This window comes from Manis pentadactyla, chromosome 12, assembly GCF_030020395.1.
Source record: "Manis pentadactyla isolate mManPen7 chromosome 12, mManPen7.hap1, whole genome shotgun sequence".
NCBI lineage: Eukaryota > Metazoa > Chordata > Mammalia > Pholidota > Manidae > Manis > Manis pentadactyla.
Window position 1 is genome coordinate 1,406,581 of NC_080030.1, and position 103,497 is coordinate 1,510,077.

At 57.2% G+C, this 103,497-nt stretch overlaps 6 protein-coding genes across 12 annotated transcripts; 3 read left to right on the forward strand and 3 right to left on the reverse strand.

Moving 5' to 3' along the window:
• The first annotated feature begins 17,935 nt into the window (after window positions 1–17,935).
• On the forward strand, window positions 17,936–60,080 carry REEP6 (receptor accessory protein 6). 4 transcript variants are annotated; one of them, XM_057489615.1, is made up of 6 exons: window positions 17,936–18,234; window positions 58,291–58,384; window positions 58,463–58,601; window positions 58,810–58,978; window positions 59,170–59,217; window positions 59,361–60,080. In XM_057489615.1, exons 1-6 carry the CDS (start codon window positions 18,065–18,067, stop codon window positions 60,061–60,063), a joined length of 1,323 nt encoding a protein of 440 aa, XP_057345598.1. In that variant the 5' UTR covers window positions 17,936–18,064; the 3' UTR covers window positions 60,064–60,080. The 4 variants fall into 4 exon arrangements, with proteins under 4 accessions (XP_057345598.1, XP_057345599.1, XP_036746664.2 ...); XM_036890769.2 differs by lacking the exon at window positions 17,936–18,234 and adding an exon at window positions 55,322–55,565 and having other exon boundaries at window positions 59,361–59,633; XM_057489616.1 differs by lacking the exon at window positions 59,170–59,217 and having other exon boundaries at window positions 17,940–18,234.
• PCSK4 (proprotein convertase subtilisin/kexin type 4) lies at window positions 47,460–54,742 on the reverse strand. Its single transcript, XM_036890822.2, has 15 exons — window positions 54,377–54,742; window positions 54,021–54,125; window positions 52,665–52,757; window positions 52,462–52,590; window positions 52,301–52,377; window positions 52,126–52,214; window positions 51,801–51,973; window positions 51,519–51,731; window positions 51,173–51,273; window positions 50,996–51,099; window positions 50,809–50,926; window positions 50,372–50,551; window positions 50,147–50,271; window positions 49,778–49,900; window positions 47,460–49,638 (listed from the first exon to the last, which is right to left on the reverse strand). Exons 1-15 carry the CDS (start codon window positions 54,557–54,559, stop codon window positions 49,280–49,282), a joined length of 2,172 nt encoding a protein of 723 aa, XP_036746717.1. The 5' UTR covers window positions 54,560–54,742; the 3' UTR covers window positions 47,460–49,279.
• Window positions 60,081–62,556: 2,476 nt separating the features above from the next.
• ADAMTSL5 (ADAMTS like 5) lies at window positions 62,557–71,485 on the reverse strand. Of its 3 annotated transcripts, none has more exons than XM_036890734.2 (13): window positions 71,333–71,485; window positions 70,143–70,459; window positions 69,722–69,794; window positions 69,521–69,612; window positions 69,213–69,273; window positions 68,952–69,060; window positions 67,702–67,829; window positions 67,130–67,241; window positions 66,714–66,800; window positions 66,417–66,580; window positions 66,067–66,253; window positions 65,921–65,992; window positions 62,557–65,591 (listed from the first exon to the last, which is right to left on the reverse strand). In XM_036890734.2, the coding sequence occupies exons 2-13, from the start codon at window positions 70,199–70,201 to the stop codon at window positions 65,290–65,292; spliced, it is 1,446 nt and encodes a 481-aa protein (XP_036746629.2). In that variant the 5' UTR covers window positions 70,202–70,459; window positions 71,333–71,485; the 3' UTR covers window positions 62,557–65,289. The 3 variants fall into 3 exon arrangements, with proteins under 3 accessions (XP_036746629.2, XP_036746627.2, XP_036746630.2); XM_036890732.2 differs by having other exon boundaries at window positions 66,067–66,265; window positions 71,333–71,481; XM_036890735.2 differs by lacking the exons at window positions 67,130–67,241; window positions 67,702–67,829 and having other exon boundaries at window positions 66,067–66,265; window positions 71,333–71,480.
• Window positions 71,486–71,644: 159 nt separating this feature from the next.
• LOC118915261 (uncharacterized) lies at window positions 71,645–77,901 on the forward strand. 2 transcript variants are annotated; one of them, XM_057489617.1, is made up of 3 exons: window positions 71,645–72,590; window positions 75,446–75,481; window positions 76,120–77,901. In XM_057489617.1, the coding sequence occupies exons 1-3, from the start codon at window positions 71,671–71,673 to the stop codon at window positions 76,289–76,291; spliced, it is 1,128 nt and encodes a 375-aa protein (XP_057345600.1). In that variant the 5' UTR covers window positions 71,645–71,670; the 3' UTR covers window positions 76,292–77,901. The 2 variants fall into 2 exon arrangements, with proteins under 2 accessions (XP_057345600.1, XP_057345601.1); XM_057489618.1 differs by having other exon boundaries at window positions 76,135–77,901.
• A 1,981-nt stretch (window positions 77,902–79,882) lies between these two features.
• On the forward strand, window positions 79,883–84,376 carry LOC118915192 (inactive serine/threonine-protein kinase PLK5). Its single transcript, XM_057489619.1, has 6 exons — window positions 79,883–80,006; window positions 80,337–80,446; window positions 80,566–80,676; window positions 81,124–81,211; window positions 82,008–82,163; window positions 83,989–84,376. The coding sequence occupies exons 1-4, from the start codon at window positions 79,955–79,957 to the stop codon at window positions 81,136–81,138; spliced, it is 288 nt and encodes a 95-aa protein (XP_057345602.1). The 5' UTR covers window positions 79,883–79,954; the 3' UTR covers window positions 81,139–81,211; window positions 82,008–82,163; window positions 83,989–84,376.
• A 7,968-nt stretch (window positions 84,377–92,344) lies between these two features.
• MEX3D (mex-3 RNA binding family member D) lies at window positions 92,345–99,435 on the reverse strand. Its single transcript, XM_057489620.1, has 2 exons — window positions 98,704–99,435; window positions 92,345–94,201 (listed from the first exon to the last, which is right to left on the reverse strand). Exons 1-2 carry the CDS (start codon window positions 99,227–99,229, stop codon window positions 92,865–92,867), a joined length of 1,863 nt encoding a protein of 620 aa, XP_057345603.1. The 5' UTR covers window positions 99,230–99,435; the 3' UTR covers window positions 92,345–92,864.
• Between the last annotated feature and the right edge of the window lie 4,062 nt (window positions 99,436–103,497).

Here is a 103,497-nt window from a genome sequence, read left to right on the forward strand (position 1 = left end):
GAGACACCCCGGGGCTTCTAATCAGTAGATTTTCATGTCTGATCATAATCTATAGGTGACAGGCAGAAAGGCCCAGGTTCTTTTTGAGCAGCCCTCCCCAGTGCTGCCAAGGTGTGCCCGCCTGGGGCTTAGAGCACCCCGCTCTTCCTGAGCACCTTATGGGCGAGGACGGAGGATGGAGGGCAACCTGGCATACACAGGTCGGGACCACCCTGGGTCAGAGAGTTTGAGGGCCGGGGTGGGTCGGGGGGCACACGATGTCTGCCTGTGGGGCAGAGCTTTGAGAAGAAAGAGCAGTGTGGGGGCAGTCCTCTCCCTGAGTGCATCCCACCTGCACAGGGGTGACCCCCAGGGACAACATCCACATCACACTGCCCTCAGGGAGGCTATTTCTTTTTTTTTTTATTATTAAGGTAAAACATATTTTCTGAAAAAACAGTGGGGGGCAGCAAGGGCCAGGGCCTCCCCTCCTCCGGTGGCCAGCTGCCCCTCTGGCCAGCAGGCCTCCCCTGAAGGGAGGGGCCGGGGCTGTGTCCGTACACTTGGCACCCAGAGGATCTGCCCGCTGCAGCGGAGGATGGGACAGGCTCCTGACGTCCCGGCCCCTGGAGCCGCAGCTGCGGGCATCGATGCTGCTGGCAGCCTCGGCCACATGGCTTCTCTGTGGGGTCCGATGACGGGCAGTCCCCAGAGCCCCGTGCCTGGGCCCAGAGCAGCCCTCCGCCCGTGCTGCCAAGTTTTGTATCCTGCAACTTTGCTGAATTCAGGTATTAGTTCTCGTAGTGTTGGAGTGCATTCTTTAGGGTTTTTTATGTACAATATCATGTAATCTGCAGACAGGGACAGTTTGACTCCCTTACCGATCTGGATGCCTTTTATTTCTTTGCGCTTTCGGATTGCTGCGGCAAGGACCTGCAGTACTATGTTGATGAAAAGTGGGGAGCGTGGGCATCCTTGTCTTGTTTCGGATCTCAGAGGAAAGGCTTTCAGCTTCTCGCTGTCACTATGATGTTGGCTGTGGGCCTGTCATCTATGGCCTTTATTATGTTGAGGCGCTTGCCCTCTGTGCCCATTTTGTTGAGAGTTTTTATCATGAATAGATGTTGAATTTTGTCGAATGCTTTTTTGGCATCCATGGAGATGCTCATCTGGTTTTTGTCCTTCTTTCTGTTGATCTGGATGATGATGATGGATTTTCTAATATTGTACCAATCCTTGCTTCTCCGCAATAAATCCTACTTGATCATGATGGATGATCTTTTTGATGTATTTTTGAATTCGGTTTGCTAATATTTCGTTGAGTATTTTTGCATCTATGTTCATCAGGGATGTTGGTCTGTAATTTTCTATATTTATGGTGTGCTTGCCTGGTCTTTGGTATGAGGATGATGCTGGCCTCATAGAATGAGTTTGGAAGTATTCCTTCCTTTTCTACATTTTGGAAAACTTTAAGGAGGATAGTCATTAGGTCTTCACTAAATGTTTGATAAAATTCAGTGGTGAAGCCCTCTATTCCAGGGGTTTTGTTCTTAGGTACTTTTATTATTACAAATTCAATTTTGTTGCTAGTAATTGGTCTGTTCAGATCTTCTGTTTCTTTCTGGGTCAGCCTTGGAAGGTTGTATTTTTGTAGAAAGTTGTCCATTTCTCCTAGGTTATCCAGTTTGTTAGCATATAATTTTTCATAGTATTCTCTAATACTTCTCTGTATCTCTATGGTGTCCGTAGTAATTCTTCCTTTCTCATTTTTGATTCTGTTTATGCATCATGTCGACTCTTTTTTTCTTGATAAGTCTGGCTAGGGGTTTATCTATTTTGTTTCTGTTCTCCAAGAACCAGCTCCTGCTTTCATTGATTCTTCCTATTGTTTTATTCTTCTCGATTTTATTTATTTCTGCTCTAATCTTTATTATGTCCCTCCTTCTACTGACTTTGGGCCTCATTTGTTGTTCTTTTTCTAGTTTGGTTAATTGTGAGTTTCGACTGTTCATATTGGATTGTTCTTTTTTCCCGAGGTAGGCCTGTATTGCCATGTACTTCCCTCTTACACCGCCTTGTCTGTGTCCCACAGGTTTTGTGTTGTTGAATTATTGTTGTCGTTTGTCTCCATATATTGCTTGATCTCTGTTTTTATTTGGTCATTGATCCGTTGGTTGTTTAGAAGCATGTTGTTAAGTCTCCATGTGTTTGTAGGCTTTTTCATTTTCTTTGCGTAATTTATTTCTAGTTTCATACCCTTGTTGTGTGAGAAGCTGGTTCGGACAATTTCAATCTTTTTGAATTTACTGGGGCTCTTTTTGTGGCCTAGTATATGATCTCTTCTTGAGAATGTTCCATGTGCACTTGAGAAGAATGTGTATCCTGTTGCTTCTGGGTGGAGACTTCTGTAGACGTCCAGTAGGTCCATCTGTTCTGATGTGTTGTTCAATGGCTCTGTCTCCTTATGTTCTGTCTGGTTGATCTGTCCTTTGGAGTGAGTGGAGCGTTGAAGTGTCCTATAATGAATGCATTGCATTCTAGTTCCCCTTTGAATTCTGTTAGTATTTGTTTCACATATGTAAGTGATACTGTGTTGGGTGCATAGATATTTATAATGGTTATATCCTCTTGTTGGATTGACCCCTTTATCATCATGTAATGTCCTTCTTTGTCTCTTGTGACTTTGTTTTGAAGTCTGTTTTGTCTGATAAAAGTACTGCAACCCCTGCTTTTTTCTCCCTGTTAGTTGCTTGAAATATCTTTTTCCATCCCTTCACTTTTAGTCTTTGTATGTCTTTGGGTTTGAAGTGAGTCTCTTGTAGGCAGCATATAGTTGGGTCTTGTTTTTTTATCCATTCAGTGACTCTGTGTCTTTTGATTGGTGCATTCAGACCATTTACATTTAGGGTGGTTATCCGTAGGTATGTCCTTATTACCATTGCAGGCTTTAGGTTTGTGGTTACCAAAGGTTCAAGGGTAACTTCCTTCCTAAGAGCCTAACTTAACTCACTTAGTATGCTATCACAAACACAATCTAAAGGCTTTTTTCCCCCTCCCCCTCTTTCCTTCTCCATTCTTTATATGTTAGGGATCATATTCTGGACTCTCTGTCTATCCATTTTTATTACCTCTGGTGACAGTTATTTAACCCTGGGAACACTTCCACCTACAGCAGTCCCTCGAAAATACACTGTAGGGATGGTTTGTGGGAGCTAAATTCTCTCAGCTTTTGCTTATCCGAAAATTGTTTAATCCCTCCTTCAAGTTTACATGATAATCTTGCCGGATAAAGTATTCTTGGTTCGAGGCCCTTCTGCTTCATTGCGTTAAATATACCATGCCACACCCTTCTGGCCTGTGAGGTTTCTGCTGAGAAGTCTGATGATAGCCTGATGGGTCTTCCTTTGTATGTGATCTAATTTCTCTCTCTGGCTGCTTTTAATAGTCTGTCGTTATCCTTGATGTTTGCCATTTTAATTATTATATGTCTTGGTGTTATCCTCCTTGGGTCCCTTGTGTTGGGCGATCTGAGCACTACCATGGCCTCAGAGACTATGTCCTTCCCGAGATTGGGGAAGTTTTCAGCAATTACCTCCTGAAAGACACTTTCCTCCCATTTTTCTCTCTTCTTCTTCTTCTGCTACCCCTATAATACGAATATTGCTCCGTTTGGATGGCTCACACATTTCTCGCAGTATTCTTTCATTCCTAGAGATCCTTTTTTCTCTCTGTTCCTCAGCTTCTTTGTATTCCTCTTCCCTGATTTCTCTTTATCATCTTCTCCACCGTATCTAACAGGCTTTTAATACCCTCTATTGTGCTCTTCAACGATTGGGTCTGTGTCCTAAATTCGTTGCTGAGTTCTTGAACATTCTTCTGTACCTCCATGAACATGTTTATGATTTTTATTTTGAAATCTCTTTCAGGAAGATTTATTAATTCAGTCTCACTCGATCCTTTGTCTGGTGTTGAGAGTTTGCTTTGAACGAGGTTCTTTTGACGTTTCATACTTGTACGTGGCGGGGGTCGCAGGGGAGTGGTGCTGGTGCCTTGGGGGAGGAAAGAGCTGTTTCCTGTTTCCCGGCTGCTATGCCTGTCTCCACTGCCAGAACCAGTGGCGGAACACACAGGTGTAAGCCTCTGTGCTTTGTGTGGGACGTCCCTCTGGCTGGCCTGATGCCAGGGCAGGGGCAGCCGGTTTGCGAGCCAGGTGCAGGCTAGCCAGGAGGAAGACACAGCAGGCTGCATATCAGCGTGGGGGTCCGTGCAGCTGCGTAGCCAGCCAGGGGGATGTAGCGCCTGAAGATGGTTTTAAGTTCCCAACCTGCTGGGCAGAGTGCACCCGCCCAATTCTGTCTACCTGTCCTTTCTCCTGAGCAGTAAGCTCTGTGCAATCCTCGCCCCTTTAGCAGCCCTCTTGGTTTTAGGAAGGTTTTGAGACTGCCCGCCCAGAGCAGCCGGATATGAATGCCTGTTCTCCACAAGCAGCGGGAATCTCCATCTCTCCAGGTATTCCAGCCCCACTAATCACCAGAGCACCATGCAATGTAGGTTTGTGCTCCGAACAGATCTCCAGGGCTGGGTGTTCAGCAGTGCCAGGCGTCCACTCCGTCCCTGGTCTGTGTCTCTTCCTCCCGCCGATGCGCTGGGCTGGGGGAAGGGCTCGAGTCCCGCCGGGTCACAGCACTGGTACCTTACCCTGTTCCGTGAGGTCTGCTCTTTTCTCTAGGTGTGTGCAGTCTGCGCAGCCTTCTTTCCTGTTATTCTTTCAGGCTGAGTTGTATGAATTACATTTTCATATTATATGTGGTTTTGGGAGGAGGTCTCTGTCTCACCTCTCACCCCGCCGTCTTTAATCCCTAGGGAGGCTACTCCTCAGGGATGAGGGGTGGAAGTTGCACAGGGGGCACCCCTGGGAGCATGCCCTGGGAACCTGCGGCGGCCGGCCACCCCTGCATCCTCAGATGCCTCCTCTGGGCACCCAGGGGGCGGTGGTTCCACGCAGCACTGCGCCGTGTCCGTGTCCATCCCGGGAATGTCCAGGCCTGGTGAGGACGGCCCCACCTTTTCCTGGAACCGTGTGGCTGCAACTCGGTGGCTGATGGCACCCAGGCAGCGGGTGGTGTTGACAACACGTGAGGCCACGTGCACAAATGGTGACACCCTCGGCGTGGTGGGGCAGCTCGCCTCTGTCCAGCGGGCCACGAGCAGAGGGGACGACACAGCACGAAGGAGGCCGGATTGGCTGCAGCTACGTACGGGTCCTTGAGGATGCAGCGGCAGCCCGGGGAGCTGCCTGGGTCTGCCGACCGAGGAGGTGCCAGAGCACCTGCCCCAGCAGAGGGGGAGGATGAGCAGGGGGAGGAAGAGGAGCAGGAAGCAGACTCGGGTCTGGGAGTGCCAGGTGCCACCTGCCCGAAGGGGAAGCTCTCGTCCACATGCAGCCAGGACACCAGCAGGGCCGCGGGCCCGATGACAGCAGCTGCAGGGCCACACAGGTGAACAGAAGAGGCAGGTTATCCCGGGATCCCCCCGTAATCCTGCTTCCACCCTGTCCCCACTGCCCTCTGGGCCCCTGGCCCTGCACGGAGGGTCCTGTCAATCACCAGCATCCGGGGGGTCCCTGTCTCGGGAAGGCTCCTGGGCGTCACCTACTCACAGAGGAGGAGGCTGGGTCCCAGAGGGGGAGGGGAACCACCCGTCAGTCTGACAGGACTGGTCGGCCGTGGAGCTGGGACCCCAGCCCCACCCGTCTTTAGGACGCCCCCACACCCAACGTGGCCCGTAGCTTCCCTGAGGCTGGGGAGCAGCCCACCCCCTGCCGGTCGCCCCCGCCCGGAGACTCACCTGGCCCTGGCCAGGACGTTTAAATCTTGTGGCGCCTGAAGAACTGCAACAGTCCCTTTCTGCCGGCCCTCTGGCCCTCTGGCTCCAGCTGGCAGGACAGGCTGTAGCTGCAGGACAGAGGGACACCTGTGAGCCCCTGGAGCCACACGTCAGGGTCCCTTCTCCCAGAGCCTGCGGGCAGCTGCAGCCCACGCCTGCCTCCTGCCGGCCTCACCTCTGCTCCTCATCCAGGGGCTCTACGGCCTGGAGAAAGGACTGGAAGCGCTCATCGGGCTCCAGGTCGTACTGCCTGGCCACGCGCCTTTGAATCCAGATCTCGTCTAGGATGGAAATGACCTGGGGCAGAGGAAGGACAGGATGCAGACGAGGAGGGGGGTGAGGAGCGGGGGCACTGGGATGGTCCCGGATCTTTGCTCACACGGGAACCCGCCTTCCCTCCAGTGCCATCCAGCCCTGCCTGTTCCCACTGTTGGGTCTCCAGCTCCTGCTCCAGGAAGGCGGCCTTGATGCCACCCCCACCCCCCACCTGACAAAGCCTTCAGTGTCCTCAGCTCTGTGTGGCTTAACTCTCTCAAGACACGTTAGACCCAGGGTACGGGGTGGACAAGGTCCTGCCCAGGGGTTCTTGACTCCGTCCCTCACCTTTCATGGCTGGGCACTCAACTCTTATTTTATACCATCACCCTGGAAGGCAGCAAGGCAGCCAAAGTGCATGGGAAACAGCCCCCTGAGCCCAGAATGAGGCCGGAACGTCCCCACCCTTTCTCAAGGTGGAGGACCTCCAGGGCCCTCCAAGGGGCAGGCCTGCCCAGAAACAGCACCCGGACCTGGCCCGGGATCGGGGCTACCGAGAGGCGGGGAGGGGACTGGGGAGCTGAGGCCAAGCTTCCCACGCAGCTCTCTGTGATGGCAGACAGGGAGACGGGGCCTCAGGCGGGAAGGCACTGCCAGCCCCCTGATGTGCTTCCTGCCCTGAAGGAGCAATATGCCTCCCCCTGGGCAGGGCCTGAGGGGGAGGCCAGTCCTGCCCAGATGCTGCCCCTCTCGCCCTCAGCCCCGCCTTCCCTGGGGCCAGGACCGGGGCTTAAGTGGGTCTTCTCCTATGGGTCCAGCTCCTGGGGTGGAGGGGAGACTCTCAGAAGTAGTGGTGGCCAGATGCTGAGAGGTGCGGGCTCACTGGGGCTCTCTCCTCCCCAAAGCTCACCATCCTGCCCCCCTGTGCCCCGCTGGGCTCACTTACTTCATCGTTATGTTCCGGGAGTTGGTCCATGGGCACGTCATCGAGAATATATCCCAGGAAGGGGACCATGCCCTGTGCCACGGGGGTGGGGAGGTGATGAGTCCCCGCCTACCTCAGGGGCGCCCACAGAGCTCCTCCTGAACCCCACACCCGCAGCCCCCAGCTCCCTTGGACCACCCTGTGCTGCCTCCCTCCCCTTCTCCCTTCACCCTGCGCTCCTCTCCCGGTCCCTCCCAGGGCTGGCTTTTGGCCAATCCCAGGACCTGTGGTCCCTGCACCTGTCCTCCAACTTCTCCCCGTACCCAGCTGCTATCGCCCTCCTGGTCACCCCAGTGCTGGCAGCTCAGGGCTCGTGGCACCAGGCCACACCACTCTCACCTGATTCTCCTGGTAGTCGGGTGTCCTCTGGTCCCCCTGCCATCGCGTCAACAGGTACTTCGCCTCCTGCAAGGTCGGGGACACTCAGGTGCTCGTGCTCCCCTCCCACGCGGCCTCCCACAACCAGACCTTGGTTGATGGATGCCTTGCGCGAGTCCCCTGGCACCTATGCTGTCCCCACCTCCAGCAGGCTCTCAGCCTAGAGCGACCCCAGCTCCGGCACACACTCATCCTCTCTTGTGTCCTTGGGCCGCGGCCAGCCGCCCCGAGAGGCTTCCTCACCTGCAGAGTGTCAGGGGAAGTCCCTGCCTCCCAGGGTGCCCTGAGCACCCACTGTCACCTGGCTATCACCACCGCTCCCCTCACACGACAAGGTGGGATGGGCAGAAAGCTGAAGCCCGTCTTGTGCTCCCTGGACCCTGCTCACCTGGCAGGCCCGCACCCCAGGGTAACGGTCTGAGGGGACCCAGGGAGAGGCCGACCTTGCTCAGCCACGGGCCCCACCCCTGCTCCCGACCCCACGCCAGCCCCAGCCCTGACCGGGGGCCTGACCTCTGGGTCCTCACTGGATGCCAGGCCCCCAGTCAAGTGGGGCCAGGGAGGGAGACAGACGAGGCCGTTGGGGGCCTGGGGGACCCTACTTCCCCCATCAGCTCCCCCCTCTCACCCCGCACACCTCAAGTCTGCCCCAAGGCTGGGCCGCAGCACGGCAGAGGACTTGCCCCAAGGACCCCTCCCTTCGAGACGTCTAGCCTCCATTTACCTCGTGGAACCACTGCCGGTCAGCCTTCTTGTCCATCTTTTTAAGTTTTTTAAACATCCTGGAGCTTTTCCTAAGGGGTGGGGAGAGGAGGAGGGGACATGTGGCCAGCAGGTGGGGAGTCTGGGGGCAGACCAGTTCTCCTGGAGACCCCAGATATCAACTAGCCTGCAGGAGGCTATCCACCACAGCCCTGGGCCCTGGGCACTCCGTGGCCTGGGGAGGGGGCTGCGTGTTTCCACCCGGGGCCTCCATTCCCAGTTCTCCCCGGGGCGAATCTGCTTTGGGCCAGGTCGCTGTCCTTGGGGCAGAGACCTCCTGCTGCAGAACGCATGCTCGAGATCTCCAGTTGGCTTCAACCCACACCTGACATTGCGGGAAACTGATTCCTCCAGGGGTATCGCTGGCCTGACCCACAGGGGGCTCCAAGAGCCCGCCATCCCTGTCCCTAGGCTCTGCCACCTCCCAGAAAGTCCCAGCCATCTGAGGGGACACTGCCAGACCTCGGGGTATCCCTGTCCCCTCAGGTGCCCTGGTCCCGGGGACAGGACTACCCACCAGGAAACATGTCCCCAGGTTCTTTTCAGACGACCTACGGGAGGGAACTGCAAGGCCAAGAGAATCGCGTGGAGGGATGCAAAATTCAGGAAGGTCTCACAGTCCTGGGAGGGAAGACAGAGCTGAGAGCGTGGCCTGCTTCTCTGCTCTGTCCCCCCATGAACTCCTGTCCTTAAGCCCAGCACACCTGGTAGCTGGTGAGCAGCCCTCCTGGGTGGAGGACTGTAGCTCAACCCAAGGAAGGGGCAGGGATGGCTGTCCCCCCCTGGGGCCTGCGAGTCCAGGTCAGCACGCCCCTGGCAGGAGGGCCCGGGGACCGTGCGGGGCAGACCGCAGGCATTCATCATGAGAGTTGGCAAAGGCGGGGAGCAGGTCCCAAGATGCCAGGATGGACCCCGGGGGCCGTCCCATGACTCACCTTGGCCACCCGGATCCAGAACTCCACCACGCGGGCCCTGTGCCGGGCCGTCATGCTCGGGGTCCCGAGGCAGGAGGTGGTGACCAACCTAACCGTGGCTTCAAACTGCTTCATGACCTTATGGATGTTGGGGGCCACGTGCTCAATGCTTGCCTTCTCTGGCTGGTACCTTCTTCCCATCTGTGGCTTGTATGCAATGTAGGCCTCGCATTCATAACGGCTGACCTTGGTGAACAGCTCCTGGGGATGACATGGGGTGTCATCCAGCTGTGCTCCTGGTGCCCCTTTTCCAGGAAGCCACCGGTTGGAGTTGGAGCCCAGGCAGCTGGAGGTGTGCTGTGAGCCTTGTGGCCGTCCGGGCTTTGGAGCCCGTCCACTGAGGCGCCCAGGACCGGATGCACAGCGCCGCACAGTGGTGGGGAACGGAGGGGCTCTGCTCGCAGGCACCCTCGCTCACCTCCTCCCTGCAGCACAAGGCAGCTCACCCGGCCATCCTGGGGCATCTGCCTCCCATTCTGCCACCCCGTGGATCCCGGTACCCACTCAGGTGCAGTTTCCCCGAAAACAACTCCACCCAGGGACTTTGTTGGTGTCTGTGTCTCCCACGCCGTCAGGTCCATGGCAGGGGCCTCTGAAGTGCGGAGGCTGTGGAGGCCTGCCAGGCCGATGGCCCGAGGACCTAAGGCCCTGGCAGCACCTCCCTGAGCACCCCTCCCTTGCCCCGCCCCTCCAAGCCCGGGCAGGCCCTGCCCACCTTCCCTCCACTCCTCCTCGTTGGTCGGCAAGGACCCCTAAGGGCCAGCCCTACTGTCCCCCTGTGGTCAGTGCAGTCTTGGGCGTGGGGAGGGTCTCTCAGGGCACAGGGTGAGTCCGTGGGGAAGCTGGGACGTGGGCCCACATCACAGGAGCCCACGTCAGGGGAGGGCAGGTCTGGGGCAGCCCGTGACACAGGGAAGGCCCAGCCCCGACCCCGGGAGCCCGCTCGGCTCACCGCACAGATAAGGGTCAGCTGCTCGGCCACCAGGGGGGGGGGGAACTGCAGGATGGTGAGCGGCTCCTCCCTCACGGCACAGGGGGTGCTCGCGGCACAGGGGCTGGTGGGCGCTGGCCCTGCCTCTGGCTCTGCCGTGCTTGGTGCCATTCCGGTAGGTGGTACGCGCCCCGGGCCCGAGGGCTCAAGGGGCTCCAGCTCGGGGCATGAGACCACTCCTGGGATGTCCCAGGGGCTCATGGCACAGGGTCTGGTGGGGTCCAGTCCCGCCTCTGGCTCTGGCAGGCCCGGTGCCATTCCGGCAGGGTCTCCGGGCCCCACGCCTGAGGGCTCATGGGGCTCCAGCTTGGGGCCTGGCGCCGGGGCTGAGGCCACTGCTGGGACATCCTCCGGCTCCGCAGGGTCTGAAGCAGGTGACACCGGCTGTTGCTCCAGCTCAGGGGTCTCAGGGAGCTCCGGGATGGGCTCTAGCCTCGAAGACAGCCTTCTCCATGTCTCTGGACCCAGCTGCATCTGCCGTGGTGCTGGAGCAGGACACAGAGGAAGGGTCACCCCGGGCCTGATTCCCCACGCCTCACTGCCTGGAAGGGAAGCCCACCCTAGACGGTCCCCTGGCTGCAGCCCCTCACCTTTGATCTTGGCCACCGTGGGCCCCAGGTGCTCCTTCTGGCCCAAGTAGTGGAGGACTGGGCCCTGCAGGGTGCATGCAGGCTGGCTGCAGTGGAAGACGCTGGGCGCACTCTCGGGCTCCCAGGCAAGGCACCCATCCCATCCCATCCTGGGGCTGCGGGAAGGCCGGGGGTGGCAGACTGAGAAGCCTGGTCTTTCCAGCCGCTCTGCCCTCCCCTGCCTGTCCAGGCACCTGTCCCCACCTCCTTCCTGACCCTGCGTGTCTGTCCTGGGACCCCATCCTCTCCCATCCTCCCGAGTAGGAAGTCCCCAGTCGTCAGCCCGCCCTTCGGAATCCAAAGATGGGTGACCTGCTGGGCTCTGCTGGGCGCCCCCTGCCCCAAGCCCCAAACGCCTCCTCCGCCCATTCTGTGCACACGGGCAGTGCCCCCTCTGGTCCCAGTAGAAAACTCACGTTTTCAGTTCCTCCTGTGGGCCCTCGTCATGCCCCCCATCACATGAGGAGGCGGTGAGGGCATCGCCCATGACGCTCCCCGGCCATGACCTGCGGATGACGCCTGAAGTGACTGCCCGACCGACTCCCCCCGGGACGGGGTCCCAGTATTGTGTCTGCTTCCTTCACGCAGTTATGCTAAGTGTGCCCAGAGGACCTGCACCAAGTGGGTGCTGCACACCTATTGTTGCTGAAGGAAGTCCCCCCAGAACCTGTCCAGGTACCCCTCTGCTGCCCCCAGCGGCCCCTCATGTGAACTCAGTGAGGACGAGGACCGGGCCCAGCCACAGGGAATCGGGAGCCTCTGCTCCCAAGGCTGCTTTCCTTGTGCTTTTCCAAACTGAGGCCACTGATGGGTGAAGCCAAAGGCTTTTCATGAGGTGCAGAGAAGTAATAGCCCCGAAGTGGCCCAGCTTGGCCGGCAGTCCTTTCTGCAGCACCCAGTGCCTGGGGAGCCCCTCTAAGGCTCTTCCCGTGTTCCCCATGGACACCCTAACAGGCTGATCACCAGCCACCCTACCTGTCAGAGGAACACACCACGGCTCAGACACATGTGGGGACGCTCAAGACACACAGCAGGCCGTGGGCAGAGGCCCGACTGTGCCGAGGAGGGGGGTGGGTACTCACCAGGGGAGCCGCCGTCCCTTGGTCAGCTGCTCGGCTTCCTCGGGAGGGAGTTTGAGCTCAGGTGCGCTCGGGCTGGTGTGTGGAGCTGGTTGCACTCGTGCCGAGCGCTTTCTCCCCTTCCTCCTCACGCGTTTCCGGGGAGCCCTGCGCCTGGGGACCTCAGTCCCGTGGACAGTTGGCTCATGTTCAGGCTGAGGGGGGCAGCAGGGGTATAGTCAGTGGGAAACCCAGGTACCATCAGGACGAGGGAGGTTCGCAGCTCACCCGAGAGCCCCCAGCCCCCCGGGATGCGAGCAAGGAGAGGCACGGGGTGCCCCCGGGGACGAGGTTCCAGGCCCTCTGGAGTGGGCCGGTCGGCCACGCTCGTGGGGCAGCCCTGGGAGGGCCCTGGCAGGTTGCCAGGTTTGGAACGGGGTCCTGGGTGTAGCCAGCCTGCCCCAGGCCCAGGGAGATGGGGTAGGTGAGTCCATCCACCAGCTCCTCGTCGCTCCCCAGGGTGGAGCTCTGCAAAGCCGGCGCCTGGTAGCTGCGGAGGAGGCACCCGGGGCTGCGTGGACCTCCCCGCAGGGGGCAGTGTGGGCCGCAAAGCCCGCCCCCGAGGTCAGGCGCACAGGGCCATCTGCCTAGACATCCAGTCCCTGGGGGAAGGAGAGGACACCCCCGGGCTCAGGACTAACATGCGGGTGGAAGTGCCTGGTCCCAACACTCACCTCCACGTCCTGAATGCTGCGACCAGAGCTGTGGCACTGACTGCCCCGCTAGGGGGCCACCACCTCGCAACGTGCTGCCACCCAGGAACGGCCCCCCTCCTCCCCAGCCTCCAGTCCCACCCATGCCCCACGCCCACCGCACACACACAGGAAGGGCCGTGGGAAGATCAGCCTGGGATGGGTCACACTGTGGCCTGGCCCTGGAGTGGCCCGCTCTGGGCTGCCCTGTGTTACCTCGGGGCTCCTCGGGAGACACGGACAGAGGCGGTGGAGGAGGTCAATGAGCCCGCGCCCACAGCGAGCAGCAGGACTCTCCGTCTCGGCTTCCCGGACTCCCACGCCTTCAGAAGGCTCCGCACAACAAGACCGCATGTTGCTCTGTCGAGCGCCTCCGGTCAAGTGAGCAGGACCGGGGTCTGCGGCCAGGGTCTGGGTTCCGTCCGGGTCACAATTCAGGTTCTACTGGGCGTGTCTTCAGTGACATCACTTCTTCAAGGGTCCATATCCTGGGCCCCTCCGTGCATTCAGACACGCCCACATGCCCCTCTGGGCTGCTGACCGCCCACCCTCCTGGCCTTTGCCCTGCACGACTACACAGTCTCCAGCAGAGCCCTCCCCTCGCTCTTTGGCAGTGTCACCAGGGTCCCAGCTCTGAGGAGACAAGAGCTGAGCTCAGGCCTCTTTTTCTTACCAGTTCCGTGTCCCGCTGCGGCCGCGGTACCTCCCAGGAGCAGCCCAACGCCCCAACCTGCACAGGCAGTGTCATGCCAGACGTTCCTCCCTAGGGACATCCCCAGGGATACATGGATGACCCCTCCAGCTCCTGGGGACTGGTGTCACGTGTGTCTGATGCACAGACTCAGAGATGGAGGAGTGCCAACCAGGCTTGGCACGGAGCGTGGAACAGCACGCAAGTCAGGCCGGGGTCCGGGCCTTGTGATCTTGGGCAGGTCAGTCCCCCGGTAGGCCGTTTTCAGGTGTGCACCTGGAAGGGGCAGCAATGAGAGGGGATCCAGGTGTTGCCATCTACTGGCATCCACCTTCCAAAGGTCCAGGCTGCTCTCAGACTAGGTGCTTTTCAGACCAATCAGTAAATGGGTCAGAGTAGCACACTGGAAATGAGGTCTGTGCTGCCTCTGAAATCCGAGGTGGTCTACCAGGCTGCTGTGCCGTTTGTGTGCGGGGGGTGGAGGAGGGTCCAGGTACAGCACCTCATTCATCACCTTAGGAGAGCTAGGCATACCCACACGATAGACTTCTAGAAACTTGTCGAAGACGAAAGGCCCCTGAATTTTTGTTGGATTTATTTCCCACCTTCTGACACGTGACTGCTCTATCAGTGTGCTTAGACAAGTTGTACTTCCTGATCACTGGGTCCAGTGGGCGTAGTGCCATCAGTGGGATGGGCCAGTGTGACGGCTTCTGGAAGGAAAAGGACAGGAAGGTTCCTTGTCACTAAGGGACAACCTAAGTCTGGAGATTTGATATGCCTCTGAGATAGTTTTCTCTCCTTGCCGGCTGAAAGCTAACTGCCCTGCTGGTCTTTACTCACAGGAAGAGAACAAAGAGCATTTTCCTGAGCAATACTTACACACTGGGTGCTTGGGGACCAAGTGATGAAGCCCCATGTGCAGCAGTAACTGCAATCTGAGACACTCCGATCACGGTGTCCATCATGCACTGTCATCTCCAAGATTCGTCCGTTTTCTGAGTAGGCCGAGTGAGTGACTTCAATAAGGGTTTGTGGAAATCACCACCCCCACGTCTTCCAAGGCCTTGGTGGGAACTCCAGTCTGTAACCTCTCCTGGAAGGCAGTACTGCTTTCAATATATACTTCGGAGGGAGTTCTAGAGACTTGTACTTGCCCTGCCACACAGCACGAACTCCTGGCCGGCACAGTCCCCCGTGGCTAGCAAGGAGGAAGCCGGGAGCTCTGCGTCCCTGACAGCTCGGCCCTGTGGCCTCTGACACTGAAGGAGCGGCACTGCGGGCACTTGGTCGGGGTGGGGGGGGTGCTGCTCCTGATACCAAGACCCGGTCCTCGTCCCTGAGGTCAAATCACAAAACACAATGACAAGGTTTTGAGGAAAGGAAAGGAGAGTTTATTGACTTGCTAGCAAATGAGGGAGTGGCAGGCTCCTGCCTTAGGGAACCACCGTCCTCCTGACACGCAAGCGGTCAGGGCTTTTCAAGGGGAAATGGTAGGAGAGAGGCTGGGGTGCAGACACATGAAGTAGCAGCTTGCAGGGGCCCAAGCAGACATTCCTGCGCCAATTCACTAGCGTTTTGTTTTTCTTTTCTGCTCCTCCTCAGTCCCCTGGGACAGAATGCCTTTTGAGTCCCTTTTTTAGTGAACTTTACTGGCCTTAATTCTCTCTCATCCCGCTCATATCTATTTTTCTGCCGAACACTCCCAAGACTGACCAGCCTCTCTGTAAACATCCCATAGACGTGCTGACAGGCCCCTCAGGTCTACAGTGTGTGACACCCAGGCAAGAAGCCTGGCTATAATTTCCATTTTCTCCACACGATCCTGCTCCTTTCAACAAAAAGATGGAGGTCCTGGGTCAGCCCTTGGTCAACGTAGCTACTTGACCGGTGGTGGCAGCAAGAATTTCTTCTCTCCCTGAGGTTCCCTTAGCTGGAGTAAGAAACAGATTGACGTGAAACAGATTAACAGGAGAAAAAGTAACAAAATTTAGTTAAGTACATACAGGGAAGCCATAGACATCTGTTCCACAGACAGGGTGTGGGTAAAATTGCAATATTTGCAAAACTCTCTTGGCCTGGCTTTAGTGCATGTCCGCATCCACAGGGGTTTCCAAGGGGTGGAGAGAAGTAGTCCGTCTCCATCAGTGGGTGATTACGTGGGCGAGCGAGGGCTTCCCTGGACCAGAGAGCTTGGTGGGAGTATTGGCTGTCTTCTACTGCAGCAGGAGAGAGAGAGAGAGAGGGAGACGCAGGGCGACTGCTTGTGGGCAATAAACGGCTTTTGAACACTATTTCTCCCTTTGCCTGATTTCGCTTTCAAAGGTGTTTTGCCCTGGGATCTCCCCTCCCTGGAGTTACGCAGGGAGAATGAGGTCTGTGTGTCCTCCTGAACCACGGAGGAGGGGTGAGGGTCTGCAACTTCAAAGGGAAAGGGAAGTAATTCACGGGAATATAAAACAGGAAACGTCTGGTAAAATACTTGATGGGACACAGAAACAATGAGGGGGCAGAACGGGGAATTTTAACAGACTAAAATGATACCGGGGTTCTTGTTCCCAGAGTCAAAGACTGAACTTCGCAAACACTGATCGAGGTAGGAAAGAAAGCCAGGGAGGCTTTTATTTAGAGAGAAAGTGGGAGAAAAGAGCTCCTGGGGCATGCGGGGTGGGGTGGGGTGGGGTGGGGTGGGGTGGGGTGGGGGGGACAAGACAGTCCACGGCCGCCTGCCCCTCCCGCCCGCTCACCGCGGGTGCCCCCCCTCGCCCAGCCCCTTCCCCGCCCCACCGTGACCACCTGCGGCTGCCGGGCCTCGTCCCCCACCCTCACACGCGTCCGGGGGCTGGGGGTGGCGGTGGGCACACCCGCCTTCAGCCTGGCATCCCCGCCCAGAGGCAGGGCCAACCCGCGGGCAGGCCGGCGGGTCCCCCACCCCGCAGGCAGGCCTTACGGAGGGTGCCCCTAAGCCCTGCGCTCCGATCGCCTCCACTCGCCCCCACCCGCCGGCCAGCGCTGGCCTTAGACCCCCCCCCACCCCACCCCCGTCCCCGGGCCCGGGCTGCGCTCCCGGAGGCAGGGCTTTTCCCCTCCTGGCCACGGTAGGGAGGTAGGGCAGGCCCGGCCCCACAGGAGGGGACCACCGTCCCTGGGCCCCTGGGCGCGCCCGTCGTCCGAGGGTGGTGTCCGTGGCCTCGAGCCCCGCCCCCCACCCCGGGCACGGACCGGGCCGACCGCCCCAGGCCACGTGCGGCCCTGGGCACCCTGCTGCCGCGCGTCCCGCGCTGCTCTCCCGCAACAGCAGGTGCGCTCTGCAAGTGCCGGGGCGCCCGCGCCGAAGACACGCAGAGGTAGAGGGACCGGGCCGCGCGCTCACACCCATCTCCATACATAATGATGAAAGTATAAACTCACCAGGAAGATACACTAATGCACCTACTAAAAGCATCCCAAAATGCTAACAGAAAGAAAAGGAAAACTAATAAAACTAAAGGGAAAGCACAGACAAGTCCATCAGTCTCCTTGGATATGTCAACACTTTTTTTTCTCAGTAACCGATAGGACAAGTAGATAAAAAAAACTCAGCAAAGATGCAGAAAAACTGAATGGTATCCACCAACTAGATCTAGTTGACACTAATAGAACATCCCACTCCACAACAACAGAATTTTCAGGAGCATATGACGTATTGATCACATAGATCACACAACTGAACTAAATTTCAAAGAATTGAAATCATACAAAATATGTTTGTTCTCTGACCGTAGTGCATTAAATTACAAATCAGTAATAGAAAGATATGTAGAAAATCCCCAATCCCTTGAAAATTAAATAACTTAATAAGAGGTGAGTTATTTACAATAGCCAAGAAACGGAAGCAACCTAAGTGTCCCTCAGTAGATGAATGGATAAAGAAGATGTGGTGCATATACACCATGGAATATTATTCAGCCATAGGAAGAAAACGAATCCTACCATTTGCTACAACATGGACGGAGCTAGAGGGTATTACGCTCAGTGAAATAAGCCAGGCGGAGAAAGACAAGCAGCAAATGATTTCACTCGTGTGGAGCATAAGAACAAAGCAAAAACTGAAGGAACAAAACAGCCGCAGACTCACAGAACCCAAGAATGGACTGACAGTTACCAAAGGGAAAGGGACTCTGGAGGGTGGGTGGGAAGGGAGGGAGGGACAAGGGGAGCGAGGGGCATCAGGATCAGCACACATAATGCAGGAGGGGCGCGGGGAGGGCGGTACAACACGGAGACGACAAGTAGTGACTCTACAGCGTCTCACTACGAGGATCGTCAGTGACTGTAATGGGGTGTGTGGGGGGGACTCGATAATGGAGGGAATCTAGTAACCACATTGTTGCTCATGTGATTGTGCACTAAGGACACCTAAATAAGTTAATTGATTAATTAAAAAAAAATAACGCGTGGGTCATCTCATGAAAAATCAGAAAGTATATCGAAGAAAATGACAGCCCGCGCCTGACGGCCCTCGCGGCCAATGAGCGCGCAGGTCGCGGGCAGGCCCGCCTCCGACTGACGGCACTCGTGGCCAATAAGCAAGGCGGCGCCGCGGAGCAGGCAGCCATTGGGCGAGCGCGCAGAACCAGTGAGTCCGGCGGCGGCTTAGTAGCTGCAGGCGCCGCCGCCGCCACATTCAAGAGTCGGGAGCCTCGCGAGCGCCGTAGGCAGAGGCAGCTCCCGCGGCTCCGTCCATGCTCCGGGCCGCCGTCCCGTCCGCGCAGCGGGCCCCGCGGAGACCACGTGAGGGTGGACCCGCGCTGTGCTCGGCTGCGCCTTCCTCCCGGCGGACCTGCGGCGGAGCGTCCCGAGCGGGCCCCGCTTCAGGGGTGAAGGCGACAGCGACGGCTCTGCGGGCCGGAAGGTACGTGGCCGCGGGGCGCGGCGGGGCCTGACGGGGCGCGGGGACCTCTGCCTCCGCCTGCGGGCGCGGGCGAGCCGGTGAGGGGGCGGCCGTGCGAGGGCTCGGCGGGCGGCGCGGGTGGTGGGTCCTCGCTGGGCCCGGCCGGGGGCCGCGCCGCCGCCGCCCGGGACGGGGAATCCGGGGGCCGCGCAGGCGGGGAGGCCGGAGGGCGTCCTGCCGCGTGTGGAGGTTCTCGGCGGCGGCCTCGAGGGCGAGGGCCGGGCGAGCTGAGGGGCCCGGCGGGACCCGCGGCGGGGCGGCGGGGGACAGGCCGCCGGGGGCCGCGCCTTCGGAATTAAAAGAGTGTTTTCCCGAGGTGCCTGTCGTCCTTGCCGTTGGGGATTCCCGGGGCAGTGTCCCTGCCGGTCACTGGTCTGTCCAGGTTTTGTTTCTTCCTGGCTCAGCCGTGGGAGGTTGCGTTTTTCTCGAGAGTTGACCGTTTCTTCTAGGTTATCCAGTTCCTTTCCATATAATTTTTCATAGTATTCTCTCATAATTCTTCATATTTCTGTGGTGTCAGTACTGATTTTTCCTTTCTCATTTGCTGATTCTGTTCATGTGCGTTGACTCTCTTTTTTTCTTGGTAAGTCTGGCTAGGGGTTTACTATTTTGTTTATTTTCTCGAAGAACCAGCTCCTGCTTTCATTGATTCTCTGTATTGTTTTATTCCTCTCTATTTTATTTATTTCTGCTCTGCTCTTTATTATGTCCCTCCCTCTACTGACTTTGGGCCTCAATTTTTCTTCTTTGTCTAGTTTGGGTAATTGTGAGTTTAGAGTGTTCATATGGGATTGTCCTTCTTTCCTGAGGTAGGCCTGTGTTGCAATGTACTTCCCTCTCGGCGGTGTCTTTGCTGCATCCCACAGATTTTGCGTTGTTGAATTATTGTTGTCATTTCTCGCCATATATTGCTTGATCTCTGTTTTTATTTGGTCATTGAGCCAGTGGTTATTTAGGAGCATGTTGTTAAGCCTCCATGTGATTGTAGGCGTTTTCGTCATCTGTGTGTAATTTACTTCTAGTTTCATACCCTTGTGGTCTGAGAAGCTGGTTCGTACAATTTCAGTCCTTTTGAATTTACTGAGGCTCTTTTTGTGGCCTAGTATATGATCTGTTCTTGAAAATGTTCCATGTGCACTTGAGAAGAATGTGTATCCTGCTGCTTTTGAGTGGAGAGTTCTGTAGATGTCTGTCAGGTCCATCTGTTCCAATGTGTTGTTCAGTGCCTCTGTCTCCTTACTTATTTTCTGTCTGGTTGATCTGTTCTTTGGAGTGAGTGGAGTGTTGAAGTCTCCTAAAATGAATGCATTGATTCTGTTTCCCCTTTTAATTCTGTTCACATTTGTTTCACATATGTAGGTGCTCCTGTGTTGGGTGCATAGATATTTATAATGCTTATATCCTCTTGTTGGATTGACCCCTTTATCATTATGTGGTGTCTGTCTTTGTCTCTTGTGACTTTCTTTGTTTTAAAGTCTATTTTGTCTAATACAAGTACTGCAACACCTGCTTTTTCCTCCCTATTAGTTGCATGAAATATCTTTTTCCATCCCTTGACTTTTAGTCTTTGTATGTCCTTGGGTTTGCAGTGAGTTGTCTCTTGTAGGCAGCGTATAGATGGGTCTTGTTGTTTTATCCATTCAGTGACTCTGTGTCTTTTGATTGGTGCGTTCAGACCATTTACACTTAGGGTGATTATCAATAGGTATGTCTTTATTGCCACTGCAGGCTTTAGGTTCGTGGTGACCAAAGGTTCAAGGGTGCCTCACCTTCCTTACTATCTAAGAATCTAACTTAACTCAGTTAAGTGTGCTATTACAAACAATCTAAAGGAGGCTGTTTTTAAAATTTTCCCTCCTCATTCTTTATATATTAGGTGTCATATTCTGTACTCTTTGTCTATCCCCTTTTGTTACTTCTGGTGACAGCTATTTAATGTTAGGAACACTTCCACCTATAGCAGTCCCTCGAAAATACACTGTAGAGACGGTTGGTGGGAGCTAAATTCTCTCAGCTTTTGCTTATCTGGAGATTGTTTAATCCCTCCTTCAAATTTAAATGATAATCTTTTTTTTCAATTTTTTATTAAGTTGTTATTATGATTATTTTTTGGTATCAAGCTACGGTTACATGAGCAACATTATGTTTACTAGACTCCCCCCATCATCAAGTCCCCCCCACATACCCGATTACAATCAGTGTCCTTCAGCATAGTAAGGTGCTATAGAATCACTACTTGTCTTCTCTGTGTTGTACAGCCCTCCACGTGGCCCCCCTGTATTATGTCTGCTAATAGTAATGCCCCTTTTTTTCCACTGATCCCTCCCTTCCCACCCATCCTCCCCAGTCCCTTTCCCTTTGGTAACTGTTAGTCCATTCTTGGGTTCTGCGAGTCTGCTGCTGTTTTGTTCCTTCAGGTTTTTTTTCTTTGTTGTTATACTCCACAGATGAGTGAAATCATTTGATACTTGTCTTTCTCTGCCTGGCTTATTTCACTGAGCATAATACCCTCTAACTCCATCTATGTTGTTGCAAATGGTAGCCTGATTTTCTTCTTCTTCTGGCTGTATAATATTCCATTGTGTATATGTACCACATCTTTCTTTTTATCCATTCATCTACTGAGGGACACTTAGGTTGCTTCCATTTCTTGGCTATTGTAAATTGTGCTGCGATAAACAGGGGTGCATATGTCTTTTTCAAAGTGGGCTGCTGCATTCTTAGGGTAAATTCCTAGGAGTGGAATTCCGGGGTCAATGGTATTTCTATTTAGAGATTTTTGAGGAACCTCCATACTGCTTTCCACAATGGTTGAACTAATTTACATTCCCACCAGCAGTCTAAGTAAGACGGTTCCCCTTTCTCCACATCCTCGCCAACATTTGTTGTTTGTCAGTTTTTAATTTGCATTCATCTGATGATTAGCGATGCGGAGCAGCTTTTCATGTGCCTGTAGGCCATCTGAATTTCTTCTTTGGAGAAGTGTCTGTTCTAATCCTGTGCCCGTTTTCTAAATGGATTATTTGCTTTTTGTCTGTTGAGGTTCGTGAGGTCTTTATATATTTTGGATGTCAACCCTTTATCGGACATGTCATTTATGAACATATTCTCCCATACTGTAGGATGTCTTTTTGTTCTGTTGATGGTGTCCTTTGCTGTACAGAAGCTTTTCAGCTTGATATAGTCCCACTTGTTCATTTTTGCTTTTGTTTCCCTTGCCTGGGGAGATATGTTCATGAAGAAGTTGCTCCTGTTTGTGTCCAGGAGATTTTTTTTCCTATGTTTTTTCTAAGAGTTTTATGGTTTCATGACTTACATTCAGGTCTTTGACCCATTTTGACTTTCCTCTTGTGTGTGGGGTTAGACAATGGTCCAGTTTCATTCTCTTGCATGTAGCTGTCCAGTTTTGCCAACGCCAGCTGTTGAAGAGGCTGTCATTTCCCCATGATGAATCCACGGCTCCTTTATCGTCTATTAATTGACCGTATATGTTTGGGTTAATGTCTGGAATCTCTATTGTGTTCCACTGGTCTGTGGGTCTGTTCTTGTGCCAGTACCAAATTGTCTTGATTACTGTGTCTTTGTAGTAGATCTTGACTTCTTATGCAGATCTACTAAGATTTGAAGTTTGGAAGTGACATCCCCCCGGCTTTATTGTTCCTTCTCAGGATTGCTTTGGCTATTCGGGGTCTTTTGTGGTTCCCTATGAAGGTTAGAACGCTTGGTTCCGGTTCGTTGAAGAGTGCTGTTGGTATTTTGATAGGGTTTGCATTTGAATCTGTAGATTGCCTTAGGTAGGATTACCATTTTGACAATATTAATTCCTCCTAGGTTACTCACAAGTATCCCAAACCTAAAGTCTTCCAAACTTAGTCCATTATCTTCCTCTGCCCACAACTTTCTTACCAGTGTCGGAACCTGTCCCCCGCCATCCCAGGAAGAAACCCGGGAGACGGCTTCGCCTTCCATCCCGCGCATAGCGAGTCAGGCCCGGTTCCAGTGACTTTGCTCTTTCTCACGTCTGTGTCTCCTCTCGGTTGTCACCACCACAGTGGGTTTCCAAGCCCTCACCGTCTGTCCCCTAAGCTGCGCAGTGGCCTCCTACTTGACCCCCAATCCTTCAGTGCCTCCCACTTAAATTCTTTCCCCTCACTACTGCTAGATGACCTACCTATAAGAAAGTGATCATATTTCGCTGCTCAGAATCATATTGCGTATGAAATAGAGTCTGCACTTCTTAATAAGGTGCACGGGGCTCTTTGGCACCTTCTGCTTGTCCCTTCTCTAGGGTAAAAATAGCAAACTAAGAATATAGGCATTCTCCAGTGAGATCAGTTAAAGTTCCAGAAGCCAGGAGTAACTGGCCTGGAATGCTTGAGTGTTCCCCAGACAAAGGAACGTCTCTCGGCATACCTTGTCTTTATTGTGTTTAGTAAATCATGTCATGGTGAGACTCACTTAGCCTGCTTAAAGGCCCAGCTTATTTTTTTACCTTTACCTATATGCTGTTTTTCCTCCTCCATCCCCATATCAAGTAATTTGCGGACTGGACAGTTCACTTAGCAAGCTAGCCCAGCCATAACAGCACAGTAAGACAGGAAAAGATTCTGTCTTAAAGCTAAGATTGCATTTCAAAACCCAGGAAGTGAAGAAGTGAGATTTTTAATGTCCTGCCAATGGGTTTCAACCCTGGGCAATTTCGCTATGGATTCAATGTGACCAAAGAAATGACAGTAAAACGTTCTTGGGGTGAAAGGGCTTTACCCAACTTTATTTCCACCGTGGCAGGTCAATCCCTAACATCCCATCCAATCAGAGCGAGTCTGCATGCAGCAAGCCGGTCTCTGCCTCTGGGCCTCTCTGCCTGCACAGCCGTCCTGCAGACATCCTCTAGGCCTCTGACCTCAGCGCTGCCACCACTCCAGCCTCTGCTCTGCTCTCCTGCAGCCTCGCGGCCGTGTCACCGTGTCACCCAGAGCACTGGGTGGAGCTCTTTCTATAGAGTCAGTAGCAACCTATTGCCCACATGTGTAGTGAGCTAGCCGACTAGGCCCAGGTGAGAATCCTGGCCCCAGGAATTTTCATTTTATCCACACATAACATACTCTTCAGCGAACATACAATAACTCAGCCCACCTTGGAGGCAGGGAAGGCAGTCTTAATTGATATGCTCCCAAACCAGGAAGCTGCTATTCTGGAGGGAATCCGAGCAGTGCATTTCTTGTGTTAAGCTAATTTTGCAGAATTACCGGGAGGACTGATAAGAAACGTCATGTCTCATCTTGAGACCACTTCACAGGTCCACACCCCTAGCCCTTTGTCACATTCCTGAAAAATCCTTCATGCGCCTTTCAAAAAAACCTTTCAATGCGCCTTTCTCTCTGAGGTTGCCCACACTCCCCTCTCTCTGAGTGTGCACTTTCTCTCCGTAAATAAAACTTTAACTCGACTTCACTACTGTGTCTCTGCGTTTCAGTTCTTTGCCGCGGCGGGGACAAGAACCGAGAAAAATGCACAAAGCCCTCCTAACAGGCGTCCCAGCCCAGGGGAGGGGTGGGGGAAGGAGAAGGCTGGGAGGGCGGTGGAGGGGAGAGGGGTGCGAGCATGGGAACAGAGAGCTTGGGGAGTGTGGAAGGGAAGCCTGGAGGGGGAACTAGGAGGGAATGGCAGCTGGGGAGGGAAGCCACGGAGCCTCAGTGCTGGTGAGGCAGGGACCGTGGGTGCAGGCAGAGCAGGGTGAGGGCCTCCGGAATAAAACCCCTACTGAAACTCCATATTAAACAATTAAGCAAAGTCAGTCACATTCATTCTCTAAAGTAATATAAGCGTTCTTGTGTGAGATTAATTATAACTAAAAAGCCAGGAGTGACTTGTCCTGAAATGTTTGAATATCCCCCACATAAGAAAAGACCGCAGCATAGCCCATGTCTTCACTGTGTCCATTAAATGAGGCTATTGTAAAATGTACCGTCGCCTGCTCAAAGGCCCGGCTTATTTTCTTCAACTACCCAGATGCTGCTTTTCTTCCTCTAGCCCTAATCAAATGATGTGCAACGTAGGCAAGTAATACTGGCAAGTAAGCAAAATAATCTGGAAGACTGGTAAGAAACTTAGTGTCTCTTCGAAGGTAAGCATTTGGGGACCGTTTAGCAGGTGTGCATCCCTGGCCCTTTGTCCCTCACCTGCCTCTAAATCCCCTAGACAGTGCATCACCCCGGGGCTGTCTTGTCCCCTCCGGGCAGGGGCAAGCCAGGAGCTCTGTCCTCTGCTTTATGTCTAAATAAAAGCCTCGCACATGCTCTCCTACCTTGAGTGTTTGCAAAGTTCATTCTCTGAGCCTGCGAACAAGAACACCAGCATCAGCTTCTCTGAAGAGCCCGAAGACGGGGAGCCCCCAGAGCCGGTGCCTGGGTGCAGAGGAGCGCACCAGCGGCCGGAGGGCCCTGCCACCTCCCCAGCACACGCCGGGTGGAGAGGGTGCGCTGCAGCCCACAGTCAGGGTGGCCACGCCGCCGTGTGAGCCTGGTGTCCCAGCACCAGCGGTCTAGGCCGTAGCGCGCTTGGGGCCCCTGCACAGACCCGGGGCAGGACGGACCGCTGGCCCAGTGACCACCCAGCAGGCCCAGGGCTGCTGCTTTGTTTCTGGGCCCAGAGCTCTCCTGTGTCAGGTTGAGGCTGGTGGGCCGTGCAGGATGACAGGTCTGACCTGGGCCCCTGCCCTGCCAGGGGCCCGTGTGCCCTCCTCCTGCCCAAACCTACCTCCCTATGTGGCCGGGGAGCCTGAGGTCATCCCTGGGACCACCGTGCAGGCAGATGGCTCTGAGGGTGCTGTGGGCAGGGCCAGGGAAAGGAAAGGAGGGTGGCCTGGGTGTCCCGATTTTACCTCCTGTCACGTGGTCACCTGAGGCTGTCAGGTGGGCCCACGTCCGCTTCCCCAGTCCCCAGTCTGGGGCTCCACCTGCAGCGTAAGGCCTGGAGACTGTCTCCAGCCTGGAGCCCCCAAAGGGGGTGTTTGTGCTGATCCTGGAACTCCCCTCCAGGCCAGGCCTCCCCTCCTGGGAGGGTGAACACGTCCTGAGAGCCCTGGGGGAGCAGTGTGGGGAGAATCAGAGCCAAGTGCCTCCGCTCAGCCTCCCCAGCCTTTTGTCACAGATTTCAGGCCACTCAGCCAGGACCCAGGAGCGGGACACCAGGGGCCTCACACCAGCCTGGCCTGGGGGTGGGCGGCTGAGGGGCACCATGGGGAAGGACTGGGGTCCTGGGAGCTTTGAGGGGTGCTGTGAGGTGTGAAGTGTGGAGAAATTGGGCTCAGAGAAAGCCCCCCAATGGAAGGCATGCACCTCTTGGAGGTGCTTTGAGAGACCAAGTTCCACATTTTTTGCAACGGAATTTCTGAAATGTGTGGGGCAGCTGTGTCTCATCAAATGGGACAGTGCTAGACTGGTGGCGTGCAGCCCTGGGATCTACTTGGAGTACATGTGCATTGGTGTCCCAGCCGTGAGGAGACACCCCGGGGCTTCTAATCAGTAGATTTTCATGTCTGATCATAATCTATAGGTGACAGGCAGAAAGGCCCAGGTTCTTTTTGAGCAGCCCTCCCCAGTGCTGCCAAGGTGTGCCCGCCTGGGGCTTAGAGCACCCCGCTCTTCCTGAGCACCTTATGGGCGAGGACGGAGGATGGAGGGCAACCTGGCATACACAGGTCGGGACCACCCTGGGTCAGAGAGTTTGAGGGCCGGGGTGGGTCGGGGGGCACACGATGTCTGCCTGTGGGGCAGAGCTTTGAGAAGAAAGAGCAGTGTGGGGGCAGTCCTCTCCCTGAGTGCATCCCACCTGCACAGGGGTGACCCCCAGGGACAACATCCACATCACACTGCCCTCAGGGAGGCTATTTCTTTTTTTTTTTATTATTAAGGTAAAACATATTTTCTGAAAAAACAGTGGGGGGCAGCAAGGGCCAGGGCCTCCCCTCCTCCGGTGGCCAGCTGCCCCTCTGGCCAGCAGGCCTCCCCTGAAGGGAGGGGCCGGGGCTGTGTCCGTACACTTGGCACCCAGAGGATCTGCCCGCTGCAGCGGAGGATGGGACAGGCTCCTGACGTCCCGGCCCCTGGAGCCGCAGCTGCGGGCATCGATGCTGCTGGCAGCCTCGGCCACATGGCTTCTCTGTGGGGTCCGATGACGGGCAGTCCCCAGAGCCCCGTGCCTGGGCCCAGAGCAGCCCTCCACCCGTGCTGCCAAGTTTTGTATCCTGCAACTTTGCTGAATTCAGGTATTAGTTCTCGTAGTGTTGGAGTGCATTCTTTAGGGTTTTTTATGTACAATATCATGTAATCTGCAGACAGGGACAGTTTGACTCCCTTACCGATCTGGATGCCTTTTATTTCTTTGCGCTTTCGGATTGCTGCGGCAAGGACCTGCAGTACTATGTTGATGAAAAGTGGGGAGCGTGGGCATCCTTGTCTTGTTTCGGATCTCAGAGGAAAGGCTTTCAGCTTCTCGCTGTCACTATGATGTTGGCTGTGGGCCTGTCATCTATGGCCTTTATTATGTTGAGGCGCTTGCCCTCTGTGCCCATTTTGTTGAGAGTTTTTATCATGAATAGATGTTGAATTTTGTCGAATGCTTTTTTGGCATCCATGGAGATGCTCATCTGGTTTTTGTCCTTCTTTCTGTTGATCTGGATGATGATGATGGATTTTCTAATATTGTACCAATCCTTGCTTCTCCGCAATAAATCCTACTTGATCATGATGGATGATCTTTTTGATGTATTTTTGAATTCGGTTTGCTAATATTTCGTTGAGTATTTTTGCATCTATGTTCATCAGGGATGTTGGTCTGTAATTTTCTATATTTGTGGTGTGCTTGCCTGGTCTTTGGTATGAGGATGATGCTGGCCTCATAGAATGAGTTTGGAAGTATTCCTTCCTTTTCTACATTTTGGAAAACTTTAAGGAGGATAGTCATTAGGTCTTCACTAAATGTTTGATAAAATTCAGTGGTGAAGCCCTCTATTCCAGGGGTTTTGTTCTTAGGTACTTTTATTATTACAAATTCAATTTTGTTGCTAGTAATTGGTCTGTTCAGATCTTCTGTTTCTTTCTGGGTCAGCCTTGGAAGGTTGTATTTTTATAGAAAGTTGTCCATTTCTCCTAGGTTATCCAGTTTGTTAGCATATAATTTTTCATAGTATTCTCTAATACTTCTCTGTATCTCTATGGTGTCCGTAGTAATTCTTCCTTTCTCATTTTTGATTCTGTTTATGCATCATGTCGACTCTTTTTTTCTTGATAAGTCTGGCTAGGGGTTTATCTATTTTGTTTCTGTTCTCCAAGAACCAGCTCCTGCTTTCATTGATTCTTCCTATTGTTTTATTCTTCTCGATTTTATTTATTTCTGCTCTAATCTTTATTATGTCCCTCCTTCTACTGACTTTGGGCCTCATTTGTTGTTCTTTTTCTAGTTTGGTTAATTGTGAGTTTCGACTGTTCATATTGGATTGTTCTTTTTTCCCGAGGTAGGCCTGTATTGCCATGTACTTCCCTCTTACACCGCCTTGTCTGTGTCCCACAGGTTTTGTGTTGTTGAATTATTGTTGTCGTTTGTCTCCATATATTGCTTGATCTCTGTTTTTATTTGGTCATTGATCCGTTGGTTGTTTAGAAGCATGTTGTTAAGTCTCCATGTGTTTGTAGGCTTTTTCATTTTCTTTGCGTAATTTATTTCTAGTTTCATACCCTTGTTGTGTGAGAAGCTGGTTCGGACAATTTCAATCTTTTTGAATTTACTGGGGCTCTTTTTGTGGCCTAGTATATGATCTCTTCTTGAGAATGTTCCATGTGCACTTGAGAAGAATGTGTATCCTGTTGCTTCTGGGTGGAGACTTCTGTAGACGTCCAGTAGGTCCATCTGTTCTGATGTGTTGTTCAATGGCTCTGTCTCCTTATGTTCTGTCTGGTTGATCTGTCCTTTGGAGTGAGTGGAGCGTTGAAGTGTCCTATAATGAATGCATTGCATTCTAGTTCCCCTTTGAATTCTGTTAGTATTTGTTTCACATATGTAAGTGATACTGTGTTGGGTGCATAGATATTTATAATGGTTATATCCTCTTGTTGGATTGACCCCTTTATCATCATGTAATGTCCTTCTTTGTCTCTTGTGACTTTGTTTTGAAGTCTGTTTTGTCTGATAAAAGTACTGCAACCCCTGCTTTTTTCTCCCTGTTAGTTGCTTGAAATATCTTTTTCCATCCCTTCACTTTTAGTCTTTGTATGTCTTTGGGTTTGAAGTGAGTCTCTTGTAGGCAGCATATAGTTGGGTCTTGTTTTTTTATCCATTCAGTGACTCTGTGTCTTTTGATTGGTGCATTCAGACCATTTACATTTAGGGTGGTTATCCGTAGGTATGTCCTTATTACCATTGCAGGCTTTAGGTTTGTGGTTACCAAAGGTTCAAGGGTAACTTCCTTCCTAAGAGCCTAACTTAACTCACTTAGTATGCTATCACAAACACAATCTAAAGGCTTTTTTCCCCCTCCCCCTCTTTCCTTCTCCATTCTTTATATGTTAGGGATCATATTCTGGACTCTCTGTCTATCCATTTTTATTACCTCTGGTGACAGTTATTTAACCCTGGGAACACTTCCACCTACAGCAGTCCCTCGAAAATACACTGTAGGGATGGTTTGTGGGAGCTAAATTCTCTCAGCTTTTGCTTATCCGAAAATTGTTTAATCCCTCCTTCAAGTTTACATGATAATCTTGCCGGATAAAGTATTCTTGGTTCGAGGCCCTTCTGCTTCATTGCGTTAAATATACCATGCCACACCCTTCTGGCCTGTGAGGTTTCTGCTGAGAAGTCTGATGATAGCCTGATGGGTCTTCCTTTGTATGTGATCTAATTTCTCTCTCTGGCTGCTTTTAATAGTCTGTCGTTATCCTTGATGTTTGCCATTTTAATTATTATATGTCTTGGTGTTATCCTCCTTGGGTCCCTTGTGTTGGGCGATCTGAGCACTACCATGGCCTCAGAGACTATGTCCTTCCCGAGATTGGGGAAGTTTTCAGCAATTACCTCCTGAAAGACACTTTCCTCCCATTTTTCTCTCTTCTTCTTCTTCTGCTACCCCTATAATACGAATATTGCTCCGTTTGGATGGCTCACACATTTCTCGCAGTATTCTTTCATTCCTAGAGATCCTTTTTTCTCTCTGTTCCTCAGCTTCTTTGTATTCCTCTTCCCTGATTTCTCTTTATCATCTTCTCCACCGTATCTAACAGGCTTTTAATACCCTCTATTGTGCTCTTCAACGATTGGGTCTGTGTCCTAAATTCGTTGCTGAGTTCTTGAACATTCTTCTGTACCTCCATGAACATGTTTATGATTTTTATTTTGAAATCTCTTTCAGGAAGATTTATTAATTCAGTCTCACTCGATCCTTTGTCTGGTGTTGAGAGTTTGCTTTGAACGAGGTTCTTTTGACGTTTCATATTTGTACGTGGCGGGGGTCGCAGGGGAGTGGTGCTGGTGCCTTGGGGGAGGAAAGAGCTGTTTCCTGTTTCCCGGCTGCTATGCCTGTCTCCACTGCCAGAACCAGTGGCGGAACACACAGGTGTAAGCCTCTGTGCTTTGTGTGGGACGTCCCTCTGGCTGGCCTGATGCCAGGGCAGGGGCAGCCGGTTTGCGAGCCAGGTGCAGGCTAGCCAGGAGGAAGACACAGCAGGCTGCATATCAGCGTGGGGGTCCGTGCAGCTGCGTAGCCAGCCAGGGGGATGTAGCGCCTGAAGATGGTTTTAAGTTCCCAACCTGCTGGGCAGAGTGCATCCGCCCAATTCTGTCTACCTGTCCTTTCTCCTGAGCAGTAAGCTCTGTGCAATCCTCGCCCCTTTAGCAGCCCTCTTGGTTTTAGGAAGGTTTTGAGACTGCCCGCCCAGAGCAGCCGGATATGAATGCCTGTTCTCCACAAGCAGCGGGAATCTCCATCTCTCCAGGTATTCCAGCCCCACTAATCACCAGAGCACCATGCAATGTAGGTTTGTGCTCCGAACAGATCTCCAGGGCTGGGTGTTCAGCAGTGCCAGGCGTCCACTCCGTCCCTGGTCTGTGTCTCTTCCTCCCGCCGATGCGCTGGGCTGGGGGAAGGGCTCGAGTCCCGCCGGGTCACAGCACTGGTACCTTACCCTGTTCCGTGAGGTCTGCTCTTTTCTCTAGGTGTGTGCAGTCTGCGCAGCCTTCTTTCCTGTTATTCTTTCAGGCTGAGTTGTATGAATTACATTTTCATATTATATGTGGTTTTGGGAGGAGGTCTCTGTCTCACCTCTCACCCCGCCGTCTTTAATCCCTAGGGAGGCTACTCCTCAGGGATGAGGGGTGGAAGTTGCACAGGGGGCACCCCTGGGAGCATGCCCTGGGAACCTGCGGCGGCCGGCCACCCCTGCATCCTCAGATGCCTCCTCTGGGCACCCAGGGGGCGGTGGTTCCACGCAGCACTGCGCCGTGTCCGTGTCCATCCCGGGAATGTCCAGGCCTGGTGAGGACGGCCCCACCTTTTCCTGGAACCGTGTGGCTGCAACTCGGTGGCTGATGGCACCCAGGCAGCGGGTGGTGTTGACAACACGTGAGGCCACGTGCACAAATGGTGACACCCTCGGCGTGGTGGGGCAGCTCGCCTCTGTCCAGCGGGCCACGAGCAGAGGGGACGACACAGCACGAAGGAGGCCGGATTGGCTGCAGCTACGTACGGGTCCTTGAGGATGCAGCGGCAGCCCGGGGAGCTGCCTGGGTCTGCCGACCGAGGAGGTGCCAGAGCACCTGCCCCAGCAGAGGGGGAGGATGAGCAGGGGGAGGAAGAGGAGCAGGAAGCAGACTCGGGTCTGGGAGTGCCAGGTGCCACCTGCCCGAAGGGGAAGCTCTCGTCCACATGCAGCCAGGACACCAGCAGGGCCGCGGGCCCGATGACAGCAGCTGCAGGGCCACACAGGTGAACAGAAGAGGCAGGTTATCCCGGGATTCCCCCATTATCCTGTTTCCACCCCGTCCCCACTGCCCTCTGGGCTCCTGGCCCTGCATGGATGGTCCTGTCAATCACCAGCACCCGGGGGGTCCCTGTCTTGGGAAGGCTCCTGAGCATCACCTACTCACAGAGGAGGAGGCTGGGTCCCAGAGGGGGAGGGGAACCACCCGTCAGTCTGACAGGACTGGTCGGCCGTGGAGCTGGGACCCCAGCCCCACCCGTCTTTAGGACGCCCCCACACCCAACGTGGCCCGAAGCTTCCCTGAGGCTGTGGAGCAGCCCACCCCCTGCCGGTCGCCCCCGCCCGGAGACTCACCTGGCCCTGGCCAGGACGTTTAAATCTTGTGGCGCCTGAAGAACTGCAACAGCCCCTTTCTGCCGGCCCTCTGGCCCTCTGGCTCCAGCTGGCAGGACAGGCTGTAGCTGCAGGACAGAGGGACACCTGTGAGCCCCTGGAGCCACACAGTCAGGGTCCCTTCTCCCAGAGCCTGCGGGCAGCTGCAGCCCACGCCTGCCTCCTGCCGGCCTCACCTCTGCTCCTTATTAAGGGGCTTCACAGCCTGGAAAAAGGACAGGAAGTTCTCCTCGGGAGCCAGGTCATACTGCCTGGCCACACGCCTGTAGATCATGATCTCATCGAGGACACGAGTGACCTGGGTCAGTGGAAGGACAGGATGCAGACGATGAGGAGGGTAAGGAGTGGGGGCACTGGGATGGTCCACGATCTTTACTCACACGGGAACCCGCCTTCCCTCCAGTGCCATCCATCCCTGCCTGTTCCCACTGTTTTGTCTCCAGCTCCTCCTCTAGGAAGGCAGCCTTGATGCCAACCCCACCCCCACCTGACAAAGCCTTTAGTGTCCTCAGCTCTGCATGTCTTCACTCTCCCAAGACACATCAGACCCAGGGGATGGGGTGGACAAGGTCCTGCCCAGCGGGTCTGGACCCCATCCCTCACCTTTGGAGGCACTGCTATCAGCACTCTCTCGCTCGTCCCGTCACCCTGCAAGGCAGGAAGGCACCCAAAGTGCATCAGAAACAGTAGCCTGAGCCCAGAACGAGGCCAGAACGTCCCCACCCTTTCTCAAGGTGGAGGACCTCCAGGGCCCTCCAAGGGGCAGGCCTGCCCAGAAACAGCACCCGGACCTGGCCCGGGATCGGGGCTACCGAGAGGCGGGGAGGGGACTGGGGAGCTGAGGCCAAGCTTCCCACGCAGCTCTCTGTGATGGCAGACAGGGAGACGGGGCCTCAGGCGGGAAGGCACTGCCAGCCCCCTGATGTGCTTCCTGCCCTGAAGGAGCAACATGCCTCCCCCTGGGCAGGGCCTGAGGGGTAGGACAGTCCTGCCCAGATGCTGCCCCTCTCGCCCTCAGCCCCGCCTTCCCTGGGGCCAGGACCGGGACTTAGGCATGTCCTTCTGGCAGTATTCTCCAAGAAGCCCAGGTCTTGGGGTGGAAGGAAGGGGGTCTCAGGACGGGGGGAGGCTGACACTGAAAGCTATGGGCTCCCTCTGGGCTCTCTCCTCTCCGAAGTTCACCGTCCTGCCCCCAACCCCATGCCCCTCTGGGCTCACTCACATCCTCATCATGGTCCACATGTTTCTCTGTGAGATCATTCAGGAACAATCGGAGGAAGGGGACCATGCCCTGTGCCACGGGGGTGGGGAGGTGATGAGTCCCCGCCTACCTCAGGGGCGCCCACAGAGCTCCTCCTGAACCCCACACCCGCAGCCCCCAGCTCCCTTGGACCACCCTGTGCTGCCTCCCTCCCCTTCTCCCTTCACCCTGCGCTCCTCTCCTGGTCCCTCCCAGGGCTGGCTTTTGGCCAATCCCAGGACCTGTGGTCCCTGCACCTGTCCTCCAACTTCTCCCCGTATGCAGCTGCTATCGCCCTCCTGGTCACCCCAGTGCTGGCAGCTCAGGGCTCGTGGCACCAGGCCACACCACTCTCACCTGATTCTCCTGGTAGTCGGGTGTCCTCTCGTCCCCCTGCCATCGCATCAACAGGTACTTCGCCTCCTGCAAGGTCCGGGACACTCAGGTGCTCGTGCTCCCCTCCCACGCGGCCTCCCACAACCAGACCTTGGTGGATGGATGCCTTGCGCGAGTCCCCTGGCACCTATGCTGTCCCCACCTCCAGCAGGCTCTCAGCCTAGAGCGACCCCAGCTCCGGCACACACTCATCCTCTCTTGTGTCCTTGGGCCGCGGCCAGCCGCCCCGAGAGGCTTCCTCACCTGCAGAGTGTCAGGAGAGGTCCCTGCCTCCCAGGGTGCCCTGAGCACCCACTGTCACCTGGCTATCACCACGGCTCCCCTCACACGACAAGGTGGGATGGGCAGAAAGCTGAAGCCCATCTTGTGCTCCCTGGACCCTGCTCACCTGGGAGGCCCACACCTCAGGGTGACGACAACCCTCCTTGACCAGATGAGGCACCCGAGCCCTCAGAGGGGCAGTGGTGGGCTCAGGGGACCCAAGGAGAGGCCGACCTTGCTCAGCCATGGGCCCCACCCCTGCTGCCGACCCCACGCTAGCCCCAGCCCTGACGGGTGCCTGTTCTCTGGGTCCTCACTGGATGCGAGGCCCCCAGTCAAGTGGGGTCAGGGAGGGAGACAGACAGGACACCTCGGGGGCCTGAAGGACCCTACTTCCCCCAACAGCTCCCCCCTCTCACCCTGTACACCTCAAGTCTGCCCCAAGTCTGGCCCACAGCACGGCAGAGGACTTGCCCCAAGAACCCCTCACTTCCAGACCTCTAGCCTCCATTTACCTCGAGGAGCTGCTTCCTGTTAAGCCCCTTTTCCCTCTTTTCAAGTTGTTTATATGTCCTGATGCTCTTCCTAAGGTGCAGGGAGAGGGGGAGGGAGACACACAGCTGGAGGTAGAGAGCTTTCCTGGGGCACCCAGGAGATCCACTAGCCTGCAGGAGGCTTTCCACCTCGGCCCTGAGTCCTGGGGACTCCGTGGCATGGGAAGGGGGCTGCGTGTTTCCACCCGGGGCCTCCATTCCCAGTTCTCCCTGGGGCGAATCTGCTTTGGGCCAGGTCGCTGTCCTTGGGGCAGAGACCTCCTGCTGCAGAACGCATGCTCGAGATCTCCAGTTGGCTTCAACCCACACCTGACATTGCGGGAAACTGATTCCTCCAGGGGTATCGCTGGCCTGACCCACAGGGGGCTCCAAGAGCCCGCCATCCCTGTCCCTAGGCTCTGCCGCCTCCCGGGAAGTCCCAGCCATCTGAGGGGACACTGCCAGACCTCGGGGTATCCCTGTCCCCTCAGGTGCCCTGGTCCCGGGGACAGGACTACCCACCAGGAAACATGTCCCCAGGTGCTGTCCAGGCGCCATACAGCAGGGCTCCGCAGGGCCAAGACAATGGCGTGGAGGGATTCGAAATTTTTGAGGGCCAGACACTCCTGGGAGGGAAGACAGAGCTGAGAGCGTGGCCTGCTTCTCTGCTCTGTCCCCCCACGAACTCCTGTCCTTAAGCCCAGCACACCTGGTAGCTGGTGAGCAGCCCTCCTGGGTGGAGGACTGTAGCTCAACCCAAGGAAGGGGCAGGGATGGCTGTCCCCCCCTGGGGCCTGCGAGTCCAGGTCAGCACGCCCCTGGCAGGAGGGCCCAGGGACCGTGCGGGGCAGACCGCAGGCATTCATCATGAGAGTTGGCAAAGGGGGGGAGCAGGTCCCAAGACGCCAGGATGGACCCCGGGGGCCGTCCCATGACTCACCTCAGCCACCCGGATCCAGAACTCCACCACTCGGGCCCTGTCCTGGGCCGTCATGCTCAGGGTCCCGAGGCAGGAGGTGGTGACCACATTAACCGTGGCACAAAAATGCCGGATGATCTGAAGGATTCTGTTGTCCAGGCCCTCCATGCCTCCCATCTGTTGCTGGTGCCGGTAATAGGCCTTGTATTCCGAATTTCCCACCCTGATGAACAGCTCCTGGGGATGACAAGGGGTGTCATCCAGCTGTGCTCCTGGTGCCCCTTTTCCAGGAAGCCACCGGTTGGAGTTGGAGCCCAGGCAGCTGGAGGTGTGCTGTGAGCCTTGTGGCCGTCCGGGCTTTGTAGCCCGTCCACTGAGGCGCCCAGGACCGGATGCACAGCGCCGCACAGTGGTGGGGAACGGAGGGGCTCTGCTCGCAGGCACCCTCGCTCACCTCCTCCCTGCAGCACAAGGCAGCTCACCCGGCCATCCTGGGGCATCTGCCTCCCATTCTGCCACCCCTTGGATCCCGGTACCCACTCAGGTGCAGTTTCCCCGAAAACAACTCCACCCAGGGACTTTGTTGGTGTCTGTGTCTCCCACGCCGTCAGGTCCATGGCAGGGGCCTCTGAAGTGCGGAGGCTGTGGAGGCCTGCCAGGCCGATGGCCCGAGGACCTAAGGCCCTGGCAGCACCTCCCTGAGCACCCCTCCCTTGCCCCGCCCCTCCAAGCCCGGGCAGGCCCTGCCCACCTTCCCTCCACTCCTCCTCGTTGGTCGGCAAGGACCCCTAAGGGCCAGCCCTACTGTCCCCCTGTGGTCAGTGCAGTCTTGGGCGTGGGGAGGGTCTCTCAGGGCACAGGGTGAGTCCGTGGGGAAGCTGGGACGTGGGCCCACATCACAGGAGCCCACGTCAGGGGAGGGCAGGTCTGGGGCAGCCCGTGACACAGGGAAGGCCCAGCCCCGACCCCGGGAGCCCGCTCCGCTCACCGCACAGATAAGGGTCAGCTGCTCGGCCACCAGGAGGGGGGGGAACTGCAGGATGGTGAGCGGCTCCTCCCTCACGGCACAGGGGGTGCTCGCGGCACAGGGGCTGGTGGGCGCTGGCCCTGCCTCTGGCTCTGCCGTGCTTGGTGCCATTCCGGTAGGTGGTACGCGCCCCGGGCCCGAGGGCTCAAGGGGCTCCAGCTCGGGGCATGAGACCACTCCTGGGATGTCCCAGGGGCTCATGGCACAGGGTCTGGTGGTGTCCAGGCCCGCCTCTGGCTCTTCCAGGTCCCATACCATTTGGGCAGGTGCCCTGGGCCCCAGGGCTGAGGCCCCTGCTGGGATATCCTTCAGCTCTGCAGGGGCAGAAACAGGTGACACCGGCTGTAGCTCTAGCACACGGGTCTTAATGAGCTTCTGAACTGACTTTACACGCAGCTGGCCCCAGAGACACATGGTCCGCCAGCTCTGTTCCTGCCGACGTGTTTCTGGAGCAGGACACAGAGACAGGGTCACCCCGGGGCTTATACCCCGCATCTTACCAAGGACAGAAAAGCCCTCACTGCCTTGAAGGGAACCCCAGTCCGGGAAGCCCACCCTAGACGGTCCCCTGGCTGCAGCCCCTCACCTTGCAGCTTGGCCACCGTGGGCCCCAGGTGCTCCTTCTGGCCCAAGTGGTGGACGACTTGGCCCTGCAGGGTGCATGCAGGCTGGCTGCAGTGGAGGACGCTGGGCGCACTCTCGGGCTCCCAGGCAAGGCGCCTAGCCCGTCCCATCCTGGGGCTGCGGGAAGGCCGGGGGATGGCAGAGTGACAAGCCTGGTCTTTCCAGCCGCTCTGCCCTCCCCTGCCTGTCCAGGCACCTGTCCCCACCTCCTTCCTGACCCTGCGTGTCTGTCCTGGGACCCCATCCTCTCCCATCCTCCCGAGTAGGAAGTCCCCAGTCGTCAGCCCGCCCTTCGGAATCCAAAGAGGGGTGACCTGCTGGGCTCTGCTGGGCGCCCCCTGCCCCAAGCCCCAAACGCCTCCTCCGCCCATTCTGTGCACACGGGCAGTGCCCCCTCCGGGCCCAGTGAGCGTTCACATTCTCACTTCCTCCTCTGGCCCCTTGTCATGCCCCCTGTCACATGAGGAGGCTGTGAGGCCATTGCGTGTGACGCCCCCCATCCGTGACCTGCGGATGACGCCTGAAGAGACTGCCCGACTCCCCCCGGGACGGGGTCCCAGTATTGTGTCTGCTTCCTTCACTCAGTTATGCTAAGTGTGCCCAGAGGACCTGCACCAAGTGGGTGCTGCACACCTATTGTTGCTGAAGGAATTCCCCCCAGAACCTGTCCAGGTACCCCTCTGCTGCCTCCAGAGGCCCCTCATGTGGCCTCAGTGAGGACAAGGACTGGGCCCAGCCACAGGGAATCGGGAGCCTCTGCTCCCAAGGCTGCTTTCCTTGTGCTTTTCCAAACTGAGGCCACTGACGGGTGAAGCCAAAGGCTTTTCATGAGGTGCAGAGAAGTAATAGCCCCGAAGTGGCCCAGCTTGGCCGGCAGTCCTTTCTGCAGCACCCAGTGCCTGGGGAGCCCCTCTAAGGCTCTTCCCGTGTTCCCCATGGGCACCCTAACAGGCTGATCACCAGCCACCCTACCTGTCAGAGGAACACACCACGGCTCAGACACATGTGGGGACGCTCAAGACACACAACGGGCTGTGGGCAGAGGCCTGACTGTGCCGAGGAGGGGGTGGGTGCTCACCGGGGGAGCCGCTGTCCCGTGGTCGGCTGCTCAGTGTCCTTGGGAGGCCGTGTGCGCTCTGGAGCGCTCCAGCTGGTGTTTGGTGCTGGCTCCGCTAGTGAGGTGCACTTTCTCCCCTTCTTCTTCATTCCGCCTGTCCGGGGAGCCCTGCGCCTGGGGACCTTAATTCCATGAACAGGTGACTCATGTTCAGGCTGAGGGTGGCAGGGGGCATATCATCAGTGGGAAACCCAGGAACCACCAGAATGAGGGAGGTTCGCAGCTCACCCAAGAGCCCCCAGCCCCCTGGGGTGCGAGCAAGGAGAGGCACGGGGTGGCCCCGGGGACGAGGTTCTAGGCTCTCTGGAGTGCGCCTGTCGGCCACGCTCGTGGGGCAGCCCTTGGAGGGCCCTGGCAGGTTGCCAGGTTTGGAACAGGGTCCTGGGTGTAGAGAGCCTGCCCCGGGCCCAGGGAGATGGGGTAGGTGAATCCATCCACCAGCTCCTCGTCGCTCCCCAGGGTGGAGCTCTGCAAAGCCAGCACCTGGTAGCCAGGATGGGTCACACTCGTGGCCTGGCCCTGGAGTGGCCCGCTCTGGGCTGCCCTGTGTTACCTCGGGGCTCCTCGGGAGACATGGACAAAGGCAGTGGAGGAGGTCACTGAGCCAGCGCCCACAGGCAGCAAGAGGACACTCTCTCTCGGGTTCCCTGACTCCCACGCCTTCAGAAGGCTCCGCACAGCAAGACCGCATGTTGCTCTGTCGAGCGCCTCCGGTCAAGTGAGCAGGACTGGGGTCTGCGGCCAGGATCTGGGTTCCGTCCGGGTCACAATTCAGGTTCTACTGGGTGTGTCATAGTGACATCACTTCTTCAAGGGTCCATTTCCTGGGCCCCTCCCTGCATTCAGACACGCCCACATGCCCCTCTGGGCTGCTGACTGCCCACCCTCCTGGCCCTTGCCATGCACGACTACACAGATCTCCAGCAGAGCCCTCCCCTCGCTCTTTGGCAATGTCGCCAGGGTCCCAGCCCTTATGTCTTCTAACCGCAAGCCCTGTAAACATAAGAACATGGTTGTTTGCTTCATTGTCTTGGACTAGGCTATTTTTTGCATGTCTGTAGGGGTAGAAATTGTAGAACAGTCATAGTAATGAATATAACTATCATCCATTGGAATGTAAGTGAATTCCAATTGATTTCTACCCTGGAAAAAAGACAGCCCCAAAGATTTTATTGTTCTACAAAATATTTACTCATTTTGCATCTATTAGCACCTTTCTTTTAGCCTTCCCAATTCTGCGTGTGTCTGTATATAAACCCACACATGTTTATAGGTGTATTGAGTTCTCTTTCGACCGCACCAAACACTGTACTGGGTCCTTTGTTAACAAGTGAGTTACATGAAATCTTGCATACATATTCAATTTTATTTGCGCCAGAGCCATAATTTTACCTTTGGAAATGTGTACTTTAGAAAGGGTTTAAAATTTTAAATAGAATGGTCAGGGAAGATCTCACTGGTAAGGTGGTATTTGAGCACAAACTGAAGGAGATTTGAAACAAGCAACTTATTTATCTGGGGTAAGAATGTCCTGAGCAGAGAGAAAAGCAAATCTGAAGGTTATACGAGACATGCCAATAATGAAGGAAAGAAAGTCACTTCCGTTGCTCACAGTGTGGGGTTCATAGAGTAGACAAGAAACCAGCATTATGTGCATTGGAGCTGTAGATGTCCCGAGTATATGCAGTTCAAATGAGGGCAGAACGCCTGCTGAGGGGCCATAGCAGCGGGAACAACTGATCCTCCTGGGACGCAGGGGCAAGACTTCCCTACTGACGTAACAATGAACGTTTAGTGACACGGGCAGACAGTCCTGCCCCTGGGTGCGTGCGCTCTCTCTAGCCATCTGGAATAAAAGTTACTGGCAAGATAACTTTCTTTTTTAGGAATTTCATCCAACTCATGAAAACACGAAGTCGAAGAAACTAGTCTGAACCCAAGTCACTTATTTTGGATAATTGCATCTACTATCCAGCAGAAATTCCACAGCGTTCTTTCTAATAGAGTTTTGTCCGTGATTTCATATTAAAATTATCTCGAAATGTAGTTATAGAAAATATTCAGAATTAGGACACATTAACCTGGTCCCTAAACCATTGAAACCTGGATAGCCAGTTAAGGGAATTCACTCTATTACATTTTATAATGTATAAAAATAGTTGTAATAGGAATGCATGTAACTGGAAAACATAAAAGAGGAGTCATAGTCTATAAACAAAGCTTTATAGAATATTGATTATATATAATGATTGAGCCCTTCACGTCTTGCTTCGCATTTTGCCACAGAAGAATAAGACTCAAATGTAATAAAGGTGATTTATGCATGCAAAGCAGCTAACTTTTATTTCCTATTACTAGGGCGATATTCTCTTTAGGAATGTTAAACCACACATGAGAAGCAAATAAAAACTTCACCAGCAAATAAGTTATGTCACATAATTTTGAAAGCTGCCAGGGGCCGGTTCCCTGCCCCATTGTTATTCTGTCTGTGGACTTTAATTTGAGAGATACCAGTCCGACCTTCTAAACCACTGGGCGGGGGGACGGACACACAGGCTGCTTTGGAACCCCTGTCTGCATCTCCCAGCCTTTCTGTAAAGTGCGTGTCTGTTTTAAGCAGTGTGAGTAAATGAATAGTCCTGGGAGAAGCATGTCTGTCCATGGTAACCAGCGGCATCAGAGTACCCTCCATCATTTTCCTACTCAGCAATTCCTGTCGGCCTTCAACAAAAGTACACCCTGTCTTCCTCCCAGGAAAGAGTACAGCAAGGCATGCCTAGGACAGCAAGGTGGGCAACGAATGCTTTGACACAGTGCTTAAAATGCTACCTTTACAATACAGTGAGAACTTGCATCCTGAGACCATGGGAACCAAGCAGATGTGGGGCCTGTCTCCAGGCAGGGTTAGGGTCTCGTATGCAAATCCTCAGAACATTAACTCAGAATGGATCACAGATCTAAAGGTAAACCACAAAACTATAAAATTCCTGGATGATGACATAGAAGAAAATCCAGGTGACCTTAGTCAGGACTGTCAAATTAACAGAAGTTTGTTCCATGACAATATGCTTCATTGTGACTATCACTGTCGCTGCTGTTTGCGAGCATTTGTAAGGCAGGGTATTTCCTTCTGATTTACAAGGCTGGTTAAATGGTGACATATCAAGAAATAAATGGCAGTTAGGCAAAGCTAATTGCTGAAATAAAGCTCTGCAAAAATATAAAATCCAAAGCCCAGGCTGCATGAAGATATATAAGTGGATTAATCTTTGAAATTTGTGACAAATTTGAATTTCATAGATAACAGCATAGACTTTGCAGAAAGGATTTAAAAACCATTCAGACGTGTGCTGTCTGAAGCACGGGTAGTGAACAGAGGAAGATGCCAGCGGGCACCCAGAGCTCCGGCAGACGGGTGAAGCCTGGCTGCACGCCTGCTCGGAGTGACGTGCCATTAAGAACATGCTGGTCAGGTCAGTCCACTCTTATCACCAAAGACCGATTAAACGTTAACTCCACGTTACAAGACTTTTGTGGCTGAGAACATTGAGGGTATGTGTAAGACAGGAAACGCATTTTCAAAATACTTACCACCACGTATTTGGTGAATGCTTGCATCTACTCTCCCTAGATTGAGTGATAAGACATTTGGTATAAACATTGATTATTTTTATTTCAGAAAAGTTTAAGTGCAATTGCAAATGAAGCAAAACCTATGCACCACAGATACCTCACTTATTTTTAGCATTTGTTGCTGCTATGCTGAATATACTGCATTCAAGGAATTATTTGAATATATTGGATTGGAGGTGGGGAAGCCTTTAATCCATCCATTGTTATTAAATTATCATCAGAACCACAAATAGGTGTATCACATCTGATATGAAGTTATGAGCCTCTAAAAAAATTAGATGTCTTAATGTAAAAATTTAAGTGAATTTTAGCTATGTCTTTAAAACATCTAGTCATTAGCAAATCTGTTTTATTTCTATCCAAGTCATAAAAAATAGTCAACAAAAATCACTTATTCTGCAACTGTGATTTCCAAAATGCTAAATTCACTGAATACTTCAATAAATTTAAGCCTTTCTTAGATGTTTGGTGGTAGATAAACGCAACTTAAGTGACAGAACTATGAAAGTTCATTGCAGTTGAAACTAAAAACTATGTGGAACTGATGAGAGAGATGTGAGCAGAAAGCGTTCTAGGCGGAGAGACAAATGATGTCTTCCAGCTATAAATGCTCTTGGAAAACATTTCTCTGCCCTAGTTTTCTATGTTAATAAAAATATTTTCAGATTTAAGAAAAATCATTTGTATATGCAGGCTTGTTTTTATATGCAGCCGACAGATAACTGAAAACTGCTGTTCAGGAAATAAACATATTCCTGAGATCAAAGCCAGTGGACCCAGTTTTCCTTCCCCCATCGTATCCTGCATGTATTTCCTTTACCCAGAGAGCTCCTCTTGGTATTGCTGTTGGCAAGAGCAAAGTGCCATTCAAAGTAAAACCTGGCACAGGAGGCTGGGCGGCCACGTTAATTTAAAATGTCCTTTCCAGGGTCTCTCTGAACTTGGCCCTCAGCATGGCTGCAAACAGCTCCATAATACGTATTTGGATAAGAGTCCCCTCCTTTTCAGTTTAACGCTTCCAGATTCCACTCTTTTATATTTATAAACTTTTACTAGAGTATAACCTACACATAGTGAAATGCAAAAATCCAAATCTGTTTATTTTATAACAAGAAACCCATCTCTGCCCAAAGACAATGGTGTTTAAATACATACACAGGCAATGAATAAGCTACTAACTTAAAGTTTGTAATGACTGCTTCCCCAGAAATCCAGCAGTAATTTTAGCAGGGAATAGATAGCAAAACGTCATCATCATTGCTAAAAACACTTAAGCATTTTTATCAGAGAAAAAATACATGTAACTATATTTATAAGAATGAGGCACAAAACTAAAATAAAATTAATACCAAATATAAAACCCAGTAATGAAGCAATGCTGTGCAAAGACTTGATAGTAAATCCTTTCTGGAAGAAATGATCTTAGCAGAGTTCTAAATAAGGAAGAAAATATAGGAACTAATAGACATGGAATACATGGAGACAGGAAGGTGTATAGATGGTACATGCATGTGGTGTGTGTGTGTGTGTGTGTGTGTGTGTGTGTTGGAGGCAAATTAAACATGGAACAGAGTGTCATTTGTGAAGTATAGAGCATTACTAACTGCTTAATATAAATAGCACCTACACAATTTGAATTAGACCACAGAATCCATTGAGTAACTGCTGAGTAAGAAGTCTTGAATTTCTGAGCAAACCCCGGAGACACACAGAGCTCAAGTGAACCGTGGCACAAATGCTGCTGGAGCAGGTTTCTGCCCTGGCTTGTGTAGTATGGTTCACCATTGGTTATGGGTGACTATTTCTAATCTTCTGCCCTCGGATGATTCTCACTGCTAATAGACACAATAACACTTATTATAAATGCTCTCTGAGGTTTCTAGGAAGATGACATGTTTTATAGATGAAGACAAAGAAATGAAACACCTGTTTGTATCGCTTAGTTGTATGCTATTCACCTCTCATCACAACACTGCAAATACAGCCTGACACAGGAAATTTGTACTTGGGCTTGTTTGCTTATGTCTTTGAATTCATTTTTATTTCTCTTACAAATGAAGATGATCTATCTCTCCAGTCAGTCTGTAAATCTCAAAGTCTTGAGTCCACTTCTACAGAATGTAAACATTCAATAAAGGTTGACGCTGAATGATTTTAGATGGGCACTTATAATACAAGCTCAGTGAATCACTGTGCTGTATACTTGAAGTCAGTGTAATGTTGTAGATCAACTATACTTCAATAAAATAATAATAATAATGTGAGCTCAAGATGCTCCTTAGACACCTATCTGGGTGCAAGTCTTTCTTCGTTACATTGCATCTATGCATAAGGCCTCTTATAAAAACATGAGATGAATTTTATTTATTGAGTTTAGTTATGTGTTTATACTTACTTTTTTTCTTAAGTTATCACCTCAAGAAGGAAGTAACTCTATATTTAGTTCTACTTGAAAAATGCCTAATGGGACATAAGGCTTCAGTACAGATTTAATAGGTTCTGAATTAATGATCATCTATCTACCTGATATACAGTATTATGAGCAGAGTGAGAATGCTTTCAGCAACTGTTCTTAGTTGGGAAAAATTACCCTTTATGAAAAAAAACTCAACTTAAATCAACCCACTATAGAACTATAGCAAAGGAAAAGGACACACACACACAAACTATTAAAAGGCAGTAAGTAAGAGGGGATCTTTATAAATAAACTGGTGTTTTTGGTCTTTTGCTGTGTCCATCTGGCTAGGCTACAGCCCCCGATTATTCAAACACTAATCTAGTTGTTACTCTGAAGCTAATTTGTAGATGTGACTAAAGTTCATAATCAATTGATTTCGAGTGGGGAGACCATCCTAAATGATCTGGGTGAGTCCGATTCACTTAGTTGACGGGATTTAAGAGCGGAACTGAGGCTTCCACAAAGAAGGAATTTCCCCTGTGGACAGCCAGGTTCCAGCCTGCCGGCCCCGCCAGCCGTCCCCGTGGATGTGGGACTTGCCCAGCCAGTCTCTGCAGCTCCGTGTGCCAGTTCCCTGCAACAACTGCGCACTCTAAACCTCCTTCTGTTTCTGTGTCTCTGAGGGCACCCCTCAGACACCAGGCATGCAACCCAATGATAATGATAATGCTTTTATGTAAAAGCTTTCATTTCAGCCCCTCATTTTTAGGGGCAAAGAGCATGCTATAATTGCATCCGAGAACAGAAATATCCTGAGACCACGGAGATTTTTCAAAATTAAATTTATTTAAAATCATTTCAGAGACCTTTGTATCAACTGGGAAATAAAAGTATATATTAAACAAAACACGTTAGTATTTGAAATTGGGAAGCTATAACCAGGAAAATATCCTTTAATTCATTTAATACAATGTCAATAACAACCAAGTAATAAAACTGTACTAGGGCTTTTGGGTCATGATCTTCACAGGTTTTAAGGCAGTAACCCAAAGTCACAGTTCAGCATCCCCAGCCTACTTGTTTCTGCAGTGAGAGCTTTTACTCTTTCCATTTGAGTCTAAGTGTCAGCATTTGAACCTTGGGCGGGAGATCTGTCACACCAGAATACTGGAGGATTGCCATTCTTTCTGTTCTTTCTTCGACAAACAATTTGGTTCAGTTCAAACATTTATTGAATACTCACTAGTTAATAGGGCTATAAATTCTTTATGATTAAGTTTTGATTATTTGCTTGTTAAACTCTCAAGTACAAAATGAGTGTCAACCTCAAGTGCTTTTGAAGCATGTTAGAGAAATTAGAAAGTCACCTTTATCCGTAGGCTAAAATAAATTTTCTTCCACTGACATTCAAATGAAACTATTCCTAGTATTTTCCACATCTTAAACAATGCCTTTCTCTTAATTCAGAGAACATTTTAAATTGCCTTTGTAATGCAATTCGGTATCTACACTGATTACCACTAAATTCTTTCTTAATGGATAGATGGGGGAAGGCGGGGAGAAATTTGACCAGTAGTTAGTGTATGAAAATAGGTGGTAAAATGTGGAGTATAATTAAATAAATATGACCAGAGGGTACAGAAGTGAATGACAACTAAAAGAAATATAGGAAAAAGAAATAAGAAATATATGAGAGAGAAGAATTAAAAATAAGGAAATAAAAGTGAAGCATAAAATTCAAGCAAAAGAGATTTTTAAAGTCATACTTGTGGGGAATAATCAATTAACGATAAAATATTTTAGGATCCTTAGAAGAAAGGTTATATAGTAAACCTCATACAGTTGACTGTAGGAAGACTAATTAAATTGTTGGAATCTAAGGTAAGAAAGTCGACCTTCCAGAATTCAGATTTAATAGTACCATTGAAGAGGACATTGGAATACGCTCCTATTTTCTCCTGAGGAATGTGTGAATGGTTTAAGGCCTACAAAACGTTTCCTTGAGCAAAGAATGGGTTGGGGTACAGAACTCTTTTAAAAATGTATCTAGGCCCATACCACCTTCTCACATATTAATAGCATAAAATAATACGCGTCTGTCTACATATACATTTAGCCAAAAATGAGCAGCTGATGTGATTTATTAAGGACTCCTTTTGTGTTTATGGGGTTGAGTAGGTCTGAAGGTAACCTATCTATGGAGCGAACTCGAAGCCCTCACCGTGAAACTGAGGTTTTCCCCCAGATGCACAAAATCAGATCTGTTTTCCCCCAGATGCACAAAATCTGCTTTTTCCCTCATTCCTGTAAAGTAGCAGAAGTTTTATGCATGAAAGGTTGGTGGTGGGTAAATTCTACGAAGCAAGACAAACTCAAAAACTAAAGTCAAAAAGTCAATGTCATTAAGATCCTTTTCTACGATTATTTTCTCTCCTGATACAGCCAGACAACATGCTCATTCCTTACAATCAAGACACAGTTCTGCTGCTGCCAGGACTCCAGGACAGGAGGAGTAAGGACACAAAAATGGTGAGCACGTGGTCAGTTTACTGTGCATCCCAATGTGAAAACCTTTAATACAAAATCCCTATTTGAGATGTTAATGTTCTGTTCCTTGCAGCTGCTGAAGAATTGTCCCCTTTGGTTATTATAAATCCTGGACTGTTTCCAAACACTCCCTAAACCAAGGAAAATGTCTCAACGCCCTACCCTATTTGTAAAGATTTATGAACAGTAAAGAAATAATAAGGATTTAAGTAGTAAGCATGGTCTCTCTGCAGAGTAAGGGTGTATATTACTTCTCCAGGCATATTTTACATGCTGTTTGTTGGAATCAGTATGTTGGAAAGTCTCGGGTGTGTTTATCTGAAGCATTCGTTACTGGCATCCTGAAACCTTTGTGTGCTGTACTTACCTGCCCATGTAGAATGGACTGGAGAAGAAATGCTTCAGCAGGAAGCACAAAAAAGAGACAAGTGATCAACTAATATAGGTCCTGAAAGTGGGTGGAGGAACGTAGGAAGTAGGACAAGGCACGGACAATAAGAGGCAGAATAATGGACAATGTTTCACGAATGATTTCCGGATGCAGCCACACCTAATTATGCCTATCAGCTCCTTCAGGTCCACATAACCATTCAGCTAGGCAATAATTTAAGCAACATTTTTATTTCTGTTTTGTAAATGGAGAAACCAACACATGAAGAGATAAAATAATCCGCCCAGTGATCCCACAACTAGTATATGAGAAAGGAAAAGATTCAGACTCAGGCCTCTGCCTCCAGGTTCCACAACATCTCACTGCTGTGTCGGCTCACTTAAATTATTTTCCTGGATTATGTGTTAACATCTCTGCAATCTGAATGATGCCTTAGCAAGATGCCAGGAAGTCCCAACACAGGGGCCAGCACGACAGTCCAACCAGTGGCTTATATAATCTTGAATTTTGCTAGACAATGATCCCTCCTGGTTTTCTCCAGCCTTTTTCATTTTTTAATGTCTTCCCTGGTTATTCTTGCATCATGTTATAGAAGAGCAACTCTATACTTTTAGCCTCACGGCCCTTCGTGCTTTAAAAAATACTCTTAAAATGGATCAAGGACCTCAAAGACCTCTTGCTTATGTAGATTGTATCTTTTTTGTATTTACTGCTTTAGAAATTAAATCTGAGAGATTTTTAAAGGATGGCTTTATTAATTCATTTAAAAAATAAGAATCATCCCATGGATGTTCACATAAGTAAACATAGTACTTCTATGAAAAATAACATTTTCCAAAACAAAAATGTAGTGAGGAAATTGATGTTATGTTGTGTTTCTGGCACATCTCTCATTGTCTGGCACAATAGAAGACAGATAAATCTTATACCTGCTTCTGCACCAGTAACACCCTGATGGCCCGGGCACCGTTGATGACTGGTGGTAAGAACACAGCACGGTTTGGTGCTCTGTGTTGATATGTGCTAAGGCACCAAGAATTTTGCCCAACTTTATGTTTGCCACCTCAGTATAAAGGCCAAGAGAGCCGATACTCAAATCCCCACTGTTGACGAGAGAAAAAAAATAAACATCACACTGACCAAATGAAGCCTTTGTTTCTACCCCAAAACTGTTTTTACATCTACACAACAGTCATCAGTACCTACTATGCAACCGTTTTCACCATCTCAGGTTAATCCAAGGAGGAAAGTTACTGGGGAAAGAATGGAAACCTTGATCTGAAGCCAAGAGCGAAAGTAACACATGCTCCGTCACCTCAAGTGGCAGCTGTTTCTTGTAACCAGGACACAGGTTTTGTTTTCTGACATAATCGTGAAGGCTATGTGATTGCTACAAATGCCTTTGATAAAATTAGAATTGCATTTTTATTTGGTTTGCGGAACTTTACCAAAAAAGAGATCAAACACTGTTTACAGGAACTGTTTGAGGTACACTGAAGAAAAGGATGGAGTGAGGACTTTGTGATGCTGCGTCTTCTCCTGGATACATCCCGGGTGACCCTGTGGCGGGCAGTGATGTCTAGCGAAGGACACCCGTGAGGGTGCAGAATGGATCGTGCTGGAGTCCGTCAGCCTCTCTTCTGATGGGAATTAGCTCTTCCCTTGTGTACAAAATAAGTCTTTGTCAATGGCATCATCGTTAATAAGGTGCTTTTTACCTGGTGTGCATACCAATGACAGAAAATCTTGAAATCATCAAGTGGGGTTCATAAAACTAAGATCTCTGTTTGTCATTCCTAAGGGACATCTTTAAACACAGAACAAATAATGATTTGACGCAGAAAGGCCAAACCAGCACCACCCGATGGGAAGCAGAGATGAAGTCCTCCATAGTTGTTCTAGCTGCTTCCTCAGGCCATCAGGGTACTTGGCACTCATTGTTCTTGGCAATTGTTTTACCCGTATCTGAACTCTGTACATTTCTCTCCAGAAGCAGCAAACTCTAATGATGTTACCCTTGATAAAATGTCATATCCAAATATTACATCTCATTTTATGCTAAGAAAATGTTAAGTCTAGCTCCTTCATGCCTCACTTTTCACATCCATCAATTAAGTTAAGAAAATTCAACTATTTTAGAAAAATGTGGCTAATATAAGCACTTAGTAGAACGCCCTTCTGCCCCCCAGCCACCCCTGCCAGCTTCCCCAGTTCTGGGACAGGGAGACATGGTAGCCGAGACCGGCCTCTGCCTCCTCCCACCCCCATCTCACCCCAGACTGTGTAACTAGACCTCTTTTGCTTTTCCTCCTGGACCTGCCAGGTCCGGGGTGCAGGATTCCACTTGGGCTGCCCCTGGCCTTTGGGCCTCGGTGGTCAGCCAGGGCCTTCTGGGGGCAAGTTCCTGTCCCCCAGGCCCCAGTCTGGAGCAAGGTTTTGGGGCGGTGGGGCCTGCCCAGGGCTAGCAGCTGGGCCTGGGGTGGTGTTGGGGGTGGCCTCCAGGGCTGGGGGTGCTGGCACAGGGTGGCGGCAGCCTGCAGAGAGGACTCTGCATTAGAAGGGGCTTCCAAAGGCCACAGCCAGCAGGGCCAGCACCACGGCCTGAGCCAGGCCCCGGTGCCGGTGGGGACAGGCGGTTGCAGTGGGCTGGGGCTGGCCGCTGGGGGCAGCGGGTCCTGAGCAGGAGCCCCGAAGCTCGTCCAGTGTGTCTGGCGGGAGACAGGAAGTGCAGCTGCACGGGGAGCTGCTGCGGCAGGTGTAGCAGGACGCGTGGCAGCGGGAGCACACCCGCAGGGCAGGCATGGCTGGGTGCCCAGGCCCCGCAGTCACCGCCTGCAGCGTGTGGCCGAAGTACCGCGGCGGGCACTGGGACAGACAGAGGTGGCCCAGGAGGTAGGCAGGGCTGTGGCATTCTGTGCAGGGGACATGCATGCAGGGGTGTAAGGCCAAGGTTGCAGCCCTGGTCCACCCCCATCCGCCCCGGGCTGCACACGCACACTGCCCACCACTGCTGCCTCCCAGCAAGTGGGCCACGCTGCACCGGGCACTCACCCTGGCACAGCCCCTCTGTGTCCCACTGCACGCATGAGCTGCGGGTCCCCTGGGGGCCAGTGGGCCTGGCTGTCATGTCCTCAGATGTTCCGTAGAGCAGCAGTGTGTAGCGCTCCAGCATCCCTGGGCAGGGGTCATGGTGGGCACATTGGTGGCCTGGTCCTGCCATTCTGGTGCCCTCGTGTCAGCTGCCCCCATCCGACCCTGGAGCACCAGACTTCGATGGTGCTCACACTGACACCCAGTATGGGCCAATAGCTGAACGCCTACTGGGCACCAGACCCCACTGGGAGCCCCTTTGCAGTAGGGTGACCGAGGCAGGCTCCAGAGCTCGTGGGGGAGGTCGGGGGTCATGTCCCCAGCTCTCACCCGTATTGAAATAGTAGCCCTTGTTTTCCAGGCCCAGGATCCACAGGCCTTGCGGGTCCTCGTCCCAGAAGTGGGTGGACATGAAGGTCCAGTTGCTGTAGCCTTCGCCACTGACATCGAAGGGCCTGGGACGGAGGGGGCGGGAGGAGGGGCTGTGTGGCCAGTCAAGAAAGGCCACTAAGCTAGTGTCTGGCTGCAGTGCCTGCACTGGGCCCCCACCCACACCTGACGGCCACGAGCGTGGAGCGGGTGCCCATGGGGCTGGTGAGAGAGATCTCCAGGTCCCCACGGCGGCTGTAGGACAGTGACAGCTGCACCTGCACATGCTCCAGCGAGCTGATGACGGAGGACCGGCCCGTGCAAGCCGACACATTCTTCTTCACTTCCAACAGCGGCAGGATGGGGCTAGGGGGCAATGTTGGGGTGAGGCCCTCCTGCCGGCTGCTGCGCAGGTGGTTGCCAGCAGGTGGGATCTGGCTCTGATCCTGGGACCCAGCCTCTCATTTTGAAAGTGGTTAAACTGAGGCCCTCAGGCCTGCCTCCCACGTGTCCAGGCCCTTGGGTGGTAATGCTGGATATGGGGGAGGGCTGGGAGGTGACCGGTATTGGGGAGGGCTGGGGCTGGCGGGGGACGTGGAGGTTTGGCTGCGGAGGACACTCACGTGGGCTGGTGCACAATCTGAATGGCACACTTCTGCTGGGGCTGCGTGGATCGCCACATGCGTGCCATGTCCACCAGCAGCCTGGCATCCAGCAGCCCGTAGCCGTAGTGGTGGCTCACTGCGGGAAGGCCGGCGATCACTCACCCCGCGGGCGTGGCGTCCCCACCCCTGCCCGGCCCTGCCGCACCTTGGCGTCCCACACCGTTGCTCCTCCAGTCCTCGGCCTGGAGCCGCGCTGGCCTGGACGCACGGACCACGAGGTGCTGCATGTCCCTCCACGTCAGGAGTGGGCTGGGGCAGGCAAGGACAGTGAGCTGGGGCACGCTAGGGACAGTCACGGGAGGCAGGCCCCCCCGTCACCTACTTGGCCTCCAGAGCCAGGGCGATCATGCCAGCTGCCAGGGCGGCCGAGGCCGAGGTGCCTGTGTGCTTGTCTGTGCACTGGTGGTGCAGGTCCGTGGTGACCTGGTGGCAGAGAGGGGGTCTCGGGGGGCCTGGTGCATGTGAAAATCCAGCCCTTGTACAAAAAGTCGCAAGCACTTGCAGAGGGGACTGCAGAGCATTTCACCAGGCCTGGAGCTGGCCCTGCCTGGCCCGTGGGCATGAAAAGCAACAGCTGTGGGGCCTGGTCCTGCAGGGGGGGCCCAGTCCTGGGGGCAGCCCTGGGAGGAGGGAAGGCGAGGAGGCAGGGGCAGGCGGGGGCCACTCACGATCTGGGGGTCGGTGACCACACCGCTGCTGTAGGTGGTGGTGAGTGTGGAGGCGCAGGCCTCGCTGTACCAGGGCACGTGGCCCTGCTGGGTGGTGCTGCCCACCGAGAGCGTGTGGATGCTGTTGGTGTAGCCATCACAGTTGCAGTTGTCGTAGTGCAAGCCGCCATTGCCCGAAGCCCAGACGAAGAGCGTACCCAGCCCACCGCGGCCCTGTAGATGGGTGGGGGTGTCATCCTGGCCTGTGGGCACAAGCCCACCCCGGCCCCAGGCTCTGCACACCTTGGTCACACCGCGCCTGAAGGCCTCGCGGGTGAGGATGCCCGGGCCATCCACTGTGCGGCCGTCGTCCTCAGGGCCCCAGCTGGCACTGAAGATATGGATGTGCTGCTGCTGCAGGCTCAGGGACTGGGCCTCAATGATGTCTGTGATGGTGCCATCCAGCATGCGCACGCCTGCACGGGTGGGCACAGCCTCTGTGGCGGCGCCACCAGCCCCTCTCCTGCCCTCCATGTGGCCCCACATCACCCAGCACCCAGGGCACTTTCCTCCCTGGCCTATCTGCCAAGTCCCTCTGCCCCCCACTGCAGAGCAGGGCCCTGAGTACCTCCAATGCGGGCATTGTAGGCAACGCCTGTACCACAGAGCCCGTTGTTTGCTATGGCTGCCACTTCCCCAGCACAGCGGGTCCCGTGCCTGGCACCAGGGCAGATAGGGGCACCTGTCACAGCCCTTAAGGCTCCCTGGGGCTGCCCCCACTGCCCGTGGGATGCCAGGCTCACCGGTTCTCGTCGCTGGGTGTGTATCGTGGCTGAGGGTCTGGGTCGTAGTCGTTAAAGTCGTAGCTGGCGACAGGGTCCTAGGGACGGGGTTGGGAAACAGGAGAGGTTGGGGCAGGCTGTGGGACCTGGGGCAGCCCCTGCCCAGGCCCCCTCAGGCTCACATAGTTGGCCCAGAGGTCCGGGTGGTCCTTCTCGATGCCATCGTCCAGGACAGAGATCACGACACCGTGGCCGGACAGCCCCTGACTCCAGACCTGCAGGACGTTTAGGTCCGGCTGCACCTGGTTGTTCTGTGTGGGGTGGGGGCCAGTGTCAGAGGGGCTGTGGCCCATCCTGGCCCCACTGCCCTGCCCAGCCCACTCACCATGTACCACTGCCTGGGGAACCAGGGGTCCGTGGGCAAGGCCACGGAGCGCTTTACCCGCCGCCGCAGCGTCTGCTGCTCAAACCACTGCACCTAGAGGGGACGCGGAGGGGAAGGGCTGGGCTGGAGCAGCCACCCTCTGCCAGCCCACCCACCCTCACACCCCACCGCCCAGGGGTCCTGCCCCTCCAAGCCCTTCAACTCTGGGTCAAAGGGCCCAAATCTGCCTCAGGGTCTGTGTGGGCTTCCTCCCCTGTCCACCGCATGGTGACTGCCTACAGAGCTGCAGCTGGAGTGGGATGTATGGGCTGCTTGTCCTGGGGCCTTCGTGGTGTGGTGTGGGGCCTGGGGCCCTGTGTTTGGTGGGGCTGCTCTTTGGGGTCCCCATGGGGTGCCTGGGACTTTTCCCTCAGAGGTGGCCAGGGCAGTAGGAGCACCTGGCCCCAGGGCCTCAGGGCCTGCCTGTCTGGCCCTCACGAGCCCGCTCTGCAGCAGCCACAGCTGTGCCCCCACCCAGGGCCTTTGCACAGACTACTCTGCCTGCCCCAGGCTGCACTTCCTTAGACCTCTGCCCTTCACCCTTCTTCATTAATCTACCTCCCCCACACCTCCACTAGTAAATGTCCCCCCATCCCCTTCTCAGCAGTCAGGACCATCTTCTCCCAATTTGCTCAGCTCTAGACAAGAGCTGGCTTCCAATCCAGTGGCAAGCCCTGGCCTCCCTCGTGGAGATCACATCTTGAACCCGAACCGCCTCCCTCTGTCCCCAGTGCCCCTGGTGGGTCACAGGCTGCTGTGCCACTCACCTGAGGATCAGCCCCCAGCCCAGCCCACACCCCTCCATGGCTTCCCAAAGCTTGCAAACTCAGTCTCAACTGCCTGACGTGGCATCTGAGTCCTTTTCCTGACCTGGCACCTCTCTGAGTATATGGAGACTGGTACTTGTCCCAGTTCACCCATGGCCTCATCGGCTGATTTAAGGCAGGAATCCTATTCTTTGGACCTGTTTCTGCTGTCGTAATGCCAGCCAGTTCCCTTCTATCCCATGAGTTAGAACTTTATCTGCTGCTCCTTATGGGGTACCTGGGAACCTTGATCTTTCAGGGTGCGATAGAGGGGGTAAGGGGGTGACCAGAAATGCTGACAGTGTGTGGGGCTTGTGGTGAGCACCTCACCCACACGCCATCTGTTGCTCTCCACAGACCTCCCCCATCTGGGTCCCCACTGTATAGACCGGAGGCCAAGCAAAAACCTAGACTCAGAGCAGGTGACTTGCGGAGTTCACGCAGCCATTCGTAACAATCACAAGAATAAAAGGAGGTGGCCAGACCCCAAGAGCTTCGAGGCCAGGCTGACCTTGGGCTCCTTCTTCAGGCGCAGGCGGTGTCCCCAGTGCGGGGTCAGGGACTGCTGGGCCACACCCCGGTGCTTCAGGTGAAAGTACTGTCCGTCGGGGAAGATCTGGGAACGTGGGGCAGGCAGTCCATCGCTGGGACGCGGCTGCCCGGTGGAGCCTCCCAGGACGGGGGCCAGCCCTCACGGCCTGCCTTCTCCCCCAACCAGGTGCCCAAGCTGGGGCGGAGGGGGCTCTGGGTGTCCTAGAAACTGGAGTTGGCCTAGGCAGGGGTGGGCTGGGGCTTCTTGACATCCGAGGGTCGCCTTGACGTCCCGTTCAGGCCCCGCCCCGTCCCGCCCATCCGGGTCCCACGCACCTGCCCCAGGTTAACGAAGCCGAATTTGCGTGCCAGGCGCTCGGCCTCCCGGTAACCCTGGGACACCCGCACGGCCCAGCTGCTGACATAGATGGGGGATCGGGCCGAGGCCCACCCCACAGCCAGGTGGCCGACGAGGGCCAAGGCTAGGTGCAGCCAGATCGCAAACCCGGCAGGACGCATGACGGTGGGGCGGGGCCTCAGAAAGCCCCTCCCCCTGGGCAAACGGCCGAGTTGGACTCAGCCCCTTAGCAACCCTGGAAATGTCTCAATTCCCAGAAGGCCTTGCGGCTCTCCCTTGAGGGGTGCGAAGATCCGACAGAACTCGGAAGAAACACACGCAGACGCAAACTCCCGGACCCTCAGTCTCCCAGTTTATGCAATGATCCGAATCTGACCCAGTGAAGTGTTTTCACTGTTGCTCTGCCTGGCCTCGCCCCTTATTTGTCCCCGCCCACTTTCCTACACACCCCTCCCTCTAACATTAACCCGCCCTCCAATGTGGCCCAACCAGAACTAGTCTTTCGAGTAAGTCCCTCCTCCTCGATTTAGCTCCGCCCTGTACCCCTCTCAGATTACGTCCTGCCAGCTTTATGATCAGCCCCGCCCCTCCCCTGTTCGCTCCGAAGAATCCCTTCCTATTTCTCCAATCAGTTCTGATCTATGGCCCCTCTCACCAGCTCCACCCGCCTCAGCCCGCTTGTCACCTTCCCCCCAGCTCCACCCACACAATGGCTCAGCCAATAATCCCCGCTGTGGCCCCGCCCCTCGCCTGTTACGTCTCCCTCCCGCTTGGCCAATCGGCTTCCTCGGCCGCCGCGCTCCGCACCCCTCCCCTCCCGTTTGGGTAGGCGATGCGGCGGGGGGGGAGGGGGCGGGGCGGGCCCCACCTCCTTTGTCCGCCCTGCCCTCCCATTGGTCGAGGCGGCCAGGAGGCTGAGAACAGGCCGGGAGTGGAGACCGGCCCGGGGGCGGGGAGAGGCAGCCGCAGGCCGCGGTAAGCAGCAAGCACGCTGCAGCGTCGGTGCACGGGGCGATCGAGCTCGGGCTGCCAGCCCAGGGCCCGCCAGTGCCATGGACAGCCTGCGCCAGCGCTTCGAGCACCTTCTGGAACAAAAGAACTTGGCCACCGAGGCGCTAGGGGCGCTCGAAGCCAAGACAGGTGTCGACAAGCGGTACCTGGCCACGGGTGAGCCGTCTGGGGGTGCTCGGGCCGCCGCCTCATTTCGCCGACGGGCGCACTGAAGCCCGGGCTCCAGGCCGCGGACCTGCCGCCTCCAGCCCGTGTCGTCAGCGGGGTCAGGCTAGACGGCGGGGCGCACCTGCTGTTTGGCAGGGGACTGAAGTCCTGGGGAAGGGTCTGCCCTCAGCCCCTCCCCTGCCCTGCCCCTGCAAGTGACCTCGGTGAGGAGCACCCCACTCGGGCCCTCGGGGCAGGAGGCCAACCTCTGCCCCCGACCTCGGGGCACTGGGTGTCCGCCAGGCCTCAGTCCGGTTCCTCCAGTTGCCCTGCCAGCTCCAGGGGATGGCAGGGGGAGGGAGGGAGCGGGTAGGCAGCCAGTGCCCTGCAACCCGCCGCCCCTTTCCACATGGACCCCAGCCGGCCAGCAAGTGTAGAGATCTTTCTGTTTTTCCGAGGGGCGCACCAGGCCTGGAGGAGAAGGACCCCCCCCACCTCCCAACTCCTGGCTCCTCCGCCGCGGTTTTCCCGCTTGGACCCCCCCTGAGGCTTGCCTTTGCCCCCGCCAATGGCTTCTGTCCCTCCGTGCTGGAGTAGTTGAGTTGGGTTGTTTGGCAGCCATGGTGGGGGTGGAGAAAGGTGGGATGGGGACCCCAGCACAAAGGGGGTCCAGCCGCCCCATCATAACTTCTTCTTCCCCTTTGGTCCTTGGTGAACTCACATGCCCCGTGCCGCTCTCCCGAACTGTCTAGTAAGCACCCCTTCAAAACAGCTCTCTCCTCTATTTTTCAGTGCCTCAGGCCCATATTCTCTGCAGGCTCTTCGTGGAAGCCCCCCTGGAATGAATCCCGAGGATGCTTTGTCCCCACGCTGGTCGGGGTGGAGCGGGGAGGGCCCCGGGTGAGGAGCGGTCACGTGTTTTGAGCACTTTCTGTGTGCAGATCCCACGCTAGGCAGCCCAGGGAGGGTCCAAAATCTGTCCCCTGAGGCCCCCAGTGCCCAGCCCATGTCAGCCCAGCCGGGAACCTGACCCGGGGAGCAGGCCTTGACCTCCTGGCTGGTCTTCCACATCCCGGGCACCAGCGCCCAGGGAATGGAGGCCAGAGAGCACTAGGGAGGGGCCGGCTGGGAGGGCTGCCCGGGAGACTGGGCGCCGCAGGGTGAAAACTGAGGCCCAGGGAGGCAGGGGCTTTGTGGGAGGCTGCCCCTGCCTCCTGCCCTGTCTGGAGCACGCCCCCCACCTGCCCCTCCCACCCCATCTGTTGCTGCTCGCTGGGGCTGGGCCCCTCCACCTGTGTCCAAGGTCATCCTCCTACTGCTGAGGCTGCAGAACTAAGGATTGAGGGAGAGGTGCCCTGGGAGGGCCGATCCTCCCCAGCCAGCCGTTTCCCGGGGGGAGGGGCACGACATTCCCCCACCCCCTCCCCCAGACGCGGTAACCCTTGGGCCCCACCTGCCCGAATGTCCAAGTCCCCCACCACGGGTCCAGAGGAGGCGGTGCCTGGGCCAGCTGGGGAGGCTCCCGCCCTCACCTGACCCCACACCTGAGGGATAAAGGCTAAAGCAGGTGGAGCAAGGGTGGGTGGCTGTGCCCTTTGGTCCACAAGTGACACACCACCTCTTTGTCTCTCTCTGCAGATAACAGCCTGGGGTGCTGGGGAGGGTGGCTGTACATGCTCCCAGGAGCCCAGGTGCTCCCCTCTTCCCATCTAACGTTTTGTTCTGGCCTTTGAGGTAGAGCAGGGAAGGACAGAGCCCTCACACAAGCGCTTAATAAATGCGGCAGTTACCATTACTGCTTTCAGGGTGGCGAGCGCCCCAGCACCCTCCCTCCCCAGCCAGCTTTCCTGGGAGCCTGCACTGCTGGGAGCTCCGTGAATGTGTAGAAAGGAGCCGGTCTGCCAGGTCGCCTTGAGCTAACTCCATGACCCCGCTGGCAGCTGGGGAGCTCAGGCTCCAGCAGAGAAGTGCTGGGGTCCTGTGGCAGGCTGGTGCAGGAGCGGGGTCTCTCCTGGGCACCTGAAGCCCACGTTGCGCCGTGCTGCCTCCCGGGAATGCAAAGATTCTCAGACGGGGCCATGCTGCCCCCCTCAGGACACCCGGCAGTGCCTGGACATTTGTGGTTGTCTGGACCTGGGATGCCCCTTTCACCAAGTGGGTGGGAGCCAGGGGTGCCACTCAACCCCCACGGTGCCCAGGACAGCTGCCCACAGAATGACCAGCCCCGTGTGTCCACAGCGCTAGGACTGAGAAGCCCAACACCAAGATAAAGCAATGGTCGCTTTTCCCTGCTCTCTGGAAATCAACTCTAAACAACAGAACGGCCTCGCTGTTAGCTTCCCCCCGCCCCCACTTAAGATGCTGTCCTCCTGTGCCTAGTATCTCCTATAGGATCTGGAGGGGGAGGTAAAATTGTAGGTGATCACTTTTCATTCAACAGACACTTACTGGACAGTGACTATCTACCAGGGCCCTGCCTGCTCTTGGGGAACTCACAGTCCAGTGGGGGAGATCAACATGTTGACAGGGCGCTGACCGCACACACGGGGCTCAGCGCCATGGTGGGTGTTGCCCAGGCACAGAGAGGGCAGCTGATGCATCCTGAAGGGATTGCCAAGGCTTCTGGGAGGAGTTAGGGCCACGGACTGTGTTGGCCAAGCCAAGAGGAGGCCAGGGGCACTGGGGTTGGGGTGGGATTGTGCCAGACCCTCACCCACACCCCTCTTTCCTGCAGGAGCTGCCACCCTGCTAAGCCTGTATCTTCTGTTTGGCTACGGGGCGCCTCTGCTGTGCAATCTCATTGGCTTTGTGTACCCAGCATATGCTTCGTGAGTGTCCGCTGGCGCTGCAGGAGGGGGGCGTCTGGGAGCTGCAGGCAGACCCTGACCCTGTCGTTCCCACCCCAGCATCAAAGCCATCGAGAGCCCAACCAAAGACGACGACACTGTGTGGCTCACCTACTGGGTGGTGTACGGCCTGTTCGGGGTGGTCGAGTTCTTCAGCGACCTACTACTCTCCTGGTTTCCTTTCTACTACGTGGGCAAGGTGGGCACTGCCCGGGACGCAGGTGGGACTGGGGGCTTCTGGGAGCAGGCAGGCAGCAGGCTGGGGCCCCAGGGGGTGCCCATTCCCCTGCCACCTGGGACATGAAAGGGAAACAGGTGCCACCAGGGGGTTGTCTGATGGGGACAGCCAGGCCCACCCTAAGGGCACCGAGTCGGGGCCCCGTGTCACCTCCACCCTGTGCCCGCAGTGTGCCTTCCTGCTGTTCTGCATGGCTCCCTGGCCCTGGAACGGGGCTCACATGCTGTATCATCGTGTCATTCGCCTGCTGTTTCTAAAGCATCACGAGGCCGTGGACAGCGTCGTGAGCAACCTCAGCGGGCGAGCGCTGGACACGGCAGCCGGAATAACCAGGGATGGTATGTCCCTGTGGGGCACCGGGGTGTCTGTGTGTCCCTGTCTGTCTGTCTCTCCCCACCACGGACCCCCTGCCCCACCACTCACCTCCATGCTGCCTCCCTCCTATCCTGGCTTTCACTAGCTGCCCCCATCTGACCCTCTGCTTCCCCTCTCACCGTCCATCTCTCTCTCCTGTGCTCTCGGGAACCAGTTCTGCAGGCCCTGGCCCACAGCCGGGCCCTCATCTCCCCAGCAGACCGTACGTAGCCCTTGGCCCTGGGAGGTAGGGCCTGCGTGTGCGTGCCCGTGTGTGTGTGTGTGTGTGTGTGTGTGTGCCCCTCGAGCAGCCTCTGGCCGGTGGTCACAGCCTCCCCCGCCTCCCCCACCGCCCTGTCTCTGTAGCCAAAACCAGCATGACTCAGCCCCAGAAGGGCAAGTGAGGCACCCACCCAGCTCCCACACAGACCTGCTGGCTGGCACGCTGGGCGACATGGCTCAGCCCAAGCCCTCTGCGGATTCTGCGACTGACTCCCCGGCCAACCCCTCCACCAGCCCCTCGTCCCCGAGCAAGTCAGGTTGTGGGAGTCCCTCCAGAGCCACCGTGGGCCAGTTCCAGGCTCATCCTATGGCCACCAGCTCTGCCACCATCTTCAAGCTGCCCAGCAAGTCCCGGAGCCCGCCTCAGTCTCCAGCCAACTCCTCCGGCCAGCCCCACGCCCCCAGCCAGCAGCTCCCCCACACCTCCAACACGTCCTTGGGCCCTTCCCACCAGTCCTCAGGCTCCATGCAGCGGACCAGCACCTCCTCCAGCCAGGAGCCCCCGCCCAGACAGCCTCCCAGTCACACCCACAGCCCCAGGGGGACCCCTGATGGGCCAGGGAACGGAGTCCCCCAGACCTCCACGTCCAGCCCACCCCAGCAGCCGTCCTCAGCACAGCCCGCCAGCAGCCCCACGGTACCCGAGCTGCCTGTGTCCTGCCAGTCTGATTCCTCCGTGGAGGACTACACCTTGGAGACCCCCACCGAGGTCACCCACAGCTGGCCGTACCACCACGGCCTCCGATGCCTGCAGCACTGCTGGAGGCTGAAACACCTGGCCTGCTAAGAGAGGACCCAATAAAATCACCCCGACCGACTTGTTGCATCATCTGTCCTGGGGAACCAAGGATGAGGCGCTTCCGGGACGGGGGTTAGGAGGGCACTGTCTCATCTCATCGGGCAGGTGCCATGAGCCCATTTCACAGAGGCCCAGCGAGGCAAACTTGCCAGGTGCCCGAGATGGATCCGAGACGAGAATTCTGGGGGAAGTCCTTTACTGGGGAAGGGACCTCAGGAAGCCCTGGTACAGAGTAGGGACAGGAGATGGTAAAGAAGGCGGCCATAACACCTGTGGACACCTGGAGCTCCATCTCAGTGCAACACACACCTCTCAGGTGCTAAGGGAGCTGGGCATGAGCCACCAGGACTGCCAGGCACTGGAGGAGCAGTGACCATCCATTCCAGCCAGCACCCTGCAGGCAGCACAGGGGCTGGGGCCAGAGGAAGTCTTCAGTGAAGAGGGCGGGGTGGTAGGAAGGCTGGCAGTGGATGTCAGCCTGGCATTCGTGGGAAGTGGGAGAGGGGAGATGGGCAGGCCTGACAGCTTCGTCCAACCTGCAGCTGGTCTCCCTTTGCAGGCCAGCATGGCCCTGATCATAAAATCGGGCAGACAAGACAGAAAAGAGGTGGATGAAAGTGCAAATAATCCAGCAAGCAGGCTGCAAATGCAGCCCAGTGATATGTAAAAACATAGAACAACCCCATGCAAGTTGAGGTTCTGGAAATCAGAGCCTGGGTTGGAAGCTAGCGTCAGGGAGGTGGTCTTGTGGGGCTGGAGATTAAATTCTACCCTGAGCCTGGGCCAGTGTTTAACCCCATATCTTCCGGCCATGGAGTTCACTCTGCCCTTCAGGAGGAGGCTGTAACCCCAAGGGCAGCTCCCGCCATCCAGAGACAATTTGGGGGGAGGTATCTGCAGCCACAGCTGGGTACCCAGGGGCCTGGCCTGGTCTACATCTGCCCCTCCCACCCAAGCTCCACCTCTCCAGGGCCCTAGCTGGTCCCCATGTCTGGGGGCGACACTGGAAGGTTAGGAGGATAAACCCCATTGCAGCTGCTCACGACACTGTAACTCGGCGGTTCTCAACTGCGCGTGACTTGGTCCCAGGGACACTGGGCGATGTCTGCAGGTACAGTAGGCTTCTGCCTTGACACCCCTGCAAGCCCATGTCATCCTTCCCTCTGCTTCGCAGGCCCAGCTTGTCCCCAGCTGCCCCGGGTTACGGGCTGGGCGATAGCAGAGGGAGTGCTGCTGAATCCCTGAGAACGTCGGTGGGTGAGGAACAGGAACTGGTGAGCCGTGGGCCCAGCTCATTCGTTGGATTGCTCAGCAGATACTGAGTACCCGCTGTAGGCCAGACTGTGCTCCGGAAGTCAAGGGCGCAGTCATAACCCAGAGACAAAAATCCCCTGCTCCCAGGGATTTGGGGAAGGGACAGTCTACATTGTAAACATGTAACATGTCAGAAGGAGGTGAATGTCATGGGGAAAAACAAACGGGCTGCAATGTCAGGAACCATCAGAGAAGGCCTCTCCGGAAATGACATTTGAGTACAGACACGAAGGCCGTTCAGGGAGAGAAAGCCCGTGCAAAGGTCCTGGGCAGGACCCACCCGGCAGGTTAAGGGCCAGGAGGCCCGTCTGGCTAGCTCAGTGAGGTGTGGGGGCGGGGAGACGGGTGAGTCTGTAGAGTGGACCACCCCGATACCAGGAAGGCGAGGTGAGGACTTTGGCTTTTGCCCCGGATGTAGGCTTACCTGGGACAAAAAGGTGGGGGTGGAGGATAATAATTAATGAACCCCCAACGTGTTAAGGAGTCCACATGATCTCAGGATCTGCTTATCTTGGCCTAGCTGTTTGAAGAATATGGCATGGCTGTGGTCCAGGGGAGGAGATGGCAGCCCTGGGCTCGCTCAGCACCTGGCAGGGCCCCCTCCTATTTGAGGTGACCCTCCAAAGACTGTCAGGGGATCCCACCCCAGATCGGCTCACCATGAAGCATGGTGGGGAACACACCTGTCTTACCAGGTGGGGACAGTGGCTTTAAGCCCCCCTCCGGCTTGTTTCATTTTAAATTTAAACACAGAAAAGTGGAACCAGCCACTCAGAGCTAGTAATGCACCCCAGCCAGCCCCTGCCAGGCACTTGCCCCCTGCAAAAATGTGGCCCCATCCTGACTCCACTTCCTTTGTCCTTGGACATCCCTTCTGCGAGCCACAGTCTCTGTTCTCTCCTGACTCTGACCCACCACGCTGCAGGGGGAATCAGAGCACATCCTTCTGTAGGGGGGTGTCCGCAGTCCATTGACCCCATTCCACTGTTGACAGGCATTTGAGCTGCTTCCAGTTGTGGGTGATTGTGACCAAAAGTGCTAGAACATTCTAGAACCTGCCTTTGGTGAGCAGTCTTGCTTGCCTTGGGCACACCTGCCTGAGGTTGCAGGGTGTACAGTAAGCGCACATGTGCCCTGTGGCAGCCAAAACAAACGGCCACAAAGTAGGCAGCTTAAAGCAATAGAGATTTATTCTCTCACGACCTGAAGGGCAGGTGTCAGCGGCCAAGGTGCCGTGCTGCCTTGGAGGCTTCCGGGGAGGGCCCCTCCTGCCTGACCCCTGCTTCTGGGGCTCCAGCAACTGCTGGCTTGTAGCCACATCACCCACCTCTGCCACGGCCTCCTCTGGGCCCCTCTGTGCATCCCTTACAAGGACACCTGACATTGGATTTAGGGCCTGGCAGGATAATCCAGAATGACGTACCTTCAGCCCTTATACCTGCCAAAACACTTTTTCCAAGGAAGGTCCCATCCACAGGTCCCGGGGTCATGACTTGGACATGTGGGTTCAGCCTGTTACCACAAGTGTGGTTCATCTGCAGGAGACACTACGAAGTGTTTCCCAAAGTGGTCACCAACCTACCTGCAGGCACAGTCCGGGGCTTCCAGCAGGTGATTGACAGGCTGCGGGTCCCCCCGGGTCAGTGAGAGAGAACAGGCAACAGGGGTGCTGTCTGCAGAGAATTAAAACCCTTAAGAAAAGCCTGGGAACTTCTGTGGGGCTCTCGAGCCAATGTCCAAATTACCATTGTTTTACTAACAAGGTAAAAGTTTCAAACTGGAGGGTTTCAGTTCTTTAACTTTTAAAATACGCTGGATCCTGGGGGAGGTCAGTTTGGAGAATTCCCAGCTCTGGACGCGTGAGGCCTCAGCTGCGCCAGCTTCCTGCCCATGGACGTCCTTCTTAGTACCCACTTGAAGTCAGCTGGGGCAATGCTGGAGTCCCCTGCACTCCCGCAGGGACACAGCAGATAACGATAAAGAGGAGGAGACCATAGAGATGCAGATGCAGAACTGGGGTCACTTTGTTTCTGTCATCCTATGTAACCACCTGGAGTTTTTATTTATGTTTAAATGTAAAATGGAATGTTTTTGCCTGGCCGGGTCCACACGTTGACTCCACCGTGAGGAGCACTGCAGAGTTAGAACGTCTTTAGAATTGCATTGTCTTCTCTTTGCAAATTGTCGACTTGTTTCAAAGCTAGAAGAGCAGGTCAGGATCGAGGTACTGTCTCCTGAGATTGTTACAGGACCCTCGTGGAAACAATGTTGCTGCAGGGGGAGGGGGTGCTCATGGCCACAGGCAATCTTGCCCCAGGGGACCCTGCCCTACCCTCTGTCCCCAGCAAGTAGGCGCCTCGCTGGGCTGGCCAGTCCAGCTGGTTCCGGAGCCGTTGAAGCTCAACCTTGGCCTCACGGTGGGAGGTGGGAGAGATGGTGATAGGCGCGACGGGGGAATGTGTGAATGGGGGATGGGAGCCCTTGGGGCTGCAGGCCACAGGGCGCCTGGAATCCCTGGCTCCCAGTCTTGCCACCAGAGGGCACCCAGCCTCCACCTTGCCCTGGAGAGTAGGGGTCCCACATTCTCCAGCTTCAGCATTTGTTGCAGATGACAGGCCAGGCCTGGGTTGGCCCAGGCACTGCTGGGTCTCCAGTATACAGCAGGCGCTCAATAAATACTCAATGAATGGGCAGGGAAGGGGGTCTGGAAGAGGGCTGTTCCCACCGTCAGGGCTGGGAGAGGCTGAAAGGGAGCTTGAAGTGGGGGAAACCGAGGCCTGGCGGGGCAGGGCCCTGCCTAAGGTCACCTGCAAAGACAGGGCTGAGCCCATGCAGACCTACACGTCACTCATCCTTCACCTACTCCCATCTTTCCATGCCCCAGAGAAAAACACAAGTGGTATATTACGGAAGAGCAGATTGTCCCAAATGACAGCGTGAGCCACCCCATCCAGGGTGGGAAGCCATCAGGGGAGATTTTCAGAGCAACTGTGACACCCCACAGGAACCCCCAATTCACATGACTGAGGTCTGCCCTCCCGGCTCCAGGAGACCATCAGGGGAGAATATTTCCGGGAAAATGCATGGGGACGGGGACAGGCTGAGGCCAAGGGCCCTGACCTACCTCCTGCACTGGGGAGGGGTCCCCTGGCTGGCCTAAGATGAATGTGTGGCCCCCAAGGCTACAGGGTGAGGGGGCTTGGGAGCTGTGAAGCTCCGTTTACCTACTTCTTCCCTCCTCCCGGCCCCACACAGTACCAGACCCTGAGCAGAGAAGGGGAGGGGTACTGAGACCACTAGCGCACACTGTGAGGTCGTGTCAGCGCATCCCCGAGTGTCTGTGCTGCGGTCTGAGTAGCTGGAGTGCCCTTATTTTTAAAAAAGGTATGCATAAACGTTAAAGAGGCCTAAAAAAGGGGTGAACTGCGGTGTTGCCTGGAAGAAATCCAGCCAGAGTGGGTGGCTGAGGCTATTAAGATTCTCTCTCTGAATTTCCTGATACATTACAGTGCCTGGCTAGGCATGTCTTCTAGGGGACATGTGTGTTTGTGACAGTGTCTCTGAATATATGAGTGTGTGTGTGTAAGTGGCAGTGAGAAGAGAGAGCACAGAGTGTCAGGGAGTTAAATAGTGATGAGTTTCCTGGCAGCCAGGGTGAGAGAGGAAATAAGAGTTAAAGAGTCTATGCAGTGTGTCCTCACTAGTGCCCGCCTGCTGGTGACAGCGGACGTGGCTGTGGCAGGGGTGTCTAGGTGTATGCACAAGGGAGTCACACAGCTGTAGGTGGAAGATTATTCTGATGTCCCTGGAAACCTGGGAACCCTTGTAAAGGGCATATGTTGAGCTTGAGCCTAGTCAGGCACTCTCCTTGCTGTGTGGAGCAGGGGTCTCATCTGGGGCTCAGACAGGGCACTGCCGGGCAGCCAGGCGCACTCGGCTGTCCTCAGCGGGGGTCCAGGGCCGGGCGTAGCCGGCATGGGGTAGCAGCAGCCGGTCCTGGGTGCCATCTGGGCTGATGAGGCGCTGGGCAGCCAGCAGGTATTCGTGATGGAGGTCCAGCGGCGGGCAGGGGCAGTGGCTCAGTGCCCACACGTACTCAAGGGCCCGCAACGGGGAGAGGTTCTTGTAGATGAGCTGCACGCGCACCTCATAGCGGGTCTCCCGGGCCTGGCGGAGGCGGCCCAGTACCCGGGCCCGGAACACTGTGGGCAAGGCAGAACTGAGGCCTGCGGGACGCTATGGGTTCTGTCCACACGCCCGTTGCCGCACGAGGGACACAGGGGTCAGGCGGGGCACTGGGGTCCCTGAGGACTGTGGAGAGCGGACTAAAGGGGTCACTGTCAGGTCAGGGGTCAATGAAGGACTTAGGTGTCAGATTAGGGCAAAAGATCAGGTTAAGGAGTCAAACAGGTCAGAAGAAGGGGTCAAGTGGAGTCAAGGTAAAGTCAGATCACAGCTGGGGTCAACAGGACAGGGGCCAAATTCAGGTCCATTAGGGGCCATGTGAGGGCTGGGGTCAGGAATTTCTCACCAAAGTCGCTGCCGCAATAGTGGAGAAGCCGGTGGGCTCGGCCTCGGGTGTCGGAGCAGGGGTGGCAGGGGTCTGCGGGGGCGGGGAAGTCAGGGACACAGGCCTCACCTTCCCACTTGCCCGCGCCCTGTCCATCCCCGCCTCACCTGGGGTGGAGTGCGGGATCCACGGGGGGTTGGCAGCGGGGGCTGCGGGGGGCTCAGGGGGCTGCCGCTCCACCTCCCGAGGCTGCGGCTGCCGCAGGGACCAGCCCAGGGCCTGCGCCTGAGCCTGGAAGGGGCCGTAGAGCTCCGGAGGGAGCCAGAACTCGAACTCAATGCCGGGGTTGGGCTCCTGCAGGAGGACCTGCGTGGGGGTGTCACACAGCAGAGAGCAGCGCTTGGACCTGATGGCCCAGCCTCCCCGCTCCCTGTCCCCGGCCCCCTCTACCCCAGCTCTCGACTCTACCCGGATCCTCTGGCCTACCTCCCTGGGGTCCCCCTGAGCCAAGCCGCACCTGCAGGAGCAGGTCTTGGGAGGTGGGCCCGGCCGCGCGCAGAGTTTCCTCCTGCCCCGCGGCGCGGGTGTAGACCACGCGGGTGCCGGCCGCCTCGTAGGTCCCGGGTGGGCTGACCGCCCAGTTCCCATTGAGTACGTAGCGCCCGTCGCCCCCCATCAGCGCTGCAAGGGAAGGGTCAGCCCTGGCCCGAACCAGCCCGCCCGCCTCCCGACCCTGGCGCCCCCTCCCCGGGCCTCATGCTCCCCAGCTGCATCCGGGCGGCAGCAGGGCGCCGCCCCCTCGGACCTGCCGTACCCAGGTGGTTGCGGCTCCTGTGGGCCACACGGACGTGTCTGGCGCCCTCGGGGATCAGGGTCACGTTCCAGTACCCAGCGAAGGCACCTGGGCGGGAGGGCAGGAGGGAGTTGGGGTGTGTGTGGGGGAGTGCATTTGAAAATTAAATGGGACACTGTGCGCGCAGGAGGTTTGGCAAGGTCCTGGAACCCCTAACACGCTCTGTACACGTTTGCAGTTATTATCGCAGAAGTGCGGCAGCGAAAAAGTTACAACCCCATGGGGGGGCGGGGAAATCTGGCCTTGACCAATCAGAATGATGAGCGAGAGGGGCTGGGCCGTTGATCTGCCCAATCAACACAAGACTTCGCTTCCGGGCCCGCGGCTCATTAAAGGGCCCGCTGGGGGCTAGCGGAGAGGACGGGGCGGGCGGTCACCAGCGTCGCGGAACACGCGCTGCACCAAGAGGCACGAGTCGTTGGTGCCGCCGCAGCGGCCGCAGTGGTCCTCGCGGGCGTCGGAGCCCAGCAGACCGTCACAGCCGGCGCTCTGAAGGGGTGGGGAAGACACCCGCCGCGTCAGACAGCCCCCAGTCCGGGGCCTCCGGGGGCGGTGCCTGCGGTAGGGGGCGGGGCTCTGGGCCCTAAGGTGCGGGGTCTAGGGACGACGGTGGGACCTGAAACAGAGGAAAGGGGGGCTCCGGGAGTGAAATGGCAGGATTTGGAGGGGAGAGGCTGGGTGGAACTAGTGGTGGGTGGGCCTGGGTGAGAGGGGCGTGGCCTAAGGAAGAGGGCGGGTTATGGAACCAAAAGAAATGGGGCATGGGGGCGGAACTGAAAGTAAAGGGGCGAGTCTTGGAGGGAAGAGGATGGGGTGGGATCTAGAAAGGGGCGGAGTCAGGGTGGGAGGGGCGGAGTCAGGGCGGGAGGGGCGGGCCTAGCGAACGAAAATGACAGGCAGGGGCGGGGGCGGGGCATACGTGCGTGGGCGGGGCCCGGCGAGTCCTCACCAGACAGCGGCCAGCCACGCAGAGCGCCCGGGCACCCCGGCTGCAGGGGGTGCCGTCCAGGACGCGGCCGAAACTGTGGTAGAAGGCGTGCCCCTCAGCCAGGCAGTTGAGGTCGCACTGGTTGGGCGCTGGGTGCAGGAGGAATTGTTGGGCAGGGGCGCCTCTGAGTTCCAGCGCGCTCCCTGCCAGCTCCCCCCAGCAGCCACCGCCTCGGGCAGATGTGACCCAGAGACTCAGCCAGAACCCCACATGAAGGCTGAAGCCGAGCCAGGACTGGTCCGTGGCGTTCTGCCTCCAGCTCCCGGGACTCCCTGGCAAGCATCCTGGGCTGCAAGCATGCATTCACTTTGAGACCTGACATTAGGGCGTCCTTACATGTTACCCATTGCTGACATAGTTACCCTTCTTCATTCGTTTTTCATTCCACAAACACTCGATGAGCACCTACTGTTTTCCACATAGCAGGGGCCCATTAAAAAGAGTCCAGGGCTGACTGAGTCCCATGTAGCCTGTGTGCATTGCTGGCCTTCCCTGGGACTCAGTTTCCCCCTGTGCCTGGCAGTGGGGCACGATGGCCGTCCGATCACAGGCACACAGGCCCATGGCCCTCATCCCTGATCCTCCTGCTTAACAGGCACACAGGCCCATGGCCCTCATCCCTGATCCTCCTGCTTAAGCTCCCTCCAACTCCCACCTCCCTGAGCCTGGCTGGCAGGCTCTGCCTGGAACAGAGCCCACGCTGGACTGGAGGGCCTCTGTGGGGCGGGACCATGGCAAGTTTCCTCCAGTTCTCAGGGCAAAGAAAAAAAGTGAGGTTGACGGATGGAACTTCCTGCGTTCTAGGCTTTTCTTATCTGTGTCTGCCCCCACCGTGGTGTCTGAAGCTGCCGGTGTCCCATAAATCTGGAGGCACACTGCCCCAGGCACACAGTTATATAACTCGCTATTTTCAGCTCAGTGTGACATTCCCTGCTACCACTGCTTTTGGGATAAGTTTGAGAACTGTTTGCTTCTGCATACAACTACAAGTAAATCCTCAGCCTGGTGTTCAACCCTGTACAGAATAGACCCTGCTTCACACCTCACACATGCTTTTCGCCTTTCCCCAACTCCTACATATCCTTCAAAGCCCCAGTGTTAATGCTCCCTTCTCCTTGCAACACTTCCAGTCCCCTTCCTTTGTAGCAGCCACTTCTTCCTGCCAGCTCTGATTTGTTTCTTCCAGACCAACAGGAGGGCAGGCTACTCACCACCATAGAAGGGCACCCACTGGTAGGTCTTCTGGGTGCCCAGTACAGGGCGGCCATTGTAGAGGGCACACTGGAGGTCTCGGAAGGGCATGGCCCCTGGCGGACAGTCCTGGAGAAAGAGATGGGTAGGTCAGAGGCTGGGCAGCCCCAGGGGAGCCCAGAGAACCTGGGGGAGGGTGCTGAATGTGTTTGGTGGCAAGAGTCGGGGAGCAGGAGGGCTTCAGGGCAGACTGGAGGGTCTAGGAGGTGGACAGAACTTACCGGCAACTGGCAGAGTCGGTACTCATGGGAGTCCCCCGAGCAAAGCTCTTCCCCGGGAAGCCTGCGAGGATCAGGGTGGTCAGAGCACGGTCAGGACCCCCAGGAACCCCCTCCCCAGTGCTGGCCTACCCACCCTCCGCCTGGCCGACCCACCCACATTCCAGCCCCATCAGTGGGATTAGAAGGCACAGCATGTGTGGGCAGGCTGAGGGTGCGGCCCAGGCTGGGCTGGGCTGACAGGAGAGGAGGGGCAGGGACCCCCTCCTGCCCCACCCCACCACCCAGCTGAGCCCCAGCTCTCCACTCACCAGATGCAGTGCCGGCTGCGTACAGAGAGCCCCCGCCCACAGGAGCTGGAACAGCGAGTCCAGGAACCCCATGGAGTCCACTCGCCTGGACCCTACTTGGGGAGCCAGAGGAACAGTTAGCCTGGAGGGGACGCTGGCCACCCCCAGGCCGCTGGCCAGGTGCGCATGCTCACTGCCTCCTGGGCTCATGTCCCCCCTTACCTGAGCACTGCCCCCCACACTGCAGTTCAGGAGGGTCCACAGCAGGAACAGGAAGCTCCGTGAGGGGTGGGCTCTGGAGAAGTAGAAGGGGAAGCTGCAGTGGGGGTACCAGCAGGTCAGGAGGCAGAGCCCCAGCTCTGGTTGTATTATTTGGGGCATACCTGAAAGATGGGGTGCTAATAGGGTCCCTTTTGCAGGAAAGTTTTGAGGGGTCTCTCAGATCAGGTAAGAAAAACGGGATGCATGGAGGCTGGTATGGAGGGGGAAGGGCTCAAAGAATAATCCGCTATTATTAGGATCGTTTGTTCATTGTCTTAATGCACACAGTAGGTGCTTACTGATGGAAGGACTCATTCCAGGGTAGTGCACAGGGGTCTGCAGGGTTGGGGTCCCTCCCTACTCTCCCCGCCATTGTCCCTACCTTCCTGAGTGGTGGTGGGGAGCCAGCCACTCTGCTTCCCCGGGCCTTGGTTTCCCCATCTGTGCAGTGGGGACCAGGTAGGTTCAGTTCCGGGCTTGGTGAGACCTTGCAGAGGGGATGGCCAGCTGGCGGTGGGCTGGGTCAGGGGCCAGGTCCCTGGCCAAGGCCCCCCAGCTGCACCCTGGCTGCCAGAGCCCCCTCGCGTCCAAGGTCCACGGCAGCAGGGTTGTCGGGGCGAGGGCAGAGGTGGCCTGGTCCCCGTCGGGTTGGTGCCTCATGGCCTCATGTGCAGAGGGTGTGGGGCCCTCCTGGGGCAGCTGCAGACAGAAAGAGGCTGCTGGTGAGGATGACGCAGGAGAAAGGGCAGCACCCGGGGCTGGGGGGCCAGGGTGGGAGACTTGGCCTCCTTGGGCCTGTTTCCCCCTCTGCCAGGGAAGGATGAAGTCCCTCGGCGTCCAGGCCCTCTGCGTGACCTCGGCATCTCAGAGGAGGGGGAAGGGGAGTGGCTGCTTGTGACTCCTTTCCTGGGCCAAGGCCAGGGAGCCCAGCGGTCAGCTATGTCCAAGGGCATGCAGGACAAGCTGGAGCCCTCCGGCCCCCAAAGTCCCGTGCCGTGGACCCTCTGAAGCCGTTTCCCTGGTCCTCAGGCCCTCCTGGCTGACATTAGGACTTGGGCCACCAGGGGTTGGGGCAGAGGTGGCTCCAAGTGCTGAGAAGCTGGGGGGCGGCCGGGCGGGACCCCCCTGACCACAGCTGCGCGGCCAGCTGTGTCTCTGCCCCTCTGAGAACCTAGGGCCCCGGCCGATCCAGGAAACAGGTGGAAGTTGGAGAGAAGAGCTGAGATGGGGAGGGGGCTTGGCTTTCTGACACCCACACAGGACTCAGCACTGGCTTGTGGGGTGGGGGTCTAGGTAATGGAAAATGAGGGGCTAGAAGGACCCCCCCCTTCTACTCCCCAGACCCCCTCCCAGAGGAGCCAGACGCCTACACCCTTGGGCGCCACCCTGATGGCTGGTGTCATCCCAGGACAAGCCACGCTTCTAGGTCTGTTTCCCCAGGAGGAAGGGAGGGAGGGGTGAGCTTTCCTGCGCCCCGGGGACTGCTGCCCGGGCACCCCCGTGGCCTGACGGCTCCCAGAGACGGAGGGGAAACCCTGTCCGGGTAGTAGGGGGCTGGGAAGAGGGACTTACCGGCCTCGTAGAGCCCAGGCGGCGCGTCCCGGCTCTCCAGGCGGCCCCAGGGCGGGCGGAAGCGGCGGAGCCCGCGGGGAGGGGCGCGTCCCGGCCGGGGTCCCCAGGGCCTGCAGCCTAGTGCGCCCTCGCGCGGCCGCGGCGCGTTTGGACAAGGATCTGCAGCAGGGGACTGCCTCGCACGGGCCCGTGGGAGTGGGGGGGGGCCGCCGCCTGTCGTCCGAGCGCCCGTGGCTCGGTGACCTTGGGAAGCCCGGGGCCGGGGAGCCGCGCGGGAACTGACCGCCCCTGCCCCCTCCCGGGGCTGCTATTCCGGGCGCCGCGCTCAGGGCCCGGGAATGTGCGCCAAGTGGGGTGGCCCTGCCCGGGTTCCCGGAGTCTGGGGCGCCGCCCCCTCCCCACCGGTGCCCAGATCGCGTCCCCTCGAGGGCCCCCTTTCCCGGTCACTAACCCCCTCCCCAGCCCCTCCCCTCCCCCTCCCTCAAAGACGCCCCACTCAAGAACTGGCGAGGCTGAGTTCGGATCCCAGGGCTCCCGGCCACCCCCGGCGCAGGGCCCCAGCGCACCGCGGGAAGCTCAGCCCCAGGGGCCGGGCGTGGGGGGCGGAGAACCCCCTCCCGGCCCGGCCTGGCGCATTCCCGGGAGCTGCTGTCACCAGAGGGCGCGCCCCACCCCTCCTCCCGCCTCCACGCCCGCCCCGGACTAGGAACTGTGGCTGCGGGTCAGACCCGGGACCAGAAAGTCTCCCTCCCGTGCGGCTGTGGTCCCCTCCTCTCCGACCTCAGTCTCCCCATCCCGGCAACGGGGTCGTAGGGGTCTCCACCGCGGAGACCCCCTGCTTCCAGCCGGACCCCAGCTGCTTGCGCGTCCTGGCAAGAACCGGGCTGGCCCTGAACTCCCCCTACCCTTTCCCCCTGCACCCCCTCCGCCTCCATCACGCAAGGGTGCAGCGGGCACCCTCTGCTCGCCCCCTCCCCTGCTCCTTGCTATCGCCCATGATTCTGCGTTGGTGGGCTAAGGAGATGGGGACGCTAAAGGGCAGTGGGTGGACTGCCCCTGTGCACCGAGGCTTGGCCCGAGTGCCCCCTGCTCCTCCCAGAGCCCACCACAGGGTCTCTAGCCCGGACCGCAGGGAGGGCTTTGCCAGCGCAGCTGTCTGCCCTTCAGCCTGGAGCAGCTCAGAGCAGGACCACCCAGTGCCACTCATTCCTCTGGCATTTATCGAGCACCCACCGTGTGCCAGTGCAGCTGTGAACAGGTGAGCCAGAGAGTCAGCCTTTGGGAGTGGACAGTCCCACCTTCCGATCAGGATGCTGGGAGTAAGTAGCCCAGGCCCACTGCAGATGGGGCGGGGGGGTCGGCAAGGCCCTCCGTGAGGAGGTGGGGAGAGGGCAGCCCAGCTAGAGGGAACGGCATGTGCAAAGGCCAAGGGACAGTCAGGATCTGGCGCTGGTGGAGCAAGTGGCCTGGGCTGGGGGCAGAGCTGAGGTCAGAGAGGGGCTGGGGGCTGAGAGAGGGTGCTCTAGTTTTGGGAAAGACGCCCTAGGCTGCCACGGGGGCAGGAGCAGGGGCCAGGAGAGCAGTGGGGGGAGGCAGTGTCAGCATCCTGGGGTGGGGGCTGTGTGGGGTATAGGTGGAGGGGAGCAGCAGTGGGTGGCCCCAGCTGGGCTGCTTGGGAGTGGAGTCTGCAGGAGGGGCTGGCATATCCCAAGTGCAGGCATCCTCTACTGGGCACCCACTGTGCACCAAGCTATGGACCTGGAGCCTGCAGGACATCAGACATAGATCAGGCTTGGCCCCAGGGCTCCACCAAAGGCACTGCCAAGCCTCCCTCCGATGTGCCTCGTTCCTGAGTCCCCGTCCACAGTGCCATGCAAGGTGTGCATGCAGCAGGCAGGTACTCTGCAAGGTGTGCATGCAGCAGGCACTGTATCCCTCAGAGTGCGTACAGGGACCACTGCATCCTGCAAGGAGGGTATACAGAAGGCACCATGCCCTGCATGGGGGCCCTAGTGCTTGTGGGGTTGCCAGGTGGGATGGGGTGAAGGCGTGGAGTCCCTGCCCACCCTGCCCACCCCCAGCATTGCTTCCCCTCAGTCTGCAGCTCTGCCACTGTCCTCAGGCCGTAACTTGGCTGAACTCAGCTCACAACACCTGGTGCAGGTGTGTGTGTGGGGGATTGGGAGGTTCAGAGGCTCCAGGTGCAGGGGCATCTCGGCCGCCCTCAGCCTTGTGCTTGGCACAGGGGTCAGCGGCGACCCCCTGCCCTGAGCTCCAGCCTGGACCCCCACCGAAGGGCAGATCAGGCCAAGTGGACACGGGTCCCAGCAGATGTGGGTCAGGTGGGCTCCTGCTCCCTCTGTGACCTCACAACCCCGGGGCTTGGGAAATGCCTACGAGCAGATCCTGTGGCCTCTCTGTGCCCCACCATCCAACAACTGCTTGTGGGCCCAACCACGTGATCCCCGGGACACATCAGCCCCCTGGGTAGACTGGGTAGGAGGGGCCTGGTCCGTGGGGCTGCCCAGCAGTGCATGGGCATGGGGGGGGGCAGGGACCAAGACCTCTCATGGCCAGGGTGGCACATTAGCTGGGGTTGTGGGGGCCCTCTGCCACCTGGGAGAGCCACCCCAGGGAGGCGCCCACAGAAGGATGAAGTCCCAGGGATGCCACTGAAGCAATTCAGGGTACCCTGTGACTTCCTACCAAGGGGTCTCCCCAATGGGCATCTGGTCTTTCTGTCACCCTCGTCACCCACAGGCCGTTCCACTGACCAGGGATGGAGTGCTTACCCTGCTTGCAGTGGCTGTTGCCTCGGAGCTCCCATATCTGATATATAGGACAGCCCCCTGTGAGAGGAATCCTCACCCCCACTTTATGGGTGGGGACCTGCAGAGGGCCAAAGTCACAGATGGCAAGATGTGGAGGTCCCAGGCCGATCCCACACCCACGTCTGAGCAGGTGTCCTGAGCTCCTTCTGAGGCAGGAGCTGGGGGGACTTGCTCAAAGAGAGGGCCTGGGCGGGGGCACCAGGAGAAAGGGGCCATGAAGGAGAGGGTGTTCCCAGCAGAGGAATCAGCATGTGCAAAGGCCAGGTGGCCGGAGGAGTGTGGTGAGAACCAGACCCAGTAGAAGGCCTCGGCAGACAGAGTGGGGTGATGAAGGGGGTCGGCTGGGAGGCCACAGACAGGCAGGGGCCTCGCCTCACACAGCCTGGGGGCCGGGAAAGTTTATTCAGAGATGGCACGTCATCTGAGGTCTGCTCTAAATGAAAAGATGAGAAAAGTTATGGAACGATGCCCTTTATGTAGAAGGAAACCATACAGACAGGACATTGGGGGATGAACCCCCAGGAGTGAGGCCCCAGTGATCGTGGGGTGGATGCTATGGGTGACTTTGACTGCCTTGTATGTTTTATTTGAATTTCTTTTAATAAGCTCCTAATTTTTTGTCTTTATTTTTAAAGAAAAGTGTTATTTTGGAATAATTTTAAATTTACAGAAAGTTGCAAAGATATTACAGAGTTCCTATGTTTTGTCATTAGTAGTACAATGCTCCCTCCAGGGGCATCCCTGTCCCAGCCCCAGGACCTGAAGACATGTCCGCTCATGTGGCAGAGGGACCCTGCAGAGGAGATTAGTTAAGGCCCCTGAGACGGGGGTGGCCCTGGGGTCCCAGGGCCCAGGGTCCTCACGAGGGTCCCTATGGGGGGGGCAGGAGGTCAGGGTCAGAGAGACAGGAAGGCGCGGCCCTGTTGGCTGTGCAGATGGAGGAAGGGGCCCCGAGCTGAGGCCCTGGGGCCTCTAGAAGCAGGAAGAGGGGGACACGGTTCTCCCGGGGCCCCCGGAGGAGCTGGTCCTGCCTGCCTGGATTTAGGACGTCTGACCCTGGAATGTGAGGTGATGAATGTGTGTATTTTGAAGCAACCAAGGTGGTGGTAGTTTGTTACAACAGCCTTAGGAAACACATACTATTTGTCACAACTAAGGAATTGATATTGGCACATTGCTATTACTAATTAATAATATGAGTAGTCCTACTCTATTGGCTAAACTCCAAATTTTATTTGGATTTCACCATTTTTGTTGAATTAGTTTTCTTTTTCTGTTCCAGGATCCCACGTGGCATTGAGCTGTTTCTCTTGTTAAGGTAAAAAGATGCAAGCAGATGAAATATAGGCTATCCCCGCAAAAATCTGGCTGGTTCTGATGCCCACATAGCCTGGTACGCAGCCAGAGTCGATCAATGTCCTTGGATAGAGGCCGAGGGGGCAGCCAGCAGGAGAGGGGGTGCCAGGGAAGGTGTCCACCTGCAGGAGCTGTACCCACTTGGGACCCTGAGGACACCCACCCTGCAGGCAGGGTCTGGCATAGCTTGGGGAGGGTCTGGACTTGCCCAGGGCCACCTGGCAGGTCGGCACCTATGGGGAAACGGCTCCCAGTCTGGTAGGGCAGACGCCAGCCAACCTACAGAGAAATGGCATAATTTCAGGTGGTGAGGGTACCCCAGAGGGACTCTCAGGGTATGGTGGCCTTCTGGGCAAGGGGTGGCCCTCGCCCAGGTCCTAGGAGATGAGTGGAGTGGCCAGGTGAATGCTCGGGGGTGGGGAGCCCCGCAGGCAGAGAAAATGGCACGTGCAAAGGCCCTGAGGTTGGGATAAGCTTGGTATGGGATTTCGTGGCCAGAGAGGTCAGGGTGGCTGGGCCGAGGTGAGTGGGTGGGCAGCTGGAGGAACCATGGGGGTGCACCAGTGGGTCTTTGGATGTGATCTGATTTGATTTTGGAAGGTGTCTTGCTGACAGGGAGACATTGAACTTTCCACCCTGGGGCCCCAGAGAATCCACCGAGTCCAGCTCCCAGCCACCCCTTGATTCTGGGAGCCCCCGAGGACCAAAACAATCTGCCCCACCCCACCTTCCAGAGGCCCTGGCCAATGAGGGGCAGATGCCAGGGGCTTGATGCCCCCCTCATCCTCCCCTTGGTCAGGCATTTCTGAGGAATCTTCTACCCAGTTCCTCAGAGGCCCACAGTGGTTACCAGGTCATGCCCTGCCTTGTTCTCCCCAGCCCCTCACTCTTGCTCTGCAAAGCCTCTTGCTGTAGTAAACCCTTGCTTCAGGCTCTGCTTTCAGGACAGGGAAGCTGCCCATTTCAGTCTTTTACTGGCCTGGACATTGTGAGTGGGAGGAAGTGAGAAAAGGGGACAGGGCCTCAGAACTGAGCTCTGGCATCAGGAGAAGGAAGAGGAGCCTCAAAGGAGAATAGAAAAGATTTGGCCTAAAGGCGGGGAAAACGCCTGCAGAGAGGCATCACGGAGGATGAGAGGACAGATGGCACTTCTGGAAGGAGCTGACACTGGTGCTGAGAGCAGGAGCGTCAAGGACAAAGTTTGGTTATAAGGGTGGGGGTGGAAGGTGGAAGCCAACTCCAGAGCCCCCCACACCAACCCTGGGCTGGTCCCCAGGCAGCACGCTGCTGCAGTCATGGGGCTTCTGAAGCGTGGTGGCGGGGTCCCCTCCCACCTGCTCTGCTCCAGGGTCCCCGTCCCCAGGGATGCACCAGGTTGGCGGATGCTCAGGAGTTATAGGCACGCAGTGTCTGCAGCATTTCAAGCCTGAGGCCAGAGAGGGACACTGAGCTGGCTGTCACATCTGCCCACATGCTCTCAGTGTGGCACTTTCTGGAAGGAAGGGACTGCACCACCGCCGACCCCAGGGAGGCCCCCTGGACTCTTTCTGCCCCTCACTGTCTCAGCAGCCGCCTCTCAGGTCAGCACAAGAACAGACTGGAGGGAAGGCGAGTTTGTGGCCAGAAGCATGGGGGTGGAGGTGGGGGTGGCCAGGCAGGGGTGCCGGCCTGTGACTGCCTCTGCCTAGGGAACCCTGCGGGGGTCAGCATAGGAGGCTCAGGCAGCCCCGCTGAGCCCAACACCACCTCGCTTCTTTGCAAACTGCAATCCTTCTTTGCAATCTTTGCAAAATGCCTTAGTATCCCCATCTGTAAAATGAGGATATTGATAAGCCCCCCCTAAGGCTGTAATTTTTGGAGAGGGCTGAATCTAATGTTTTCCATTTTTTAAAATCTTGGCAAAATCCACATAGTGTAAAATTCACCATCGTAACCATTTCTGAGTGCACAGCAGGGGGTGTCAAGCACAGTCACGTGTCGTCAGCGGTGCCCACCCTCCCTCTCCAGAACTTTCCGTCCTCCCAAACGGAAGCTCTGTCCCCATGCAACACTAACCCCCACCCCCTCCCCCAGTCCCCGGCCCCACCGTCCACTTTCTGTCTCTGTGGATGCAGCTCCTCTGGGGACCTCCTGGGAGGGGGATCAGACGGGATTTCGCTGAGCCCAACCACACCGTAGCAGGTGTGAGCATGTCCTTCCCTTTTAAGGCTGAATACGATTCCCGTGTGTGCAGGTGGACACATTTTATCTGTTCATCACCAATGCACATGAACGAGTTGCTTCCACCTTTTGGCTGGTGTGATTCATGCTGCCATGGATGTCTCTGTTTTAACAGATAAAGTTATTGTATTTTTTTCATTCAATTTTCATTCTAGGGTGCTGTTGGTTGGTGGGGAGCCTGCTAGGGGGGTGTGCAGACTGGGAACCGCAGTTCTCCCAGCCCGTGGTGGAGGCTCAGCCAGGAAAACGCAGCGGACAGCAGGGGACAGGGAGAGCTTTCTCTGTGCGGAGGGCACAGCTGGCAGGCAGGCTGTGGGGCACCTGGTGAGGAGCTTGGGATTTCTTTCCCTTCAGGACGCTTCTGAGGGTTCAGTGGGCCCAGCTGCCTGTCCCTGCCCACAGTGCCAAGTCCCTTGGGGCACAAAGTCTTGAGCGTGTCATGGGAGATCGGGGGCTCCTGACTCCTTGCTGCCTCGGATGTAGGTGGGCCTCGAGTTACTTGCAGCCCAGCCGTCCTGGGCTTTTGGCACCTTCCTGAGGCTGGCCTCCCCGTCTGTAACGTGGCGTTAACAATAGCACCTGTCTCAGGGCGGTGGAAGGGGCCTGGCGCAATTGCACTTGCCTCGGGAAGCCTCCTCGACCCTGGGGCTTGGTTAGGTCTGGGTGGTTCCCTGGTGGGAGGTGTGCTACTAAGGAGCCCGTAGACTCCAGGGGGACCGGTACACAGCGGCTCAGATCCCCGGCCCCCCAAGCTGCCCACCTTCTGTCATGTGGCACCTGGTTCTCAGCAGGGGACTTGGGCTCCTGGGCTGCAGCCAGCTGGCCTGGAATCAGAGGCCAGCTCCCCACAAAGGTGCCTGAGTCTTGCTCTGACGTAGGCACCGGGGCCCCCCCAAACCCGGTCACCCCCATTTGACACACCAGATGGACATGTGACAACTCTGAAGGTGTTTCCTGTCTCTGGTGTCATGGACCGGCCAGATTCCGAAATTTGGTGCCTGGAAAATCCCAAGGCCTGATCCCTGCTGATCCCTCCCCAGCCTCGGTGTCACATAACATTTGGGGGTTACCATGGTGGCGTCCAGAGGCAGCTGCCTGGAGTCAACTCTCGCTTCCTGGCTAGTAAGCGACTTAACCTCCCTGGGCTTCAATGTGCCCAGCTGGGAAATGGGGACCGGGCCAGTTCCTCCGCCCCAGGACTGGTGTGCGGGTAAACCGAGAGAACGCTAGGTGAGGGCTCAGACCTGAGCCTGTCGCGTGGCTCAGAGACGCCTGCCTGGACAAGTCCCAGCGGGGCCGCCCCACCCGCCAGGCTCTCCTCTGTCTGCCAGGCCTGTGTCACAAGCTCTGAGTGCCCCCAGTCGGTCCTCCAGTCCTATCCATCCTCACTGCAGAGTGTCCCGCATGTAGAACACCCCGACACCCCCAACCCTCAGCCGTGGCCCCTCTGGGTCCCTGTCCCAGACCTCTCCTTCCCACCAGCCACAGTGGCGGGGACATGGGGCAGTTTTCTGCCACGTGGGCCTCGGGGACCTGCCTGCCTGGAGAACGCACGGCCTCCGTTCAGCGCAGCCAGCCTCACTCTGCGGAGGGCCCTGACTGCCAAGCGCCCCTGGGGGGCCTCCCCGAGAACGAGGCCATCCCGCCGCCTCCGTTTCCTGCTCACAGGTTTCCCCTGCGCTGAGGTTCCCTCTAAGCGTCAGGCTCAGGGACTGGAAGGGCGAACGTAGGGCGCGCGGGACGCGAGCGCCGCCCCTGTCCCTGGAACCCCCGCCAGCCCGGCGGCCCCGCACGCCCCTCCCGCAGCGGCCCAGCCCCAGCGTCGTTCGACGCGCCCCCCGGCGGCGCGCGGCCCCCAGAGCCGCGGTGTTGCGTGGGGGTCCGGCCGGGGGCTGCGCCCGGGAGGCCCCCCGGGGGGTGGAGTCCGGGCCGCGGCGGAGGCACAGTTGCCTCCCGCCCGTCTCCGCCTTTTTGCACGACCCGAGATCGGGACGCGTCTACAGGCGCGGGAAGCTGATCGCGAGTCGGCGGCCAGGCGGCCGGGCCAGGAGGCTCGGGGCTGAGCCGACGTGCGGTCCGGCTTGTTCATTGGGGCGCCCCGCGGCTTTTGTTTCTGCGCGCGCGGTGTGTCCGCCGGGTCTGGGCTCCAGGCTCGCGTGGGCTGGGCTCCTGGGCCTGCGGTTGGCCGTCGCGCGGTGTGCGCTGCGTGGCGGGAATGGCACTGGGCGCGCTGTGCGGTGTCGGCGGGTTGCGCATCCAGGCTGTGGGTATGTGCCCCAGTGCTACCAGGGTGGTGCCTTTGTGTGGACCCCACTGGGCTGCGTGTGTCCGGATTCTTTGCCCATCCCCGCGCCTTCTGTGACCCGGGGTGCTGTTTTGTGCAGCCTCCAAGCGCTGCGCTGCGGGCCCTGGGCTGAGGGCATCAGGGGTGGATATGTCTTAAGTGTACGTGTGCCTGGGTCTTTGGGTGTCGCTTTGCGTTGTGTACGCTGGTGTGAGGCTGTGAGCTGTCTGTGTGTGCGTGAAGAAGCCAGGCCACCTGTCTGCCCACCTGTGCACAGCTGGCTGCTGAGCTGGTGACTTTCGGTCCCCCGCAGGGCGCCTTCAGCTGCTGCTACAAGCTGACCGACAGCCCACCAGCGCGGTTTGCCCTGAAGGTGGTGCCTCGTGGAGAAAATGGGGCGGCCCCCTGCATCCCCGCGAGAAGGTACCACCCTGCTGGCAGCCCCCATGGGATCCCCAGGGATCTCCGGGCTCTCCATAGGGGGACAATGTATGCTGCTGGCATGAACTCTGCAGAGGGTGTACTTGGGGCCCTGCCCGCAGGTGGAGTGCAAGATTGCCCTGCACAGCCGCCTGCGACACCGTAACATCGTGGCCTTCTACAGACACTTTGCAGACCACGTGTACGTGGTGGTGGAGTTCTGCAGCCGCCAGGTGGGGCAGGGGGGAGCCCGCATAGCCCATGTAGCTGCCGCGTCTGTCTGTGGTCATCCTCTACACACCTGAGCTCCCCTGTGCCTGGCACATGCCTACCTCCTTCGTTTCTGGTCACCTGGCCCTTCTCCAACTTACCTATGGCCACGGGGGTTCCCTTGGCTCCCCTGAGCCTCCGGAGCCTACGTGGGTGTCCTGGTGCTGGGGCTGCCGCCTGCCGGTCACCTGCAGTCCTTGGTGCACATGCTGGGGGCATGGCAGACGTGACGGAGCCAGAGGTGGGCTACTACCTGCAGGGCCTGGTCCGCAGCCTGGGTCACCTCCACCAGCGGCAGATTGTGCAAGGGGACCTGAAGCTCAGTGGGCACCGGGAATGCAAGCAGAGGGTGGCGGGAGGTGGGGCGCAGCTCCGCCCTCACACTCAGTGCCCTCCTGTCCTCCCACCAGGTAACTTCTTCCTGAACAAAAACATGGAAGTCAAGATCGGGGACCTGGGGCTGGCTGCCAGGGTGGGGCTGGGAGGCCACTGCCACAGGTGAGTGGGAGGCTCTGAGCAGTCTCTGGGTGGGCCTGGTCTGGCATGCGGGCCCTGGACTTCCTGAGCACCCCCCTACCCTCCCCCAGAGTGCTCTGTGGGACCCCAAGCTTCCTGAGGCCCCCGAGGTTGTCTCCCGGAACAGGCACCCCTGCCAGGCAGGTGTCTGGGCTTCGGGCTGCACCGCGTGAGTGGGTCTCCAGGAAGCCCGGGCCTGGGGAAAGCAGGCAGGAGAGCACAGGTGGGGCCAGGTATGGACAGTGGGAGCGGCCCAGGCAGGTAGAGCCAGGTGTACGTATGTCCGGGGAACTTAAGTGGGGGGTGGCTGGTGTGGGCATACATAGAACAGACATGGACAGGGGTGTGCACGTGTGGGCGATGCACCTGCCACCATTTCAGTGTGCAGGTGTGAACAGGGCATGGGGGGAACGTATGCTTGAGGACAGTTTTGAGTGTGCAGAGAGGTGTGGACAGGTGGAGGTACGTAGGCAGATCAGGACACTATGGAGGCGTGAGGTGTTTGCAGGAGTAGAGGAGGTGCGAGCATACATAAAGCAGAGCTGGAAAGACACATGCAGGTGCAGGCAGGTGTAGCCAGATGTGGGGCAGGGATAAGAAAGTGGACGTGAAGCATGTATGGGGCCGGGGATTGTGGGGACGTGTGGCCAGGTATGCTCAGGCAGGCGCATGCCAACCCTGCAAGCCCAGAAGAGAATCAAGCAGGTACCCAGGTTCCTGTCCCACCTGTCCCGGCCCAGGTACATGGTGCTGACTGGCGCCCCTCCTTTCGTGGCAGCACCTGTGTCAGAGATGCACTGGAACATCCATGATGCCGCTACCCTGAGCCCACCCACCTGTCCCCCAACGCAGCCACCTCATTGCCCGCCTGCTGGCACCCAGCCCAGCCGAGCAGCCCAGCCTGGACCACCTGCTGCAGGATGTCTTCACACAGGTGCGTGGGGGTCAGCGGGGGGCCGCCCTGGGGCAGGGTGCTGAGCCCCAATAGGCAGGGGCTGGGTGAGCCAAGCCAGGCACTGACCTCCAACACCCACTCTGGCCCGGCTGCCAGCCCACTGCTGCCGCAGTCCACCCATCTTCACCGTCATCCCGCCTCTGCGCAGGCTTTTCTGGAAGGTGGGCCAGCTGCTGCGGACTCAGCGCCGGCCACCCGGGGAGTCCCTCACCTGCTGTGCATCTCATGCACCTGCTGTGCTTCCCACCTGCTCTGCACCCTCTTGCCCACGGCAGATGCCTCCCCACCCCCACCCCCACCCCTGCAGGGGGCCAGCCTCTGCCCCCACAACTCCCGCACCTCCCCCAGGTTGCCTCACTCCCAGCAAGGCTTCAGGTCCAGGAGAAGACCGTTCCAACCCTGACCCCATGGAGTGGGGCAGCGAGGTGGGGGATCGGGGCACAGGACAGGGTGGGGGCATGTGCGGGCACCCTCACAGAAAGGCTGGGCATTGGGAAAAGTTGGGAGTCTTTAGAACAGGGAGGCTGAGCCCCTCCCCCATCTCAGGGCCCATCTGGGATCTGGGCCACCCCTGCCCCTGTTGCTGGACGGGGGAAGCGGTGTCCTGCTTTGGGATGGCACCCTCATGGCCCTGTGCCCATCCAGGGGGTACACTGTGGGGCTCCCGTCCCTTCTTTTGCCTTCCTTTGATCATGCATCAGGTATTTATTAAGCACCTATTATACACACAGGCAGGCACCTACTGCCTGGTGGAGGAGAATAGTGCTAAACAAATGAATGACTAAATTGATTTCAGGTGGCTTTTCTGAAGGAAATGAACCAGGTGAGGTGACAGATTTGGGGGTGGAGACAGCATGGTTGTGGAGAGGCTTTCTGTGGAAGCAATGTTTGGGTGAGTTGTGGATGATGAGAGGGGGCCTGGCGGGAACAGCATCTGAGGCACGTGGAACAGCATACACGAAGTCCCTGAGGCAGGACCGAGCATGGTGGGTTTCTGGAATGGAGACGGGAAATAGGGAGGACGTGAAGTCAGTGGCCTCAAAGGTCCTGTTGTGGTTGGGGCATGAAGGAGGCATCCCCCTTTCTGGTGGGAGTGGCAGGGGACTGGTGGGGAGGTAGCTAGACTAGGCACACGGGCAATGGTGGTACCAGTGGAGGCGTCCCATCCCCCCAAACCCCAGGGCTGTTCCGGGGCTTGCTGTCGGGGGGGCCCCATGAAACAGTTGCTCTGGGATGGGAGTGGGAATAAAGTTTTGACTCCTAAGTACAAAAACAGCCAAATCGAAAATAAAACGTGTTTACGTGAATCCAAAATGTAATTTTGGGTCATCTCCGTGTGTGGTTACATTTAGCAGCTGTCAAAATGTCATTTCGCTGGAGATTCATTTTTAGCTGGAGGTTTTCCTGAGAAATGACAATTTCTGAGAAATCACAGCCGGTCCTGATACAGACGTCAAGCGCAGTAGGATGCGATACTTTTCATTATTCTTTCATCTTAAAGTGAAGGCCCCCTCCCTGTTCACACTAGAGTGTGGATGATACACTTGCCCTGGCCCGGGCTGGGTCTCAGCTAGAGAGGCTTGTCTTCACAGCTCTGCCTGCCTTAGCCTCAGTTTCTCCACTGGTACAGTAGAGCCCTGGGCTCCTGACTCAGGGGTTGTTAGGCATGGACGGCTGCTAAGGCCCAGGTCAGGGGCCTCCCAGTCTCCTGTCCACTTGCCCCTCTCCCCAGAGGGCCAGGGCTGGGTGTAATCCGGGGGGGACCCTTTTCCTTCACCTCAGCTCCTCCCTTGCCCCTTGACAGGTCAGCTGAGATGGAGACCAGGGTCAGCTGGTGGTGAGCCGCAAGGGGGAAGAGCTCACGGCCTGGGAACCGAGCCAGCCCAGCACCTCCCACCTGCTGGGTGTCCCACAGAACTGCGGCTGCGCGGCAGCTGCCCATGCCAGCAGCTTCTCCGTGCTCTCCACATGCTGCAGAGCATCTAGTGGTCAGAGTGGACCTCTGCATGATGCTGCCAGGGACCCAGGCTCCATTCCTTTTCCCGCTGTTCCCCCAAAGGGGGTGCCCTCGGACACAGTTGGGGGAGCATGCACGGGGTATGGGAGGTGGGGGTCCTTGCCTCATGGCCTGACTGTTCAACCCACAGTTTCTTTTGGCTTTATTCTTTTCCATTAAAGAAAACTTGATTCTTTGGGGGAGTTTGAGGCACTTTGGCAAGAGGGCACTCGAACCTGGAGTGATCTGAGCCCACTGCTGTCTGTGGCAGAGACACACAGCCCACATTTCCACCAGCACAGGAGTGAGTTCCTAGGCTCTGAAGCACCTGACACTCGGGCGGTGCGGAGGCGGATGTTGGAGGCCGAGAAGGCGGGGACCGCGCTGTGCAGGGCTGTGGGGCAAGGGTGCCTGTAATACTGGCAGCACTGTGCTGGCTGCTCTGGGCAAAGTGGTATAAGAATGAGAAGAACTGAGGAAAGGACTGGCCAGCCAGCAAAGGAAAATCAGAGAAATCAGAGAATTCAGAGATTTGAGTCCTGCGGAGCTGGAAAAGGCAACTGCTTCCTGGCACCAGCCGCTACGAGGCGGGATTTTAAAGCCCTGCGGGCTGGTCAGGTTCCCCGGCGAAGGAAGCCACTGGGCAGGTTACACACGCCCGATGTTCACACCACTGGGCATGGCCACCTCCTGAGATGGGAGGGCCAGGCCCATCAGTCTCTGGACATGTGTGTCCTCTGTCTGGGAAGGGGACACAGGCCCCCAAACATCCCGGGGGAAGCCCTCCACCCGCAGCCTGGCACACTGCCGAGGGGGCCGGCTGGCGCAGGAGCAGTCAGCAGGTGGCAGTGGGAGAAGCTGAGGCACAGAGAGGCCGACCTCTGGCAGCGGTGACCCAGAGGAAGGACACAACGAGGGGGTTCAGGAGAGCAGCATTTATTTTTGCCTGACAGCTCAGCCATGCCTCAGTTTCCCCATCTGTAGCAGGGAATGGGCACAAGCAGTGCAACTGGTGCGGTGGCGGCGGCATCACCGCCCCCCTGGGAACACCTGGGAACTCACAAAAGGAGCAGTGAGTGACTCACAACGAAGGGGCCACCTCACCAAAGCTGTGACTCCTGAGCATAGGAGGCAGACCCACGGAAATGAGCCCAATGTCCATAAATGGACGTTTATGGATATTAAGGAATTTTAAAAATGTGCAACATTGTGACAATGTTGTGTTTAAAATACCCTCATCCTTTCACAGCCATTCCCCATGGGGGCGACCCTGCCCCCCAGAGGACGCTGGGAGGTGTCTGGGAGCATCCCTGGTCATCACGGGTAGGGGTGCTCCTGGCATTGAGTGGGTGGGGGACCCCCCACTGTGCCCAGGATGGCCCCCCCCCAGGGAATGGCCAGCTCCACGTCAGCTGAGCCGGTGGGCAGTCTCAGGAGAAGCTGGTAACTAGCAACTAACGAGTCCCTTTGCCGAGGCCCGAGCTGCGTCCCTCAGGAGAGAGGTCACCAGAGGGTGGGGGACACCCACCAGGCGGAGTGGCAGCAGGTGGCCCTTTGTTGCCCTGCCAGGGACCCCTTGCCCTTCTTAAAGGGGTGGCCTTTTGCCTTTTAAGTGACTTACTCTCAATTCCAAAGGTAAACTGAGAACGCCATTTCTTTGTGACAAATTGAAGCATGGCAGGTAAGGCAGAGTCCCCGGGGCCGCCATCCTCCTGGAGAAGCTGCAGGGACACCTGGCGTTTTTACTTACCTTCCTGCAGAAACGAGGTAAACCATCCACGTGACCTCCTTGCTCTTCCCCTTCAACCGTGTGCCTGGGTGTTTCTGCTCCTGGCTGTGAAGGTCCCCCATGTTGGTGTCAGTGGAAGGATGGGATGAAGGAACACCGGCGCCTGGAGGGAATGGAGGGAGCTGGCGGGCCGGTTGGGGAGGCCGCGTGCGGTGTGGTGCGGGAGGAGAAATCCCCGTGGGTGAGGAGGTGCAGGAACTGCAGAATCTGGGGGAAGGGGTGCCTGCTCTGGGTGTGCCATCTGGGTGTGTCATCCGGGTCTTTTAAAAAAATCATTGGTATGAAATTCACACAGTGTGCAATTAACCATTTCAAACTATACAACCCAGTGGTTTCTAGGACATTCGGTGGTGTGTGCAACCAGCACCTCTCTCCAGCTCCAGAACATTCCATCCCCCAGAAGAATCCCGTCCCCATGAGCAGTAACCCCTGCTCTCCCCAGCCCCCGGCACCCACAGGCCCACATTCTGTCTGTGGATCCGCCTGTTGTGGACGTGCCATGGAAATGGGGTCACATGCTGTGTGGCCTTGTGTGTCAGTCATCTCTCTGAGCACCGCGTGGTCAGGATGCCTCTATGTGTAGCGCGTGGCGGGGCTCCACTCCCTTTTTCGTGGTTGCGTGATGCTCCGTGTGTGGATGGACTGGTTTCTGTATCCATTCATCTGCAGATGTCGTTGTGTTACAAATGATGCCGAAATGTCTCAAACAGACAGCTGCAGGTAAGGCTGTATCTGGCTCAGATGACGGGTAGGACCCCCCCTTTCTCTCTTTCTCCAGCTCTCGTTCCACCCTCCTTTGTTAAGCTTCACTCATTCTCAGACTGGTGGTGTGGTGATGAAAATGGCCCCTGGCACGGGCTGGCCTGCCACCAGCCTAGGACACCCTGGGGCAAAGCAGCAGCTGAACGTCCTCATTATAACAGCGAAAGCTCCAGGCTGAAGCCCACCGTCCAGGCTGGGGTGGCGTGACCTCCCCCAAGTCTCCCGGACGGGAGAGAGGGGAGTGGGGGGTCTGCAGGAAGGCGGAATGGATGGTGACATCCCACTGCCATCTCGGTTTCCTGTGGGGGGTTTCCCCCATCAACAGGTGGTCTTCTGTGTACAAATGCCATTGTGAGCAGCTCCATGGTGCATGCAGTGGGCCGGGTCTGCTGGGATTCACGCCTTTGTGCAGACATTTTCGCGGGGTGGGCTGGCCTGGGTGACCAGCGGGGGTCAGCAACGGGAGTCTGTGAGTCCCAAGAGTAGATGTGAGGTTTCTCTGGGACTGGCTGTGGGGAGCCAGCCGGTGGGGAGGACACGTGGGCAGCTGCGGAGAGATACACGTGGTGGGGGGCGAGGAGGCCTCCCCCACATAGCTGGGAGGCGGGGCCACCTGGAAGTGTCCCCTCCACCCCATCTGGCAGCCCTGGCTGACATCTGGCCTGCAACCTTACCGATGACCCCAAGCCAGAGCCACCCAAACAAATCACTTCTGAATTCCTGACCCACAGAAGCTATGGAAAAAATGTATTTATTGCTCTTTCAAGTCACTTGGTTTTTAGGGTGGTTTGTTACCGCCCAGCAAATGGACACGGGTAGGCGTGCTAAAGCACGCAGAGGACCCGGCCCCACTACAGCCCAGGACCTTAGTTTCTGGGGAGAAAGAGACCAAACATCCTGTCCTGCCACTGGGTTTCAGCCCTGGGCAAGTTCACTATGGACTCAATGTGACCACAGAAAATGACAGTAAAACGTTCTTGGGGTGAAAGGGTTATACCCAGCTTTATTTCCAGGTGGCAGGTCAGTCACTGAAATTCCGTTCACTCAGAGCGATTCTGCATGCAGCAAGCCGGTCTCTGCCTCTGGGTCCCTCTGTCTGCACAGCTGTCCTCTGGGCCCCTCTGTCTGCACAGCTGTCCTCTGGGTCCCTCTGTCCACACAGCCATCCTCTGGGCCCCTCTGTCTGCACAGCTGTCCTCGGGCCTCTCTGCACAGTTGTCCCGCACAGCCGTCCTCCGGGCCTCTGCCCTTGGTGCTGCCACCACTCCAGCCTCTGCTCTGCTCTCCTGCAGCCTTGCAGCCCTGCCACCGTGTCGCCCAGAGCACTGGGCGGAGCTTCTTATATAGAGTCAATAGCAACGTATTGCCCACAGGTGTGCAGCCAACCAGGGCCAGTTGGGAATCCTGGCCACAGGAACTCTCATTTTATCCACACATCTTCAGCATGTTTAACTGTGTGTCTTGCAACATGACCTACCTAGGGTGTTGATTTCCATCTGTTTGTGGGCAAATCTGTGACAATCGCCCACGTCCTAAGCCCACAATGCTGGCTTATTAAAAATAAACCAACCGCAGAATATATTAATTTTGTAACCTCCCAGGCCGATTATTTCTAGGTATGAGGACTTCAAGGGATGGCAAGGCGCCCACACCGCCCTCACAATGAAAGCCCCTGGAATCGTCGGAGGGGTTAAACTGTGCGCCTTAAGAAATAAAGTTATGAGCCTTACTTTCTTGGGGTGATTACAAAGGATGAAGCTTCAAGGAATGGCCATGAATCTAGTCCAGGCCTGGTCAGAATTATTATTATTATTACTATTATAACGGAAGTCTCTGAGAGTATTTTTAACTGCAGAACAAGCGGAACGAGGGAAAACGGTTTGCATCAATCCTACCTTTTTCTCCCAAGCTGAGGCTTCAGCTGATCCCTGCCGCTGGACCACCTCCTCATTGGTCCCTGGGAGCATGTGACATGCCTCTTCCTCCAATCACCAGCAGGAAAGGTGGAGCGAGCGCGGCAGCATCCGGGCAGGCTGGTTGGCTGCTGCCATGGCAACCGTGTGTGATGTCGCAAACTGCTCAGGGTCCGGGTCCCCGGTGGGGCCTGTGGCTCTCCATCTGCTCTGATCTGCCAGCTGGGGGCTTTCCTCTCCCCGCCTCACAGATGAGGAAACTGAGGCACGTGGGTTGTCTCAATTTCATAACTGCTAGGAGAAAAGGGGGGCTGAAGGCAGGGGGGGAAATTTTTTAAATCTTGATGACTCCAGGGAATTATGCTGAGCAAAAAAAGGCCAGCGCCAAAGGTCACAAGGTCACATCCCGTCAGATTCTATTTATATAACATTTTTAAGTGGCAACACTTTAGAAATGGAGAGCGGATGAGTGGTTAGGGCCAGGGCTCTGGTCATAATGGGGCATGTCCAGGATCCTTGAGGCAGCAGATACAGGAACCCACCCAGCTGGTAAAATTGTAGACAACTTAGCGCACGAAAGTGCACACACACACACAGACACATGCACACACACTGCAAGCAACATTGGTCAACTTGAAATCCAAGTAAGGTAGGTGATGTGTCCATGACAACATCCTGGTTGAGATACTATTGTTGTTGGGGAAGGCGGACAAGAAGCGGTACAAGCGAATCTCACAGTGTGAATTTTTACAACTTTACACAATGTGGTTTCTTACAAGGTGAATCTGCAATGGTCTCAATAAAAATTTCAAAAAAATTCTGTTTGTTGGTTCCCCGGTAGTTAAACTTAGAACGGCCATATGACCCAGCAATTCCAAGAGAATTTAAAACAGGCGTCAAAAGCAAAATTGCGTGCACGGGCATTCCTAAGAGCCTGTGCAAAGAGCCCAAAGTGGGAACAAGTCTCCATCAGGGATGAACAAAGAAACAGGATGTGGTCCATCCACACGTGGAGCTTCCCACAGCCACAAAAAGGTGTGGAGTTTCGCCACACGCTACACACGGACAGACCCCAACACACGATGCTCAGTGAAGATGCTTGACACAGAAGGCCACACGGCGTGCGACCCCATTTCTGTGACACGTCCACAACAGGTGAACCCACAGACAGACAGTGGGTTCCTGGTTATCAGGGGCTGGGGAGGGGGTGGGGGTGACTGCTAATGGGGACAGGGATGCTTTTTGGGGGATGGAATGTTCTGGAACGGGACAGAGGTGGTGGTTGCACACTGTGAATGTACTAAACGCCACTGAATTGTATACTTTAAAATGACCAAAACAGTACATTTTATGTTCCATGTATTTACCACCGTTTTTTAAATGATCCTACTGCCCACATGGTGCTGCAGGCCAATTATGGCAAAGTTGGGCCCTGTCTCTTCACTGTCAGCCTGCCTCCCCCAGTCTGCCCTCTCAGATGCTCAAGGTGCTCACCACCACAGAGGAGAAAAATACAGTTGAATCAAGATAAGCCAGTAAGCTGGAGTCATTTCTGCTCTCGGGGGAAAGTAGCAAAATTCTCGTGGGGGGTTGTGTCTAGGTTGCTGTGTATCAACACGAGATGAGGCCGGATCTGGTGCAGGTTAAAGAAAAACTCAGTTCTTTGGGATACCCTGTCAAGCAGTCTATCAACAAACCTTTAGGGAGTGCCCACTGAGTGCCAGCGTGGAGCGAGGGCACGGTCGGTGGTGAAGGATGGAAAAGGTGGGCCCGTTTGCGCCCTGGGGAGCCCACAGCCCCGGGACCAAAAATCTTCAGTTTCCAAAGAATGCAGTTCTTGACTGCAAGGTTGTTCCGGGCAAGGTGTCGTGAGCAGCCAGGGCCACACGGTGGCGACAGAGGACAGGAGTGCGGGTCCATCCTGGTCGTTGGAGCCCCAGGCAGGTTCAGGAGGTTTTTACGGGCAAGTCCTTGGGGGCTTTCGGCTCACCCCTGCTCCCGCCCAGAGCAAATCCACCCCTGGCTGCGGCCAGGGTCAGGCGCTCACTCATGACAATAAATATTTGTGGAATGAATTCTTGTTCGCGTTCCCCAACCCCTGCCCCCTGCCCACGCTTCACCTTTACCTGCCAGGTAGCACTCCACTCCTCATAGCGTTACCACATTTAACAAGTAAAAATATAGGACACCCTACGAAATCCGAATTTCAGGTGATTCACGAAATATCCTTAGGTGGAATGTCCAGGGCCAAACCTGAGATGTTGTACCTTTCAGAAGGTTGTACCCCTGGCTCAGGCCCTAGTCCCCACCTCTGCAAGGACTATTTTCCACCCCATCATCTCCCTGGGGATCGCTCTTTCTGTGGCCAAAATGCCACCTGCCTGCTGCCTCTGTCCAGTACTTCAGCCAGGTCACCTGGGGCCGCTGCAGCCATGCCCAATTCCCCTGCTGAACTGTGGGCTTGGCCCAGGGGCGAGCATTGCCCACCCACCCATACTTGCTTCCTGTGGCTGCCGGAGCCAGTTACCATGAAGTCAGGGCAGTGTAAAACCATAGGAATGTGTTCTCTCCCTGTTGTGTGGACCAGACCCCTAAAATCAGCATCAGCAAGGTGTCGAGGGACTGTGCTCCCTCCGGAGGCTGCAGGGGCGGGTCCTTCCTGCCTCTGAGTTCTGGGGGATCCAGGTGTGTCCCTTGGCTTGTGGTCACCTCACCGCAGTCTCTGCCTCCACCGTCACAGGGCCTCTCCTCTGCTGACGGTTCTCTGTCCCCTCCAGGCCGCCCACCGTGCCTTCCAGCTTTCCTAGCAGGCTGCCCCAGGCCCCTCCTCACTGCTCACTCAAGCCAGCAGTCTGTGAGCACCAAAGCACCCAGGCTTGTCCCTGGAGCAGTCCTGGGCCCCTTCCTGTCACCAGGCCCTGTACCCCACGCCCCAGCCTCCACAGCTTTCTTCCCCTCCCCTGGAATGTTGGCGGCACAGGCTGACTGCCGCAGGTCCAGCCCATGGCCGCTCGGTCCTGCCTCCCAGGCAACTCCAGCCCTCTGCTCCCAGCCAGGCCAGGGTCAGGATGCCTATAGCTCATCACTCCAGGGACTGGGGGGCGTCAGGACACATCTTGGGAAAGGGAACTCCCAGGCCTGCCTCTCCGTCTGCACAATGGCGAGCAGACACATATGCTGGGGCCGAGGGTCCCCCCTGCACACCCCCGAGCTGGCTGGGTGCCCCCAGAAGGGATGGCCTGGCACCCCTCCACTACAGACTCAGTGCCCTTGTCTGGAATGGGACAGAGTGCCTGGCTATGAGAAGGGCGTGAACCAGGGAGTTGGGGCGCCTGGGGCCTTAATTCCTTTATTTGGAAGATCATGGGGTGAGAAGCCAGATCTGAGGTCCCTTCTCACCTGCCTCCCCAGCGCCCACCCACCGACACCACACCAAGGGTCACGTGTAGTAAAAAGACTTTATTAAGAAGGCTTTGAAGTCAAAAAATAAAACTCTTGATACAATTTTCTGAACCCTTAAGTCAGCTCAGCAAATATATAATCAGTAATTTAGCTGTGTAAGATTAAAGGTCCATTACTTTATTTAAAATAAAATATATTTTAGTTCTTAAAATTTATTCCATAAAGTACATATTTCCCTATAAATTCCCTACATGTACACAAGAGGTAAAAAGTAAAAGTTTAAAAAAAAAATTTAAAAAAATGTAAAATCTGACAACAGAAACCACAGCAGAAGGGAATTAATAATTAAAAACAAAACCAGTTAGAAATTTCCGAGCGGACGTCCCTCGCCGCCCGCCCGCCTCTGGCCTGGGCCGGGTCCCTCCCCAAAGGGCAGCCGCCGGCTCCAAGAGGGGCTAGGCGTGGCCGCACCCTCTCTCTGCAAGTTTCTGCTGAGGCTGCAGCTGCAGGCCAAGGTGAAAACACTGTCAAATCAGAAATCCGCCGGGTACAAAACGGCTGCGGAGCTGTAAAAATCGCGTTTGTGTTTTTCTCTTAAAAAGATCCCCCAGGGGAGTGGGGTGGGGTCTTAAATAAAAAGTGCAGGCGGAGTTTCTCTCTGTGGTTTATTTTAACCTGTCCACTCAATACTGTCATTGGCTATGGGTTGAGAGGCCGCGGGCACCGCCGTCTGCACGCCTGGGACAGGAGTAAAAGCTCGCCTGTGCGCACTGGCCCCCGCGCCCCGCTGCCCGCCCGCCCGGCCGGCCCCGGCCCTGCTAGGAAAAGATATGAATGGCCTGGGTGGCGGGCGTGCGGCACGCGGGGCACACGGGCTCGCTCTTGCCGCAGATGCGCACGGCGCAGTCCATGCAGAAGAGGTTGTGGCCACAGGGCACCAGCGCGGCCATCACCTCGCCCTCGGCGCACACCACGCACTCCCGCACCGAGGCCGCGCCGGGGGCTGCCGGGGGCTTGCGGCCGCCGTCCGGGGCGCTGGGGTCCAGGGCCGCGCACGGGGAGGCCGAGGAGCCGCTGGGCAGCGAGGCGGCCGCGGGGAAGCTGGCGCTGCTCGGGAAGGACGCCAGCGAGCCCTGCGTGGGCCGCCAGGGCAGAGCGCCCACCGGGTCCGGGGCGCTGCGGCGTGCCAGTGGGAGCTCCAGGCCCAGGCCGGCTGGCTCGGGCAGTGTGGGCGAGTGTCGCGGCGTGCCAGCCCCACTGCTGCGCCGGGCACCCGGGGCCGCTGGCGCGGGTGCCCCGTTCACCGCCGAGCAGCTGCCGAAGGCTGGCAGGGGCGCGGCCCGCTCGAAGGGGGCCCAGATGGTGGCGGTGGCGGGCACCGTCAGGTCCAGCGCCAGGAAGTCGAAGCCGAAGTCGCAGTCCTCTGGGGCCCCCGGGCCGTCACCGCCGAAGGAGAAGCCCCCGTTGCCCGCGCTGCCATAGGGGCTGGCGGGGCCTGTGTCCGGCACAGGCGGGCCCCCGCGACTACCTGCGTAGAAGGCGTCGGGGCCCCCCGGGGCGCCCAGGGTCCCGTCCCCGCGGAGAGCGGCCGCGGGCGCTGGGGGACGCCGCCCTGGGTTGGGGGCCTTGGCCCAGAGACCGGCGGCCGCCCCGAGCAGGTCCAGGCACACGTCGGTGCCGTTGGCATGGAAGTCACTGTCCGGGCCGGTGTCGGCGAAGGCGCCGGTGCGCAGTGTGATGTGCGCCTCGATCTCCTCGCGCGCGCGGTCCACGTTCTCGGGCATGCCGGTCACAGCGAACACCGGCTCCTTGTCGCGCCCCGGCGTCACGATATATGTGTGCGTCCGCTGCTGGATGCGCTTGATGGTGGCGCCCTTGGGCCCCACCACCAGCCCCACCACACGGTAGGGCACACGCACCTGGATGGTGGTCTGTCCTGGCAGGTTGGGCGGGCCCTGCGTGGCACCGGGCAGCCCACCGGCCTTGCTGCGCGTGGCACGGATCACGGAGAAGTGCTCGGCAGCCGACAGGATCTCGCGCTTGGCCATCTCCACGTCCTCCTTGCGACCCGTCACGATGAAGACCGGCTCCTCCCCGCGCACCGGCGTCTTGATGTATGTGTTCGTCTTGGCGCGTAGAGCCTTGATCTTGCACCCTGGGACGGGGTAGGGGTGGGTCACAGTGTGGGTGGGGACCCCTCCCTAGACCAGTCCTTCCCCAGAGCACCTGCAGGGGCCAGCCCCCACCTGGCATCGTGCCCCCTGTATCCTTGGACGTGTCACATCCCTCCCAAGGCCTCAGCTTCCTCTTTGGTTTGTGGGGGGAGGGGTGTTCCGCAAAAGGGCAAGAAAGCAGGGAGGACCCTACTGTGGGTTAAATAGTGTCCCCCCAAATTCACATCTACCCAGAGCCTCAGAACGGGACCTTGTCTGGAAAGATGGCCTTTGAAGACCTAAGACAAGGCCGCACTGCCAGTAGGTGGGCGCTGAAGCCACTGCCCGGGGGGAACACAGACACACAGGGTTTGGGGTGATGTGGCCACAGCCAGGACATGAAGGACCGGCAGCCACCACAACTGGGGAGCACCCACTCCTACTGTTTCAGGCCACCTAGTTCATCAGAGCAGCCCCAGGACACTAATGCAGACCTCCTGACACTGACTCCCCATCCCAAGGTGGGGAGAACCCCCTGCGCACTTTCCTGCCAACCAAGTGCCCAACCCCAGCCCAAGGGCAACCAAGGAAGGTCTCAGCAGATGGCAGACTCCTGGGCCCTAAGCCAGGGTGCCCCCCAAGGCCCTGGAGGTCCTGGCCTCAGACCCTGTGGGGGGGGTGCAAGAGTGTCCCTGGGGGGGCACAGTCAGTCCTGCAGTGTCTCTTGATGGGGGCACCTGCCTAGGTCCCTGATACCCCCCACCCCAGGGCCTTTTGAGACATCTTGAGTCTGGGCCCAGGAGTCTGGGAGACGCCCCCCCAACGCCAGGGTCCGGGAGGCTGGAGGGACACAGGGATATTGTTTCAATACAAACAGAGGGTGGCATTGATGGGAATAACAGTGTTGTTAACTTCGCCAGCAGCAGAAGATACAAAGTTAGCAGGGCCAGCTTCTCTGGGACCTGTCCGGCGGGGGGCACAGGGAGGATGCCAGGGCCAGGGGGCTGCACATCAGGAGGGGGCACTGGGGTGGCAGGGGCAAACCAGGAGGACGGTGGCCACTGTGCAGGAGGGGCTTCCAGCAAGAGCGGGGCCGGCGAATCCCGGAGGATGGAGGGTGGGGAGGCAGCTGGGTCCCCAGCCACTGCCCAGTCCCGCGTCCTCTCTCTCTGAGGCCGTCTCCTCACCAGCGGCCCCCAGCCCACCCTGACCTGCACCTGCCTGATGGCCCTTTTTCACTTGGCCGCTGGGAGGGCACTTTCTGATCACACGTCAGCCCTGTCCCCTCCTGTAGCAACCCCTGCCCTGGCCCGATGCCCCCACACATGACCTCTCCCACCCTGAACGCTGCCCCCACTGACTGCCGTCCAGACATCTCGGTTTTCTGCATCAAATCGCATTTCAGCACTAGCCCGTCCCCCGGGAATCCTGCCCTGACCGCACCGGGCCAGTCCTGCAAACGCCACAGGTCGGACTCTCTGGGCGACGGCCGGCGTACTGGGATTGCTCTGGGCACTCAAAGCCCGGCCTCCCGCCACCGAGAGGAGCTCGAAGGGGGCACATGGCCTCGTGGGGAGGCCAGTCTGTGAAACTCCGCCGCAGTGGACCCCCGAGCTGGGTCAGGGCCCGGGAGGATCTGCAGCTTCCCCCTCACCAGCCTCCACCCTGCCCTGTCTCAGAGGGTGGCCCTGGACGGAGCCCTCGGGGCTGAGAGGGGCCCTATTCACTGACTGTGCTTCAGCTGTGACACGCTGGTTGCAACTCCTACCCACGCCAAGAGCCCAGGAAGGGGCAGAGCCCAGGGTGCTCAGCCCAGGAAACTGGGGCTCCAGGAATGGGCCCTGCCACAACCATGCCCCAGTGGGAATGACAGAGAGGCAAGCGTGCTGACAGGGAACCAAGGCCCTTGCCTGGGGGGTCCCTGGAGGCCACCACTGGCCCATGGGCACAGGCTGAAATGCAGGTTCCGGGGCCCTGCTCCCAGAACGCCAAATCAGAGGGCCTGTGTGCCTGGGGATGTAGGCGCCCACCCCAGAGGCTGGCTCGGGTCCCTGGCAACCCCCACCCCACTGCAGCTGGACCCTCCCCTCAAAGCAGGGCCCCGAGGGTCCCCCAGCACAGCCTAGTCCACTGGTCGTGTGACCCTGTTCTGGGGTTGTACCTGTGCGCCGGGGACCCAGGAACCAGGCCCACGGGGTGCCCACAGGCCACACTAACCAACAGAAACTCAAGGCGGCGACGGGAGCCAAGGGGGCCACCTGGGAGGAGGTGGCAGCGGGGGCAAAGCTCTGGAGGCAGGACAGGGTGGGACACAGCCCGCCTCAAGCCCAGCGGGTGTTCTGCCCGAAGCCAGGGGGAGGATGGGCTGGGGTCCCAGTGTGGGGGTCGGTGGGCAAGACGGCTCGCCTTTGAAACAGGACACAGGAAGAGGTGGGGCAGGGCATACCCACACTTGCCAACACGCAGAACCCCCAACCTGACCCCAGAGCCCCCTTCTTTCTCTGCCCCAGTGATAGACAGGGATCCCAGGGCGAGGGCCCCACCATCACCCCTGCAGCATCACCAGCTGTCAGGAAGGGCCCCCGAGGCCCCCGTGAGGACAGTCAGTGACCAGGGACCCCCGCCTGACAACAGCACAGGCAGGTGGGGGGCAGGGGGTCCTGTGTGGCTGCCAGTCTGAGCCCTGCCTTCAGCACCGTTCATTCACTCATTCCCGACCAGAACCTTCTGTGTGCAGGCCGTGTGCCAGGTGCTGAAGACCCAACCAAACCAAGCCTGGCCTGGCCACGCTACGGTCACACCCAGGTGAGGAGGGCCAAAGACAGGGTCTCGGAAGAGCCGCAGTGGCCAGGCGCACGGCGAGTGTGCACCAGCCGGAGGGAGGCGCCCTCCACCTCTGGACTCTCCCCTTCTCTGCAAAACGGGCGCTTCCCTCTGTCCCCAAACTTGGGGCTCGGAAGGTTCCAGTATCCTGCACCTGACTCCTGCCACCACCTGTGTGGACTCGGCTGCCCTGGAAGCACCCTGGGGCGCCAGGACACGTGCATTCACATAGAACACGCCTTCTCGCTCCACCGACAGGCACCTCAGCCTAGACCCTGGGGATCAGACCCCAGGCCTGTTTCCTCACTGCAGATTTCTGGGCACTCGGCGCACGGCAGCTGTCTTGTTACTTGTCCCAGTGCAGAAATGGCGGACAGGGTCAAGGGAGGGGGACCTAAACAGGAAGACGGCACTAGGGTGGTGGAGGGAACCGTCCTGCCCAGGCTCCTGGCGTACCTGTCCACAGAGGCGGCTGGTAGGGCCCAGAGAACGACGTGTCCCCACCCCTCCCACTCCCTGTCCTTCAGCCCAGCACTACACCTCCTCGCAGTCCTGTGTGGGGATGAACAACTGACCGAACCCACCTGCACCCCAAGCTGGGGAGGGCTGGCTTGGCCAACCATCCCGCCCATCCGAAACAAGTGGAGGGCGGTGCCCGGGGTATCCCCGAGGTCCTCTGCTTGCTGAGGCAGCCAGGTGACAGGTCACCTTGCAATTTAACCCTCTTCTGGCCCCCATTACTAAGAGCCCAGGGGCCAGAACCCCCAGCCTGACGAAGCTGCAGTCCCACCTCACGCCCCACCCAGACCCCTCCCCGAGATCTGGAAGCTGCCGACAAGTAGGGGAAGGAGAAAGTTGAGGGGGGCGGCAGTGTGCTAACAGGGTGGGTGGGTGTGTGCTGGGCCGGGCACTGCCCACCACCCTCCCGCCAGCCCGCCCCACAGCTCCAGGGCCAATGAGTGGCGGCCGGCCTGATGTCACCCTGCGAATCTCAGCCTGGCTCTCTAACAAAGAGAACAATGGGGCGGCCAGGCGACGCTGACACCACCACCACCAGGACCCCCACGCTGCCCGGACCCCCTCACCGGGGTCTGCTGCCCCCAGGCTGCCAGGGGAGAGCTGGGGGCTGGGCCCCAGGAGCAGCTTTTACAACTGGTCCTCACGTATGACCCCAAGCCCTACTCGGGGTTGAGAGTGGGTAGGCACCCTGTCTTCTCCTTCGTGCCCCCCACCCCCCGCGGGAACCCCACGCTGGCAAGTCGAGACGGGTAACCTCTTTGTGAGCCAAACTTCCCTCCTGGCCCTGCCGGGAGCCCCCCAGCCACCCCCAAATCCCAGCGAGCCCCGCCCAGCATGTTTAGGGTATGGAGCGCCCCGCCCCGCCCGGTCCCCTGCCCCGGGATGCCACCGCCGGTGGCCCACAGCCCACAGCCTACGGCCCAGGCAGGGGCGCTGCACGCAGGGGCCTTCCCGGGCCGGAGGCGCGCAGACAAAGGCAGCGGCGGGCCGGAGCGTGAGCGGAGGGGCGCGGGCTGCGCCCAACTTTCTCCCGTGGCCGTGGCAGGACAAAGGCGCAAAGGCGGCCACGGAGGCCGGGGCCCGGAGCCCACGCGGGGCGTGGCCGGGCCAGCCAGGGAGACCCCTCCCGGGGCGAGGGGCACCCCCGACGGCAGCCACTCACCCTGGCGACCCACGATCTCGGCGACATGCTCGGAGCTGGGGACGGGCACGCACTCGGTCATGTTCACGCTCTTCCTGCGGCTGCCGACCATGCTCATCTGCTCCGCCAGCAGAGTCGGGAGGCCCAGGGCCGCGGGGTGGGGCGCGAAGCCCGCAAACACCTCGGGCGGCGGCGGCCGGGGCGGCGGCGGCGGCGGCGGCGGGGGGCTCACGTCGGGCTCCGGCGGCGGCAGCGGCACGCCCGCCTCGGGCCCGTCGAGGGGCGCGGCCCCCGCCGCCGCCCCGCCGTCCGCGGCCCCCGCCGCCGCCCCGCCGTCCGCGGCCGCCCCCTCCTCGTCCTGGCCGCCCGCGCCCCCGAGCCCCAGCCCCGAGAGCTGGTCCAGGGCCAGGCGGAGCACGGCAGCCGCGTCGTCGGGCGCAGGCGCGGCCTCCTCGGCGCCTTCGGGCAGGGGTCCCGAGCTGGGGTCCCCGCCGGCCGCCGCCCCGGGCGCGCCGCCGCCGTCGGGCCGGCCGGGGGAGCCGGGCATGGCGGCGCTAGCGCTCGGGCCCGCGCCCCTGCCTCTCGGCCGCCGGCCGCCGGCATCCAGCGGCGGGGGGCGGCGCGGCGGCTGGGGGCGCGGGGCTGCTCGGCCGCGGGCGGCGGGGGGCGGCGCGACTCTGCTTGCTCCCGGGCGGCGGGCTCGGCGGCGCGGACGCGGCTTCCCTCCCGCCGCCCTCCGCCCTCCGCCGGCCGCCCCGCCCCGTGACGCGCGCGCGGCCGACAATGGGGCGCCGGGCAGCGCGCACGCGCGGGAGGGGCGGGGCGGGTCACGTGGGCCGGGCGCGGAGCGCGGGCGGCCGCAGGTAGGTGCCCGCGGGGCCGGTCCCTGCCCCGGGCCTTGCCCCCGAGGCCCCCTCGCGGCCTGCAGGCTTCGCGCCCGGCCCCGCGCACCTGCGCCCCAGCCCGCCGACACGGGAGGACGCCCTGAGCCCGAGGCTTGGCCACGTGGGTGGTGGGCGGCCCCTCCCGGCGCAGGCTGGTTTCGTCCGGCCAGAGGACCCTCCCCTCCAACCAGGGCCCGGCGCGCTGCTCCTGGGGCCCGGGCATCGCCCCGGCCTGCCCTCCACGGCGGCCCGCTGGCCCGGCAGCCCTCGTCACGCCGTCCTTCGGCGCCCCCCCTCTCCTCCTCGGGGGAAGGAGGCCCCCAGCTCCCTCCTGTGGGATTTCTCAAGACAAACCGGCGGGAGCGGGGAGGCGCCGTCTGCCCGTTTTGTCCAGCTCTGGCCTCTCCCCGGTCTCCACCGCCAGCCCCGCCCCCATGTAGCCCCCACCACGGACAGCACCCCCGACTGGCTCTGTCTTCTATGAGAGGTTCCCACCCCCCCACCACCATGAAAGCCCCTACTCCCTGCCTTGGACTCTGTGCCTGGAACCCTTCCCCACCCTAAAATGTCACGGCCAACCCAAGTTCCTGTCGTGGGGTCGTGGACTTCTCTTTGCCCCACTGCAACACTGGAGCTATTAATCACTGCATAGTGAGGCCTAGTCCCCTCTCCGTGGGACTCGGCACCCTTCCAGCGACCCCTCTCCCCACGGCACCCCAGGCTGCAGCTGGTGCTCCAGGCCCCTCTAATATCCTTGGACCCCCTGGAACTGCTCACCGCCCACACCCTTGAGCAGGGCCAGGCCTTGGCGTGGGCTGACACCCCTTCCTTGGCCCACATCTGGGTGGAGTCAGGTGGGCTGCCCTGTGCTGAGGGTGGGAGCAGGGCACAAGGTGGGGTGGGAAGAGGCCAGGATTGGGTAGAGCCCCTATGTGGGCTGGTGGTGACAGATGGAAGACTGGCCTGTCCTGGGGTGCACCTGTGTGTGTGTGTGGGGGGGGGGGTCATGCACACATGCATAACTTCTGGAAGTTCTGACCCCACCAGTCCCTGGGGGTAGGTCTGCAGGCCAGCCGGCTGGCTTGTGCCCTGAGCTCAGGCCCTCCCATCCCTGCCTGACTTTCTGCTTTCCAGGGCCTCCTCCGAGCCCCACTCCCCTCCCTCTACAGGGAGACCTGGCAGAAGCGACTCAACCCCAGCTCTGGGCTGTCACCTGGAAACACCCGGGCAGCTGAGCAGGGGGGTGAGGGGCAGGCGGGCTCTGCTCGTCACGCAGGCACCCAGCCAATGGGAGGCCGAGAGAGAACATGAGAGGGCTTGGGAGTTAATGACACAGCAGCTGGAATTAAAACTTCAGCAGGAGGTGGGAAGAATGGAGTCTGAGAGATCTAGAAGGCAAAGCAAAAAGACAGTGGGAACGGCAGGAGGGGAAAACGGGACAATCCAAGAGTCTCCTGCCAGCTAGGGCTGCACAACTGGTTCTGGGAACACGTCAGGATGGACCTTTATGTGCTTCCAGGTCGCATTCCAAAGCATCAGGAAGGCCCAGGTCCCTGGGGGAAGTGCTGTCTGACGCTGAGGTCAGTATCAAGTGCATGGAGGAATCAAGATGCTCTTCCGGCTGGTGAAGGCCTCACAGACCGTGTGGCAACTGCAGGACGCACTCCAGCAAAATGAAGGAGTAAGTAAATGAAGAAACAGACGCTGCCACAGGAAGGTGAGGGGCAGGAAGCGCGAGGACAGTGTTGAGCAGTGAGTGGGAGGCTCTGGAAAGTGGGGCTGGGATCATATGAGGGGTTTGACTGGTGTCTCAGGGCTGTTCGCTCTTTGAAGGTTACAGGGGAGGGTCCTTCCTGCCTCTTAAAGGTTCTGGTGGCAGCCAGTAATCCTTGGCATTCCTTGGCTTGTGGCCACATCATCCTGGTCTCTGTCTTGGTCACAACATGAGCTTCTCCCTGTGTCTGTCCACATTTCCCCCTTTTATAAGAACATCATCCCTAATGCAATAGTGCCCCCCCACTCCCGTGTGACCTCATCTTAACTAATTAATTATATCTGCAAAGACTCTTCCAATTCAAGTCACATTGACTTGTTTTAGATCAGTTCACCTCCCCAGGCATGACAACCAAGAATGTCTCCAGACATGGTCCTTGGGTGCAGAGTGACCCCAGCTCAGAAGCACCTCCATGCTCCTCCATCTGTAGGGGGCGTAGGTTGGGGTGGGGGCGCATCATGGCCACTGTGAGATTCCTTCAGTTCAGCTCTGTGTCTGGAAATTCCAGTAGAACGTTAGGACGATACAGAAGGGAAGCAGTGGTGGTGGGGTGTCTGGGAGAGCGTGCACACCATTGGTGAGGGCAGCTGTTGGCACGTGGGCTTCATTTGTCTATTTGGTGTATTTTGAAACCTTTCATAATAAAAAAATCTTTTTTAAGTTTTAAAAAAATGTCCTTTGATTCATTTGGAAATGTCTGTGGATGTGAACAGCGTCAAAACCCTGTAAGGCACAGAGCAGGTGGGCATGGAGGGGCTTGCTGGGTGGGCACCTGGGGCTCTACTTTACCTTCTCTCTGCAATAAATACAGCGTGTCCACCTACACGTGGGGCATCACGCAGCCACGAAAAGGAGTGATGTCCTGACATGAGCCACACCGTGGACGGGCCCTGACCACACGGTGCTCAGTGAGACGCCAGACATGAGGGCATACGGGGTGACCCCATTTCTGTGACACGTCCACAACAGGTGGATCCACAGACAGAATGTGGCTCATGGGTGCAGGGGGGCTGGAGGGTGGGTGGGGAACAAGAAATAAACGGATGGGAAAAGGAAGGGCAGCACAAATGTCTTAAGAGACATGGAAGAACATGCCGGAAGAAAGCATCAAAATCGTTGAAAGGGGGTCTCGTCCGTGGGGTGTGGGGCTGGGTGTGGCTGTTTCCCGTCACGAAGACTGTAGTGACATTCGGCCTCTTGTAAGTATATGCGTTTATCTTAAAAATCTTCAGGATGTCTGGTGGAGCTGCAGTGATCAAGGTGGCCAGCCCATGGGATGTGTGGGTGTGGCGTGGCCGCCCTTGTGGCCGGCGTGGCACTTGGCTCCTCCTGCAGTCCTGCTGGGGTCGGGGTGGCAGTGGTTTGCCCTGTCTGCGGTCACATTGTGAAAGAACTTTTCAGGGGAAAAAATCTTTTTGTGATAGAAGGTAAGGCCACACACCTGCCTTCCATGTGCAATTCCCGTTTCAGTCGTTGTCATCAGAACAACGCGTGCTCACGGCAGGCGATCTGGGGTCGGCTCGAGGTGACTGTGGACGAGCCGTAACCTGGTGCCTGGGGAAGCTCACGCCTTCGCCGGGCTGTGCCCCGGTGGCTGTTGGTCAGGTTCGCTCTCCTGCAGCCTTGTGTACGTAGAATTGCTTTGGCCTCTCTCTTGTGGCAAGTCTCCTGCTCTCAGCCTAAGTTAATTTTTATCTTTTTATTATTTTTTTAAAGATTCCTGGCCAGGTGACTGCAACCACACGCCTTCATGGTCCCCCTGCAGAGCCTCCTGCTGTCCCCCACGGCCACCCGGGGACCCTGTGTCCCTCTAGGCTGGTTCCCACAACTCAAGGGCCAGGTTCTTTGTGGAGTTCAGGTTTCCTACCCTGAGATCTTTCTTTTTTTTTTTTTCGGAGATCTGATCGTTGTACATCAAAATTCATCCTTTTAAAGTAGACAGCTCAGCAGTTTTTAATAAATTCAAGAGTTGTGCAGTCCTCACCACTACCAATTTTAGAATACTATCATCACCTAAAAAAGAAACCCCATGCCTCCGAGCCATCACCCCCAATCCTGGTGAGCTCCCAGCCCCTGGAAACCGTGAACCCTCTTGGGTGTCCACAGACTTACCTACTTACGACGTTCATATAAATGGTGCAGTACGGGTCTCCAGAG

What these genes read in the sequence shown, in the direction of transcription:
- LOC118915192 (XM_057489619.1), top strand. Translation starts at nt 79,955, where the DNA reads ATGGCACTGGGCGCGCTGTGCGGTGTCGGCGGGTTGCGCATCCAGGCT. An exon ending in GTTGCGCATCCAGGCTGTGG is followed by an intron (nt 80,007 to 80,336) that starts GTATGTGCCCCA and finishes GGTCCCCCGCAG; the next exon opens with GGCGCCTTCAGCTGCTGCTA. An exon ending in CCCTGCATCCCCGCGAGAAG is followed by an intron (nt 80,447 to 80,565) that starts GTACCACCCTGC and finishes CCCTGCCCGCAG; the next exon opens with GTGGAGTGCAAGATTGCCCT.
- REEP6 (XM_057489615.1), top strand. Translation starts at nt 18,065, where the DNA reads ATGCTCCGGGCCGCCGTCCCGTCCGCGCAGCGGGCCCCGCGGAGACCA. An exon ending in CTTTCTACTACGTGGGCAAG is followed by an intron (nt 58,602 to 58,809) that starts GTGGGCACTGCC and finishes CTGTGCCCGCAG; the next exon opens with TGTGCCTTCCTGCTGTTCTG. An exon ending in CCTCATCTCCCCAGCAGACC is followed by an intron (nt 59,218 to 59,360) that starts GTACGTAGCCCT and finishes CTGTCTCTGTAG; the next exon opens with CCAAAACCAGCATGACTCAG.
- LOC118915261 (XM_057489617.1), top strand. Translation starts at nt 71,671, where the DNA reads ATGTGCGCCAAGTGGGGTGGCCCTGCCCGGGTTCCCGGAGTCTGGGGC. An exon ending in GCCAGTGCAGCTGTGAACAG is followed by an intron (nt 72,591 to 75,445) that starts GTGAGCCAGAGA and finishes TTTCTGTTCCAG; the next exon opens with GATCCCACGTGGCATTGAGC. An exon ending in GAGCTGTTTCTCTTGTTAAG is followed by an intron (nt 75,482 to 76,119) that starts GTAAAAAGATGC and finishes TGATTTTGGAAG; the next exon opens with GTGTCTTGCTGACAGGGAGA.
- PCSK4 (XM_036890822.2), bottom strand. Translation starts at nt 54,559, where the DNA reads ATGCGTCCTGCCGGGTTTGCGATCTGGCTGCACCTAGCCTTGGCCCTC. An exon ending in CTACAATGCCCGCATTGGAG is followed by an intron (nt 51,974 to 52,125) that starts GTACTCAGGGCC and finishes CCACCCGTGCAG; the next exon opens with GCGTGCGCATGCTGGATGGC. An exon ending in CAACGGTGTGGGACGCCAAG is followed by an intron (nt 50,927 to 50,995) that starts GTGCGGCAGGGC and finishes GCCTTCCCGCAG; the next exon opens with TGAGCCACCACTACGGCTAC.
- ADAMTSL5 (XM_036890732.2), bottom strand. Translation starts at nt 70,201, where the DNA reads ATGGGGAAACCAAGGCCCGGGGAAGCAGAGTGGCTGGCTCCCCACCAC. An exon ending in GTGTGGGGGGCAGTGCTCAG is followed by an intron (nt 69,613 to 69,721) that starts GTAAGGGGGGAC and finishes CTCCCCAAGTAG; the next exon opens with GGTCCAGGCGAGTGGACTCC. An exon ending in GCGCGTGTTCCGCGACGCTG is followed by an intron (nt 66,801 to 67,129) that starts GTGACCGCCCGC and finishes CCTCCCGCCCAG; the next exon opens with GTGCCTTCGCTGGGTACTGG.
- MEX3D (XM_057489620.1), bottom strand. Translation starts at nt 99,229, where the DNA reads ATGCCCGGCTCCCCCGGCCGGCCCGACGGCGGCGGCGCGCCCGGGGCG. An exon ending in CGAGATCGTGGGTCGCCAGG is followed by an intron (nt 94,202 to 98,703) that starts GTGAGTGGCTGC and finishes ACCCCGTCCCAG; the next exon opens with GGTGCAAGATCAAGGCTCTA.